This window comes from Sphaerodactylus townsendi, linkage group LG10 (assembly GCF_021028975.2).
Source record: "Sphaerodactylus townsendi isolate TG3544 linkage group LG10, MPM_Stown_v2.3, whole genome shotgun sequence".
In the NCBI taxonomy this organism is placed as follows: domain Eukaryota; kingdom Metazoa; phylum Chordata; class Lepidosauria; order Squamata; family Sphaerodactylidae; genus Sphaerodactylus; species Sphaerodactylus townsendi.
Window position 1 is genome coordinate 40517743 of NC_059434.1, and position 144179 is coordinate 40661921.

The window sequence follows — 144179 nt, forward strand, 5'->3', positions numbered from 1 at the left end:
CAAATCTATATATATAAAAAGCTAACCATTCGTTTGTTGGTCTTGCCCTAATGCCGAAATGGCTGGATGGATCGCCCCCAACAGGACGTCCCTCCCTGTTGCGGGCAGGTAATCGTACCTTCAAATTGCCAAAAGTCCATACCTGAGCCAGGCAAAACATCTTTTTCCTGGCGCACCAGGCCATGAAGCTGGCTCTGTTTAACTGTCACCCTTAGAATGTTCGTGCAGCCTGTCTGTGGCCTGAGGCCTTGGTATGCCCTTAGAATGTTTGCAGAGATGGCCAGAGATGAGCAGTGAAAACAGTTAATAGGTAATACTGTTAGGTAATACGAGTGGAAGTGAAACACCAAACACTTTGCCGTGTAAGACGTCAGGTGGGGTTCCCCCTACTACACACACATGCAAGGTAACTTTCACTCTCTGTGCCTCACCCAATACTACCACACAACACACATACTCTCCATACTTACATCCACTTCATCCCTCACACACCTCTACTCTGCCCTCCTTCACATCCAACCACCACTTACACCACTTCCTCCACCCATATTTTGCCCACAGCTCTGTTTTACTAAAAAGCAAGCTGGAGTTTGCCTTTTTCTTTCTAAGAAAATCCATAGGGAATTGGATCTGGAACCAACACTTACTGGCTCCGCTTCTTTTGCACATGGCCGCTTTAAAACCCCAGAGGGGAGCTGGCCTCGATCTGAGCACCTTCACCACCCCTGCCTCTCCTGCTGCCCTGGAGCCTGGGATAGCTCTCCCACTTGCTCCTCCAAAGATTCTGGCCTTCCCCAAGCCAGGATTGTGCGTATCAACCAGCCTCATGGACAGTGGGATTCGCACTCTGGACAGTTCCGTCGTGGAATGGGAAGGGTTAACTTATACTAAAAAACCAAGCCAGCACCATATAATAATGTAAATTGAAAAGGGAAAGAGGGATTCCATTTGACCACCCCAAAAGAAGAAGAAGAAGAAGAAGAAGAAGAAGAAGAAGAAGAAGAAGAAGAAGAAGAAGAAGAAGAAGAAGAAGAAGAAGAAGAAGAAGAAGAAGCAGTAGTAGTTTGGATTTCTATCCCCCTTTCTCTTCTGTAGGAGACTCAAAGGGGCTTACAATCTCCTTGCCCTTCACCCCTCACAACAAACATCCTGTGAGGTGGGTGGGGCTGAGAGAGTTCCGAAAAGCTGTGACTAGCCCAAGGTCACACAGCTGGTGTGTGTGGGAGTGCACAGGCTAATCTGAATTCCCCAGATAAGCCTCCACAACTCAAGCTGCAGAGCTGGGAATCAAACCCGGTTCCTCCAGATCAGAGTGCACCTGCTCTTAGCCACTATGCCACTGCAGCTCCCAAAAGGCTATGCTGGGGATCATTGGACCTGCATTGACATCTGTGTGGGTTGCGGACTGTGATGAGAAGGACAATTGCCACAGCAACGCATGGCCGGGCCCCGCTAGTAATGAATAAGATCTTCAACCTTGCAAAGGTCGCAGGCCTGGTCAAAGAAGTCCAAAGGGGTTTTATTGAATCTGCCCTGGCAAACAGCTGAAGGCATGGATTGGAAACATGCCTTAATAAAAGCTTTCCTTAAAGAAGGATTGGAATGATCTGATAAATATCTACAGCATGTTTTCTTACGCTTATAGTGAGGGTACCACGTAGAGTTCTTAGAGTTTCGAACTCCTCCAATATCACTAATGCCTGTTTTTCAGTTAGCCACTTACTCTAGTAGGGTCCCAGGCTATAACTAAAAAAGGTAGAGGGTATAACTACAGGATCAGGGAATTAATCTTTGTAGTCTGGTGATGAGCTGTAATTCCAGAAGATCCCCAGGCCCCAACTAGAGGCTGGCATTCCTAAGGTGCATGCTGCTAGTAAGCATTCACAGACAACAAATGTTCCCTGCTCAGAAGAGCAGGGAGATGATGAGATACAGTCATTTGGTAGTGGAAAGGATTCCTGCATCACTCAACCCCTTGTTCTGTGACTCATTGTGGCACATGTCCTGTTGTTCAGCTTATGTTTCTTATTCCTCTTGGCCTCCTTGGGACATAACTCTGAATCCCCTCATCCTGTCATGCTATTCAGATGTCACATGAGTTGTAGCTCTATTTATTTGTTTGTCTATTTAATACATTCTTAATCCTACCTTTCCTCAAAGGGGTTCAAAGAAGTACATCAGTCTCCCTTCCTCCATTTTGCCCTCATAGCAACCCTGTCAGGTACATTAGACTAAGAGTGAGTGATTTCTTCAAAATTACCCAAAGAGCTTCACCTGAATCTGGGTCTCCCAGATCCTACCTAGAACAATATGCTAACCATGCTGGCTCAGTATGTCTCACATTTAGCAGGTTTTGGGTGGGAGAAGCTGTTTTTTTAAGAGAAACTCCCACTTTTGAACCACTTCTAAAGGCTTTAGCTGTTCAGTTAACAGACTAATAAACTCTGTGGAATTGTATCCTACTAAGGTCCCTGCCTCCTCAGATTCCATCCCCAAATCTCCAGAAGTTTCCCAACCTAAATATGGACGCTCTATTCCTCCATCTTCTTCCAGGCCAAAGGTGACCTGGCAACTCTGGTTGAACGGAACCATCGCATCGTATATGCTTCTAGAAATGCACCTCTAGCTTGAAAACAGACAGAAACAATGCGCATTCAGACAGAATAATGCACGTTCAATTCACTTTCACAATTGTTTGAAAGTGGATTTCGCGATTCTGCACAGTAAAATCCAACTTCAAAGTGCATTGAAAGTAGATTGAAAGTGCATTATTCTACATGTGCGGAAGGGACCTCAGTGAAAGAAGAGTGGCTAGACAACATTGTAGCATGAATATAATAGAAAAAGTAGAAGAGCCCAGAAAATGTCACTAGTAACTGTAGAGGGAAAGATGGAAAAGTATGCTTATGTCTTGATCCAAAGCAACTAAACAAATTTGTCAACAAATTATTTCCCCTTGCCAGCAAAGGAAGGGATATTCAGGGAGATGGCTGGAGTGAAGTATTTTTCCCTCACATTCTTCCTCACAGTTTTTGGCAGATACCTGTAGATAAAGAAAGTGCAGAGCTTTGTACATTTAACATTGCATTTTGGAAATATTGCTGTCTCATACTTCCATTTGGATTAAAGTCTGCATGAGAGACCTTTCACGGAACTACACTTTGTCTCCTTAAAACCTTGAGGGCACCAAAGTTTACACTGATATCTTAATCTGGGGACATGCATTTGAAGCACCTAATCAGAGATTTAAGAAAGCATTATAACAAATGGAATTATTACAAGAACCTTCATTATTATGCAAGTATGAGGAAAAGAAGACTTCACACAGCACTTATTACATACTTTCAAATATTATCATATTTTGCTTTGTGGTTTCCTCTCCATTCTCAGGGTTATACAGAACTCAAGATTGTAAAGTAAGTAAAAAATAGAAATCTGATAAGATTTTAAAGTATATAATAATGCTGACACGCATTATGTGCCACCTCCTGGTGGGATAAGGTATTAAAGGCTGGTATTTCTTGAACATTGCTATTACTGTGAAGGCAATGGATGATGCTAAAGCTACAAAAATATGATACTGGCTGTTGAAAGCCTTCAACAATACATTGCAATGAACTAGATAAGGCTGGAAAACTCATCCAAGAAGGATTCTCTCTTGATAGCACTAAAAGAAAATATTCTTTTCTTTCTGGCTTGGAAACAAAAGATACAAATACTTCACAAGCAAGGCACAGATGCAACAAACATCACACAACAACAAAAGCACCACCCAAGGACATAGATAAGGAGGGGTTCTCGGGATCAGACCCCCCCCCCATTGCATGTCCGAAGCTCTGTCCCCCCGTTTGTGGGTTTTTGTATTTTAAGTGTTTTTTCAGTTTTTGGCCTGCAGGGGGCGCAGTTTTTAGGATAGTGGCACCAAAATTTCAGGCTATCGTCAGGTGACACTCCTGATGATACCAGCCAAGTTTGGTGAAGTTTGGTTCAGGGGGTCCAAAGTTATGGGGCCCCAAAAGGGGTGCCCCATCCCCCATTGTTTCCAATGGAAGCTAACAGGAGATGGGGGCTACACCTTTGAGAGTCCATAATTTTGGACCCCCTGAGCCAAACTTCACCAAACCTGGGTGGTATCATAGGAGAGTCTCCCAAAGATACCCTGAAAGTTTGGTGCTGCTAGCTTAACAATTGTACCCCTGACAGCAGGCACCCCCCAAATTTTCCCAGATTCTCTTTTTAAATCCACCCCCTTCAGCATGGATTTAAAGGGAGAATCTGAGGTCTCCAGTTTAAACATTGAAAGTGATATTGTTTCAGGGTGGGGGATAATCCACCCCAAAACAGCATCACTTTCAATATTATCTGGGGACCTCAGATTCTCCCTTTAAGGAGGATTTAAAAGGAGAATCTGGGCTCCCTGATTTAAACACCATTGAAAGTGATGCTGTTTGGGGGTGGATTCCAGCATCACAGCAGTCGCCCATGGGGTGTGTGGGTGTGTGCAAACCTCACATTTTGCACTGAGCTCTATTTTCCTAGCTACCTCTCTGCCTGGAGGGGAGTGAGAAGGGACTGCCGGCTGCCAGCTGGGAGCTGTTATGTACCCCTTCCACCCCACATCTTAAATCACACATCCAAGCCGGGATATTTATCAATACAAGGTATATGTAAGATATATTTTTGAGCAATATTAAGGCTAACAAATATATATGGTGTGGCGGAGGATAAAATGGGCTAACAGCAAGCCTAAGGAATAGCAAACAGTCAGTAGAAAATAAATCTACTCATTTGCTCCTTGATGTCCACACCCTAGCCAGAGCTACAGTCAAAAGAGTTGTAAATATGAACTATCCCTTGAATTGAGATGCTGCACCCTTCCTTCCCTTCAGCTGTTCCTAAAAGCTCCTAAGTGCTCCCATCCCTGATTTAATCTCGCTGCCTCAGCTAAATTACAATAGCCAGAGACTCGCTCTTCCAACCACCTATTCAAGGTGTTGCTAATGTAATCAAGGAAACAATTGGCTACTAACCCCTGGGTTTAGGACAATAGATAGAGAGCTACGACTGCCCCAAATACAAGGGATCTAGGACCAGACTTTTTGCTCTTTGTCCTGTAATCTTTAATGAATACTCTATTACATTTCTACTAAGCAATTCCGCCTCCGAGATTTTAACTTTTGTAGCTAGGTTCCTTATAGAAACTTTTAAATGATTACCTGCAATGGTTCTCATGTATGGGATACTTGTTTGGACAATGTTGGCTGTTATATGGATTCTATGCCTAATAAAGGTTTATATATATATAAATAGAGCTACTGATTAGCTCAGCCCCTGCAAACCAGCACAGCTGTAAGAAATGAAATCTAATGCAAAGGGTCTCTTTTCCTGCCAAACTAGCGATCCACCCTATAAAAGCCTTGCTCACCTTAAGCTCATTGCTCATTTCTAACCTGAACCTCCCTTGGTCAAGTTGGTGTGAGACATGATATCGTCCTTCTCCGGGATCTCTGTGCTGGTATAGAGTCCCTGCCTTCTACTTCATCTGCTGCATTGGAACCATTAGGTAATGTATCACCCTGCTGCCTTCCCAATTCCCACTCTATCATCCCAACCTATTTTCTCACCTTTTTATATCTCTAGGAACTTGTGTGTATGTGCCTCCATATCTTCCTGTATGTGTGTTTGAAACCAAATTTATATAAACATTTTAAACTCAATTTGGACTCCTTGTGTAACTCCACGGAATGCTCCATGCTATATTTCCCCATATACATAGTCTAAAAGATCCCCTCCCAGTCTGCCTCTCACATTGCCAAGTGAGCCATTTCCCCAAAGCATTGCCAAGCCGAGTTATTTTCCCCATCGCCATTTTAAAGATATTTGTGTGCTGTTACACTCTTAGCAACTGGTGGAGATTTCTTAAAAATATGTTCTTCTACTGTGGGGGGAAGCGGGGCGGGCGGGTCACGGGAGTCTGCCATCCCTTGCCTCAGAGAGCTGCTTTTATAAGCACTTAGGCTGGGGGTGGGGCTTGGGGAGGCGTGGCCACCCCCCAGAGGCAGGTGGGGCGTGGCCTCACCCCCAACCCCCCCATAAAAAATCTATGCCTACGTCACTGGCACCACCAATGCAAGATCTCAAATAACCAGTTCTCCCATGTATTCAAAGCAAAACAAATATCCATGTAAACAGTGGTGGGATTCAAATAATGTAACAACCGGTTCCGGTGGTGAGATTCAAATAATTTAACAACTGGTTGTTTACAAGCACCATTTTAACAACTGGTTTTGCCGAAGTGGTGCGAACCTGCTGAATCCCACCACTTCATGTAAATTTTTACTCAAAAGCAAACTTATTATATCTTAACAATGGAGTCTCTCATTCAGAACACTTAACATAGACAACAATAGTTACTAAATTATATTGCATAATTTTAAAGTCCCTTTTTTAAAAAAATGGTTGGCAATAGTGTTTCCATGTTAACTGGAGTAGTTTTATATGACAAAAGAGCAGCCTTGCAGAACATCTTGCTATCAGCTCACCAGCATCCTTGATTTGCCTTAACCTGGCTTCATCTTATATTCAGTCTTCTTAGGCTCAGTTGGGACATTTTGCTCTTTTAAAAGAAATGGGTCAAATTCCAGTTTACATTTAGAACTATAGGTAATATGGTGCCAAGTCTATGTATCTAATAAGAATCTAATTGAGATCAATGTCATGTCAAGTCGATATTTATAGAGCCCGAATTAAACTTTGCTGTTACAAAGAATCTCAATGACTCAGGTGCTTGTTGAACCTCCAGAAAGTGTGTTACTAATGGAACATCTAATATGTGATTTCTGATCCATGATAAGCGCTCCAAAATTTTAACCTTAATGTGCCTTGACATTTTTCCTATGTTTAATAAGTCACATTCACATTTTATCTCATATACAACATTTTTTGAGTTAGAGATGGAAAAATATACAATGCCTTTTTATATGGGTTTTTTGGGGAGAGGGGGACATTCAAAACATTTTATTTCCATAGTACTCTTACAGATAAAACATGAACTACATTTAAAGTTTCCACACACAATTGGCTTTTTGACAATTTTGCTTCTCACATCTAATCTAATAAGGAGATCTCAGATGCTTCAGGTTCTCCTAAACTCTGATCGAGGAACACCTTTTGAATGGGGTCATATGAATGTTGCAACTCAATGGCATGTTCTTCTTGATCTGCGCCAGCAAGCTTCTGACACTCCCAAAGCCCATTATGCAAGTTTCAACAATGATGGTTCTGACAGAGCAGTGAATATGTTCATAAAGTACCTGACAAACAATTCCATACTATTGTTTTTCCTAAGCCAAGACAAAAAAAAATTACCCAACCATACAAAAGGAATGTCTTGTCACAGTGGAGAAGCTGCAAACTTATCTATGAGGGCCCCATTCCATCTACAAGCAGACCATTTCTCTCTGATAGGATTATAAACACTCAAAATAATATCAAATAAATGCTTCTGCATTGCTTTCAGAACCCATTCACCATGGTCCTTGGAAACAAAATGTCTTTGAAGATGCATTATTCCTGAACTCAGGCAAACCTAAGATAGTGTGTTGACCTTTACTTTACATCTGTTTTCCTATCTCATCTTATCTCCTTGGATTCAAGGTTTTAAACAATGCAGCCAAACAAGTTGCAATGTCATAAATAATTCCATTCCATTCTTTATTTGATGCTCATAGACTAACAAGTCATGAGCAAACGGAAAAGGGTACATTTGCAAACAACATAATATCTGAAATTCATATATACAGAATTCAGTTTTACAAAACATACATAAAATGATAAATAAATGGGATTACACAGTAAAAGTTAATTAGATGCCATAGCCAAAAAAAGGTGCAACTGCCAAAGTCACACTTGGATCAGTGTTTGCTAATAACTTAGCTACAAGCTCCTGTTTTACAGAATTGAGGAGTTTAAGGAAGTATAGAAAATATTTTGACAGCACATACATTTGTACATTTTAGATATGAGCCTATTTTGATCTATATTTAGTAGGTGGGAACAGTCACCTGTGTATGCAAAGTGGCCATGGTCTTGGGTGGGGGGGGGATCTAGGGTTGGCAGCTCTGCCTTGGTAAATACCTGGAGATTCAGGGGTGAAACATAAGGAAGGCAGGGTTTGGGGAGGGAACAGAATTCAATGGGCAAAGTCCACCTTCCGAAGCAGCCATTTTCTCCAGGTCTCTGTCATCTGGAGATCAGTTGTAACAACTGGAGGCTTATCATTTTTTGAGTGATAAAAGTTGAATAATTTAGACACACACATAAAAGCTTTAATGAATGTATTTGAAGATAGAAAGACTGGTGTACTGGGAGCCATTAAGGTGTATGTTTATATATTAGACTGACCAGTGAGCACCTACTCCAGTGATGGTGAACCTTTTTGAGACCGAGTGCCCAAACTGCAACCCAAAACCCACTTATTTATAGCAAAGTGCCAACACGGCAATTTAATCTGAATACTGAGGTTTTAGTTTAGGAAAAATGGTTGGCTCCGAAGCATGCGTTACTCAGGAGTAAGCTTGGTGGTAGTTGTTGGCTTTGCTTTGAAGCAACCATGGAACTCTTCAAGCGGGTGAATCACGACCCTAGGAGGGTTTACTCAGAAGCAAGCCCCATTGCCAGCAACCGAGCTTATTCCCAGATAAAGGATCACGCTTTAGTTCTTCACATGAAAATCAGTGGGGTTTAACAGCGCTTAACTGGGTTACCTACACTGCGTCCTCAAAACTAGGTCTTAGGTTTAATGCTAATAATCGAGCCCAGCGGCCCAGGCCAGCCTAGATGCGATTCCCCCCCCCATGACGAACTCTGTTTGCGCGTGCCCACAGAGAGGGCTCTGAGTGCCACCTCTGGCACCCGTGCCATAGGTTCGCCATCACTGACCTACTCCAACCTCATAGCATGGTTGAATCACATTCTGGGGCGGCAGCCACTTATGATAGAATGGCATTTTCTGATGCTGAGAGTAGCTGAATTCTTGATAGCGTGGATACTAGTGAAATTTGCCCAGCTGAGGATAATGTTGATTGGAGCGGAATTAACATTAATAAGAAAAAGAGAATGAGGTTTCCTCTGCATGCACAGATGCTTAAGTACCACATCATTAACAAGAGAATACCACTCGGGTTGAGGATCCAGAAGTGTCCTGCTTTGTTTTCTATGGATGAAAAATTTACTAATAAATGGATATTTATCCTTAATAAGTGCTCCCACAATCTTATGGTCCTTGTAATTGAGAAGTCCATTGAGGAAGTTAGGAAATTGGATTAGAATATTGAGGAGTCTTTGGAAAAGACTAAAAGGGATATACAGCAAACTCACTTTGACAATAAAATGCAAGCAAGCCCTTGAGACTGAAATTAACAATCTAAGTGTTAAGAAGAGGAAATTTAATAGGGATTCCTCATATTATTAGAGGTTATTTTGACAGTTGGCTTTCAAAAACATCTATGAGTTGTTCCAAAAAACAAGTTGGGTGGAGAGATTTGGAGTCAGGCAGTTCCACTGATGTTGACAGTACAGAGTCCTCTTCTATCTCTGTTGGTGAGGATCCACCCAGTAAACCACAACCACAGAAACAATAACCAACAGTTTCCTGAACAGAGCATCAAACAAACACAAGATTTAGTAGTTAATTTGTCATCTAAGATGCTAACTGCCACACAGTTGGAAGTATTAAATTTGGGTATGGGTTTTATCCCAACCCCTAAATAAGACCTTTCAAACACATATTGATTTCTTTAAGCTAGTTGGGAATATCAAATTTAAGAGCTACTTTAAAGGTTCCCATATTGAGATCCACCCCTTTAAACCAAGTTCCAGCTTCACTCCTGGACTTGATATCCCTGCATTAGCCACTTTCTCTAATGTGGTCACTAAAAAAAATAGAGAACTTAGATATACTTCTTTTAGAAATAACTTCTCCAACGAGAAACAGCAAGCACTAAGAGACCTCATGACAGATAAAAGCATTGTCATCAAGCCCACTGATAAAGGGGGAGGGCTTGTTGCGATGGATAGGAATGATTAATGTCTGGAAAATTCAAAGACAATTTTCTAATGACTACTTTTATTACGCAGGGCCCTACTCAACATATTCGGAATATCACCAAAATAGCTGTTAATGAAGGCATCCTTTTGGGGTACTTTGATCAAAAAACAGATAACATTCTCATTAAGAAGAACTTTGATTCCCCCATTCTTTATTCCCTGCTTAAAATTCATAAGGGAGTGAAACCTCCCTCAGGTCATCCCATAGTCTCCAATATGAGGTTCATCTTTGAACCACTTGTCAAATTTGATTTTTTTTCCTGCAACCTTTTTTGAAGCTGATTCCCAGTTATATTCATGACAGCAGTGACTTTATTTGTAAGATATAAGGTAGATCCATTCCTAAGGGTGCATGATTAGCCACCATGGATATCATTGCCCTATACACAAATACCTTAGAAATGTATTGTCGAAGGTTTTCACAGCTGGAATCACTAGGATGTTGTGGGTTTTCCAGATTGTATGGCCGTGTTCCAGAAGTATTTTCTCCTGACGTTTCTTGATGCCAGCCACAGATGCAGGTGAAACATCAGGAGAAAATACTTCTGGAACACGGCCATACAATCTGGAAAACCCACAACATCCGATGCTAGATATGACTTGTTCCCACCCACACATTTCATTTTGGACCTGCTAGATGTGATTTTAAAACATAGTGGATTGACTCTATAAAGGAAGCCATGACCACAAGACTCCAGCAAGGCTGTTAATGATAGGATGTTTTGGAGGGCATTGATTCATAGGGTCTCCATGAGTTGAAAGTGACTTGATGGCACATAACACACACACAAAAATAATACAGTATAAAGGGAAACAGTCTGAAAGCCAATATGGTTTAATTTGTTCCACAGCAAACAGGAGCAAAAATGAGATCAACTCTGTATTATTTTGCAAACCATAAATGTAAAATATACCCACTATTCAGTAGTTTACAAATTGTTATGATATGCAAGCACACTGACAGAATAGATTCTGTAAAATAAAATAAAACAACTCTTTCCAAACAGGAAAAAAGGTGCTTTTTCAAATCTAAAACAATTTAATAACTCTAGACCGTACAAGGTTTAGAATTAAGAACTATTAAAATGTGCAAATTGTTTGTCAAAAAGCTGTGGGAGTATATTTGCTCCCACGAAAGTCCTCCTTAACATTGTACGGTTTAGAAAACTGGTAAAATCACAATTTTCATGGCTGCACTTTACAAGTTCTGCAAAATTTAATATTTGTACCCCAGAGGTGTGTAATAGTTCAGTCCAAAGGTAAAGATACATTTTTTATTTTTTTTTATTCAAAAGGAATGTATTCCCATTAGGATGTTACAGCAGTTAAGTTTTTTCTTCTACATGACAAAGGGCCAGCACACTTGCTCTTGGGCTTCCGTTAAATCAGATTTTGCTCTAGTATTGCAGCATGTGTTGTACTTTCCAGTTTTAATTAAAAGTTTAGAAGGCAGCCATTTGTGTTTGTTGAATACCCATTCTCCTTCGCAGGAGTACAATTTACTTGGTCTTCTTTTCCATCACTTGCTTCTGTTTGTTCACTTTTTCCACGTAAGATTGGAACTGAGAGTCTGTACCAAAGATTTTATCCCACCATGTGAAGGTTGAAGAATAGTTGCCAACAAAGTTCATGTGATGGAAGTCATGAAAGCGAGCCCCGCCGTAGAAAGGCAACAAGTGCAAAGGATTCAGAGGCATATCATAGCCGCTATTTTAAAAAAAGAGTGAGAGGCATTTCACAACAGTGATACAGAAGCATTTTCCACATTTCCTTTACTCTGAAACAGGGCTACTTGTTTAATCATTCATTTATTTTTCTAACTATAATTTAAAAACTTTTAAAAATCAGTGCCTATTCTACTGGACCACAAACTTCTGAAGTGACAGAAGCACAAATGAAACACTTCAGGAAATAAATTGGAGAGTATATATCTACTTGTGCCTGGAATACATTGCATGAGAGACTACCATGCACAGTCAGGCCACAGAAAGAGCTCTATGAATTACAGAAAGGGCTCTGTGAATAGGAGGCAGATATGACAGATGTTTGAATAAAAACTGCCCAAGGAGAATACACAGTAATTACATTAAGGCACAACCTTGTCAGCGTTGACCACCTTTAGGTCCCATTATTATTACAATTCCATACATGTTCAAAATACAGAGAAACATTGTGCAGTATCATGGAACAGTTCTTTATGCAGAAAATCAACTGGCCCATTTGTCCAATCAATGACAAAATGTTGGATTAAACCCAACCAACTTTTTCATTAAGAAAATGGAAAAACGGGATCCTCTTCCATGTAGGACGGGGGAACTGAGCAAGAGTGAGTGAAAAAGCTGACTGCATCCAACTCATTTTGCAAACTTGTTGTCAGGGAAACGCAGACGAGCTCATTTGAAGCAATACATTCATATAAATGCAGAAGCAAGTGCCTCTAATACAGATACAACATGCTTCCAGGTAATTACACATAGCATCCCAGAGTTAAATTCACACTATTAGAATAAGGACATTCATTTTTTAATTGTTTTAAACCCTATTGAGACATTAGTTGCTCTGAGTCTGAACACATGGAGTCAGTACTAAAACAATGTTAAGAATATTTACCTGTGGACGTCAATGGTCTCCAGCAAGCGACAAATTACCCATGCCCACAAAAGAATCAGGTGATTACAGAAGAGTGCTATTCCAATAAAAAATCCAGCCCCAAGTATAAGTGTTTCCAGAGGATGAGCATACTCTGCTTGCATCCCAAACGGAGCCTAAGGAGAAAAAGAACACTTTTAAGAAAAAGTGTGTTATCCTACTTCCTAAACAACATTTGAACAATGTTAAGCTTGCATGCACACAAGCAGATACACATGAGCAGGTCCTGTACAAGAATCCCGCCCCCCCCCCCCCCCAGGTCCTGCACTCAACTGTATATACAAAAATGGCAGAGATATAAATAGAATCCAAAGTCTAAGCAATTTTCCCTCATTTCAAAAACTGCCAGATGGTAAAGGCATCTGCAGTCCTTCAAGTGTGTATCTGTTATAATGTCCCTTAAGTACATTGCAATTTAAGACTTAGAAGGACAGTTAAAACCCCCATCAAAACAAACCAACTTTAAACATTCAGCTGTCCGTTGGTAGGACAAGACTCACAGGTAGGTCAAACTCCAAGCTGAGAACTGCAGCAATGGCAGAACCATTTGCTTTAATTTTGTGTCAGATGTATTTATTGTTTAACACCAGGATCGGAGAAAATGATTCAGCTCTAAGTCAAAGATGTGGCTTAAATTTGGATGAAATTCAATCTGACACCATATCTCAATGCAGGTTGTCCAGCGATCACACCATAAATCAAGCAGCTCCCCATTTGATAGACCTTTGCCTATCAGCAAATAGGGTAATTTTAAATGGTCTTCCTCCCTTTGATTACCCTGGAAAGTTCACGTTTAGATCTGCACGTGGGGTGAGTGTGATTGATTATGTAATAATATCGCCTGAACTAACAAACCACATTGATCACTTTGCAATTATGGCTCGAACGGAAAGTGAGCACTCTCCCCTTCTTCTTAGACTAATAAACAAATCCCTTCAAAGCAAATCAGCTCAGGAAGAAGGGTCTTCCTGTCATGTCCGGCTTCGCTGGACGCAAGAAACTGAACTAAACGTCGCTCATTCTATTTCTGATGATCGGATGGCTAACTTTCTTCAACAGTTAACTGCTGCAAGGACAGCAGAGGAGGTTTGTCAAATCTATAATGAACTGGTTTCCTATCTAACCATTCAGGGTTCCAGTAATCAATCACATCATAAATTTTCACATTCAGTGAATCCCTCCACCTGGTTTGATGGAGAATGTATGAGCAGCAAGTCCCAACTCCGGAAGTTATTTCATCATTGTGAACTTAGAGGAAAAGTGTCGCTATCAAAAGAGTACCTCGCAGCTAGAAAGTCCTATCATGATCTTTTAAAGACCAAAAAGAAATTACATCTTACAAAGATTTGGAACAATCTCCATCAAGCCTTTAACTCCAGAGACAGCAAAAGCTTTTGGCGCATAATTAATTCAAGTGCCGGCGAGCCCTATACAGCCATCAGTTCTCAGATTTCAGTGGAAGCATGGAGGACACATTTTACAGCCATTTTCTGCAATCCAGAACTTTTGGATACTCCATGTGCAACTGGAGCAGCAAAGCATTTACCTGAATGGCCTCCTGTCAGCTGTTGACGAGGTGATCACCCTTATATCTGACCTAAAACAAGGGAAAGCGCCAGGCCCTGATGGCCTGCCACCTGAACTCTTTAGAAGATTCCCGGAGTTCTGGGCCCCTATTTTGGCTACCCTGTTTACCAAAATTAACAACAGTGGCTGTATCCCTAAGCACTGGACTGAAGCTATCATTGTACCTCTACATAAAAAAGGCAATCCATCAAATCCATCTAACTATCACCCCATAAGCTTGCTTTCAGTGGCTAGTAAGCTTTACGCAAGGTACCTTATGATACGTCTCACTGCCTGGTCCTCTTCAGTGCTAGGCCCGGAACAGATAGGATATGCCACAGGTAAATCCACCCTTGACCATTGTCTGGTTTTAAACCATTTGGCGGAGAAATATTGCCACCCCAAGGGTGGGAAACTCCTTGCGGCTTTCCTAGATTTGAAATGCGCATTCGACTCTATCCCCAGGAATCAGCTGTGGGAAAAATTGACTGTGTTGGGAATAGACCAGAGATTACTGTTTCTTATTCGCCAGTTGTATTCCTCAACTACCTGTCAAGTTAGATTTGTGATGCGATGCGGGCCGCCTAACTTCACCTATAGTTTCTAACAAGGGAGTCAAGCAGGGTTGTATTCTTGCTCCTCTCCTGTTCAATCTTTATTTAAACGACCTTGCTCCTCATTTATCTCAGACTGAAAGTCACGCACCCATTTTGGGACAAAGACCCACATGTGCACTTCTCTATGCAGACGACACTGTGTTACTGTCTCGGTCCAAGGTGGGCCTGCAAAGACTACTTCAAGCCTTTGCGACGTACTGCACAAACAGTGCCCTGTCGATTAATTATAACAAATCCAAAGTGCTGAGTTTTTTTGAATTCGAAAAGATCAGCACGTGGAAAATAAACGGTACATTGATTGAACAGGTCCATTCATACAGATATTTAGGAATCACCTTCCATCATTCCTTAACCTGGACCTCTCATATCCACCAGACTCTCAATACAAGTAAAATCAAAGTGTTGGCAATATCCAGATTTTTTCACACCAGAGGCGGTCAATTTTTTCCTGCCGCAATGGAAGTTTTTCAGTTAAAACTACTGCCACAATTACTTTACGGAGCTCCAATCTGGGGGGGAGCAAAAACCACTGATAAATTAGAGAGTGTTCAATCTTTGTTTCTTCGTCGTTTATTGGGTCTTCCAAACTCAGTCACGTATCAAGTTCTTTGTTTAGAAACCGGAGCCAAGACAATTTTTTCCCGGGTTTGGCTCTCTTTGTTTAAATACTGGCTTCGCCTTCATTATAGAGCCCTCCCGGGCAGTCTCACATATTTTCTGTTAAGCGACCACTTCCACTCCACCTGGCACACCAAAATTATCAAGCAAATAAACAACATAGGTGTATCTTTTGACCAACTCCTACTGATGGACGAAAGACAGGCTTTCTGAGTTTTGAAACAACGTACTCTTGACATTGAAGGGCAGCTTCTCACAGCTGGAGCCTGCAGAACTTGTTCTCCCACATTTTATGGCATTTCACCACCATTGCCGGGTTTTATGGCTAAATATATGAGTAATTTAATCAATCCACATCTCCGCAGATATTTTATGCTTGCTCGGCTAAATGTGTTACCGACTGCCCAAACAAGAGGCAGATATCATGGCATCCCACAGGAGAACAGGACTTGTTCCTGTGCAGCGGGCCTACCCGAAACAACTGAACACGTGCTCCTTCATTGCAAAGATTTGGCAGTCTATCGGTTGCTTTTTCTCGAGGCCATCTTGAAGAAATTTTCAGTGAGATCAGACAAGGAAATAGTTTCACACCTGCTTAGTGACCATCATCCCCACACTACTGAATCAGTTGCCAGGTTTTTTAACAAAGGCACTTGGATCAAGAGTGAAACCTTTGTGTAAATTTTAGTCAATTGGTTTTAACATAATCTGTATTTTACCACTCTTTATATGCCATTAAAGGTTTTGTATTTGTATTTGTTTGTATTTGTTGTTTTAGGAAGTCTGATGAGGAGAAAACAACCAAATGCATCCGCTATGTTATAAAGAGCAGTGTAGAAGAGAGGTTCTCTCACACTTGTTCAGGAAGCTGCAGTTATCAAAAAATCTCTTCAATACAACTACTGAAGTTACCAGAGTCCTGTCCTCCCTTTCCTTTGGATAATCTATATACTAAAGCTAAGAACACACACAGAAACAAATATGGATTACAGCATAAATAAATAAATGGCCTTATTGCAGTTTACCCAAGTATAAAAACACTGCTTTGGTATCTGGCTAACAATAAAAAAAGAAAGCACACTGTGTTAATACATAGGACACGACACAAAATGTGAACTGCCTTCACATTGGTGCCATCTGTGAAGGCAGAATGCTTAGACGGCAGATATAGAATAAGAGTCTGTGGCCAGTGGCTCAATTAAAACCAACTAAGTGAACAACAAAAACGAAAGGGGCAAATTGCACTCTAGAATTAGGAAAAGGACTAAAACTAAAACTATCACAATGACTTTACCTATGTGAGGATGGGCCAAAGGCCTAAAAATTGTACTTGATATCAAGAAATATGGGGTTTGTAAGAACCAGAGATTTGTAAAATCAAAATGGGGTTTCTCTGTATAGAGACCAGCATGTCAGCAGTTACGCACTGATCATACAGGTTAAGGAAAGATAAAATCTTATCACTAAGGACTAAGATGTGCCAGAAGACATATTCAAGACCTGTTTGGCAACCTGGCTAGATAGGACAGCTATGTGGAACTTAACAAACATAGCCACAAAGAGATCAAAGGTTGGAATAGAGAAAAGGAGTTTGATCAGAAAGTTGAAAATGATTTTTCTATATCTTAATGAGGAATGAACAGTGAAATGATAATGAGAGATTTATATTTACTTGTATTTTAATATAATTCTATTATATTAGAATCAAATGATGTATGTGTTAAAAATTAGTTTCATCTTTTAAAATGCAAAGAGAAGTTTTATGATTCAAACCCACCCTGGGAAACTGGTTATCTGATTGAAAACCAGAAAAGACAAAATTCAGTTTATGGTCCTTTTTGCATATGGCAAGGAGACAGAGAAAAATTCCAGCTTTTGAGTAAGGAAACAGACATGAGGAGAGGACATGCAGCTTCAATGTGACACCTAGGATACAGGCAGATTATCCAATCAGATTTTAAGGTTCATGCTTATAGCATTTGTACGGAGTAAGATTATGTATGTGGGTGCGGTTGTGAACTATGACGTATGTACTCTTTGTATCTATAAAGACTAAGGTCTTTTGTATGGGGAGTGTGCCTCTCCCTTGGGAGGGGTCACCTTCTGTTCAGATACCTATTCTGTACAGTAGAACTTATATTTTTGCTTCTGAGGTCTGATTTTGGGGGTTTCTTTCCTAAGCTATCTTTTCTCACCACAGCTGCTCAGGGACCAGAGGCGGTCTCTGGCCTGACGCCTAAATGTACAAAACAACTGAATTTACAATTATAGGCTGCCCACCTACAAAAATATATTGTGCAACCTGAAAAGTTGCATAAAGGAGTAGCCAAAATTTTCTGGAATCAGCACTTTTCTGTGTTTTCTTGCAACAAATTCACTTCCATTTCCATTTTTTAAAAAATCCATTAAAATATAATAAATTTTCTATAAAGAAGTTTGTCAAATGTTTTTGAACCTTTAGGACTATAGAATTGGCAGTGAGATCCATTGTTTCAGGAAAGCAGGCTTTTAACAGATATAAAATATAACAGGATTTCTGGGCTTTGGGAGCATGGCAGCAATTACCATTGGTGTATTCTATCATTCAGGGAGTAGTCCTGAGATATTGAAGAATTTTTATTTATGAAGCCATTCAGCCCTGGCTAAGTTGCATTCCCAGTAATATCAAGGCCAAGGAACCACAATGCTATAATACTCAATGGAAATATCTGGATATGTATACTGGTCCTTTTTCTGCTTGTCCAGAAGTATTAATTACAGCTATCCTATATATTCATGCACCCACAACACTGTTACACTAACTTATGCAAGCATGAAAAGTTAAGGTTATACATACCACAAATTCATGATGTACTTTGTGGATGTACTTGTATACCCTCTTGTGATGCAGAAGTCTATGCAGGAAATAATGCCAGGTGTCCTCAATCACAGCACACCCATAACATTGGGCAAGTATCACAAACCTATGAAAAAGGGAAAATATTTTTTAAAGGTAAGATTCAACAGGACAGGATATTCCATTCCCCACTGTTTCTCCTGTACCTCTGCTCCTAGACAATAAAATATATGTCACTGAGTATTTGCAAGAGAATGAACATGAGGAATCAGCAAGAAGTAGAAACTTCCCATTATCTCTGTTTTAAAAACTAGCTAGACAAGGGGTGAGAAACCAAAATTAACATGAAATAGATTTTTTATAGTTGGAGCTGACCTGTCTCAACAGCCTCCTAAGACCAATCTGGGTATAGGAAATTAGCAATATTTCATCTGCATAGAGCAAGACTTTCCCACCTATTATGATTGGAAAGAAATGAGGACCCAACAAAATTCTACTGTATCATTTATGTATAGATGAAAAGGTACCAGGGTCAAAATGCAGCGTTGACAAACCCCTTCTATGGTTTTTACTGAGCCAGACAACTGGCCAGAGAGCTAGTCTGATCCTCTACTCCCGTGGTGGCGAACCTTTGGCACTCCAATTGGTCATGCTGGCAGGGGCTGATGGGAAGTGTAGTCCATAACATCTGGAGTGCCAAAGGTTCGCCACCACTGCTCTACTCTATATGTCTCAGATAAAGATGTTAGTACAGTCAGCTGAGGCGCAGCAGTCAAGAAAATTGTATGTTTTCACACTAGAATATAGTCCTGAACGAATATGAGAATTGTCATTCATTTTCACGCACTGCTTTTGTCAAAACCATTATTTTGTGCACTATTGAACGTGGTACTTTGATACAAGAGCATTTACACTGAACAACTATCATCAAACTTTCTCATGGATGGAGGGAGGAGGGCAAGGTAGTTCCTAGGATCCTGGCAGAGCACATTCTACAACTAAGATCTGGTATGTTGAGTTCTGTGGCAGAGAAATATACAATCTACTAACATCCTCTGAAGATGCCAGCCACAGATGTCAGGAGAGAATGCTGCTAGAACATGGCCATACAGCCCGGAAACCATACAGCACCCCAATCTACTAACATCTTTTTGTGAAACAGAGTATAACAGCTTATGACCTATATTCATAGATATCTTGAGATGGAATCAAATGGGCTTTGGGATTGGTAAATGCCATGTATAATTGCTCAGATGACTCATTAGGATATCAATAATAATAATAACAACATGTTGCAGCAGAAGGGAATGATTCAAGATGGAATATTCCTACCTACATCTAATTTGATCTGGTGATAACAAGTTATCTTCTATTACCCATATCTCCAGCTTCAATAGGACATGTCTTGAATAAAGCTTACATCCAGCAGACTTCACAGTCTATAGTTAGTTGGCTATCTATAGGAGTGAACAGGGTGTTTAAAACAATGCCCACAAGTTCTGGAAATCTTCAAATAAATCATAGGGAATAAAATTTTCATCAGGGACTTTATTATCCCTCATTATAAAAATTAGGAATTTTGTTTCACTGATAAATACAATGGGCCACTCAGGTGAGTAAATTGAGATCATCACAAGACACCTAACCAGGTCCAGATGGTCTCCCTATAAAATTTTATAAAAAATTCGCAGATATACTGTCGCCCCAATTAAGGATAGTAATGAATAATATTCTAAAAGAGGGATCCCTTCCGGAATCTTGGGAACAAACCTATATCTCCCTTATACCAAAAGAAAAATTAGATTGTTTACACCCCAAAGATTATAGACCTATTTCTTTGCTTAACAACGATTATAAATTATTTACATCTATACTAGCTGAAAGATTTCAAAAAGTCATGAATGAATATATAAACAAAGACCAAGTAGGGTTTTTGAAAGGGAGACAAGGATACTACAACATAAGAACAGTACTTAATGTTATTGAGCTGGCAGAAAAAAGAATAAAAGATCCATTAGCGATAGTATTCTTAGACGCCGAGAAGGCTTTCGACAAAATTGGATGGGACTTTATTAAATCCGTAACAAATAAAATGAAGGTTGGAGATCTGTTTCACAAAGCGATATCAAGTATATATAATCGACAGTTTGCAAAACTTCAAATTAATGGTAATTTATCGGACAGTTTCACCATCCAAAAAGGCACAAGACAGGGCTGTCCTCTGTCCCCTCTACTGTTCAATGCGGTATTAGAAATATTATTAAACAAAATAAGAGAAAACCAAAATTTAAAAGGAATAAAAATTAAAAAAGAACAGATAAAACTTAAAGCGTTTGCAGATGACGTAGTTTTTGTTTTACATAGATACCCCCCAGGAAAAATTAAATACACTACAACATTTAATACAAGAGTATGGGGAAAAGGCAGGATTCATTCTTAACAAAAGAGAAAAAACAAAAATGTTTCTATACCCATTTAAATAAAAAAGAATCAAGGAGAGGAAAAATTAATAAATGAGACAGGAATAGACCAAACCTCGAAGATAAAATATCTTGGAATTTTTTCTTGAAAAAAGAAATAATAATTTATTCAGAAACAACTATGAGAAATTGTGAGAAGGAACTAAAAAAAGATCTGACTAAATGGGAAAATTTAAAAATATCTCCTTTTCTAGGTGAATGAATAGCCCCTTATAAAAGATGATGATACTACTTAAAGTTGATGTATTTTATTTAGAAATATCCCAATCATCACATCTTCTAAAAATATTTATGTGAATGGAGGAAAATTTTAGCAAGAAATTTATGTGGAACAACAAAAAAGACCAAGAATCAGAATATACCTCATTAAATAGATACCAAGAGAGAGGCCGGTTGGTCAAGTACCTGACCTCAAACTATATCAATGACTCTAATGCCTTGATTTGGATTGAGACTGGATCATGTTAACAAACAAACAAATTTTACAGCTTGAAGGAAGTTTGACAATTGCTGGGGCTGGCATGAATATCTCTGGCCTATATAAAAAAAAAAATCAATGGTAAATTTTAAAAGATCATGCCATAAGAAGACCCCTATTAATAATTTGGGAGAGAAATATAAGGTGAACCTCTATAGTAAATTACCAGTATGGGTCTCGAGAGATTGGAAGCCCTCCCAAGACAGACAATGCTGCCTAATGCAAAATGATGTGTAGCCAATATACAAAAGAATTTAATAAGATGGGGAAAATGACAAACCAATTTTTTTTGAAAAACAGGGATGATATTCAAATAGGAACAGATAACTGTCACTGGTTTACATATGCACAACTTAGAGAGGTCTTCTTGAAAGTGCGTGCATAATACAAGGGAGTTAGAAGCACTTAACTATAATAAATAAATTGGATGTGATCCTATGGGAATCAGAAACTAAATTGGTAAGTAAAATATATAAATTTCTCTTGGAAACAGATCTGGAACACAAGAGACTATAAAGGAAGTGATGATTAAGTGGGCCCAGGATATAGGCAAAAGCTTAATGTATGTACAAAAAAGTGGGAAAGATACATGGAAGAATCATAGCAGATATACCCAAAGTATGGATTTAAAAGAAAATTTCAACAAAAGTATTCCATAGGTGGTATATTACACCCCTCAAACTATCAAAATTGACACAAGACAAAAATCCCCCCTATTGCTGGAAGTGTAATAACAAGATAGGCACATACTTCCACCAATGGTGGAGTTATTAAAAGTAAAGAAGAGTTTTTTTGGAAAAAAAAAAATTCACAAGAAGGTCCAAGAAGATTCTGGGCCAATAAAAAATTTCAAATGCTACCTGAAAGGAGGATTACTTGCTGCAGGGGATTTTCCAAGAGACAATGGGAAGATAAATAACATCAATTTGTTCTATAATACTTGTCAACAGTAGCAAAGAATCCAAGTGGCAAAAACTTGGAAAAATAGGAAATCACCCAGTTGCAATGCATGGTTTTAAAGCTGTAATAGAAATCATGAATACTGACAAACTCTCTGTTAGCCTCAAAGATCTACCGTAACTAATTTTCATAAAACATGGAAACCTTCACTTGTTCCAGTTTTTTTGAAAAAAAAAGATAGATTAACAAAAAACATATAAAATATAAAATTATATTAGATATGTAAAAAAGGTGTTTTTGGTTATGCTCTTCTATCTTATTCTTTTTTTTTCCCTTTGTTTTAAGCAAATTAGAACTTTGAATGGAAATAACTTCATTCAATCTGAAGGACAAGTCATCAGATGTCTTCCTATGTGTTTTCTCTTTTTTAATATAAATGTTTATAGGTAAATAAGTTTTGTTTTTAGATAGTATAACAACAGAAGCACTGATTTGTAAAATGCTTTAAAAATGTATTCTAGTTTATTATTGTTAGAGAGAATAGTCCTATGAAACTGTGGAACTGTTCTCTCTTTTGTTCGCTTTTCTGGACTCTCGGTGGATACAGAAGAAGTTCCTACTTTTTAATTATGTTATATTATGCACGATTGTGCAAAGGTCTTGTAGATGTATGACGAGATGTAGAACTATGTAACTATACGTTTCTTTGTATAATTTCAAGTTACAATAAAAGTTAAAAAAAAAAACAAGACACCTAACTATTCTGTCCTCATGGGTCTAATCACTAAAAAATTTAGAAAAGTATTCTCCCCATAACTCCTTGAATATATAAGAATTTAACTCATAGTGTATCCTTCCTTCTAAAATTGCAAGTATGTGCCAGAACCTCATTGTCTTTTAGAATTAAAGCCAAGGCAAGCTCTTGCCAAGATTCTCTTATTGAGGTCAAGTTTTTTCCCTCTCTGAGTAGGCATTTAATTACAGAGTTCACAGAAAGATTTAGATCAGCGGTTTGTTTCTTTTTGTTCACATAATCTAATATCATGTCTGCATTGGCTTTTTTGTTCATATTTGAGCATTCTCTATCAAACCCATTGTTCCTAAGTTCCCCTCTTCCATTTGATATTCTACTGCTCTTGATCAGGATAGGTCCCAATGATTCAATTAATTCTCCATAAAATGTCAGGACACTCTCTATATCTTTTGCGACGAGCAATTTTTCCCTGATCTCAAGAGAGGCTCATTGTCCAGCACCTGTTGTAATTCATTCTGAAATATACATGACCATCTGAAACAAATTATTAGCTGTAATTTCAATATGAGGTATTGCTGTCCTACCATCCCACAGTTTCAGGTACAGAAATGCAAAATTTAAGTGGTTGATGGTTGCTTTCTGGAAGCCACCTACTTCAAAATGTGATATATTATTATAAAGAAATAGTGATACTAGCATATAGTCGATCATATTTGCACCCTTATGATTATAGTCAGTTAATTCCCCATGTCAATTACCCTCCAAGTTGCCATTTACTATTACAAAGCCAAACTTGTTGATTAATTGGCTGAAAATTATCCCAAGTTTGTTAACCAAGGGTTCTTTTTTATTCTTCCTGCCATTATAAAGATCATCATAGGTATTTACCCTCACCTTAAAGTTACCTTTCTCAATGTGAGCATTAAAGTCACCTAACAACACTGGCGTTCCTGCCTAGGGACATGGGGTACCCCTTGTCCCCGGGCGCATCAATTGAGGTCACGTGGGGTGCGCCAAAACATCCTCCTACAGAGCGAGGGATTGAGCAAGCCCTAGAAAGCAGGCACTGAAGCAGCCGACTGCTCCCAGTGCCTGTTGTAGCCCCGCCCACTCTGTACGGTGGCCTGGAGTGTCCAGGGGGCAGGGGAGAAGTCCCACTGGGCTCCAAGGAGGAGCAGGAGCTGGGCTGAAGCTCCGCCTCCCCTCCCTCTAACCCAGCATGCCTTATTCGCCTTAAATTAAGTGTGGCATTACTCAGAAGCCTTCTCCCCACTCCTGGGCAGTCTAGGAAGCCAGCAGGCACAGGAAAAAAGGCAAGCTGAGCCAGGGAGCCCAGAAGCAGCAGCAGGAACTGAAGATGATGCTGACGTTTGTTTTGAGTAAACCTTCAGATGGGGGGGTGACTTGAGAGAGAGATTTACATGCTTAAAAGTTAATTCCCCTTGCACTGGCTTCTGGAGCTGTTTTCTCAGGCTAGCAGCCTACCTCACAGGAGTTGGTGTGAGGACACAATTAGGAAGGAAAGTGGTGGGGAGGGAGCCATGTATGTTTTGCTGGGGGTGAGGAGGTGATTTGTGAGAGATGATGCTGATGTTTGCTTGGTAAACCTTGGGGGTGACTTGTGAGAGATTTACATGCTTAAAAGTTAATTCCCACTTGCACTGGCTTGGAGCTCTTTCTGAGGCTAACAACCTACCTCATAGGGTTGGTGTGAGGACACAATTAGGAAAGAGAGTTGGTGGGGAGAAAGCCATGTATGTTTTGCTGGTGGTGGGAGGTGTTTTGTGAGCTGGTGCAAAAAATCATTGTTTGGTCGTTGTGGGGGAGGGTGGTCGTCCATACATGGGGTGGGGGTGGGGGGACACCAAACTCAGATTTTGTCCCCGGGCTCCAGTTTGCCTAGATTCGCCCCTGCCTAACAATATTATTTGTGGCTTGGGATATTTAATTTCAAATTCATATATGCAATTTGCCAAGTTAAGGCAACAGCTCTCATAACAAAAAGATGTCGAATGAGGAGGAATATATGCATTCATGATCAAAATAATCTGATCTTTAAAAATTAAAAGATAAGCCATTGTTAAAGATGTTAATGGGTGAGCGGAGAGAGCAATGGTATACAACATTTCACTAGCACGGAAATCAGACATGCCAGGCCCGCACTACGGATTCTTTAGTAGTTTGGGTGGGGGCATTGAGTGTGTAAGTGAGAAATCCATTGAATGTCAATTTTGATGTTAACCAAGTCACTTCAGATAAAAATTATGATGTCTAATAACCTGAAAGAAGGTAGGGTAATTTACAATTAGAGATTGTTACAGAACTGTAGAAGAAGAATTTGGATTTATATCTCTAAGGAAACTCAAGGTGGCTTACAAGCTCCTTTCCCTTCATCTCCCTACAACAGACACCTTGTGAGGTCGGTGGGGCTGAGAGTTCTGAAGAATTGTAACTAACCCAAGGTCAACCAGAAGGAATGCAGGAGTGTGGAAACATATCTGGTTCACCAGATAAGCCTCTGCCAGGTGGAGTGGGGAATCAAACTCGGTTCTCCAGATTAGAATCCACCTGCTCTTAACCACTACACCACACTGGCTCTCTGTGCCTTTGTAATAATGTGTAACACCTTGGCTTTCTTTTCTTTTTTTATAGAGTCTATCCTTTCTGTGGTAGAGATACAAGGGAAAGGTGTTGAAATTTACTGAGAGTGGAACAGAACCTGTTACACATATGGTTATAATAGTTTTTTGATGTAGTAATTTGAGTATTTTTTAAAAACCGAAAAAGCCCCAGTGACCTGAGGGGAGAGAGTGGCCGCTGCAGGCTAGCTCGGACAAAGAAACTTGCCATTTGGAAGCCCCATTGCCACTGCGCTGTATTGGCAGACACATCAACAATAGGGAAACTGCACAAGCCTGTCCTTCTGTGAAAATCTCCTTCAAACATAATAAAAATAATAAATTTAGAGGGGAAAAACACTTGCACATTCTTTCTGTGAGCGCTGCAAGATCACACTACTACTTCCTATGACACTCCCATAACCTAGACAAGGCTGTAATTCATAATGAGAAGAATGATTTAATGCTACAAGGAAAATTCTGCTTGAAACTACCATTTCTGAAGTCCTTGAGCAGTCTGCCCTCTCCGACTGCATAGGCTGCTAATGTAACAGCTTTCCCACTTCCTTACCATCTTGGCATGTGTTCCCAGTCATAAGGAATGTTGAAATATTCTGTGAAATAGTAAGTACCACATATCAAAGGCAGCTGAATGCAGAAGTGATTGAACATAAGTTTTCTGAAACACTTCCATTGCATTTCCCATGTTTCTGGTCTATCCTGTAATTAAAAAAAAAAGTATTTAAATATTGCTGATTTCATACATAGAAACAAAATAGCATATTAAAACACCAGCATTTTAAATGTAACTCAAAACTAAATGTAAACAACCCATTCTTTTTTTATGAATCTGTTCCAGCGGAACCCCCCCACCCCCCCCCCAAAAAAAATGCAGATCAGCTTCAGGGAATGAGAGAAACCAAATGAAAGTTAACAGAGAAAGATGAGCCCTCTGCTTCTGGGCTTATTGGTGGTCTTCTCAATTTCAGATCTGCATCTTAGCCTGTTACCATCCAATCACTCCTGGAAGAGTAGAGTAAGGCAAATGGGCTTCTTGGCACACGAAGAGTTTATTCTTGCCTGAATCCTTCTCCAAACAGCCAAGTCTTCTGACTCAGCTGTACAAACCCTTGGTAGGTGCTGCCAACACCTACTAATTATGCCGCTCAGGACACTTAATAATTCTCTTTACAAACAGTCAAACAACCCAAACTCCCCTAACTTAGTGAATAAAAACATAAAGGATATTAAAATTGCCCTGTGACACCTGGAGGACAGCTTCATGGTCTTAAATTGATGAGATGCTCAACCTGGAAAGGGCTCTAAGACCGAAAGTGTTGCCCGAATTTACTGAGCTGGATCCAGAAGACCACCACAGGAGCGATGGTAAAATAGCAGGATGTGCCCTGCCATCCCCACTCCCCTAGAATACTACATTTGGGGTCTCAAGAGACTTTCAACAGCATCGAAAAGGCAAAGCAGGAGTCTGTACTGGAAAGATGAGAAGCAGCAGGAACTCCTCTCTCTCCTTCACAATGCAAGCATCATTCCTATGGCCCCATAGCTCATTTAGATCCAACCCAAAGTGATGATCCAAGGCAGTGTTTACAACAAGAACAGAAACGGCTTCACAGTTTACAGCAAGAACCCTGTTGCCAATGGGCGTATTTGAAATTTGCAGATCATTAAATGGTGATACATATGTCAATCTCACCGGGAAATAAGTTACTATATTTCATATCTACAACACTCAAATAACCTTTAATGCATTTAGCATCTGACTGTCTTTTTTTGTCTATGACCTGGGTAAGTAGATATCGAATATTAATATTCTATTGAATTTGACTTCCACATTACAATATTTTAACAATAGTCAAGTTATATATTAATCCATACGTACAAGTATCATGCTGGATCCAGGAGCCTTTGGACACAAGAATTCCCCTCTCTCCTCCCCCCAGCAAACATTTCTGACCTGCACAAACTAATAGCTAAGGGCAGACAAAAGACAATTTCATTTCCTTCCTTATCCCCACTTCCGCCTTCCAACCCACAAAGCTATTAGTCCAAAGAAGTCCCAACGATCCCAAGAATAAACTTTCCCAGGGTTAAAATGGGCAGCTGGGAGGAGATGAATATGGGGGAAATCTGCAGTTGTCCGCTAATGAACTGCTCAATCCAATCCAATAAGTGGACAAGCTTGAGTGTGCTTCAAAGGTATATTATTAAAGACTAGACCCTTGGGCGCTGAAGCTATTAATAGGAAATAAGTTTTAGTTCTATTATACTAGCTGCTGTGAACTAGTGACACGTTAGGAGACTTCAGTGATGATCAAATAGTATCCTTTTAGTAACAGCATTGGTTCTGTTGGGACCCAGAACCGATTAATATAATAGATATTATATTGCTATATTATACCTGGGAACCGTTCAGGCCCACAACAATTTTTTTGTCTCCACAACACCAAAAGCCATCAAGTGCAGAGAAAAGAGGTGGAGGTGCAGTGTCCCCTGGCCATACAGGGCCTCACATGCTCTGGCTCCACCCTCAGTCCACCTTGTCAACCCAAGCAAGCTGGTCTTATCCAGTTTTGCTCTCTAGGCACCATCAGGCTGGTGTAGATGGTGGCCCTTGGCCTCCCTACTTTCAGGGCAGCAATGGCGGCATGGTGCTTTATCCCTCATGTCCCAACTGAACAAAATTATTCAATGTGTACTTCCGCAGCAGTAGAACATTTGAAAATTAGTTTTCCTATTTTTCTTAAGACATTTAAGAGTAGGGAGACACATTGACTGGAAAATGCCACATGAAATCAGATCTCAAATTTCTCAGATAAAAAATGAAATCACCTTACCTTTTGTATTTTATATTTTTGCATGTAAGGTATAAACTGAAATACAAATCCAGGCAAGCATATTAAGAAATATGCTAGTTCATGCACGAGAAGTGACCCCCAGGTTGCAATCTGGAACTTAGTGTAGTTATTCAGCATAGAGATCCAAGCATTTTTAAATGGCTGCTGCAGCGGATTCTGGGGCAAGAAAGAGTCCACATATTCTACAGCCAGGTAAGCAGAAGTCAGTATGCCAGTACTATTATTAGTAGCCATCATTCAGCTCTGGAACATTCCAGTGGTCACTTCTCTGCAACACTTATGAATCTGAAAAATATTCAGACAACAAGGTTGATTACTCTCAATAGCAGTATAACCAAAGAGACACCTTAACAAGTAAGCCAGTCTGAGAGGTAACAAGATTCATACCAGTCATCAAAACCCAGGCTGATTTGGGATGTCTGAATTTAACCTGAGCTTTAAAAGGCCAGTTTGGTACTGTTGCTTCTCTTCCACACAAACTTTACACTCTTGAATGCAGAATGATAACAAGCCACATTGGAAGAAAGGCAGTGCATACGCCAGAAAATAAGACCAATCTCCCAGTTGGATCCTTGAACTGTTATCAGTTTCATAAAGTTGCTAAAACTGGCATATGAAAAAAGCAACTCATCATTCCTCCTGAGTCTAACAGAACTCTTGTTTTGAAAAGGATAAGATTCATTATGCAGATTTTAGGACCAGCCCAGCTGAAAAGCAGCATATATGCAGAAATCAACATCCCTCCTGGGGACATCTTTTATTTACCTAACCATTTTATAAACTACATTTTTGTTCTCTAACGGCAAAAGCAATTAACCATCCAAATTATTACAAATACACCATGCACTAGCTTATAAGAAGCCAGTCATCAAAGCAGAGAAATCAGAACAATAAGATCAGTGACAAATCAATTAAAAACCAAGCAATCACAAAACATTTTTAAATATTCTACATAGTATTTAAGTTAAGTCTTTAACAACGGTGTCACCTCCTGAGGAACAACAGCCAGCATGGTATGGTGGTTAAGAGCTGGTGGATTCTAATCTGGAGAACCAGGTTTGATTCCCTACTCCTCCACCTGAGTGGCAGAGGCTTATCTGGTGAATCAGATGTGTTTCTGCACTTCTACATTTCTGCTGGGTGACATTGGGCTAGTCACAGTTCTTTGGAACCCTCTCAGCCCCACCTAACTCACAAGGTGTCTGTTGTGGGGAGAGGAAATGAAAGGAGCTTGTAAGCCATCCTGAGTCTTACTAAAGGAGAGAAAGCGGGGAGTATAAATCCTAACTCTAATTTCTCTTGAGGGGAATAACAGTGTACTTAATAAGTCATAAATAATACATGGTGGGAAGGAATATGGGATTTCAAGTATTCTTTCCTCTCTCTGTATTGTGAATTCAGTAGTACTTTAAAACGACAAAAAGGAACAATGTATTCACGGAAATAAGTTCTGAGGAACTGCAGAGGGCCACGATCAGGCGATAGGAAGCTGCAGGAATATACCTCTTTAGTGCAACATTTACGCAGACCCTGGCAAACACCTCCGGATCCATGAAGTTTAATCCAAAGAGGCCACTGCACTGCTGCAGAACCTGCCCCGTTCGATTCCACTGGGCAACCACTCCTCTCTCTGGGCCGGATTCAAGCCATAAACAGAGGGGTACATCACTACCCAATGGGTAGTGACTCGCAACTAAAGTTAAAGCACAAGTCCTGGCCGTCCCGTTCTGCGTTGCATGCAGAGAGACAAGCGGAATGCAGAAAAGACTCGCTCCCAAATAAACACGGGGTTGGAAGAAGCGGAGAAAAGGGCACAACACGCCTTATGCAACCTACTCCCTGCCTGGGATCGGGCCAGTCTGTGGGAGAGCATGGCCCGATCCCAGGCAGGGAAAGCACAACACGCCTTATGCAACCTACTCCCTGCCTGGGATCGGGCCATGCTCTCCCAGTCTGTGGGAGAGCATGGCCCGATCCCAGGCAGGGAAAGCCACCGAAGCCTCCACTGCACGACCACACCACCACCCGCCCCACCCACCCCGATGCTCACCTGCGGGATCTAGGGCTCTTCGTTTCATCTACAAGCATCCGCGGCTCTCCAGCACCTCTTCTTGCAATACATTTTTTCTCATTGGCGGGAACAGAAAACCCTCCGCTCTGCGATTGGCTACTGCGCGATATTTCGTCCTAGTCAGGTATGTGTCGAGAGAGCGCGGGGGAGGTATTGCGCGCTCTTATTGGCTGCAGGGATGGAGTGAGAATAGTGAGATTGCGGGAGAGAGCCAATCGTCTGGAGCGGGGCCCCTGTGACGAAAGCTTGGAGGGTAGGAAGATCACAGAGACGAAAGGTTGTCATAGAAATGAGGAACCTTCTTTAGTCTCCCGGGTCTCTTTCTGTTGTGCGTACATTTGTTTGGGATTGAGTAGAATGGAATTTGGCTGATTGCAGGCAGACAAAATAAATCCTGCCTTATTTAATTGAACTCAACAGGATTTTTGTACAAATATGCGTAGGATTGGCCCGCTGTAGAATTCAACAGGACTTTTAAGCAACTCTGCAGAGGGTGGAAAATGTAGAGTTGCCAACAGTGTAATTACTACTGTGGAGATGGATCAGAATGTGTATAAATTTATGTATTTAATCAAGGAGGATTAATTCAAATGAAACAAGGATTTAAGAATCAAAATGGAGTGTCTCTGTATAGTGACCAACTGAAGCCTGCATGTTTGCAAAGGTCAAAAGCCATGTTACCTATGCAGGCAGACTAAGATAACATCTTTGGGATCTTGTCTGCGTGACAGCAGAAATGTGCATTTTATGACATTGTGCTAGAACTAGCTAAATCAATGTGATTAGTTTAAAATAGGAATAAGAGTTTTTCTATATAGTTAAATGAACATAGAAATAATGAGAATGATTCATATTCACATGTATTTGTATTTCACTATAATTCTATTGTTGTTAGAATCATTGTATTAGAATTGTGTTTTAACATTTCAAACTGTTGGGAGAGAAGGAACTTTTATGATCCAAAGGAATCCAGCCTAGCTGCATAGCCTAGCTGCATGGCCTGAGGACATTGGCTTTCTCTGAGAGCCAACCAAGAATAACGGGTTTTTCTTGGAGGAGCAAGCTAGTTTATGGTAGCCCTTTGCAAGGATGGCCAAGAGCTCACAGCGTGCAGTTTGAATTACAGAAAGCGTGTGACGTACAATAAGGGGTTTGTCTTCATGTAGACCAGAAGACAGATCTGACCAATGAGATTCTTAAGGGGTATGGATCATAATACGTAGAGTAAGGGGATGGACTGTGTGACGTCTTTGCAGCTACAAAAACTCAGGTTTTCCTATACGGGGGTGTGCCTCTCACTTGAGAGCACCAAGGCCCCTCCTTCGGGAGAGGTCATCTCCTGTAACATTCTAAACATTGGATTGGGGTGTGCCTCCTTAGGGAGAGGTCACCTTTTGTAACTTATCTGTATTCTGTAACGTTCTGAATTCAGTGTCTATCACTCGAGGGCACTGGGGAGTGTTCACATTCTGTAACTTGCTATATTCTGCTAAGTAAACTGTCTGTTTGTTTTTCTAAATTTCAGATGCCTTTTGCTTTTATTTCTAACTTAGTTTTTCTTAAAACTAACCCAGCTGTGTAGGACCAGAGAGGCGGCTCTGGCCCCACACTACATTACATCACAAGTTAATAGTCAATCTTGCTGCCACAATTTTATTCTTCCACCCACAACAGCTCTGACAGGTGGATTGGTCTGTTATACCACATTCCTACCCCTGGCCGTGGTGATCCCCTCAAGCAAACCATTCCCTATCTGAAGCAGATTCCTTGGATACCTTGTATTCAGCATTTTCTTGCACATCTCCAAAGGTATAAGAACATACAGCAAAGCCAAGCAGCTTCTTCTAGAACTGAACTGTGTATGTTTTGCTTGGTGACTGCAGGGCACTGGACCAGGGTGCACTGGACTGAACTGAACTGAGATTTGTTAGAAGTTCCTATTGTTTAAGGCAAATTTATTTCTATGTAGTGCAACATTTACACAAAAATCCTTCTCTGTAAGGAGCCAGCATGGTGTAGTGGTTAAGAGCAGGTAGATTCTAATATGGAGAACAGGGTTTGATTCCCCACTCCTCCCCCTGAGTGGAGGAGGCTTATCTGGTGAAGTATTTTCTCTTAATAAAAGGTAAAATGAACTGTTCTCTACTCTGTACACCTGCCAGATATTTGCAAACTAGCAGTACCAAGTACCCTGGTCCAGTGCCCTGCAGTCACCAAGCAAAACATACACAGTTCCTTCCATCAGTCTTCCCAGAAATGGTTATACACTTAAGAAAACGCCAAAAAAGGGGGAAAGAACCCAACCAGCCTCAACAGCTAAGGCAAAAATTATAACATCCACAACAAAAATATATTTATTATATAGCATACACAAAAAAGTTTGTTAAAAATACAAGACCTGGAACACAGGCTATATATTAACAAAACCAATATGAAATGTTATATAAATTATGTTATTGATACCAGTATAAGACCATATGTGTTTCTGCCTCTGTGGCCTTCTTCAGTGGTCATATATACAAAACAAGATTATTAATGAAAACATATCAGGAAATACATCTTATATTTTTATCTGAAAATGAAATGTTAGTATAAGTGGAAATTTTTAAACATATATAAGATCCTATATATTTATATATCACTAAGTCTAATGTTGCCTATTATGACAAACCATGGGTCTTTCACAATTGAAATGGGCTCACATGGAAATCTAAATAATATACTCCCATTAGCTATAATTTAAATTTATGATGCCTAGGAGCCTCTCCAGAGTTAAAAGGAGCAGCAGCGGAGTAGGAGGTTAAGAGCTCGTGTATCTAATCTGGAGGAACTGGGTTTGATTCTCCGCTCTGCCGCCTGAGCTGTGGAGGCTTATCTGGATAATTCAGATTAGCCTGTACACTCCCACACACGCCAGCTGGGTGACCTTGGGCTAGTCACAGCTTCTTGGAGCTCTCTCAGCCCCACCTACCTCACAGGGTGTTTGTTGTGAGGGGGGAAGGGCAAGGAGATTGTAAGCCCCTTTGAGTCTCCTACAGGAGAGAAAGGGGGGGATATAAATCCAAACTCTTCTAAAAAAAATTAGATAACAAATTACAACATACCTGATATATACCGTGTTTCCCCAAAAATAAGACAGGGTCTTACATTAATTTTTGTACCAAAAGACGCATTAGGGCTTATTTTCAGGGTAGGGCTTATATTCGAGGAAATACGGTACCTTCACAATTCACATTGCTTCCCCCTTCATGTGTAACACAAGCTGCATCCGCATTGGCAGGGAGCACAGGGCATTGTCCACGATTGTGATCAGTAACTACCAGTAGGGCTTATTTTTGGAGGGTTTATATTTTAAGCAGCCTCCAAAAATCATGAAAAATCATGATAGGGCTTATTTTCAGGGAAACACGGTAATTACCAATGTTTTCAAACGTGTAATATCAACCAGTTGTAAAACATTGGCACTAACATCGAGGTTATGTAATACAAAAGGAGAATATAATATCTTCCATGGAGATGTTTTCATTTATAATTTTTTAACATTTAATTTTTTTAAAAAATTTAAAATTTATAAACATCTTCCTTCTTACAAGGAAAGGGTGAGGTAGAGAGAGAGAAAAAGGAAATGGACTTTTTTTTTACTGCTATTCAAAAAGCCACAAGACCAATCATATACCACACATCCAATCTGCTGATTCATTCAGACCTTGCTGTGCCAAAGTTTGTAGAGGGTCAATAAATCCAAAACACTTTTTTGTAAATGTTCTCAACATCAGACCACACAAGATATAAGGTATACAGGAATTTATATTTAATGATTTGTTGTAAAATTTCCAGTTATAGTAACAATATTGGTTATATTAATTGAATTCTTTTGTTCTTTCTCTCTTCTTGGGGTTTTCCTTCTGAAAAATACTTTTAAGGTATATTTCTTGATAAGTTTTCTTTAATAATTGTGTTTTGTATATATGACCACTAAGGAAGGGCACATGATAGAAACATATATGGTCCTGTATTGATCATTTATAATTACTGTATTATCAACATCATTTGAGATCTTTAGAACAGTTCATATTGATTTTTTAAAATGTGTAGCCTGCATTTCAGGCCCCATGTTTTTAACAAACTTTTTCGTGTTCACTATATAGTAAATATAATTATTTTGGCCCAGATTTTATAGTTTTAGTTCAACCTTTGAGGGTCACCATACTCTTAAGACCCTAATAGTACCAGAGAAGGGCAAAGAAGAACTGGTGTCTTCTCTGCTTCCCATGTCAGGTGCCTTGATTACAGACTAGTCCCAAACAAACTTTATGTAAAAAACAAATATGCCAAGTTTTATTAAAGAAAATAGGTCAAAATGACAACAATTTTGGTCCTATTTAAAGCATCCAGGAATCAAAATGCCATTGTTTTACAAATATGTTCACATACAGCTTGTAGTTCTCAATAGCAGCTAGAATTACACTGAACATTTTAAATGTCATGCAAGTAAAACAGAGCTCCTTACATTTGTTACAAACCTGTAATTATGGTCATGCTGAATATTAAACTTAATACATCAAAATCATAACAAATAAGAATTTTAGTAAACAAAGGGAATTGGTGAACATTTTGGCATTACACTTGGTTTAGGAGCACTGTTATCTTTTCTGTAAGTGGCATTATTGTTAAAGCGTTGTTTAATATCAAAATATATATTTCTGTTTTACAACATAGTACTGGCATACTTCAAAGTACTGTCCCAATTATAAATGGAAACATTATGTTTCAAACAGGTACAAAGGAAAGCTACTTGCACACTTAATATGCATACAATAGTTATATAACCAAAGTGGATTTACAAAAAAAACAAAAAACCCAAAGCAATCAAGTTCTCATGCCAGCATGTAGTATTCAATACTACTTCTGAAAACCTGTAGTTCATGGACATTTCTCTTTTTCTTTGGAAAAAAAGACACAGGACAAACCACTTTATTTTTCCACTTTAAAAAAATCCAGATCCAATTTAAAATCCAGATTCAACCATGACAGACATGATCGGTCCTTAAGAAAGGAATTTTGCCCAGAGATCCAACAAAATAAGAACTGTGGTTCATATATCTTTCCTACATCTCAATCAGATGTGGCTTAATGTCAAATAAAGCATTATTGCACATTGCTTCAACCTAGAATAATCTTCATTTTTATCCTTAATGGTAGGCGATCACAGCTTCCAACATGGTCAATGTGCAGCTATACCTTGAGAAGTGCTTTGATGCTATTCACTTCAATAGCTTTTGCTGAAGTTTGCTTATAGTGCATAATCAAGGTAAAATCCTTCTCCAACTCACAATGGTTTGTCAATAACAGTTACACCTAGAAAGAGCATTGAAAGGCGAATGAACAGTTAACTGAGTTACTGCTTTTATTCAATAGCAATACAACGTTACCTAAGTATCTCTAAACGGTTAGTCTACTAAAGAATGTGAAAAGGTGAAAAAGTCTGTGCAAGGACAGCAATTTGAAAGAGTGAGCAGAAGTGCCATGTTTGGCCCCCCCCCCCCCCCCCCCATAAGATACCTTTTCTTCCTTCTTCGTAAATTCCCAGGATCCTAAACTGTCCTGCCCCTTTTGGGCAGCCAGAAAAGAACGTTTTGTTTCTTTACTTGGCCTCCTGCCTTATATAAACCATGCCTTTTCCTTGTAGTGTGGCCATCGGGTGTGGGGCTGTTTCAATGTTTTTTGCTGCTTCTCTTCTTAAAATGACATATTAACATAAATATTGCTGTCTGGACAACAGTCATCTAATCTACTGATGAAAAGATTCCATAGAAAATAAAATCAAAGAATCCAGAGGGAAAAAACATCAACGATTCCAGGGAAAATAAAAATCAAAGTGCAATCAAAGGTTGTGTCCTTATGGAACTTCCTACCATAAATTCTCTTTCTAGCCCATCCATTCCCTGAGGGCTTTTGGGTAAAAAGTTGCATGTTATGCTCCTATTGAAGGGGAACAAGCTCTCCATCACCTGCAGACACTTTCAGCATTTATTAACTATTACCTGCATAGCTCCTTCCTGTACTCATACAGGATGATACAACAGTCCACTTATCTGTGGTTGGATTATAATATTCCACTGTTGCCAAGTTACAGGAACCATCATCTCCTCCAACTACATATAAGAGCCCATTCACAGCACAAACTCCTAAGGCAAAACAGAAAGATAAAACTTGTCAACTTGTTTTCTTATAATCTGACACTCTAACCACTATCTCTTTTGGCTACTAATTTTTTTCCTGGCACTCAGTACAATAAAATCTTGTTACTGAAAATGTTCATGGCTTCCCACCTATTGCTGTCATTTCATTAATGTCAGTGAACATACTGAACAGTGTGAGTGATGTACAATATAATTACCCTCCTTTCTTTACCAGCCTTCTTCTATGAAATTTAACTTTGACCTTCTTCTTGTGACTCTGTTACCACAGCACTGAAGCATTCACCTACTTGCTAATTTAAAACGTTTGATTAGCAAGCCTCCTGTACCCTTCCATTTCAGCACAAGAATCTTTGACTGAACAGGCATTTTTCAGATTGGAGAGGTCTGCTGGAAGGTTAATCTGCTCGATAATTTCAGTTACACAAGTATGTTTAAATCATGCCACATTCAAACCCATGATGAACTATACTCAATATACAGCACTATTTTCAAATCTTTACTTTTTGTATTGTACATTGGAGGCAGAACTCCAATGTACAAAAATAGTTACTGTTTCTTTGAGTATTAAGAAAATGTCATCGCTGTATAAACAAGGATGCAAATCTATATGTATACCAATTAGGCAAAGAATGCTAAGACTCCTCCCCAAATGAAAGAAGATAGTCTTTTATTACAGTTATTCAAGGCAGTGGTGGCTTCTATCTAAAATCTTACTGTAATGGACAGGAGCCTATCCTGCCCCTGAGGGAAAATCAGTCACTCAGATATACTCAGATCAAAGTGCTGCTCCAACAATCAATCACCTTCAAGAAGAGGTATGAGAAGTTGAAGAGAATGAAAGGCCCTTTCCGCACCGCAATGGTGCGGGGGTGCGTCGACATAAACAATGTCGACGCACCCCCCCCCCCCGGATCGTTCGCATGGACGGTCCCAGGAGGGCGGCAGGCAGCGGTGCAGCCTTTGCACAGGCTGCGCCGTCACCGAATGCCTACCTTGTCTCCTGGCTTCCAGCTCATTGCAGAAGCCAGGGGACATGCCCCCGCAGCCTGGAGCGACGGCTCTGGAGTTGCAGGCCAGGGGGGCGTGTCCCCTGGCCTCTGCGACAAGCTGGAAGCCAGGAGACAAGGTAGGCGTTTGGAAAAAGGGGGGGGGGATGGCACCTTCCAGCCGCTGCCATTCGCATGGCAGCGGTTGGAAGCTGCTGTTTCCGAAATACCTCACTCAGGGAGCGAGGTTCGGAAACAGCGGCTTCGCACCACTCGGGGGTTGCGAGACCGCCGCTGCTGCCCGTGTGAACCCCTCCCCAGGGACGCTGTTTTTAGCGTCCCTGGGACGCTGTATTCTGCCCGTGCGGAAACAGCCATGGAGAGGAAGAGTTCAGTTCTGCCTCAGGGAGAGAGCAGTGACAGCAGAGACCAGTGACAGCTCAGGCCTGGCTCAGGAAATAAAGCAGACAGGGAAGCGTAGCTCTGCCTGATAGTGTGGTGGAGTAGTTTAGCTGTATCTCTGAGAGAGAAGAGAAAGCTTGACTGTTAGGCCCGTCTCTGGTGATGAGCAGACCTTGTACAATTTAATCAGGGGAAAAGGCAGGCTGGTATGGGTGGAATCCTGTGTGCGAATAATCAGTAAAAATATGTTTGTGCTTTAGTGCATTGTAGAAAAGTCTAACTACTCTCTGAAGTCATAACCAGTTTAAATTGTTGTGCCTCAGCCAGGTTTCTACTTTGTCTTTCTGCAGACCTGTGCTGCTGGTTTGTTCCTTTAAAATCAACCTGTAAATACATAAATTTTCTTAGAGGTTTATATATTACTCCAGCCTTGGTGATCTCAATAATCTCTTTGTGCACCACAAAACTTACCTCACAGTAGCGAACCCAAAGACTATACACTTGCTACCTGAGAACACCCGGAAATTGAGGGGAAGGTTAGATCTCCAAACTTTTAGGAGTCCCCGCAGTAGGAAAAAAAGGCTTGCCACATGCACATATTGCAAATCTTATGAAACATACTTGGGAAGGACAAAAAGATAATGTTGAGGAGCACAATGAAGCTGAACTGGTAAAGATGCAAGCTGAGGAACCATGAATGTTAACTTCTGTAAATATGAGCATTTTACCCTTGCCAGCCTTTTCAAATACATCTCTAATCATCACACTTTCAACCTCTCTGTAACGATGAGGAATAGAAACTCACTCAACATAAAGAAAGCTGTGTTCTCACTATTCAAAATGAAGTCCCATTTGCTACACAAATATGCCTTTGAATCTGAGTAAGAACTAGTGATGTCCATAAAACTGGACAAAGCACATAAGGTTGGTACAGAAGAGGTGATCAAGCTTCCATTATGTCTTTGACTTGAGCACTTCTAATAAAAATTCAGCGGTTTTTCCAGTTATCCTGCTGTTGCTATTATTCAGCAGGTAACTAGTCATTCCAGTCCCAGAGCACTGATACCAATCCCAGAGATAATACTTTTGTTCAGGAGGCCATAATTCCTGTCCCAGATCAGTTTAAATGGTCCCATGATACATCATTTCACTATGGGGCTGTCATTCTAGTCTCCAGAATAGTATTCTCAAAATGTTTGTTTGCAACTTTTGTGTGCTATTTCAATTGAGCCAATTGGCACTCCTGGATCCAATTATATCCAATGAGACTTCTGGCATCTCCCATTGTTCTCAAAGAGTTGTCATTTGTTTTAATCCATAGTGAGCATAGCTCACCCACCATAGAAGCAATGTTTTATTTACACTTTCTAACTCCAGCTGCTTTTGATCTGTAATATTTACCTGCATTTCTCCTGCACATATTCATATCTGCAACCTGTTTCCATGAACTGATGGTGGGATCATATACTTCCACACTTTTTCTAACCAGAGGGCCATCATGACCCCCTACTGCATACAAACAGTTGTTTAAGACACCAACACCTGCAAAAGGAAAATGCAAAACTAGTCAATGTTAACTTGAAGTGTTCTCAACATCCACTTCTTAAGTGCTGTCAAGTTTAACAATCTCTGCAGATACGAAACATCACATCAAAAAGTGTATTAATATGTAACAAATCATGCACAGAGATCCATTTCATACCAACAAACAGCAGTTCATATTTAGTATTTCCACATGCTTTGCTGAAGTACTGTCAAAGTATAATCCTCCTTACAACAACCCTGAAAGGTAAGCCATTAATAACTGCATATTGTATAATTGGTGATGACCAAAGAACATGGCTTGCCAAGGTCTATGTGGCAAGTCAGTGGCAATGATGCGGCTGGCCTCCACGTGGCCAGGGCCTTTACGGCTCTGGCCCCAGCCTGGTGGAACACTCTCCCTCCAGCTGTCCGGGCCTTGCGGGATCTTGGGGAATTCCACAGGGCCTGTAAGACTGAGCTGTTCCACCGGGCCTTTGGAGTGACCAGCTGCTGAGTGAGGTGCCCCCTCTTGTTCTTGTTCTTGCTCCTTTATATTAGGATCCCTTTATATTAAGGGGATCCACAATTTCCCCCTCTTGGGGAGGGCTTTAAATATGGGTCTCGTTGGACGCCTTTTAATTGTATTAACCGCTGTTTTTAAAGGGATTTAGTTATATTTTAAAACTGATGGAGCCTGTGCAAATTGTAGTTTACTTTATGTAGTTAATTTTGCTCCCTTTGTTTGGTTTTATTGTGGTAGATTCTATGATGTACACCACCCAGAGCCCCTCGGGGATAGGGTGGTATAGAAAACTAAACAATCAATCAATAAACAAACAAACAAAACAAACAAGCAAACAAACTCAAAACCAGTAACAATTCATTAACAAAGAATGGGCTGGATTCTAAGGAAGAGTACATAAAAAGAGCCCATTAAGACAGATCTTTGCTAGCAGCTCCCTGCATGCCCCCCAAAACAGGATGAGTTTGGATTTATACCCCACTTTTCTCTCTAATGTAGAGAGTTGGGTTTGTGAGAGGCGTGATGACTGCATGGTGACTTGCCTGCCTGGTGCGAAGGTTGCGGATGTCACGCTTCGTCTAGATAGGCTTTTAGACAGTGCTGGGGTGGAGTCAGCAGTTGTGGTCCACATTGGCACCAACGACATTGCGAAATGTAGCCGGGAGGTTCTGGAAGCTAAATTTAGGCTGCTAGGAAACAGGTTGAAGTCCAGGACCTCCAAGGTGGCATTCTCAGAAATGCTACCCATTCCACTGCATGCAGGGCTTAGCTAGGGCAAGCCGGAGATACAGGGTCTCAATGGGGGGGATGAGAAGGTGGTGTAAGGCAGAGGGTTTCAGATTTGTCAGGAACTGGGGAACCTTTTGGGACAAGGCAGGCCTGTACAAACGGGACGGGCTTCATCTTAACCAAAGAGGAACCAGGCTGCTGGCGCTTCAACATTAAAAAAGGTGGCAGAACAGCTTTTAAACTGATCACTGGGGAAAGCCTACACAGAGCTTCGCAGGTGACTTCGGTTCTGAATTACAGTATCTATGGGGATGCAGACAGAGAGGGAGGCTTTTCTAAATCAACCACATGACATGCTTGGTGAACATAGCAATGTGCATGATGACAAGTGGATAGTGTCTACAAAAGCACTTGAGGGTAAGCTAAGCACAGAAATCCCAGGTTAAGGACAGAGACAGGGTATAACAGGTGTCTCTATGCTAATAGTAGTAGGAAGCATCTCGACCTAAAAATGGGGAGAGCTAGGAGTACAGAGTCTTTGAAGGAGGACTTTGATATAGTGGGCATTACAGAGACATGGCGGTGGAATCGAGGAGAACCAGTGGGATGCTGTCTCACCACAGGCTACAGGCTATATAGGAAGCTGATAGGACAGGGCGCATTGGGGGTGGAGCTGTCCTTTACATCAAAGAGAGCATAGCATCACATAAAATAGACAATGCAAGTGGGGAGCTGGTCTCCCCTACAGAATCACTGTGGATACTGGTCAATACCAGGTGAAGGACAGTTTAGAATATTAGGAATATATTATCGTCCCCCTGACCAAAGCGCACAAGTAGTGATCTCTTGGAGGATGTATGGCAAAAAGAAATTCAGCTCTTCTTCCAGATATATTTGAGTTATTATCTTTGGAGAACCTAGGAAGTGAGGAAGAACCAGGGAAGGGTATCAAGTCTTCAAGCCATCCATGGTGTGTAATCAGGGCAGTCTCAAGCTACCTCCACCGAAAGCATATATTAAGGTCACCTCGCTACCACTCATTTCAGTCATAGGATATATAGTTGTTTCCAGGTACTATCAAGGTAGTCTGTGATACATCCAATGTGAATGGATCGGCTCTCATCCTATCCGCCGTAGGGGGAAGGTAGATGTTAACCACTAGGGAGGGGAGAGGATCAAGCCCCTCACTATAGAATAGCCTGAGCTAAATGATGATGCATACTGGTAACTCTGTGATCCGGAGGTTCAATTCCTTTGTGCTACCAAGATTGCCAGACCCGCCTGGTGCCTTCCCATCTGTCCATTAGACTTATGAGCATGGAAGACAGTAGGCCTTGATAATCCTTTGGGCTGCATGGGCTAGGGAGAGGGGTCCAAGTTTCTTGGAACAGGAAGTATGTTAAAATCTTTAAGAAATGTTAAAAAATCGGGATTGATTGGCCTTATTTTTTTCCAACCTGCTATATTCCAAGATAGGAGGCTGAGAGATGTATTGGGGTCATTGACATGTTTGCAATATCAGTCAATCCTCACTTCATTTAGGCTAATGGTCCAACACCCCATTACTACATCGTGGAAATACACACCCATTAAGCGAGAATCCATCCCTCAATAGGGTTGTTCGTTCGCTACCGCCTGAGGGCGAAGCCATTGGGAACCAGGATCAAGATCTGGTTCTAATAAACAGTCTTCCAGTGCTGCATACTCCATAAGTTCTTGTGCCCAAGATATGCCTTCCGAAGATTTAACCGTTGCTTGGCCCACTACCCTTGTGGGAATATCTGTCAATCTCTATAATCTTCTGTTTGAATGGTTGTACCTTGGACGCTGCTAGAATTGGAAGCTGTATAATTATTGATGCATGTTTTTTCCAGGGACCGTTTACAACTTTGCGTCTTGCTTTGAATCTCCTCAAGGTCTAGGTCAATTAAGTTACATGGTTCCAACTGGCTAAGGGTTTGTTGATTCTGAGATGGAAAAAGAAATTAGAGAGGCCAACAAAAACAAAAATGTAGTGGTAATGGGTGATTTTAACTATCCCCATATAAACTGGAAAAATGCATGTTCAGGTCATAGTAAGGAGAGAGCATTCCTGGATATGCTAAATGACTGTGGCTTAGAGCAGATGGTTGTGGAACCAACCAGGGAGTAGGTGATCCTCTAGATCTAATTCTATGTGGGACCCAGGGACCTGGTGCAGGGAAGTCAGTGTTGTTGAGGCTGATAGGGAACAAGAGACCACAATGCTGTCAGATTCAATATCTCAGCATGCGAACAAGTGGCAACTACTAATCTAGTTAAGCATTCGGGCCTTCAGAAAGGGAAATTTCTCCAAAGATGAGGGGGATAGTGCGCAGAGAAGCTGAAAGGGGAAAAATCAAAGAGAGTCAAAACTGTCCAGGATGCTTGGAGGTTATTTAAAAACACAGTAATAAAAGCTCATTAGCTGGAATGTGTTCCACAGGTTAGGAAAAAAAAGGCAGCACCCAGTCCAAAAAGAAAGCCACCATGGTTAACAAGAGAGGTTGAGGAAATTATCAGAAAAAAGAAAATGTCTTTTAGAAAATGGAAGTCCAGTTTGGCTGATGAAGAATATGAGAGGGAACACAAATGGTGGCAAAAGAGAAGCAAGTTAGCTGTAAAGTGGAGGCAAAAAAGGATTATGAGGAGAACTTGTATGGCTGCGAACATCAAGACCAGCAACAAACAGTTCTTCAAAATACATCAAAAAAGTAGCTAGGGAAGCCAGCAAAGGCCGAAGCTGTAGGTCCCAAGTTAGATGACAAAGGAACAAAGAGGGTGTGCTAAAAGATGGCAGGGAGATTGCAGAGAAGCTGAATGAATTCTTTTGCATCTGTCTTCACCCAAGAGGAGGTGAGGAACATTCCTGCCTCCTGAACCGCTTCTTTAGGAGGCTTAATCCAAGGAACTAGCAAAGATAGTGGTAGACAAGAAGGAAGAAGTTCTGGCAGCCATTGATAAACTAAATGTTACCAAATCCCCTGGCCCAGAGGATTGCATTCACCCAAGCCTGCTCTTAAAGAGCTCTCCAAGCATGAGAATTGCTGATCTTCTCAACTTTAATAGTACAACTTTATCCCTGAAATCAGGCTCCATCCCTGAAGACTGGAAGATGGCCAATGTCACACACCAATCTTTAAGAAAGGATCTAGGGGACCCAGGAAATTACAGGCCAGTCAGTTTGACATCTGTTCCTGTAGTAAATTAGTAGAATCTATCATTAAAGATAAAGCAAAATTATAAAACATGTAGAAAAGCAAGACCTGGGCTGAGAAAGAGTCAGCTTATGGCTTTTGCAGAGGCAAATCCTGTCTTACAAACTTACTTCTAGAGTTCTTTGAAGGGTGTAAACAAGGCATGTGGACAGGGGTGAACCGTGGACATTGTCTACTTGGATTTCCAAAAGTTGCTTTTGACAAAGTTCCTCACCAAGAGACTGTTGGAGAGAGAAACTCCAGCCAGCATGAAGGAGGGAAGAAGAGGGAGAAGTCCTCCTATGGATTGGGCAAACTGGTTGAGAAACAGGGAAAACAAAGAGTGGGTGTAAATGGGAAGTTCTCACAATGGAGAGATGTTGGGAGTAAAACTCCCCAAGAGGATCTGTTTTGGGGACCAGTGCTCTTTAACCTATTCATAAAATGACCTGGGAGAGTAGGGGTGGGTGAAGCGTGGTATTAAGCTTGCAAGATGATAATTAAATTATGTAGGGTGGTGAGAACCACACGAAAGGATTGCTAAGAGCTCCAAGCCGACCTTGATAAATTCAGGGTGAGTGGGCTCCAGAAAGTTGGCAAATGCACAGTTCAATGCTAGCAAAATGTAAAGTGATGTGCAATATAGGGGCAAAAATCCAAACTTCACATACACGCCACAGGGTCAAAAGCTATCAGTCACAGACCAGGGAAAGGGATTTAGCGCTTTAGCTGATAGTTCCATGGGAATGTCAACTCAATGCATGGCAGCTGTGAAAAAGGCAAACTCTATGCTGGGGATCATTAGAAAAGGAATTGATAATAAAACTGCAAAGATTGTCATGCCCTTATATAAAGCAGTGGTGCGACCGCACTTGGAGTACTGTGTCCAGTTCTGGTCACGCCGTGATCTCAAAAAAGGATATTGAGGAGATAGAAAGTGCAGAGAAGGGCAACAAGGATGATTGAGGGACTGGAGCACCTTCCCTATGAGGAGAGGCTGCAGCGTTTGGAACTCTTTAGTTTGGAGAGGAGGCGGCTGAGGGGATATGATTGAAGTCTACAAAATTATGCATGGGGTAGAAAATGTTGACAGAGAGAAATTTTTCTTTCTCACAATACTAGAACCAGGGACATTCATTGAAAATGCTGGGGGGGAAGAATTAGACTAATAAAAGGAAACACTTCTTCAATTAACGCAGATTGGTGTTTGGAATATGCTGCCACAGGAGGTGGTGATGGCCACTAACCTGGATAGCTTTAAAAGGGGCTTGGACAGATTTATGGAGGAGAAGTCGATTTATGGCTACCAATCTTGATCCTCTTTGATCTGAGATTGCAAATGCCTTAACAGACCAGGTGATCGGGAGCAACAGCCGCAGAAGGCCATTGCGTTCACATCCTACATGTGAGCTCCCAAAGGCACCTGGTGGGCCATTGCAAGTAGCAGAGAGCTGGACTAGATGGACTTTGGTCTGATCCAGCTGGCTTGTTCTTATGTTCTTAACCATAAGGAATCTTAAAGGGGCTTACTGTCCTTCACCTACTCATATTCTGGGATTGATAGGTGCAACTCTTATTTGCATGCAGTAATCAGGATGAAAGCTGGTATTTAAGAATTCCATACAAATAACCAAGAGTCGTGTGACACCTTATAGACAAATAGGTTTATCATGCTATAAGCAGTCAAGAGTTAAATAATTTTTTCAGAGGTATAATAAAATGAGTTCTAGCTCACAAAAGTCTTTGGCACAATAAATTTGTTCAACTTTACAGTGTCATAAGACTCTGGCTCAGTTCAAACATCATGTAAAGCAGCGATGGTTTAATTTAAGTAGTTAATGTAAATGGCCATTTCACCAGCTATGGTTAGGTTGGTGTTCATTCTAGGATCTGAAGTTAATCTTAACTGTGGTTTCACATGATGCCTGAATTCCAACATCCTTGCTTAACTCTGGTTTGTTTAGGTCACTCACCTGCTCCACTGCGCCTAGTGCCCATTTCTGCAACGTAGGTCCATTCATTTGTACTACAGTTATAGCACTCCACTGTACTAAGGCACTGACGTGATGCACCATCATAGCCACCAACTGCATACAACATACCTGAAAATAAGATTCACAAATTCAGTACACTGGCATACATACAGAGAAAATAGACTATCTTGAAGCTGTAAACCACTTTACATCTGTTGACATCAAGGAGGATTAAAAGTCAGCCTGTAAATTATCACAATTTAACTAGCACATTTCAATTAGGGCCTGTCAAGAGATTATTACCTTCGTATCAATCAACCTGACAATTTAAACACCAGAATTTGGTCATGTCACAGTTACAGCAACAGCCTGCTTCCTAATGTGTCATCCAAGTGTTGTGAAAAGTAAGGGGGGAGAGGTTTCATTTTAAACGCTTGGAACATTTTCGCTGTTTCAGAGCCAAGATTAAAAGCTTGCTATCACCCCCCTTACATTTAAAAGTGGTCTGACTTAACTGCTCTCAGCAATGGGAGGAGGGAGTGTGGCTGCTCTTCAAGAATCATCCTTTGGATCATGTTCTCGATTGGCTTATACTGGTCATGGGGTCAGTGATCCAGTTTCCTGTAAAGTTAGTCTACAATTGTGGTGCCGATGTGTGTGTGGGGCTCCACATTATAAATCTGTACCGGGCCCCAAAAAATAATGCTTTGGCCCTGTATGTAACTGCAAGCTGCAATTTGCTGAAAAAAACAGAAACAAATGATTTGCCTGCCATGGGGAGGCCAACGCAAGGGTGCCCGAGCCACTATCAATGATTTTAGCATTCAATCACAATTTGGCAGTATACCTGAAACGCCACATATCTGCATGCAGCGTGTGGCGTTTATCACCTTCTTTATGCCATATGAACACTTGCTATTAATTTCGACATTCTCAAAATCTAAAGAACGTCCAGCTAAATCAAGGCAGCTTCAATGAGGCTACCCAATTTAAATAATAGAGTCACCTGTAATATTGTCACATCCCATACTGAAAAGTAACATATAAAAGATTTATACACATATTAAATTTCCTATTTATTGAAATCAGTTTTTTTGAAATGCAAGTAGCTATATAGCAAAAAAAAAATTACTTGATTTATCATCTGAAGCTACTATAGTAGTTGGCTTCCATCACAAGAAGTACCGGTCTACGTTTTCCAATCACAAGGAAAATACTTCACTTAGTTATAATATACCATCAACATCAGGCAGCCATAAAATGGCTAAGATAGAAAATAAACAGAAAACACCAGAAGGCGCTCTTGCCGCTAACAAGCACAAAATGATATACTATGGAAGAAATTGTTAATCTCTTTGCAAAGAGCACTCCCTATGGATCACATGGTACAGTTAGAATTTGAATTTCCTCAAAGTTCTAGCTCAGATGCAAAGGGAACTTAGATTACAGGAGGAAGAGATCTTACCTCCAACTACACCTACACCAACGCTACTTCTTCGCGAATTCATTGGAGCCACATGAAACCATTCATTAGTCTTCGTATTATAGGCTTCTACTGAGGATAAACCTGTCATAAAACAATACAGAAAGCTAGCTGATATAAAGTAATTTTATTGTTGAAGGCTTTCACGGCCGGAATCACTTGGGTGCTGTGTGGTTTCCGGGCTGTATGGCCGTGTTAAGAATATAAGAACATAAGAACAAGCCAGCTGGATCAGACCAAAGTCCACCTAGTCCAGCTCTCTGCTACTCGCAGTGGCCCACCAGGTGCCTTTGGGAGCTCACATGTAGGATGTGAACGCAATGGCCTTCTGCGGCTGTTGCTCCCGATCACCTGGTCTGTTAAGGCATTTGCAATCTCAGATCAAAGAGGACTCAAGATTGGTAGCCATAAATCGACATTCTCCTCCATAAAATCTGTCCAAGCCCCTTTTAAAGCTATCCAGGTTAGTGGCCATCACCACCTCCTGTGGCAGCATATTCCAAACACCAATCACACGTTGCGTGAAGAAGTGTTTCCTTTTATTAGTCCTAATTCTTCCCCCCAGCATTTTCAATGAATGCCCCCTGGTTCTAGTATTATGAGAAAGAGAGAAAAATTTCTCTCTGTCAACATTTTCTACCCCATGCATAATTTTGTAGACTTCAATCATATCCCCCCCTCAGCCGCCTCCTCTCCAAATCTAAAGGAGTCCCAAAAGCTGCAGCCTCTCCTCATAGGGAAGGTGCTCCAGTCCCCTTCAATCATCCTTTGTTGCCCTTCTCTGCACTTTTTTTCTAATCTCCTCAATATCCTTTTTTTGAGATGCGGCGACTCAGAATCTGGACACAGTACCTCCAAGTGCGTGTCGCGACCACTCGTTGCTTTATATAAGGGCATGACAATCTTTGCAGTTTTATTATCAATTCCTTTTCTAATGATCCCCAGCATAGAGTTTGCCTTTTTCACAGCTGCCATGCATTGAGTTGACATTCCCATGGAACTATCAACTAAGACGCCCAGATCCCTTTCCTGGTCTGTGACTGATAGCACTGACCCCTGTAGCGTGTATGTGAAGTTTGGATTTTTTGCCCCTATGTGCATCACTTTACATTTTGCTACATTGAACTGCATTTGCCATTTCTGAGCCCACTCACCTAATTTATCAAGGTCCGCTTGGAGCTCTTCGCAATCCTTTGTGGTTCTCACCACCCTACATAATTTGGTATCATCTGCAAACTTGGCCACCACGCTACCCACCCCTACTTCCAGGTCATTTATGATGACCTGTGGCTGGCATCTGAGATCCTCTGAAGATGCCAGCCACAGATACAGGCGAAACGTCAGGAGAGAATGCTGCTAGAACACAGCCATACAGCCCGGAAACCACACAGCACCCAAATATAAAGTAATTGCTTACAGGAATTGTGCACAATTGCCTCCCTATCTGATGAAGGGACTTTTGACTTGAAAGCTTATATCCACAAAATCTTGTTGGTTCTAAGGAGCTGCTGGACTGGAATCTAGCTGTTCTACTGCAGACCAACATGCCTACCCTCCCGAAGCAGCCTGCAGTTAAGATAAATTAACTGTGGAAACTGTGAACTATACCCATGAGTTCTTCCCATTCATGAAATATGGAGTACAATTAGTTAACAGTGATAAACGTAACATTAGATTACTGCTCTTACTAGGGTGAAATATTGCTTGTGTACATGTATAGGAAAACCCACTTAGAATATTTCTACATGCAGTTGTAAAGTACTATTTTTGTTTTGTTGAAAATTGGGAGAGAAAAAAAGAGAACAGAACAAGAAACATCCAGAGTAATTCAAATGTTTGTAGTCTGAATTTAAAAGAGAATAAATGCCCGTATATCACCCCCCAAAAAAACCTTTCTGAAAAATGAGAAGAACTCCTCAATGGTTTTTGATCATAAGCTTCTCAAAAGACTAATAGAAATTATTACTACACCTGTTATAACAAAGACCCCCCACAAAAGGCCCGCACTGCATTACTGAAAGATGGCACACCTGTACTCCCATCAAAACCTCCCACAGCATACAGAAGCCCATTTAATACAGCAGCTCCCAAAGTGCTTCTTCTGTCCTGCATATTAGCCACACTTGTCCACTGGTCCTTCACGGGATCATATGAATCCACTGTGCGAACTCTCAGGGAGCCGTTGAAACCACCAACAGCAAAGACCAGACCGCCCATACAGACCACTCCTGAAAGTGAAGAACATTGCATTTCACCTAATAGATTCCATATCTGCAAATCACCCATGAAAAGCCTAATAGTAAATACACTTTCATTCACACACTACGAATTTCCAGCTGCCCTTTATGGGAAGCTGTCAGTATGAATTAAGCTAGCAAAGTATCAAAATAATCAAGTAATCATTATCAGGGTAGATGTAAGTACCTGCTCTGCACCTTCTTGAAGGTAGCTCAGCAATTTGGTGCCAGCGTTCTTCTTTAAAGTCATAACACTCCACACTGCGGATGGCCTTTGGCGCCTGTCCTCCAACCACCATCATCAGCTTCCAAGGAGCCAAAACCCAATAAGCAATCTCATTATTATTCACATGAATGAAAGCAACTAGAGAGTTATTTGCCTTTACATGAATAGTGAACTCACAAATCAACATACTGGAAAGGTCACTCGCAAAGTATCCACCATTTCCCATCCTGTAGCAACATCACCCCTAAAAGAACACTGGCGAGTGGCACAGAATGGCCAGCTCCAATGCTGTAACCATAGCAGAGCAAAGGTTCCCCAAGATCATCCTTCTTAACTGCCTGCAATCCTCTCTCCCTCCCACAAATTTTAAAGGCGCACTGTTTTTGCTGTGAAATGGGTTCCAAAAACAGAGCTCACAGTAACTGATAAAGAATCAAGAAAAGATTACTCCCTTTTATGTATGTTACCACACATGATAGGGAGAAGACACTCCAAACACTGTGTACATTATGTGCCTATTTACTGAAAAGGAAGACTACTATATTTTTGCAGTTGTGTGCTACTGTTATGATGATCCCTCTTTGCTATAGCATACCCGGGGAGAAAACTAATCTTGCATTTGAGTAAATACTGTATGTAACGTGCATGGCATTACCAATCACTCGTACCCTGGGTCAAACTAAAAAAAACCTTCAACAGTTTTCCTAGGCCACAGGTATAAGTTAAAAATAGTTATCACAAGCAGTCTAATCTCTGTTATAGGTCTTGATTCATTTAAACATGCTATGATGGAACAGACTGGTTTGTGATAGGATAGTAAGGCAATCTATCCATTCAGAATAGTTTGATGGCATCATTTTAAATTATTGTAACGCAATGCTCTGGCAAAATATTTTATTTAAAAGGCTGTGAGAGCCAATTCATCCATTACATCTTTATTTCCCCACAGAATGCAACACATAAGGGCAATACATACTAACAGGAGCCTTACTTTTGGGAGAATGGCAGGTGTTCTCAGCCTGGTCCGTGTACTCTTCATCAAAGCTCTTTGCTCAAGTGGCAACAAATGGTACTTCATTGCTTCGATAAGATAATCCTTACATGCACTGCTGTTTTTAACTAGCGCCTCCTCTTCTACTCTCTGTGCATTAAACACATTGATATAGTTTTAGCACATTTTATAACAACAAATATGCATTGACTAAACTAAGCCATTTGTGACTTCAGCACCATTAGTTTTATATCAGCTCTATCATAAAATAGACCTTTTGGATTTGCTCAGCATAAAAAAAACCCTTTAGATTTGCTCAGCAAGAATAGTGAAGTATTGGGTTGTGTTCTACCACTTTTCCACTGATGGAAGACAACAATTTTACACAATTCCCTATCTCATTGTACCTGTTCTCACTGCAACTATTTATCTATGAGTATTCTTCTTTCCTGAACAAAGACTTATGTTATCCAGACAATTAGAACCAAATTAAGACAAGCCAGTGCTAAAAGACAGAAACTGGTTTGCTGGAAAACTGATACACAGAGGTGGCACTAAAGTCATATGCTGACAACATGAAGAGACTGATTTAACCTATTTGCTTCTCTACCATTAAGCATGGTATGATTTTTTAAAAAATACAGGCATTTTTCAGAACATTTTCAGAAGACATCACAGTAACTTATAAAAATAGTCAATTAAATAAACTTAAGGGGATGAACAAGAGAATAACACCCAATCCAGATTGGGCAGGGGGAGACAGTGCCAGTCTGGTGAGAATCCCCCATAGGGGATCATGGAGATACAAAAAAATGTGGCATATCTCCAAGGCCAGCTCTACTGGCATATGGAGGCTGTCTGAGCAGTGGAAGCTGACTAAGGTAGGCCTTACCTTCTGGCCTGTCATTGGAATACCCCAAACAATACTGTTGCTGCGCCGGTGGACCTAGGCATGGATGACGGCTTTCAGGTTGGGAGCTGTGAACTCATGCAGTGCCTGCCCAGATAAGTCACCCCTCCCACACCAACGCACTTGCCTGTTGTGCTGGCAGGATGGGCACCGACGCCAGCAAAGGCTGCACTGGCTCCAAAGGTAGTCCACCTCCCCCCACCCCAGACTGGGCTGCCCACTATTACATAGCTGATATTAAGATGCTGTTCTAAAATGTACTTGAAGTATAAAGACACTAAAAGAATTCTGTACGTATTAAAAGGAAAAAAAGAACACCACTAGTTTAACTCTCTGGATACCTGCTTCTAGTATGGTTGTAGATAGAGATACTTTTTATCAAAAGTTGATAGAGCTAAGCCAGCTCTGATTATGGTAATTTTTGGGCTAGTTAGATTGATGAATTTACTACTCCAAGCCAATAAAGCCTTCTCATTTCCGCTATTAAATATTTTGAAAATTTTCAAGGTCATCAAAAGAAGAGAAAGAACAAAAATTAGATTATAATAAATATTACCAAATTACAGAACTTTACAAGAAAGGGAAAGAACACTGCTACTTTTATTCCAGTAGCTAAGTCCTCACCTACAATGCAGTTTTACCTTATAGAATCGTAGTCCTCGAAATGCTTACTTTTTACTTACCTGAACCAAATACTCTCGGGAGAGCAAGGGCAGACGAACATGTTCCATGAGGCGGGCCATAAGCTCTTGTCTCACATCTTTGTCATGGTTAACCCAAACTATCACTGCTTCAAATACCTTCCGAAACAGAAAGTACACCGTGAGTTTTGAACACTGACAGTCCAAGCTAATGTACGCATTACACATTTGTTAAATGCTATTAATGAAGTTTTACTTTGCCATTGCTGAAAACTAGAAAGTAGAGAGATATACTTCCTACACAAGCCAGTGTAACAGCAGAACCTTAAAGCCTGGTCAAATTGTGCTAACCCTCTAGCTTTGCTGTGAAGGAGAGAAAGGAGTCACTGCAGCTGCCACAGATTAAACCATCCTCAGGAGCAGCATTTACAGCCCAATCCTGTTTGGGGGGTTTAGGTGAGAGGTGGCAGGGCACAGCCATCTCCAAAAAGGGTTTGCAGCACGGCACTCAGCAAGAAACCAGTGAACATCCTAAGAGGGCAGCAAAAAGCACCTGAAGACCCTATGCAGCAAAAGGGGGCATTCCTAGGCTGAAAGGGCTTAGAAACCCAAGTAAAGCTCCGACCATGGGAATATCCTAATTGGCTCCAGCACAGACTACTGCATTGGCACATGGGGCCAGCAAAAGTGTCCTAGTGCCAGAGTACATGCCACTTATACCACACTGAGTGACATTTATGTTGGTGCTAGGGTCACATTACATCCGGAGCCCACGTGTTCCCCATCCCCATGTAGGGCTGCACTATTGGATTTAGAGGGAATAAAATGTATAAGTTGCTTTCATCATGCATGCTGTCAATGGCTGCTGTTTCTACTACTGCTAGCTTCTCATAAGCCATCAGGAGTGAACAATAGGCCTGTTACAGGGTTTTATGGCAGTAGATTTTGCAAGTTATTTTGCATGTTAAAAACTTTTTTTGTCTGTCCTGAATTTACTATTGACACACTTCACTGGGTAACTGCAAGTGTCACTGTTATGACAGAGTACGAAAAAAGGGCCTTCTTTACAGTAGGCATAAGAGGTGCCCTGCTAGAACATATCAACGGTCCATCAGGCCCAGGATTCTGTTTCACACAGTAGCCAGATAGTTGCCCTTGAAGGCCAGCAAAAACGGCACAGAGGGCAGAGCCTTCCCCAGCATTGGCTCCTAGTCAGCATGGTGTAGTGGTTAAGAGCAAGTGGACTCTAATCAGGAGAACCGGGTTTGATTCCCTGCTCCTCCACCTGAGTGGCAGACTCTTATCTGGTGAATCAAATTTGTTTCCTACATTCCTGTTGGGTGACCTTGAGCTAGTCACAATTCTTCGAAACTCTCTCAGTCCCACTTACCTCACAAGATGTCCATTGTTGGGAGAGGAAGGGAAAAGAGTCTGTAAGCCCCTTTGAGTCTCCTTATAGGAGAGAAAGGCAGAATATAGATCCAAACTATTCTTCTTATTTTAGCACTACTATTCAGAAATGTACTGCTTCAGGATGCAGAAGTTCCTTTCAGTTACCTTGGATCTTTTAAATCCAACTATACTATTGATCACATCTATTGCTGTGAATAATACTGTGAATTCCATGGTTTTATGTATCTGTTTACTTTTCTTTTTTCTAAACAAGCAGTCCTAAATGCTCCGTGGCGAGCAGCCACCACCAGCCTATGTGAAAACCATACTGAGGAGAAAACTTGGAGGAAAGTCAAACAATAGTATCTTAAAAGCTCTTCTGTATGGTACTGTGCAAAAAAAAAAAAGCATTCAAAGCACCATCTAGTTTTCTGTGCTACCTGTAGAAATTGTTGGGTCAAGGAAGTCTGGATCCATTTTCTGCAAACTGATCAGTGCACTCCACAATTAGGAAGGTAGAATGTCAAGTGGCCTATACTCTCAATATAAGCAGAAATGTAAGTAAATCATTCCACCTTCATAACGTACAAAAAGTTCAGTATTTAGGTGGAGACTAAATAAGATATTACTGAAAAAAACTAGAGACTATTAAAAAGGGAAAGCAGAATCTATAGGAATTTTTTGAACTAAATTTGAATAAAGGAACAGACTTAATTGTAATGTAGGATGCCAGTAAAGTATTTATGAGGGGATTTTTAATACAACAAAATGCACTAAATAAAAAAACCTGGCACAACAGAAAATACAAAATGCATTGGACTGGATAATGAAAAAAGAACAGGAATTTAAAAATATCAGAAGAAATTGTGCACAGTATCAAGTGCACAAATTGTGCACACTATCAATGCTAGCATTAAAAGAAATGGAATACAACTTGAATTTTGTGAAACAAAAAACTTTTGAATGGGCCAACAAATCAGAGAAAATGTTAGCAGCAAAATTAAGAAAGTCAAAAGAAAGCAGATTTATTACAAAAATACAATGGAAAGGTAATATTGTGTCAGATGAGAAGACTATTAGGAATGCATTTTTTAAATATTACTTGAAATTGTTTGAAAGCAGTATGTCAGGGGAGAACAACATTGAAGGGTATCTAAACAAAATTTGCTGCAACTGTCTCAAGTGCAAAAGGATATAACAAATAGCTGAATTTCAACAATGGAACTAGTAGAAGCTATAAAGCAAGTAAAGTTGAACGAAACTCTGGGACAGGATGGATTACTAGCATCTCATTATAAAGTGTTTGCAGATATATTAATGTAACTACTCCTGGCAATGAGAAATGGGATTTTCCAAAAGAAAAGTTACACACATGTGGAGAGAGACTAATATAATGTTGATTCTAAAAGAAGAACAAGACTTAACAGAAGTTAAAAACTATAGACCAATTTCACTTCTGAATACTGACCACAAGTTGTTTGCAGCAGTTTTGGCAAAAAGATTAAAAGGTGTCTTAAGAACTGTTATACATGAGGAACAGAGTGGTTTCTTACCAAAAAGGCAACTGAGAGACAATGTCAGAACAATTTTAGATGTGGTGGAGTATTATGAGAAACACAGTGACAAATAAGCAGCCTTGATCTTTTTGGATGTGGAGAAGGCATTTGATAACATCTCTCGGCCATTTATGTTTAGTCCAGTAGAAAAAATAGGCACTGGAAACAACATTTTGCAAGGTATAGAGGCAATTTATACTAAGTAGTACACTAAAATAATTGTAAATGATGATTTGTTTGAAAAAAAACCTGAGGTACAAAATGGACCCAGACATGGATGCCCTTTCTCACTACTGCCTTTCATACTGATTTTAGATAAACTCAATAAAAATATAAGAAGTGATGACCAAATAAGGAGGAAAACTGGCAAACCGTCATACAACTTGAAGGCTTTTAAGGATGATGTAGTGATTATATTGGACGAGCCAATTCAAAATGTGGAAAGACTGTTAAATAAAATAAAAGAGTTTGGAAATCTGACGAGCTTTAAACTGAACAAAATGAAAACCAAAATATTAGCTAGAAATATGGATCAAAAATCACAAATAATATCCGAGAAGCCACCATCCTGCTTGTCTTAGCTGTTTTAGCCATGGTTTATACTGTACCTGTGCTTTTATAATGTTTTAAGGTTCTTATTGTTATTTTAATTGTGTTTTCTTGTTGTATAGCCGCCCTGAACCTTTCGGGGGGGGGGGGTGTAAAAAAAAACACCAATCTACAAATAAACTTAGATATCTGAATTTTTGGTGGTAAATTTTTTGGGGGGAGTATGGCTGCCCAACAAGAATGGTATGTTATACCAAAAAACTATGTTAAAGTGTGGAATGTTTTGAAGAAGGATTTGTTGAGATGGAACAGAATGAATTTATCTTTTCTAGTGAAAATATTGGTGATAAAAATGAATGTATTACCAAGAATGCTATTTTTGTTTCAAGCCATACCAATAATCAACTCTACACCATGTTTTAAACAATGGCAAAAATATATAAGTAATTTTATTTGGCAAAGTAAGGAACCAAGAATTAAATATAAAAATATTCAGGATGCAAAGGAAAGAACGAGTTTCTTGTTGCCAAATTTACAATTGTATTTTGGAGCTGCCACATTGGTATGGATAAGGGAATGAGTGATGTTGAACAATTGTAGGATTTTGGACCTAGAAGGTTTTTACAGGAGATTTGGATGACATGGATATTTGTGGTATGATACGGGGGAAATGCATAAAGATTTTTCTCATCACTGTGTTAGAAGTCTTCTTTGGATATGGTCAAAATATAAAAGTTTATAGCAAATGTAACCCCTTTATGGTTGTCTCGAATTGAAGTTTTTACTAGAAAAGAAGTAAATATGCAAGAAAAAATGGCATACTTACACAGAATTACTGAATTTCCAAGATGACAAATGTGAACTTAAACCTATAAATGACTTAAAAGATACAGTTAAAAACTGGTTCCATTATTAACAACTTCTAGAAACGTTTAAAGCTGTTTACAAAAATACAGGTTTTACCACACAAATGCCAGATTGTGAGAGTAACTTAAGCACAAATGATGATAAACTGATTATTAAAATGTATAGATGTTACTGAAATGGGATACAGAAGATGATTTGGTTAAGTCTGCAATGATTAAATGGGATAGAAATGTTGGTAGAAACATACAGATCGAACAGTGGGAGAAACTGTGCAAGAAAGATTTAAAGTTCACAGCACATTATAACTTGAAGGAAATTATTATAAAATAATGTATAAATGGTATGTGACACTAAAACAATTGGCAAATGTATGTCTAACAGGTGCTGGAAATGCCAATAACAGGAGGGGTCTTTCTTTTATATGTGGAGGTGAAAAAAGGTAAATTCTTTTGGGACATGATATTAAAAGAAATACAAAAGATTCTGAAGACAACTGTGAAAAAACCTAATTCATGGGAGATGATATTCAAACTGTTCTTTATGTATATGACTAGTGCAGCAAGGACTCCAAATGCATAAAAATGGAGAGACAATAACATGCCAACAAAGCAGGGCCTGATTTTGAAAGTCACAGAATATTCAGAAATGGCAAAGCTAACATCTCTATTAAGGGATAATAATATGGACAACTTTTCAGAAAACCAGAAACCTTTTACAGAATACCTTTTGAAAATCTATTCCAACAGGGAAACAATATCAGGATTTGAAATCTAAAAGAAAACAGCAATATGTACTAGAACATTAATTTAAAAAAACTGGACTAATTTTTTAAAAAATTATATGTATGAATCTACAGTTAATTTTTAATCAAAGATGAGCAGGCTGGAAGTCATTGTAGGGTGTGTAATGAGTTGTATTTTGTTATGTTTTAACTGTTGTTGCTGGCGTCCATTTTTGTGTTTGCTTTTTCATGTGAGAAAAATTAAGCCACTTTTCAAAGAGTATTGTAATGTAAAATCTGGTTGACCTTATCAACTCAATCAAAGGGTTTGTTGGGTAAAAAATAGCACTGCAATTTATGAAATGCAAGAGAAAAGTATCACCTCAGTGTATCTACTCTTCAGAAAACTAATGAATATGCTAAGATTATTTGCCCCAAAGCTTTTATTATGTGCATGTACGGTAAGAAGCACTGATAATTTGATTAAAAGTAGAGCATGGAGTCATGAAACTCCAAAAGTAGGTTGAGCTGTGGGCTGACAACAGTAAATGCAGCCAAGACTTCCAAAAGTTGGACTGCAGTGCAGCACTTTGTTAAAAACAAAACCCCCCAAAAGCTGCCCCACACAGTAATTGGACATGTGGCTAAAACAAAACAAATTACAGTTTCCCCATATGCCCAAACCCAGAACATATTTTTTAAACCTACACTGAAGCCCACATTCAGTGTCATATGATCTTGCTTTAAGGAAGCCTAAAAGTTTGTATAATTATCTGCACAATCACTGAACAAAACATATGTTGCTTATAACAGGTGTAGCCTTCATATAGAAGATTATACACATTTATAAAAATTGTTTAATTGGATACCTGAATTTAGAACTGAATAGATTTAAGTGTTAAGGAATCCCTACCATGGCTTCCAATTGGGGGGGGGGGGGGAAGCTGGTGGTGGTGTTAGATTACCTTTTCTTCTGATGCAATTGTGAGTTTGTCACTTGATATTAAGCTGCACACTTGTTCTACGCCGAGATTCAGAAATTCCTCACTGAGTACCACCTCAGTGAAGTGCTGTTCTGTTTGGAGGGGGGAAAAAAACTGTCTTAACATTTACCACGACAACACAACCAGCAGCAATATAAGCAGGAGCAATATTAACCTCTTGTCTCATTCATTTAATTCATTTTTTCTCCCAGTGTGCACAGCTATTTGCTAAAACAAAAATTCATGTACATGAAGCACTTCCTATGTGACCTGCATACCACTTTGTCTTGAAGAATGCCACCTTTTCCAATTTTTGTCTCAGTAGTTTGCTTTGGTGCAGCAGTATTGCCTGCCCATCTCAAGATCAATTGCTGCTTTAGAGATTTTTTGCAATTGTTGAAACAAGCTTTTTGAAAACTGGGTGCCAAACCGTTTCACAAAGAAAAAGGTATGGTAGTATGTCCTTTTTATTATTTATGAATAAGAATTAATAAAACAGAAAAGAAAATGGAATCTCATAATTACAGTCAATTCTACTTATTATGAGCCTCACCCAAGAGGGGGGAATCCACCTGTGGAAGCAGCATGCGACTGCATCAGCAAATTTGCCCTCCCTGGGGCCCTGCCCCTGGTGTGAATCTGCTGGCATGCAGCCATCATGGCCCTTCCAGGCGACTAGATGAGGCACCAGATGTGGTGCCAGTGTCCGGGTGCCCCACTGCCAGCAAAGCGGACCAGGGAGGGAGCTGACATTAATCAACTTGCTCGTGGTCATTACTCATGTTACACCAGCTGCCAGACCTTGGACTTTATTCAGCCCAATAGGGGCTTCTCAGTGGTGGGGAGGCTTTTCACTTTTCAAACCTCCCAACACCACTAGGAAGTTTCCATGGGAGAGGCCTCTTGGATGGGGCTGAGAGGCAAGAAAAGTAAACATAATTATCTGTCTGGCTGTAAATACATCATTATTGATGTAAATTCTAATAATTCAAAACAGTTAAAAAAACCCAACTGATTAGTTACTTTTATAAATTTCTAGAATTTATCTCTCAAAATAAAAGTTATATTGGCATACTATTATCATCTTTCATAGTGCAATCAATCATTAAGAACATAAGAACTAGCCTGCTGGATCAGACCAGAGTCCATCTAGTCCAGCACTCTGCTACTCGCAGTGGCCCACCAGGTGCATTAAACTATTTCTACTTAATTTCCTTTTCAATCGAATAAATAGTATATCATGACGATTACTGATAATTTATATACATCATTTTAACGATATTTGCATTTCACCATTGTTCTTTTTTGTGAAATAATATAAATGATATGCTTCCCATTTATCTTGAAACTGACTGATCGCTTTTCACAGTTAGTTAATTTTGCCATTGCTGCATATTCCACTATTTTATTTTTCAGTTATCTTCACTTAGACATTCTCCTCTTTCCATTTTGTTGTGAGCATAATTCTAGCAGCTGTTATATGTAAAAACAGTTTTTTCTAGGATTTTTGGCATTTTGGGGTAAAATGCCTAATAACATACTCATGGTGATCATAGCAAATTTGACTTTCAAAATTTCCTGAATTTCTGCAAGTATTTATTTCCAAAATTTTATAACGTTTCTATACATCTACCACATATGGTAAAATGAATCATCCACTTCTTTATAGTTCCTAAATTTCACTGTATAATCCTTACACATCTTCTCACTATCCTCTGGAGAAACATACCACTGATAAAACATCCTGTACCAGTTTTCTCTTAATGTCTGTCTGGCTGTAAATTTTATATCTTGGGCAGTGCAATCTAGGGGAGGGCGGGGAGAGGCAATTTTACAGTGGCTGGGGACAGTGTAGCTGTGTTACCTCCAACAGTGATGTAGGTATAGATTTTTTATGGGGTGGATTCGGTGACTGAGAGCTTTCCGGCTGTTCTATTCCATGCATTATTTCAAGCAAGCCAGATACATAATGGGAGGGGTTTGAACCCGAGAACCCCCCCCCCTTACCTACATCCCTACCTCCAAAATGGAATAGGGAGATGCAGAGAAGATGAGAAAAACCAGAAAAAAACGTAAAACTTGCTGTTGTTTTCCAAATGGGCTATGCATGGTCTTTCAGTGGTGTAAGTTGCCAGAAGCTCAAGGGGATGTTCCCAGGTTGAAAGCCCTCAGGAAGCTAGTTAAAGTTGGCTCTGCTCCTGGAAACACCCCGGAACACCTCCATCAGTGCCAACATAGACTCCTGCAGCAGAGGAAAACGGCGTAATGGCAGTTTCTGCATTCAGGCCTTACGGAGGCATGCGGTGCTCCGCCGTCAGTGTCAATGCCTGACTTGACAAGGGTAGGTACCCCTCATGTCGTGTGGGCTGTCATACAAATGATGCTGGTGGCAGAGTCACACTGCTGCCCAGCAGTTACTAGGCACAATTTAAGGTTCTAGTTATCCCATGCAAAGCTCTTCATGGCCTCGGACCCTCATATCTGTGAGACTGCCCCTCCTGCTAGGCTCTACCACAACAGTATTACTCATCAGAGACTTCTACAGGTGCCAGCCTGAAAATGGGCAAAACCAATAACTGCCCATATAAATGCCGTCTCTATTGTGGCATGCACCTTGTGGAATGGACTGCCTGAGGAGGTCAGGGATGCACCCACAGAATTGTTCTTTTCTGTTCAGACAATAGACTTGCACTGGACTAAATGATTCACAAAGTTATTTAGATTAGGGACTGTGGTCTATACTATTGTGTACAACTTGTTGAAACCAGGATCCTACTATGGAGTTTTGCATCATTTCACGTGTCATATCAATGCTTATGCTTTGTTTCAGTTATGTTTTTAGACTTCTGGTTGGTTTTACGACCCTCATCTTGTTGCATTGTTTATTGAATATATCTGTTGACTGTATTGACGCTCTCTACATAATCTGCCTTGAGTCCAAGTAAGATCAGCATACGGTTGATAAAATAAGGGTCACTTAAGGTAACATAATAATGTATCCATAATGTATTTCCACTGACCTCTATGATACTAGTACAAATGATACTTAGCAAATCCAGGCACTCAGCAAATCCCCCTTTTTTCCATACCTCATCCAACACTTCCCCTTAGTCCATGTACCCAGGGTTGATGACAGCATACTGCAAAGTGAGGCAGATGCCAAGACCCAAGGCCTCTGGTGGAGCCAACTGCACTGCCCTCTACACCTGGCTGAACATGCTGTCAGAATCACTAGAAGAATGGTGTGCAGGCAGTGGTATTGTTCTGGTGGGTTTTCTGGGCTGCGAGGCTGTGGTCTGGTGGATCTTGTTCCTAATGTTTCGCCTGCATCTGTGGCTGGCATCTTCAGTGGTGTGTAACAGACTTCCCTCTGTGATACACTTCTGAAGATGCCAGCCACAGATGCAGGCGAAACGTTAGGAATAAGATCCACCAGACCACGGTCACACAGCCCAGAAAACCCACCAGAACCAGCTTTGTTTCAGTTATGTTTTTAGACTTCTGGTTGGTTTTACGACCCTCATCTTGTTGCATTGTTGAGTTTTATGACCCTTTGTTGGTTTTACGACCCTCATCTTGTTGAGCAACTGGAGGATGTATGCATGCATGGCTGGTGGGGAAAGGGCATGTGGGCAGAGTCTGAGGCACTTTCTGCCCCAAAGCAGTTAGCCCTGCATCTACCCTCACATACTGCTAGTATATTCTTTCAAGCCCCCAAAAATTATTATTCAGAAAAAATAAGGCTTCTATTGTGATCACTTGCTTCTTTAGCATTTAAGCTGGTTGCCTAGGAGATCCTTTCAACCATTTAACGCATCCTCTTTTGTCAGTAAAGAGATAGAACCAAATTTATTATTCTGAGTAATGTACCTGAGTGATCATCCAGGGCCCAAACTCAGTGGCTCACAGGCCCTTGCTGAGGAGAGGTTGCGTCCTCAAATAAAGGGGTTGTGTGCCAGGGGAAAAGTTGGTGATAGAGAGAAAGCCCTCACACTAAGCCTAGAGCCAGAAAATGCCATTGTGTTACTGATGAGGACGAAGGACATGGACAGCATTTCATATGATGATCTTCAGATCAATCTTGAGCTGCCTTGTCTTGGTTAAGGAGTCTAATATGTTAGTAGTATTCTGTGTGCCAAGATACCAAGTAAAGGAAAGCTCTCATCGCCTTTAAACAAGCTTTGCTGAAGTTTTAGGCACTGACAACATTTCTAAAGAATACTACCAGTATTCCTGACAAAAAAAAACTTTGAAATAAATATAATTACAGCTAGGAAAATCTCTGGCAATTTGGGGGGGGGGGTACTGATTTGGGAGGATTTGGAAGTAAATACCCATGTGGCTAATCTGACAAAGGCCTGTTAACCATCCCTTTTAGTTCACAGGTTAATTCATACTCTGCTCAGAGGTTGATCCTTTGCAATAGAATAGCCTTACTCATGTCAGGAAGGTGCCAAATTGTTACAGTCTGGGAAACTAAGGATGAACTTTAAGAGGACTTTTTACAGTTTTATAGACTTCTGCAAGATACATCAGCATTGACAAAATATGTGATTTTCTTTAAAACTGATGTGTATTTACTATGTTATTTTCAGATTGGAAGCCAATCTAAGTCGGTTACAAAAGAGAATCACGTTAAAAATTACTCAAATAAAATTATTACTTTTTTAAAAAAATTATTGTATAGAGTATTTATATAACAGTTACATACAATATATTTAATCAAACTATACATTTTCCCTTTTTTCCTCCCTCCTTCCCCCTTCTTTCTCAGTTATTCAAGCAAGCAGCAGGAAGTTCATTCTCCGTATTCTTTTCTCCCAAATGTCTTCATTAAATCCGGTTTCTCTCCTCCAGTTCTCAAACAGTGTCCATATCTTCATAGCATATTTTTGACATCATCTCAAAAATTTCTAACTGTATTTGTTCCCATACATATTCCAACCTGTGGCGAAATGGGCTTGCCTATGGTTTGCAGGCCCTATTTCGCTCTCAGCCCTCTCCCAGAGTTATCACCTTTTCCCTGGAGAGGGCTTCTCATTCCCAGGGTACGCTGCCACCACCTGGCCAGTTTTAGGACTGCCTGCTGGGAAGGGCCAGGACCTCCCAGTTTCCTCTTCCACTAGTGTGTCTGAACTGGGGGGGGGTGGGGAGCATACGCAGTACAGAGAATGGTACACTACCGGTAAAGATTAAGCGAAATTAGGTTTTAATAACAGTAGAAGATTTAAGAGAACTTTTCTGGCACGGCACCCAAATACAGCAAGGAACACAAATAAAAGAAAGGCAAACTGCAAGCCCTCTGGCCCTGTCACTATCACATACCCTGCCTACTAGTCGTTGCACAGCAGGGTAGGTCCTCGGCTTAAGCAGGTATTGTCTAGGAGGAGGCACACGGCTTGCAGGGAAAAGGCCGCTGCCTTCTCTCCCAGGCAGAGCCTCCCTCTTCCCAGAGCCCAGCAAGACAAAAAGAACCCAATCACACGGTTCAGTGAGAGGGTGCGAGAGTGGCAGCGTCGGGCCGGCTGCGTTGTCGCCGCCCCTGTAGTGGGGAATGCCGTGGGACCCCGTCCTACTTGGCGAGAGTAGCGCGCAGCAGATGGTAAGTGGGGAAACGACCAAAGTCATTATCTGCTCAGACTGACAATAACTCATCAGGGGTTCAGTTCTTTCACATCCCCTGAGCCTTTTAACTGGAGATTGAATCTGGAACTTTCTGCATGTAAAGAAAACCTGTACCCGACACAGCTGGTGAAAACTGGCGGTGACAAGATACAGGTCCCCTGGTGGAATTTTTCATTCAATCCCTGAGCTGAAAGAGGCAGGAGTAAAGCTGTTCTTAAAGATAGCCATCTTTGGATCCTAGTAATCCACCCACCTACCGTCCAGTGTGAGGTCTTCCATACCTGGGAAAGGTAGTTGATAGAGCAGCAGTGGAACAGCTACCAGGTTTCCTGGAGGAAACATCAGCAACTGACACAGTTCATCAAGAACTATTGGCCCACTGCCTTGACAACTTGAGTATACGTGGGACAGCCTTGCAGTGGCTAGTCTTGTTTCTCCAAGATTGGGGACAGAGAGTAGCTCAAGGGGAGAGGATGTTGTCCTTGCGCCCATTAGTGTGCAGAGTCCTTCAAAGGGCTATTTTCTTTTCAACACTGTTTAATATCTACATCTGTACCCTCTCGCTCAGCTGGTCTGGAGCTTCAGTTTGGGTTGTCACCTTCCCACCCCAGATCTTACAAATACAGAATCAATACAGTTTTATCCCGCTGCTATTAGCATACTTCCATAATTGCAAGTTCCATAAGGTCATAAGGTCAAATAGACAATGTCAGGAATAACTCATCTGCTCTACTTGCTATTTAAATTACACTTTCACAAACAAAAAACCCCCATAGTAACAAGGATAACTGCATAGCAACAGAAGCGATATCTCAAAAGCAGAATTAGTACTTGAGTTGTTGAAGTGCTTCATATTTAAAAGACTTCTTCAAGGAATTAGGAATTTTTATATGGACATGAAGCTGTTTTTATTATAATGCAAGAAGCATTTTTAGATTATTGTAACCTGCCCTGCAATGTATTTGAAGGGCAGGATAGAAATCAACTAAATGAATAAATAAATAATATTAAAGCAAGAAAGATGTTACATTTACAGATTAGCTATTGTCGATCTAAGGTGTCAAACTGCAGCCGGAGTTGTTTTACACATCAATCACAATACCAAAGCAAGTGTACAAACACTATAATTTCCACAGCTAGGCTAAAATACCCTGCTTACACACATGGGTCACATTTGTTCCAAGGGTACTGAAGAAGATCCTACAAACTCGAAGGCCTGTTCTCACAGCTGCTCTCTGCAACCCTCTACCCCCCCCCCCCCATGAACAAAATCCTGTGGAATCCTGATGAACAAAAAGCAATGAATTGTCGAAGGCTTTCACGGCCGGATTCAACTGTTTGTGGTGGGTTTTCTGAGCTGTGTGGCTGTGGTCTGGTAGATCTTGTTCCTAATGTTTCACCTTCATCTGTGGCTGGCATCTTCAGAAGTGTATCACAGAGAGAAGTCTGTTACACCGTGTCACAGTGTGTAACAGAATTCACAGTGCGTAACAGACTTTTCTCTGTGATACGCCTCTGAAGATGCCAGCCACAGATGCAGGCAAAACGTTAGGAAACGTTAGGAACAAGACCTACTACACCACGGCCATGCAGCCCAGAACCCACCACAACCAAAAAGAAAAGGGCTTGGGAAGCTGCAAATGAGAGGGGAAACTGGGAGAAACTGCACACACATCCTAACTCAGCTCAAGAGACATGTTCTGGAGTTCCATCCTTCACAGGGGAGTTTGAGCTTGATTTGGATTGGGACCATCAGCAGAAGTAGCTTAAGACCCTTCCCCAGAACTGATTTCCTGACTGCCAAGAGTTGTGGAGAGCTTCTATTTTTTTATCCTCAGAAAGACCAACGTAAGGAGGAAGAGTTTCCTTATTTACTAAGCAAGAGTGGCAAGACAACACTGTTCTAGGCATATTTATTTCTTACACGGAATTATGCTATGAGGTGCGGAGCATCACCAACATCCCTCTGCATCATACAACACCTAGGGTTCAGTCAAATTCTGCCAGCATTAAGAGAGTACCTTCTCCATGTCATCCTGACCATATAGCCAATAAACAACTGGCTTAAGTGAACTTCCTTCATCAACAGGAGGTACTCATTAAGGTACCCACTAAGGTAAAATCTTATTTATTTTTAATGTAATCATAGACAAGGATTTTTTTTAAAAAAATTAAATAAACAACCATAATTCCAGTGTGAGCTGATGCCAGAAAGTGGTTTACCAAACTCTGGATTAAGTCTACCCTGACCAGTACTCCAGCCAGCTTTCAATATAAGTCCTCTCAGTTGGGGTCTTATCAGTCTATTCTAACCAGTTTAAACTCTTGGATATAGTGTGAAGCAGGCAATTATAGTCAATTAGAGAAAGTTCCCTAAAAATCCTCTTCGGTACTAAAGTCACTAGCAAATTCTATACTATAGACAACCTAATATACACACATCAATATCCAAATAAATTCTCAAATTCAGACCAAATGTTGTAATGTTTCACATTTGTTTCTTATCTATTAAGGACAACTCTTTCTTTGACTGTAAGCAATTCTTTAGTGTGGGGCATAGCAACTGAAGAATTAGTCATTTAGCTATGCAAAAAGGCCCATAAGATCCAGAGCCTTTGTCATCTCAAGAGGTTTCAGGAACCACCTTGATACAGTGGATTAACATCCAGTACACATTAGAGTGTAAAATGAACTTGTCTAGGCCATTTTGAACCAAAATACCATTTTGGTTAGCAATTAATCAGACATACCAATTAACATAGTTATTAAGTTTGTTCTTGGCTGCTTACATCTCAAATTCTTATCCAAGTCTGATAACCCCAATTTAAAGAATCTACCAGATGTCCCATAATTAGAGAATATTTTTTGCATTTGCTGAAGAATCTAAAATATCCAGATTTAGCCCCAAAGACTGAAAAACTGCAGCTCCTCACACTATTGCTCCTGCAATGACCTGGGACAGTTTGAGCATGCACACAGACTTGATCCTCATAAGCATTTGGCTTTTCCATTGAAGCAGACTACTGGAGTTGTATTATGGGAATGGATCAACACATGTACAGATTATGGTATAAATTCAAGAGTGGAGATGTTTCCCAAAGTAGGAAGCCAAACACATAACAAAGCCTACAAAATTACATGAGAAACCTAACATGTTAACTGAAACAGAAGGATTGCATTAAGCCTTCCTTAAACTATACTGTCAAAGGTTTTCATGGCCAGAACGAACTGGTAATTGTGGTTTTCTATACCAGACCATGGCCAGACAATTCAGAAAACCCACAACAGCCACTTTGCTAAACTCTTTCCAACTATATCCAACACATCAACAAAATACAAATTCAAAAATAAAATTGTTGAAAGTTCTTGCTATATTTGGGAGGTAAGTAAATCACCAATAGCGTTTTTAAAATTACCATTTTGTACCATGTATACCCAAACTGCTCAGGCGCTACAACCTTGGCTCTAAAATGCCTGCAAGAAGGGGCAGACAAAATGGCTCTGGAAAAAGCCCTCACCCCTTCACATGATGGAGGGTCAGGGCTGGTCGTTCAAGGCTACTTTACTCCATTAGGCAAGGACAAGCCAATAGAAGCAGGCCTGGGAAGAGAGTAATGACGGCAGGCACCACACCACCTACACCTGACTGGTGATGGTGTCCTCAGCAGCTTGCTCGCCTCTTGCCCAGCCCAGAAGCCATGAGGCCAGGCAGGAGCAGACTAGGTCAGGCACCGTACTACTTGCTGTGGCCCAATACTGTCCTCTTTAGCCTGCTCCCAGCACAGGTAGAGTCTCAGAGAGGCAAATTCTGCCAAATCTTCCTGATGGCCTAAATGGCCAATCTGTTATAAGCCAACTCCAGCAAATGAATAAATGCTACTTCTTTGTTCTCTCTTGCTCCTTAATGTATCTTGTGAATGCTTGCAACAAAGGACAACTGCAAAACCAAAAGAATAAGCTAGGCTCTTCTACATCTCATATCCTTCATTTCCATCCTCTAAACCTAAAGGTTTGCTCGTCATTTCACCTCAGGAATATGCTGCAAGGTACTCCTCCCTCCCCAACACAAAAGGCAGTTATGGTTACACCAAACCCTATTTGAAGAGGATTTCTGGCTTGAAGGCAAACTAAATGGATAGAAGTAACCTTAGTTAGCCAGGGCTGAATATCCTAAATCAGGAAGTAGAGGAGGAAACCAGCTCACATGATGGAAGAAAGGAACATGGGAGCCTGCATAATGCTCTTCCCAGCCAAACCACAGGCTCCTTATGATACAACATGTCATTCATTCTTACTGAAAGGTTACTTCATGTCCTATTGCACAACTCAGCAATGTGAAATCTTTTTTAAAAAGTAAACGGTAAAACAAATGCTGTTTATTTAATCCAGTGACTCAAAAGTGAAAAAGTTGAAATAACTACATTATGCATTCTCCAAGAAAGGAAGTGACTTATGTTCAAAGTGCCACTTTTTAATCCTTTTTTTAAATGAACATTTTATCCATTTAACAGCAAAACTTCCAGAATGCATTTATGCATTTAACAAAGTAACTTTCAAAATGGGTTCAATATGGGTCAGAGCATTTAAGTACGACTTTCTTTCATTAGACATTAGAACTTTGGTCACATAAGGAAATGAAGTATACAAACAAAAACCACTACTTTTAAAACCTTGTATTGTCGAAGGCTTTCACGGCTGGATTCAACTGGTTCTGGTAGGTTTTCCGGGCTGTGTGTCCATGGTCTGGTGGATCTTGTTCCTAATATTTCGCTTCCATTTGTGGCTGGCATCTTCTGAGGTACGCCTCTGTGATATGCCTCTGAAGATGCCAGCCACAGATGCGAAACGTTAGGAACAAGATCCACCAGACCACAGCCACACAGCCTGGAAAACCCACCAGAACCATTTTAAAACCTTGTTCAGGTTTTAAAAGGTTAGGCACAATGAACATTTACAGTAAATAGATGTATGTTCTACCAGACACAGATGCGACTAGAGAACGTTAGAGTCATTCTTGCCTTTTCATAGATATTCTAGTACCGTAATAATGGCACATTTTGTCTGTAATTACTGCATTAACTTGCAGTAGTGCTCAATGTTTTAGATAGGACTAGAAAATCTTAGGCACCTAGTAGTAAGGACTCTTTATACAATGTTGCTGTCTAAAAATTTAATGTTTTTCAGTTATGGATTTGAAATATTTTAAGTTCTCCAGCTGTTTCATGAATTGCTTTTGTATTGGCATTATAACAGATGGGCAGTTTTCACTGGAACGTACAGATTTCCTACCCTCCTTGCTCCAGAACACTTCTCTGCCAGAAAACGTTACACAGCTGCTACCTTGGACAGTGTTAAAAGTGATACCCAAAATTTGATCAAGTTAACTTTTAGAATGGTGTTGCACTTGCCTGAATATATGTTGGCCTTGTTCAGTAGGTCTGTGCATGCATGCATATCAGCAAAAGCACGAATGCCTAGACAGTTGACAGGATGAAGCTGGGTTTCCAGAAAATCACAGCAACTCTTCTTTACATCCTGCAACTGCAACAAACTAGCTGCCGGGAGAAGTACCTACAATAACCAAAACTAGATGAGTACATGCAGTCAGTCAATTACCATTAATGCTATTGTGGATGAAAGAAAACATAGCACAAACACATTAGAAGTATTAGAAATCAAGGGAAAATATGACCAGTGGAGCTGTGCATTATGAAGTTGATGCCTTACGTTTATACCGTGTTGAGAAGCTTACAATTAGTCCAAGAGACAGAGCTTATAATGAACTTTCTGCCAAAGTTACAAAATAATCAATACTTCCGTTCATCTTGCATTTCCTTACTTCTCTTGCTCATTACCTGATTATACATTGCTCATTCTCTTGCTCATTACCTCATTACACATTGTTAGATAAATGGATAATCTGTTAGGAAATTCAAATCCACACTATGTCTAGTCTAGGTCTGTAATTCATTCTTCCTCATCAAGGGGATCTCTAGGTCATTTTGATCTGGAAAAACATATTAAGCATCTTGAATCAGGATGAAAGGAACATATGGGCAAGCTATGTATTAGCTGATTTTTCTATAGCATACATGCAACAGCAAAAACATACGCCAGGAAACAAAACAGATTGTTCATTGGAAATCTTTCCTTCTTCTCTTCCTTCACATTTTGTTTACCTTCACATTACATCCACTTAGTGCTACTTATGAAGGTGCATTAAAAGGCTTCAGAAATGAGTAGCCACCAGACCCCATATTCTTTTCAAAATCTGACTGCAATACATGTGTCACAGATGATCAGAACAGCTACTGCAATCTTTTCCTGATCAGACTGTACTGTATTTTGCCAAGACATTCACCAACAGGGTGACAGAGCCCCCCCCCCCAAATTAACATGGATGAGCTTCACATACAACATTTTTTCATAATTTGGGGTGCTTCTACATGAATCTACGATGTCTAAAATGTTCCACATAGAAAGATACACACCAGTATTTTCTGGAACCAGCTCAAGGTCAGAAATTTTCTAGGCTGAGCAAGAACAGTGAATCTAAGAGTCATCTTAATACACCAATCTTTTACACAGCACTGGTTCTCTCTCACAGTCACCCCACTTTTATGAATTGTAGCAGATATTTTGATACAACTAAGGCTCGCCATTTTCCATGTATATTTCAAAATGGGGGGAAAGGTTGAAGATTTTAAGAGAAATACATTGGGGTGGGGGAATAAGTCATTCGGTACTAGAATTCACTTTTCCTTACATTATTGAATTATAGAAGCTGCTTTCAAGTTCTCATGAGTTCAGAATACCAAACAGTGAACTGTAGCAATGCCTCAAGCTGAAACACATGCTGCTTGTCGTTCAAGAAAGCATGAGTCACGATAAACATCTGTAGTGGTGGGTGGGTGGCATTTGAGAAGACTAAAAATACATTTTGACATCTGTAACACAAAGCTAAAAGCTAACACTTTACATTTCACCTAGGAAAATTATCAGCACTCATTTATTTCAGAGGTACCAAATTGTCCCTAAAATCATTTACAAGGATCATGTGTAAATGTATCCTACAAATAAAGTCTTTTAGTGATGGGCTTATAGCCCTGCTTGAAGTCCAGGCATTGTTTATCCATCCAGAAACTGACCTGGCATACAACGTTCAAGCTTGTCTAACAATCCCTCCTCCCAATCTATTGTCCATAGGGGGCTGTTCCAGGTTACACTGTGTACTCAAGTCAATCTCCATGAACAAAATAAGCATGCAAGTTGGTATTTATAGATGTGTTTACCTTCTGAAGTCTGCCTAAAAAATATAAAATGAGCATTAATCCAAAAAAGATGCAATTCAATTTGTGTACATTTTTTTCTGGCAGGAATCACATGTTTAACACATGGGAGCTCTTAATAAATGCTAAGAAGTCATACAGGATGTTATACAAGAAGTCAGTTTCCCAGGTGCGTGTGTGTCTCCTTCCCACTTCTAGCTTCATACTGCAACCCTTCAGGGTCAAAAGCTATTTGGTTTGTACTTCTCGACTGCCTCAGACTTAAAAAAAATAACCTGGAAACAAGGGGGAGGCACAAGCTTAGCTAGAAGATCTTACAGCAGCTGACAGGCATCAGAAACTCCTGCCTCTTCTGTGAACGGTTATCTACAATATATTTCCCCCCTTTTAAAAAAGTACTCTGACATTCTTGCGAGCTACAAATCAGTAAGAGATTGGAGTAACTCAAAGCAGCCAATGACTGAACTAAATCAGAAGAAACGCTAGCAAAGCAGCAGAAAGGTCTGTGAAAGGTCAGTTCCAGGAAGGATAAACGAACTAGCTTTACTTTAAAAGATGAAATAGCCTGATTTTCATTTTCAGTTGCTTAATCCATATGGCAAGGGGTCAGCCCAGCCCAAGCATTAAAGCTTTTTGAAAAAAAAATCCTATCCAACACAATATTAGGCATTAGAAATCCTTATTGATGTAGATAAGAGTCACTGTGTAACAGCTTGAGACATTCTGCAGCATTTGTGAACATTTGGCCAAACAGTTTGTTAGAAATGCTACATGCTGTACCAGATAATGAGCTAAAAGATATTGCCAAGTCAAACCTAATGACAGGAAGCAGCAGGACTCAGTCTGCAGTGCAAGAGATCATCAGATCACTGGTATTACACACACAATTTATATATCTCAGTAAAGAAGCTATTTTTAGGGAACTGTATATAACAAAGCTGCTCAGGCACAAGGGGGTCCTAGCAATATGATAAAAAGTTTGGCCTGGCAAATGGGAAAGCGTGCCCTATGGCTTGCAAACCAGAGCAAGATCCAGAGATTTCTTTTTGAAAACAAGCATTTTCACTGCGTCAGTTGAAATGTTCTGATTTCCCTACCTGGAGCCAAATCTACCACTACCATCAAAATCCAGCCTAATACCCATTCTAATAGATGGCCCTAGTTCTTGCCATCTAATGCGTACTTCCTACTATTAAATTATCTCTTAACTTCCATGATAACACACACTAACAACTGCCTGCAGGACTTCATGCCAGGCTTGGTTGTCCAGCACAGAAATCACCATTTTTCAAGGTTTTCACAAGACAACAGTAGCCCCAGCAGCAAGGGCACAGCCAGCTTCTAATGAGAACAAAGCTCTTAAAAAGTACTTCACATCTGATGAATCTCAGTAATTTGTTACCAGGTTCTGTCCAAGTACCAGAAGTGGGACTTGTCACTGACTTACCTGGCATTGAAGCAAACCAATTGAATATTACACCATATAACATCAACTAGGAAACATGTTTTTCTGTTGCACAACCCATCAATGGACTATAGTCAAAATACGATGCAATTACTCTTACTTTCATAGGCCCTTTTCAGACATCAGTCTGGAGTTCGTTTGTGATGGGCGTGAACCTGTTTTGCTATTGCACCTGTACGCTTCCTTCCTTCCTCCCTTGGGCAGGCTCTCAGGACTGAAGATTTCTTTTATCTACCTTTAAAGGGTCATAACATTGTGATACTGGGACCATAATTTGAGTTTATTTCCTTCCCAGTAACAGGGATTCTCAGTCATGCTCCATCTTCAATTTCAGAACAGCCCACGATGGGAAAGGAGTGAACCCACCAATAAAAGGTAGGATTGAGACCATTCTGAACCAGCTGTTTGTACTATCTAAACTCAGCATCAAAAAAGGACACATTGGAACAGAGCAAAGAAGATTTTCAGTGTTATGTATTATCTCACTTCCATTACAACTAGATTGCTAGGGCAAGTACCAATGAATGTCATGTAATGACATTTAACACTTCAGCTGGTGGAATACTACTGGTGCTCAGCAGTTACACAGAAAGGTTAGCTAGGTGAGAAAACAGCACTTATACTGAAACCCAAGTCACCCAGATTCCTGAAGAGACTGGAATCCAGTTACCTTTCTGATTAGGAACAAGGAAATGTAACAGGAGCAACAGTTTGAATCCATTCTCAGCTAGTAGATTAATTAGATAAATCTAGTCACATTGCAACTACATTCCATAATCAGTTATGGCTACACAACTGTCATTAAAATGTGTTACTACTGCAGATTTTCAGCCACTGGCTGAAGACTGCAGTTACCAGAACTAGTTACTGAACTAGCAGTGTGGGTGGAGTGACAGGGATCAAAAATGGACATACAAAGGCATTTAACCTTATTCTTAGACAAGACCACCCTGCCTCTCCCTGCCCAATATTTTTTTTCACCTTCACAGATTTCAAGCTGCATTGCTGCCTGGCAGATTTGCCTAGGGACTACTCAGCCAAAAATCCCCTCATCACATCCTGAACATTAAACTCTTGTTTGCCTTGCGGCTTAAAGGCTCCAGTGAAATGGGGAAGTTGAATTGAGAAGACCAAGCGCCTTTATGATCATTTCCCTTTGCAAGCAAGCAACAGGCTATTTAATTTCCTTAAGCCTGAATTCCAGACCCACCCTCTAATCATCCAATATCTATGTTGTCCTCTTTGTTCTGATCTAACCCAAATTTGGATTGATATAATCTGTTGGAAAAAGATGACAGTCAAAGTGTGCTTGCATATTGTGTGGGCAGAAAAGTGCATGTTATGGCAAGTCCCACCCGAATTGGCAACATTTTTACATGGCCCCTACAGCAATCATTCCCAAACGCACACACAAGGCATCTGATATTGCAATCCCAAGTTACATCTATCTCAAAAAAAAATTATAATAGCCATGGTACCACAGATTTTTTTCCCAAAAAGACCAAGAAACTCTCTGGGGTTACATGGTCCACAAGGGGATGACAAGCAAAGTGCAGGGGAAATGACTCTTTGGATGTTGCATGACTGCTTCAAATGAGTTACACAGACAATAACTACCATGTAAAAGCAGCCTGAGATTACCTTCTCCACTTTTCTCCATTTGAAACTGTATTGGTGAGTTCAAGTAATTTTGGAACTTGAGCCAAAACAAACAAAACCCTGTCACACCAGACACTAAGCAGACATCAGCCATTTGCTCCTTCTACAAAACATGGCAGAGCAGCCCACATGAGCTTGTTTCTTGTGGTTACCGTTTGGACACGAACCTTCCCAGATGTGGCACATGAACAAATATTAATATCCAATTTATCCTGGCTACACCATGTTTCCATGACCCTTTCAAACAGTTGCATTTGATGCAAAAATTCTGCAAACTACAAAACAGAAGGAAATCTTGAGCTGTGAGCATCAATCATTATGAACTAGTCAAAGAAGTGCTAGATCACATGAATTCTATTAAAGTGCACATATCTCTCTTATGACTAATATACTAAAAATAAGTTTCATTACCCTCACGGAAAAAAAACAAAGATTGTTTTTTGTGTCATTATGCATACCATTACAAGATGAGCTGACAATCCTCCCACTCACCTGCACATTTTCTTCTGTAACCTGAATTTCAGCAGTGTAAACATATTCAATGAGCATCTTCAGGGTCCAGCCATCCACTTCTTTTATTCGAACTCTCTTTGCTTGACTTTCACTCATTTCACCTACGATATACATGGTTGTATAGTTCTGTTAATTTAGAGAGACATTGACATCAACTTATTTAATACACACAGGGGGCTTTATTGGATTCCAATGAAACTTAAGTTGCCTGTTTCCTCCCAGAGAAGAGAGAATACTCTACAGCACAATGCTATCTGGATTAGGATGCCACTCCTAAGAACACAGGTAGGCCCAATAAGAAGCAAGCAGAACTGGAAAGATGCTATGAATGCAAAAAGCACGCATCAAAATCCTGTACTATCCTGCTTTGGACTGCCTAAACCTTTTTGAAAAACATAGGTGCCAATATCAAACTCCTACACAGCCAGGATTTTTTTAGATCTAGAATTCTTAGCAATTATAGAACTCAACCTGTAACATCTATAAACAGCAAAAATAAGAAACAAACCAACATATCCTTAAGAATATAAGTACAACCATTACATGGCTCAAGGAAGTTTAATGCATTTTTATGCTGTGCCAGCTGAAACTGTCCTAGAAAATTCCACCAGCACATGAGGATTAATATTAGCAGCATTTTGACTCATCATCCCTCAAAACAACTTCACCTCTCTCCAGAAGAGACAGGAAACATGGCATGAGCTTGTGGAGGCTGGAACACTGATCATGAAGACCATCTGTAGCGCCAGCACAAATGTTTACTGAAAAGGATTCAGAACAGTTCCCAGCAGCAAAAAAGGTCAGAACCTTTCATAATACAGAAAGTTGTCTGATGTGTAGGACTTTGTTTAGGCCAGTGCAGAGAAGCCCACACCTAATCTTTCAAATACATTGCAAGACAGAGCCAGTTGCTTCCTATTTTATCCTTACAATGAAGTACCAGCAAGATGCTGGGATTATTTCAGCAACAGAAAGGCAGATAATCCACTCCAACAGTTCTCAGACATCTCTTTCTGAGCTGGCACCTAATTCCCCACACTCCATTTCTACCCGAGAACCCCCGTCACCTCAAGTTGTGACACTTCTGTCTGCCAAACCAACTGAGCACTGCCTCACAGCACACCACAGGCAGAGCAGAAAAGTGACAACAAGTTGAGGGGACACCAGAGTCATTAGGAAAATAATCTGCTATGCTCTCAGCCAGTCGCAGCAATCACAGCTTTGCCAATATTGACTATACTGGACGCTAAGAAAATAAGTCATATGACATATTTCCTCAAAAAATCACACAGCTGGCATGGTGCAGTGGTTAGAGTGTCAGGGTAGGATCTGAAAGACCAGGTGTGAATCTCTAATCTTCCTGGGTGTCCTTGGGCCACTCACTTTGCCTACCTACTGCACATAATAGTTCTTTCAAGGATAGAGTCAGGGTGGGGGACTAGGTTGTAAGCCATTTTGGCCTTCACCGGGGAGAAAAGCAGAGTATAAAAATCTCAAAACATACATACTGAAAACTCAAGCAGCACAGAAAGGTAAAGAGATGGGAGAGACTTTAAAAGTCAATAGTTTCCTAAGGAGAAGCTGTTCAGCATTTGTACGCTAAACACTGATGTCCACAAAAAGGAACTTGACCTAGAAGACAACTGGCCTTAAAAACTTGCAGAGCAAGTAGAGGCCAGTTGACATGAGAAACTTATGGTAAGACACATGGTCCAGTTGCCATATGAAGATATGCAAAGGTCAGTAAAAGGTGTATTCCAGCAATATGCCAAACACATCAAGCCCTTCATGACTATTAGAAGCATATCACTGTCAGCCTATAACTGTGGTTAACAGTGTCTCAATACTTCTTCCCTACTTTTTTATCACCCCGCTACAGTATTTTGACCTTCTCCACCTCAGTAATTCCCGGGAGGCATAGAACACCAACCAAACAATTTCGGTTCATAGCTTGAATGCACCAGAATGACCCCATCCACAGATAGAAATAGTTCACTTTATCGGTTTGTTCCGAGCTCTCCCGTTCGAGCGTATCCCACAACCATTTGTATTTCCTTTAATGTTATGTTTTGACCAAAACCTGGGGAATAGCTTGTCTCTTTCAAACCAGGGTATTTGTTTCAGTTTGCAACAAACTATTTTAAAAAGGCGTACCTGTAAACATGGCGTGGAAGTATGGACTGCAAGCCGCTAGCACAACTCTATGAGCTGCAATTTCCATATCTTCAGCTACTATTGTCACATCACACAGCAAGTTTTGACTGAGCCAGGAAAGAGCAGAAAAACAGAAGTTGCAAAAGAGTCAAAACACTCCACAAGATGGCAAACAGTAATTGTTCTTCTCAAGTCTTCTGGTTTGGGATGCTCCATTTATATTTCAGAAAGCACAACCATTACCCAGTTTGGTACAGGCTGGTGTCTGGGGACAAAGTGATTTTGCTAAAGCTCATTAACAAAGAATTCCCCTTACTTTGAGCCTTGTTAAAATAAGCAGAAGACAGCCAAAGCATTTACGCAGATCAACAAGGCATCTGACAATGCAATTCTATGTTACATTTATCTAAGTCTGTTGAAGATTGCATCATAAGATGTCTACTGTTCCCATTATCCCTTAGTACAGTGACATTACCGAGTCTGTACTTAATCCTAGCTTTATTTATTCCCTAAGAACCTGAGCTCCTCTTGATAATTCTTTATTGGAAAGCTCATGTAAAGTGTATTCTTTTAAGAAACCTCCCCCCCCCCCCGCTATAATTTTTAGGAAAATTTAAATATGTGCAATATTTTTTTCTATCAAACCTAAACTTATTTTACAGAGTTAACAAACAATACTTCATTTATAACCTGGCTTACAAAATTGGACTATTTAATATAACAACATCAAAATAATTATTTTTGTGCCTCTCCCCCCTCCCCTACAACTCCACTTTACATCTCTAGTTCAGTGTAATTTTTCTGGTCTTAAACTCACAAATGATACTCGCCTGCCTCACCTCTGAAGGTAAGGGTACAGGAAGCAGGACCCATAAGAAAGATTGTAACTGGCAGACTGTACTACATGGAAGGAGGCAGTCTTTTAAATACATTGGCCCCAAGCTGTTTAGGGCCTTACTGGTAAGAACCAGCACTTTGAGTTGTTCCCTAGAACCAGCACAGATTTTTTTGGAGAAGGATGAAACAATTCCCGAATCCTGAAAGCAGCTTGGCTTCTACATTTTGGTCCAACTGACGTTTCCAGATACTTCTCAAAGTCACATAGAACACATTACAGCAATCTGACTTGTATGTGATTAGTATCTGTATTACTATGATACAGCAGCTTTTGATGAAAAGCACTATGTGCTATAGAAATGTCAACTGACGGCCAGAATGCAGTGGCACTCCCAAGCTACAACCTTGCCACTTGCGGGAGATGTGTAATCCTCTCCAAGACAGGCTGACTCCTTAAAAACACTGAATTTTGAAACTCCAAAAATTCTATTGTAGAATTTAAAAAAGATACTCAAAATCTTCCCTAATTTAAAGATAATGCATAGAAAGTTATTGCTATCCAAGAGGCATCTGTACTATCTTGGCAAACAGGAATTAAACCAATTTACTGTTAAAGATGCACAGCCAAAATCTCACTGGGTAGAACCCCACAAATCTGGACAGCCTTTTGCTAGAAGTTAGAAAACAAACCCATGGGATCCAACCCACTGTATTTTTTGTGGATCTTTTCCATAAAATGAATGGTTTACATATACAGAAGCACACAGCACTTCTATTCTGGAGAAACAAACCCACAGCAAGCAAGATAATTCAATGCATCCTGATCAATGCATCCTGATCAAAGCTACTTGTCTATTCAATTCAATAGATTTAGAATGGTATAACTGCTTAATATGGCACAGCTAAGACACCATGAGAGATACTAAAGAAAACACCTTGCTCCCTTGGCTTTGGAAGCATGTATGTTGTGTCAAATTGGCTTACACAACTGCAAAATGGATATATGGGCTCCATGATCAGTAACTGTTATATCTAATTTACTGGAGAACTGAAGCAGACAGACACAATGAATTAAAGGAAGAAGTGACTTTTGAACTTGGATCTCCCAGATACAGCTTCAATGTACTGGACACTGAAACAGGACCATATACACTCGCACTGTATCAGCGCTTTATTTCCATAAATTACATAGCGCTAACTTGCTTGAAGTCACTTGAAGTAAAAGAAATTGGTTCTCCAAGTATGTTCAAAGCTGAAATATTACAGAGGAAATAATAAGACAAACAGCATAATCACACACAACATAGATGCGTATCAAAGAATCAAAACAGCCACTCTATTTAAACAAAGATAAGCCTCCAAGATTCAATTATTTATGCCTAAAAATGGAAGTAGTAAACATTCAGTTTAGCACAATGCATTTAAAGAGGCTACTTCTTAACCATAAGAAATAGCTAGATGGATAAAGTTTAATAATGCAGAACTTTGACTCTTAATTTTACTGAGAGAAGGCCTAGAAGGCTACATGCTGTAAACATTCTGTGTACCAAATGACCAGTGTTGCTTAATTAGTGGCTTCCATCAGAATTAAGCCCTTACGTACAATACACCCCACCTTATAAGAAACTCAAAGTAAGGCAGCATATCCAAGCAACAGAAGAGAATGTCCAAATTCTTGCCTGTTAATTCCAATGGAATTTCGTTTCAAGGACTATAGCCTAGATTTTATAGAATGTAGATTCTGCCTATTGCACAAGCTTTTCAAAAGCCAGTAGCCACACAACCTGCATAGGAAGGGAGTAAGTATTACCTTCTTAATTCATTCATAACTTTGAAAGCTTTCTTCATATGCCAGGGGTTCACTGTAACAGGACAGTGCTTTTCAGTACTATCATCTTTCAGATCCAGAGGCTTCTGATGGCACAGCTTGGTACATCTGCAAATAACAAAGTCTCATTCAGTAATTGCGAGATCTTATCACCACCAAAGAAAGGCCTACAGAGCAATCTGTTTAATTCTATGACTTGGACTCCTGTAATAGAGTAAGCTAAGCAAATGGTACTTTCAGAACTTTACTAAGATTATCCCAACAGCTGAAACAATACAAAAGACACAAAAGTAATTACTGATTTACCCATTCAGGTCCTAAAGATTTTAAGTCTGGTCAAAGTACTTGTAGAAGATCAAAACACAGGACAAATTAGAGGAGGCCACACTGGAGGATATCCTCTCAAGACACAGCATGGAAACATTTAACTTAAGATGCAGTTTTTAAGACAGAAGTGCAACCTAGACCCACTTGCATCTGCACATGATCTGTTATAGCTTAAACATGCCCGTTACTAGACCTTTTCAGTTGTTACAGTCAATCATGCATAAGGGAATATCATGTACAGTATGATCCTCCTGCTAACATGGAGTTGCCATAATGTGTGAAAATGGCAACATGTGAATTTTCCTTCTTTGGTATGTACAACTGGAAAACTCAGATTTGTGTATTGCAACTGGAATATACATGTGCTTCTTTATTCATGGCAACTATGTGTTGAAAGGACTGTGCTACATACAATCTCCCATTACATGTGGTTGATCATAAATGAAAGAGGATACCATGTCGGTGTACAATTTCATGGCCACTTCATTGCATTCTCTTTTCTCATTCAAGATCGGGAATTACAAAGAAGCTCTATTTTCTTAACAAGATTGCTTTTCATATAAGAACATTTGGGGGAGGTGAGCGCAGGAACTAGCCACAAATTTAACCCAGTCAATTGGATCTAGCCAGCTTTTTCTGGTGGTAAGAAAGAATAGAGAGGTTCTCTTTATTGATCTAAAAAAAGTTATGTTAGGGAATATGGGACCTGAATGAACAAAAGTGATGCGAGATAGAGGCTGCAGTCAAAGGAGAACTGGGCAAGAATGAATGGAAAATGAGGTTGCATTCAACCCACCAGTCACTGTGGAATGTGTCAGTATCAACAGTACGGCTCACTGCAAAATTAGTTGAAAGCATCTTTCATAAAATGAATATAGAGAAACAGAAGAAGCAAAGTATAAGACAAATGGATAAAGGAAAGGAAATACCAGCCAGTTTTATTAGGTATTGTTTCCTACCCATCACAAAACTCCAGGTCACACTCATCATTCATACTGGCTCTTTCCTAGGAAACAGACTCTATACATGAACACACTTTTACTGTGTTCTTCCACTTGCTTGAAATCTTGCTTCTTTCACCCTTCTTAAGCTGTTTAAGTTTGCCCTTATACTGCCCATTTACTACTGAATGACTTTCCTAAGCAAATGGCATTACAACAGTCAGATGTAGATGACTGACCCAACAGCATTTCATTTACCTAAACCTAAATGTGGCAAGGATGATTTGAAAGAGCATACTAAGGACATGCAGGCGGTACATTAGCCAAATACCAAAGAATGGCAGCTGTTGGACAGCTGCCATCTTCAATTTCATACCTTTCATAGCTCATGATAGGGATTGCCAGATAACACAATCTCTCAGTCTATAACGCACGCCAGCTTCCACCACCACTTCATTGCTGAGATCATTAATGTTCCTGTTGTGTTGGCTATTCCAGGAATGGAAACTGACAAACTTGTTTGGCAGTGTTTCTGAAAACTGATGGTTATTAAGGCAATCACCAGCACTATCCCATCTCCCTCCCCACCATGATATTCGAGTCTGAGGAAGGGCAGTGGAAGATGGCTGCTGCCATTTTTAAAATCATTAGTACAGGCAACCACAAGGCCTGCAAAGTTCAGAAGCACATATATATCCAGTGACATGTATACTTCTCTGTTCTGCCTTTGAGTTTGGTAATCATTTTAGAGGCATCAATTCATGGGACACAGGAACATACAAACTTTAGCGCTGCCCATCAATTATCAATTCCTACTATAAAGCTGTCCTTCATAAATGATTCTGCTCAACAAGCAAAGGGAGCAGTTTTCCTCTGGTTATTTCACTCAATTCTCAAACATGTTCCAACACAGCACATCTTCCTACCAACTACAGGCAGTACTTTTAAGAACTTTTAAGAAGCCCCAGGGTGGAGTTCTATTATCACCTGCCTCTTCTTTCCACCCAGTAGGATCATTAGTTGAAGCTACCGTTATTCATTACTCAGAAAAGCCAATCTTAACAATTTAACTTAGCTGCTTACTTGTTGTTCTCCAGCTGTCTTCACCCCACTCTGAAATAATGAGGCTTCATGAAACACATTAAAAGAAAATATTAATTTCCCTGCCATTTCATTACACATTAAGCAAAGTTAGGCCAGGGATCATAGCTGTACAATAATAAAAACTGATAATATGTAAAATTAGGCTGTAATCTTAACATTATGCAGCACTTAGCACACTTGACAGTATAAGATGACTATTGTTATTAGCTATTCAAGCCATGCCCAGGAGATAATCAACAGCATACAATAAAAAAGTATGAAGCAACAATAACCCTCCACTCTTTGAGCTCACTCGTGACCAACCTGCCCCATGGGTGACCTCACAACTGACAAACCCTGTTCAAGAACACACATGGATTGTGACCAAGAGAGGAAAAAACATACCAAGAAGAAGATGCTTAACTGTAGAACATATTAACTTAACTGTAGAACTGTAAACTACACATAGGCAATGCAGAAGCTGTCTCGACAAACTAGAACCCTGCCCTAGTACATCACTACCTCTGACTACATACAGTCTGCACTACTACCTTCAGTGAATATCTACAGATCTTAGGAGCAGCCCTTCCAGGCCAAAGAGGACAGCTTCTAAGCAACACTTCCCAGCACCTTTGAGGTTCACCAGATCTTCTATCATTTCACACAGTATTTGTAGGTTTGCAGCGATAAAAAGCCATGGACTTTAATCTAGAGAACCAGCCTGATCACTCTCCCACATGAGCAGCACACTCTAATCCAGTGAATCAGGTTTGCGTTCCCGTTCCTACACCTGAAGCATATCAGGTGACCTTGAGCTAGTCACAGTTCTCTCAGAATTCTCTCAGCCTCACCTCCCTCACATGGTGCCTATTGTGGGAAGAGGAAGGGAAAGGAGTTTGTAAGCCGCTCTGAAACTTCTTGCGATTGGGAAAAGCGGCGTATAAATCCAACCTCTCCCTCTGCTCAAGACCACAGGCGCCGGATCCACTGCTGCAATACTGAACCTTCCGCAGGTAGATTGTGGCCTTGAGGCCTGGGGACCAGCAGATGCCACCGACACTGCCCAGTGCCTTGACGTGGAGCCGAGCAGCCCGCTCCCCGCCCGCACCGCCGGGAGACACTCACCCCAACGGCTGCAGCAGCAGCATCTCCATCGCGGCTCCCGCGCTCGGGCTGCTCCCTCCGTAGAACGCAGGCACCGAACGCCGGCGCCAGCACCATTCCAGCCGCGAACGCTGCGACCCCGCCGGCAGAACGCCCCGAGAGGCACGGCTCGCCCGGCTACCCTCGCCCGGCCTCTCCCCTCCAGCCGGCGACCGAGTGCGAGCGCGCGCCACTCCCGGACGCCTCCTCCCCGCCCAGGCGGAGACCGGCTGCTGCTGCTGCTGTTCTCCACGCGCTCCCTCCAGGCTCAGCCCGGCCGCCACTTCCGGGGTCCAGGCAGCCCGAAGCCGATTATCTTGTGCAGCAGGAGGAAGGCGAGGAGGAGGAGGGTGATGTCAGCACGCAGCTGCGACGGGAGGGGGTGGGAGAAGAAGCACTCCCGCGTGCGCCCCCGCTCCCCTACGTGTCCCACCCAGCATGCGCGGGCGCCGCTCGCAAGCGCAGCAGCTGGTGCTGGGGTGGATCCGGGACAGGAGGCGGGCGAGGGAGGATCTGCCCGCTCGTCTGCAGAATTAGGGGGTGGGACGCAATCCTTTTTCTTTAAATCTTCCCCGCATGTTGCTGTCAGTAGGCGGTCTGTAATATGCGCATCAACTGCCTTGTCACTTTGAGTTAGGTCAGTGGGTCCTGGATTAGGGATGGTTCACGAGGACAGCGTGGTCTTGAAATGGCCGGGGAGGGGCACTGTTCATTAGGAAAACTCAAGTGTACACTGGTGGGTTTCTTCAGTGGCCCGTGGGGAAAGACTGCAGGCCATTCACCAAGCGTGCCACGGGTGTGATCTGAATTGGGCACTGTGCATGTGGGAACTGAGGAGGGCCTGCAACTCGTGTGTGGCTGCTACACAGGATGCAGGCTGTCCCGTAATGTGTAAGGAGAACCATCAACTTAATATATTAGCCCCCATCTGGGGGCCAGATCGAGACAGCAGCTGTGTAGATCCCAAAGTATTATCCAATAAATCATAAAATAACCTATATGATACTTTTTATTAGGGCTGACCAAATGACACAGAACAGTGTGCAAGCTTTTAACTTCACTACAACTGAATTCTTTTAAACAGAAAGGAAAATTCTTCAGGAAATGATGGTGAGGCTGGTCATACTGTTTCAAATAAGGCTGGGGACCGGATCAGAAAAGAGCACAAGATCCTGTAGGGAATCAGAATTTACTTATCATCTGCATTACATTATTCCATCCCTATAATCCCTATAATTCGCTCTCTTGTTTCAGCATCTTTTTCCCCCTAATGTGGTGCATTCTATAACTATAAGATATAGTTAGGCCCCACTCCTATGCTAAAGGAGCTGCTAACTCAGATTCTATTCCTGTTTCAAGGAATACCTCTGTTCTAGGTAGTGACCCTCGCAATGGCCATAAGGGAGTCTATGCTAAAATGGCAAGACATCTCTACAAACTTAGAAGGAATACCCTGAATAAAGTGAAATCAGAAACATAGTACTTGGGCTGCAGTTTTAGTGTTCCAGGACAAAATTATTGGGATGAACTCTGGTTCTTTGCTTAATCAAAACATCTCATTAGTAGAATAACTGTTGTAAGATCCAGGTGTCAGAACTTTTAGGGCATAGAATATGAAGAAGAAAAGGAAGTATTCTTACAGGTGAAACAAACACAGATCACCAATACTTCGTGCATTCTCACACTGTAGTTTATCCAGTTGAGTTCTGAGCAAGTGCTTATATGTTGTAGATCTTGTAGGCAAAAAAGCAACACATGGCCTTGAAACATAAGTGATTTGAAATCCTGCCTAACCTGTGACACTGGCACATAAACAGTCTCAGCAATCCAGTACACTGTGAGAATGTGCCAATGGGAGCTATCTGACCTGCTGCTGTGTTAAATGCCCACACAGGTATAAAAATGACTCATTTTAAAATTGTGAACAAATGATCTAGGCAAGGATATGGAGCATTAGAATAAAGACAAAACAGATTACAAGCAGGGTAAATTCGGTCAGCAGATTTCTTTTTACTATTGCAGTATAGAAGTGTCTATATCTTCCTTAGGCAAAGATGTTGGAAATGCTACTTTATGTACTCTGAAAGCATTCTCCTCCACTGTCAGTTTCCTCAACAACCCATTTCAGCAGCAGTCACTATGTGTGTCACCCCACCTTGACATATTCCTCCTAATTTGATGTACAATGTGTCCTGCTCACTTGCAGCACATTCCTATTCATAATTACTCAGAAATCTCACACTGACTTCAGCAGGACTTGCTACCAAATAGCATTGCATAGCTCTGGTATGTGGGTGTTCCTACTGCAATAAAAACAGAAGTGTTGTTGGTGTTATCACCAACATCAGAGTTTTCACTACACAGGCTGTATATATCATCCAAAATCCCTAAAATAAACTTTATGTTGGAAAAACAAGGAATGTAAGGACACGCATAGCAGCACACAAAAGTAATATTAAATTACAAAGAACAAGTGCTGAAGACTATCCCTACCTCCCAGCTTTCCTATTTGAAATATTGTTCCCTAATAAGCCAATGTGGTGTAGTTGTTAAGAGCAGGTGGGTTCTAATCTGAAGAACCGGGTTTGATTCCCCACTCCTCCACCTGAGTGGCAGAGGCTTATCTGGTAAACCAGATGTGTTTCCGCACTCCTACATGCCTGCTAGGTGACCTTGGACTAGCAGGGGTCTGCAACCTGCAGCTCTCCAGATGTTCATGGACTACAATTCCCATCAGCCCCTGCCACCATGGCCAATTGGGCTAGCCACAGTTCTTTGGAACTCTCTCAGCTCCACCTGCCTCACAAGGAATCTGCTGTGGGGAGAGGAAGGGATAGGAGCTTGTAAGCCACCTTGAGTCTCCTTAAAGGAGAGAAAGGTGGGATACAAATCCAAACTACTCCTCCTCCTCCTCCTTATAGGTTTATCTTTAATCAGTGAGTCTGTGGCTGATTCTGCATTGGCCAAAAACAGCGGTGTGAAAATGTTTATGGGATTTTGGATGTTTATACTGTGAAAACAGTATAAACCCTTTTATACCGTTTTAAACCCTTTTACACCATTTTCACACCGCTGTTTTTGGCCCATGCGGAATCAGCCTGTGACTCTCTGCATAACTAGTAATCTGGCAACACCTTCACCTCTCAAATCTCCAGGAATTTCCCAACTTGAAATTGGAAATGCAATCTATTTTTATCTACCTATCATTATTTAGCCCTTTGTCTTAAGTTTTCAATCACCTCCCCCAACCTTAGAACACTACAATCTTTCTCCACAATAGAGATCAAGCCAATATTCATTAGTTTCCTCTTCTCCATTTTATCTGCACTAAAAGTCTGTGACTAGTCCAAAATTACCAAGTTAGTTTCCACAGCAAGATGGAGATTTGAACTTGGATCTTGCAGATCCTGCTCTGAAACTCTAACTGCTGCACCACACTGGCTTTCATGAAGTGTCTACTGTGGAACAGTAGTAAGCAGTCAGGCCTAGTTGAGTCATGCATGGTATCAAGGCACCAAGAGGGTGCTGCCACGCTTAGGTTTGCCAACCTCCAGGTGGGACTGTGCACTTCTTTTCATCAGAGTCAAATGGAGTGGTGAAGGGGCTGTGTCTCAGCATCAGTTATAATCTGGATGAAAGTTTTAACAGACTGAAGCTCAGTCTATACCAGGAAGAAGTTTCATCGATTGTGTTTGAGGTGGCAGTTCTAGATCAGGATGGTAACTTACAACATGTTCTAACTGGGGCCACACTTTGTAGTGCTTTTAGATCTGGCCTTACCGTTAAAAGCAGAAGTACCTTCCATTGTTTGAATCTCCTTCTACCAGCTTCAGTTGACACAGTAGATGCAGATGCAAAACTTCTTGGAACAGACTAAACCTGCAAGTTATACACGTTCTGGCAACGTCAGTGTTAGATTACTGTACCATGCTTTATGTAGCACTGTCTTCAAAGACTTCTTCGAAACCTCACCTGGTCCAAAGTTCAGTAGTATGGCTGTTAAGAGTAGCCATGATCTATCTTGCTCCATAAACATCCTCTAACAGGTAGTGACAGTCCAGAGTGAGAAGGATCTTACCTAACACCTACATTTTTTAACCTGAGAAAAGGAAGACTGGGATTTTTCTTCTACATGCAGTGTATCCACACAGCCCTTCTTCATACCATTAGCTCATAGAATCATTACCACAAGATGCAGTAGATATTGTAAGTCGCTTTTAAAAAAGGATCAGACATGTTCGTGCGCAATGCAGTGTAGTCATGAGCAACATTTTTAACTTCCTTGACTTCAATGGACTTCTCAGAATGGTTTCACTCTGCTTAGGATGCCAGTCTTAGTGAAGTGGAACCTCCATGTTCTGTAGCACTATATCAGGTGGCTGATGGAGGGAGCTTTTACTCTGGATAGCCTTATTCCCAAAATACCAACACTATCTTTTTGAGGGAAGAAGAATAAAGAATAGTTATCTTTCTCAGGTTTGCCAGCTTGAGAACGTATCAGAGGCTTACGCTGCAGCAATCAATGGGGTTAACTCTGCACAAGACGGCTTCGCAACACAACTTCCATACTGTCAAATGTGCACCTTTTTCTTCGTGCAGTTGACCCTCTTATTCCCGGTTCCCCATTTTCTGTTTCCACTGTTACTGTCCTTAGCCAAAGTTTTGCTGCCAATTAAGTCAGCAGCACCACGCGATGCACATCGAAGCTCCACCCCTTGTCTGTTTTTGATTCCCCGCCCACAATCGAGCAGAAGAAAGGAAGTCGGGCCTCTCGAGGCGGTCCTTAGGGCAAAGTCCTCCAATAGAGACGCAGGTAGGAGGTTTGGGCGGAAGTAGAGCCTGAGGCTGCAGGAGGTGGGGCGTTTGCTATAAACACAGCCTGGGTGGCGACGTGTGGGTCTCGAGACCGGAAGCAAGGGTGTTTGGCGATGGCGGGAGGCTCGGCTGCAGGCGGACGCCAGCAGTTGATGCGGGAGCTGGATAATGTGAGTGTGGGGAACGCTGTAAGGCCTGTTCCTGGCATGTGGTGCCCTTGCATGCAATGGTATGGTTGTGTCCAGTCTCCATGGGAGCAGTTGACTGGGAAAGGGTGTTGGCGGTATTTTTAGAGACATTGTTGGACGACCTGTGCTGGAAACATGGATGCTATTTGCCTTGGAGGTCCCGCTCTGGACCACAGTCGTTCTGATGACTGTGAGAAACCGTGAAACATTCGTAATTATTAGTCAACATTACTTGAAATGCTTTTGCTTTCTCCCTGCCTTTGGAAGTAATAAGTCATGTTGAAGAGGGAGCAAGCTTGTCGAGAGACTAGATAAGGGGTAAAGGATTCCAGGTGCAGGAAAAGAGATCCCACCCACACCTTAGGAACAACTTCCTGACAGTAAGGGCTGTTCGACAGTGGAATACGCTGCCTCGGTGTGGTGGAGTCTCCTTCTTTGGAGGTTTTTAAACAGGCTGGACGGTCATGTATCAAGAGTGCTTTAGATTGTGTATTCTTGCATGGTAGGGGGTTGGGCTGGATGGCCTTGTGGTGTCTCTTCTGAAGTTATGATTCTAAGACCTTTAGGGCTGGCAAAGCATCCTTCTGTTACAGCTCCTGTTGTTGCATGGAACTTGAAAGCTTGCATGCTGTGTTGTGATTCTGGTTAATCCTTTGTGAGGTTTGCCTTGGTTTTTAAAATGTTTTTCAGTGTATCAATACAGCTATCTCTGTTCTTCTTCAGCATACCTGGAAATGCTCCATCACGAACTTATTACACTTTTTTTCAGCTAGGCCACTGTAATGGAGTTGTGGAATCCTTTTGGTTTGCACAGCCTTGTCTGTTTTCTGCTTCAGGTAAAGCCTGGTGGACGTGGCTTCTACTGGCAATGCAAAGGCATGTTTCTTTTGTAGTCTAATCATGTGATGAGGTTCCCATCAGATGTACTGAACTTTTGTTCAAGTATGTTAAAAAAGACTTCTGTGAGGTGTGTGCTGTTCAGTGGTAGAGAATTAGTTGTATATACAGAAGGTTCCAGGCTCAGTCCTTGGTATCTCCAGTTAGAAATCTTAACTAACAGGTTATGTGAAAGACCACAACGTGAGAACCTGGAGAATTGCTGCCAGACAGAGTAAATAATGCTGTCCTAGCTATACCAGTGCTCTGGTTAGGTATAAGGCAGCTTCATGTATGTGGTGAACTGGTTTTTAAATGGAATAAATTGTGAGTCTTCCTCTGTAATGAGAGATGGCTACTGTGTAGGGTATGGGGAGCTTCTGAATGACTGACATTTTGTGGTACCTGTATATACAACAACTGAGTTAACAAGGATTTAGAACTGTCAGAAGAAGAATTTTACAAAACTAAGCTGTAAACTTGACTTTATTGTAAGTTTGAGTTTTGAGGTTATGTGTTTCTGCAGCTTTAGCTTGTCTTTAAGTGTATAGTACTTTGTGAGCAGACTTGTTAGGGAATATTTTCATGTCAAAGCTGAGTATTATTAACTTGTATTTTAAAAAGATATATTGTAGCCTTTATGTGCAGTGCTGAAATAGGTTGCTTTCCCAAGTAAGATAAACAGTATCTGTCTGTTCTGGTGACCCAGAGGTCTAAGTAAATGCCATAAAAGTTTAGACGGTGCCTTCTAGTCTCTGGCTATTCTAGGGCTGGATTAGACAGCATGCCTTTCCAGTTCTTTTCTGCTGCAGTTGAATTAATCAGCGACTGACTCTGATAAGAATTCTATGGAATGATGTGTTTAGATAAGGTAGATGTCTTAAAAATCTATGATGGAGATAAGAGTTCTGGTTTTGTTAAAAGTGGGTTGCTGTTAAAATTTAAATAGAATTATTTGTAACACTTTGCGGGCTTCAAACATTGTCTTGTTTAGTTACACCCAAATTCATTTAAAAAGCAAAGACAGAACTTGCTGAAATGCGCATAGCTAGGCAGATATAGGCATTGCTGGTCCGCCACCACAATCTTCACTATCAGTTAACTCTTTTTTTTCTGTCTAGTCACAGCTAACTTATAGTGACATCATGGAGTTTTCAAGGCAAGAGATGTTATTTCCTGCCTCTGCACAGCTATCCTGGACTTCCTTGGTGGTCTCCTATCCAAATACTTTCCACAGCTGACACTTCTTAGCTTCTGACATCCAGTAAGATTAGACTATCTTGGCCCACTTGGGTCAGGGCCCAGGTAACGCTGCCATGGCCTTACTTACTTTGCTTACTGTCAACTCCCAGTGCATTCAGTTCACATGACTTTTAGTACAGTGCTGTGCAATGTTAAGCCACTTCAAGCCATGAGTAATTCTGTACAGGATGATAATGTAAATCTTTAAAATTGGCTTGTTAATTTTATTTTTGCAAAGCAGTAACACATAAGTAAACTGTAGTCAGTTCAGAGATTTCATTTTTCCTTCCTAAAGTGAAGATTCTTTGTTAACTGCATGAAATAATATGTTGCTAAATTTATTTCAGGGGTCTCTGGAGATAACACAGAGCATGGAGGATGACCCCCTACTTGAAGTCCCACTTCCACCTCATGCATTGCATTCTTGGCTGCGTCCGAAGTTCTATGCTATACCTACAGTTTGCTTTGCCAATGTTTTGTTGCTGGTACATGTAAGTTGTTACAATATTATTGGATAGGTGTGACTTGGTGTTTTGTCAATCCCTTGGATAATTTGTCTTGAGTATGCTTGTCTCAAGTGACCTTTGACCATCAAATCTTCTCTCTGTGTAACAATACTACATATTAGTAAAACACCTAAACACTAGCCATGCCTTCACCCTTGGGATGGATCCATCCAGCTTTTCCTATGTTATAAAAAGGCAGACTACTCAAGAAGTCTGAGCCAGGGATCATGGAACTTGCATGGATTGGGGTAACTATATGGAATGAAATTGGGCGAAAAAATTGTTCTGTTCTTTGGCACAATGAATTGGAACAATATTCGAGTAGAATTGGTTTATTTGCAGGCGTATGACTGCATAGGTGTACCTCATGTTTACTTCTAATGGATTTAAGACTACCTGTTTAAACTGTAGCAGTGGAGGACCTAACACTTAAGAGCAGTGCAACTGAAATGAATTGATAAAGATGGATCATGGTTTCGTAAGACTACTTGAATAAAACTGGATTTAATTTGGAAGGGTATTGGGTGAACTAAAGTGTTTAGGCCAGGCATTAAAATCCTGATGCTTTGGGTTTTTCTTTCCTAGGTTGCCTTTGTTATTCTGGCTTTTTTAGCAGGTATGTTTTGTTCTTATCCTGATGCAAGTGCAGATATGTGTCCTAAACGCTACACAAATCCTCTTAAGGTGCAAACTGCTATAATAATTGCCAAGGTAATTCTCTGGCTTCTACATGTGATCCTTGAATTATATGTCCACTACCATCACAGTAAGGCCAGGGGCAGAGGCTATCTCTTAATCTACCGGATGACAAGGCATCTGAAGAGGCTTCCCCTGCTAATTCAGTCTGCAGGTGAGCCTGAATTTATCACCCCTTTTCATGTGCTGGCTGTTAAAATATGACTTGACTGACATATGCAGTGTAAGATGTTAAGCTAGAGTTATGCTGTGGTGTTTTAGTATGACTTCTTCTAGGCCAGTGGTGGCGAACCTATGGCACGGGTGCCAGAGGTGGCACTCAGAGCCCTCTCTGCGGGCACGCACAGACAGAGTTCGTCATGTGAAGGGGAAATTGCCCCCCCCCATCTAGACTGCCCTTGATGTTTGTGCTCCTCAGCGAGCAGGGAGGACTCAGCTGGCAGGCCTGGTGTCTGTGCTCCAGGTGGCTGCTACCCGGGGGGGGGGGTGTGTGCAGAGGCAGTAGAGATGCTAGAGAGGCTCAAAGCGGTGCATGTGGGACTTGCTGGAGGCTACAGCAGGCTGGCCCCTGCTCGAGGGGGTTATTCAGGTTAAATTGCCGCATTGGCACTTTGCGATAAATAAGTGGGTTTTGGGTTGCAATTTGGGCACTCGGTCTCAAAAAGGTTTGCCGTCACTGTTCTAGGCTGTCTCCTTTTTCTTAGACCTCTCTGGCTTGTCCTGATTTCTAAAGTTGTACAGTGGAACCTCTGTAATCGCCGCCTTCGGTTTATGCCGGTTTCGGAGTTTGTTGGTTGCTCCTGGCCATTTTTCTTCCTTGGCTGTTGCTGGGCACTTTGGTGTTCGCCTACGCTGTTTGCACAAATTTGCTGTGCCGTTTACGTAGCGCATGCGCAAATGGCGTAGACTTGGTTTATGCTGGTTTCGGAGTTCGCCGAGCACTGCGACGGATTACCGGCAATTACCGAGGTTCCACTGTACTAGTCATGCATGGAATACCCTCTGTTTCCATCATAAACTGTAACTAATTAACAATCAAACTTTGACAATCAAAACATTCACTGCAAAAAATATTTACATCTAAAAATCTTTGAAGTATTACAAAACTGATAAAACTGATCCGGGGGAGGGCGGTTTATAAATATAATTAATAATAATAATAATCAGATGATCATCCTTTCATTGATCTGAATGACAAAGTACTTAAGAATTAACTATCAGTTTAATTTGGACCAGTGGTAATATGGAAGAAGCCACATTCTGTAATCTCCTTACTGTCTGCAAACAAAAGTTTATTTTTGCAGGCTAATTCTACATAGGTTATAAATCACTATTAAGAAGTAGCCACTAGGTAGAGCTCTGGAGATGAGGAAAGATGTTGGTTTCAAAGTAGGGCTCATAGCTAGATACTCTTGATTATCTGAAGTTGCAAGAAAAGCCTTCTCTAAAGTAATTCTTAATTATTCAGATGTGTGAAGCAGTTGACAAACTTTCAGACACTATTGCAAAGTAGATATGTATTGGGCTTTTAAATAATGTTTGAGCTCTTGATAGGACAAGATCAGATTTGCGTAGAATTTAGGAAAGAACATGAAACAATATTGCTTAAGCTGTGTACTAGCATCTTATTCTGGTCATTCATTCCTTTCCAGAGCAGTGAAATACAGATTAAAGCTTTGCAATTTAACATTCCTAGTTACTGATCTTTGTAATTCCAAGTATAAGCTAAGGAAAAGTTGGGGAAAATTGAGATCTAATGGGGAAATTCAGAGTATCACAAACTAGTGTGTAGATCTGTACATTTAGGTAATCACTCAACAAAGTATGCTGATTGTTTGTACAAACAAATACACAGTTGCTCATGATGCAGTTATAAGTTGCTTTTAAATTTAACATATAATGTCAGATTTCCAGAAAAAAATACAGAGGCCATGCCAATTAGTAGGATCCATTACTACATTCATGACTGTTAAAAATTGCAGTCTAATAGCTTCTCAGACTATTTGCAATGGTAGCAGTTATGTGTTCAGAGAAGGTGTAGAATCCCACTTTTTCCATCTGTCCTGCAAAGACTGTGATATCTCTACCCAAATTAATAGGCTGCACATGCAGTGTTTTAGTTAATGGGAACATGTGCAGCTTGTACACCAGTTTATTCCGCAACTAGATGTGACACAATTCAAAGTCACTGCTTTTCTATGTGTAAATATGTGAATACATAATACATTTAGCCAAATGGTTTGTTTGTAATACATCTTGTCCCTTTCCTCCTGTAGGTAATGGTGCTTTACTTCTGATACTGTCTGTGCAACATTCTTTTCCTGATCACAATAAATTATACCTTTGCTTCATCTTGGCCATCTTGAGTGTGGAGCTGATTTGTTCATTGATATGCCTGGTTATCTACACAGGTGAGAACTTGGGGCATGGCCTTGCTTTTTAAAATGACATTATTCATTTGCTTTCCAAAGCAAATTACTAAGCTAAGTTTCTTACATTTCTGCAGCTAAGTTTCTTACTTTTCAAATATCCCATCAGTAATTTACTTAGCTGTGCCTTGCACTAATGAAATTTCAATACTATGGAGTAAATTTAAACTTTATTGAAAATCAGTGGACAACTGCTCTGTAGAGAAAGTTATGGGTATGCTATAGCTTGTTATTTTGCAAAATAATTTTGATAGCCCTTTGTAAATACATTTTACACCTGATAGAAAGTAGCTGCCTAACAGTAAGCTGTAAAGTACCCATGCACTGACATGAAAGCTGCTTAGCAGTTTTCCCATTTTCTTTGTATAGATAATTCCTTCAAAGGTTAGGGTCTACACATGAGGGTTCATACTTGATCTGGGCCTGTTTTTGGACATTGCCAGTTTGGAGAGCAAGCCTGGTATAGTGGTTAGAATGTTAGCCTAGAGTATGAGAGAGATTTTGAATCCCTACTCTGCCATGAAAGCTTGCTGAGTGATCTTGGGCCAGTCATACATTTTAAATCATAAAAATTTTCACAGGATTGTTGTGCAGACGGAACAAAACAGTGTAAGCCAGTTTAGGTCCTGATTGTGAACAAGGATGGGATATATATTGAGTAAACAAAATGCTAGGTGAATCAGCAGATGTAAAATCTTTTACACATATTTAAATGAAGGATTATACATCTGGTTTGATACCTGGTAACTGAATCTCGCTTAACTTCTGTTGGTTAGTTTATGAATAGCATATACATATTTTAATCGGTTTTCAAAACAGTTCTTTCCCCGACCACTTTTCCGTTGTCACAAACTTACTAATCTTTAAGATGCTCTGGTCCTAGTCTGGATTTCTCTTAATTTGTTGGTGTATTGCCTAGTCCTTAAACCTGTTGACTGTCTGGTGAAGCACCTTTCTGTAGCATCATGTTAAGTTAAAGACAGATCTTCCAGTACCACCCACCTACCAAACTTCTGTTGAAATTGTCCTTTTGATTCTGTTAAGACACCTGTTTGTCTTCAGTGCCTTTGACTGCATGTACCGAGGTAATCTGATCAGCCTGATAACGGAATCTGAGATGGATGATGACTTCTGTGAGCCATTCTTGTCTGAGTACTTTACTGCTTGCTGACACAACTGCCTCAGCTATTCCTCTGATCAGTCATGCAAACTGCTTGCACGCAGCAGGTGGTCTAGTGAGGCAATTCTAGAAGGGATTGGAAGAAACCTATTCACAAGGAGATCCTGACTGAGTAAATGAGAATGAAGCATTGTGTTGAATAGCACAACTTCTTAACATGAACCTGGACTCAGATCTGTACTGCTGTCTAAGTTTTGTGAAACCACATTAGTCTGATGAGCAGCATTACTATTTTAAACAGTCTCAACATGAGTCCTACACGGAGAGATTGTTGAGATCAGAACTGGCCTAAAGGAATAACCAATATTTCTGATCTGTACTGTTTTGGGTTCCTATAGTAACAGTCACTTTTTGCGATGATAATTATGTTGTGCCCTTTTTCTTGCACATTCAAAGGACATTGCTATCAGCCCCAGCTTAAGTGAAAACAGAGTATTATAGCTCCTGAGGTGCATACTCTTCATCTCCATCTCAATGTAACAAACCATTTAATGCTTTGACTTTGGTTGGCCTAGACCAGGGGTCGGGAACCTTTTAGACTCAAAAGAATATTTGAAGACTGCATTTTCGGAAAAGAAATTCATGGAGCCATGGGGAGCTCTGTGGAAGGCGGAGGGAAGCGAGCCGCTTTCTTCTGGAAGCGGTGCAGAGAGCCTGCCGGGCAGGTTTCACTTTCACCTGCCGGACAGCTGTTGCGGCTGCTGCTTCTGCTCCCCCTCCTTCTCCTTGCTCCTTCCCTCCCTTCGCCAGCCTTGGCCGGTGTTTCGACTTCTGATAGCGAAACCCATCAAAATCCCTCGTTGCCAACTCCAGGGCTACAGGCAGGATTCTGAACTGTGTCGATTTTTTTGGGTGAGCGGCTGGCGGGTGCTGGCTTTTTTCTCTTCCGGCCCCTGGAAAAAAATATCTTCATCCATCTGAGCAATCGAATCCCAATAAGTGCTGCGAGGATTTCCTATCAGCGGTGGAAAGAAGGCGGCGGTGGCGGAGCCGCTTTTCTCTTCCACCGACGGTGGCGTGAGCCTTTCTTCTCTCTGAAGGCGGCAGCGGGCAGCTTTTTTTTCTCTTGAAGTGGAGCCGCTTTCTTCTCTCTGGGGGGGGGGGTGGTGGTGGTGGCGGCCTTTCTTCTCTGGGGGGGGGGGGTGGCGGAAGCGGAGCCGCTTTCTTCTCTGGGGGGGGCAGCGGTGGCACGGATGCCGCTTTCTTCTGGAAGCGGCCGTGAGCAGCTTTCTTCTCTCGGTCGGGGCGGCAGCGGCAGTCTCTGCCAGCGGGGAAGAGTGAAATCCCACGCTGCCCAGGAAGGGGCGTGGAGCCGCACCACAGGCTCTAAAGAGCCGTTTGCGGCTCGCGAGCCGCAGGTTCCCGACCCCTGGCCTAGACTGTGTTGACTGAAGGTATGTGCCACCAGAGCATTTTGTGCTAGTTCTACTTAAAATGTCAAGTGAATCCCAAAAAAACGTTCATCCATTTGACTGGGATAAATTCAATTTAAGGAGCACAGTACTGGCATTCCTTCCCCCTGCCCCAATGCTTCATGCTTCAACTTTGATCAGCTACACCTGGCTCATAAAAGGTTATCTGTAGAATAGAACTGAAATCATTTGTTCAAAGTTTTAATGTGTGTGCTGATATCAGACTATTCCTAAATAGTTTTTTTCTTTTTTGAATTACAGTAAAAGTGAGCAACTTTAACCGGGCAAAACCCAGACCTGACATCATAGAAGAAGAAAGGATGTATGCATATTCTAATCGTATTACCTCAGAAGTTGGATTCAGGTAACATCTACTATTCATGCTTCAGTCATACCTCATGTGTGGGGATCTAGGATCACTGGATGTAAACTATGGTTCTACAGTTATTAATGAATAGCAGTATATTTCAGTGGTTCTTCATTGTTTAAGCATTGTCAAAGTTAATGATTTATTAGGCATATTTGAGCTACAGTTGATATCTTCTATGGCTTGACTGTATAAACTTCATGGGTTCAGCTGTGGCTTCTGAATTTGAACTACTTATGTCAGGGATGTCAAACATGTGGCCCAGGGACTAGATATGGTCTCTTCAAAGGACTTAATAAACTCGCAATCCAGCTGGGGCTCTTCTTTCTAATCTGGCCTGGTGAAGGCTCATCAGTTGAGGTAGGTCCCCACCCCCCCGTGCTGATCTGTGTTGGTGAGCCTGCTGGGGGCTTGCCAATCCCACCGGCCTGGCCTAACCAAGTCAAATTTATATTTTATCCATCCCGTGTAACAAATGAATTCAACACCACTGGTTTATGTAATGCTGTATTGTCATTTTAACCACTGTCTCAAGTGAGCTAGGCTTCTGTCCTGTCCTTTACATCTGGAAAACTGTTTATGCCATATTGGTATGGAACACAGATCTTGCAGTGTCACAACAGTCTTTGATCAAATGCTGAAGAACATTCACATCTGGAAGAATGCTTAATCCTTTACTGATTGGCAACCCTTGAGCGGATACTGTTTCCTACTTTATCTTTAAACACAAAAGGTACCTTTCTGGGAGCTGGTGATGAGCTTTTCTTAATCAGCCATCTATTATACAATGCTTACATCACAGACTGAAGCATAAAGTGTTTGCTTCTTTTATTGGTGCTTTCCCATTTTGGAATTTAGCTGTACCATACTGTAGGACTGCTACCTATGTAGGATGGAAATAACTGAGGTTGAAAAGCCATGCTTACATCCCATGACTTCATGGATGTGCTCACTGAGAGAGGATGATCAGTAAATACCTCTTACCTAGAGCTCTACATGTACCAGTTTAATAGATCTTGGAGTGTCCTTTTAACATTTTGGCACAATATCAACTTCTGAAGTACACATTGATAGGATTGAATCTGGGTTCAGCTCTTTGGAAAATCAACTTGCTAGGTCCTGTCATATGGAAATAATCTGAGATGACTGTTCAGGGGCACAAGGACCCATACTCTGCAGAGTTGTGCATATGAACTTGTATCTATGCAGTTATCCAAGGCAGGCTTTTTGATGATGTGAAAATCCCCACTTATGTATTGTGCACCAAGACGAACTGTCTAAAATTTACCATAATCTACCTTCATACCCATGTTTGTTGAAAGATAGAACTCATGAAGATACAGGAGTAGATGCAAAAGAAAAAGTGCTAGAATATAGGTAAAAGAGTTAGAAGACACACAGTGACTAACTCCCTCTAACTTGGTTTGGTAAAAGAAGCCTCTAACTTGGTTTGAATTTTCTACCATCCAGGGAAACATCAGTGTTGGAAGAAATAGTTGAAAAACAAGGAGACGTGATTGAATATCTTCAGAGGCACAATGCCCTTCTCAGCAAGAGACTGCTGGCATTAACATCCCAACAGGCCAGAAGTTAGTGGTGTCCAGAAACCATTTGAGAATATCATGAGAATTGCAGGACCAACAGACACTGGAAGAGAAGAGAAAATGCTTTGTATGCAAGCTGATCAGTAGCATTCCAGGTTCTTCATACCAGCTGGAGATATTCTGGCTTGGTGCTAAAACTTCTAGGTGCTGACATGTATTTTGAAAATTTTCTTCAAATTCCTGCAGTACATAAAACTATTATTATCTGGTGGGAAGCAATTCTAATTCAAACTGCCAAAGATCTTCATGGGGGTTTGGGATTCAGTGTTTTATTAAATAAATTTGTCAAACCTCTTCACTTCTATAGTGTAAATACAGTGCTCAGTTTTTGTGCATTTGTATAGTAATCAGTAGGTCATCGTGTAAATGTTTTGAAAGGGAATAAGGATGATAAAAGTGTCTCTGCTGAAACTGGTGCATCTGAAGACACACAGTGACTAACTCCCTTAGGAGACCCTGCTGGGAAGTGACCCAATACTCTTGTGGCAGTGTTGCCATTGAAACTGTGCTGACCTGGTGAAATTCTATTAGTATGTGTATTGGTTTACAGGCAGGTGATCCAAAAGAGAAGAGTCTACACACAAGTGAGATGGAGCAGAGGAAGTAAAGTTTGTGTCCAGTCCAAAATGTGCTGTGTAAGTAAGACATCAGTTAAGGGTAGCATGTATCACAGGCTACACAGAAACGGTATTGATAATTTGAAAAGTTATTTATTATTCCTTTGTTCGTATGATGTGCTGAGTAACTGCATCTCAATGAGGAAATAGTGGCATTTGGAATATTTGAACATTTGACACATCCAGCTGATTATCTCAACTGCCTCGTTATCCTTCTGTGTGTCTGCTAAGCAGGGGATAACTAAGCATAATTAATAGAAGGTATCAATGCATATTTAACCTGCATACCAACCAGTATACAAATGCTTGTACCTTCTGTTGGTGACTTAGTATGGAAATTCCAAGAGATATTTCATATTATGTAGACGGTGGTTTAAATAGCTTTAAATGCTAAAACAAAGCCATGAGATATATCCTGTACTTAAGATACACATACATGCCTTTCAGTTTACTGCATATTTGATTTGTACAGAACTTTGGAGATCAAGCAATTTAAGTGCTTCAGTTCTGGTACAATTAAATTTCACTACATGCAGTGTGATACCCTGCAATTGTTGCTGCTACTGTTTTTAATTTATGATGATACCCATTGATTGTCAGTTCTTAAGATGTCTTAAGATTTTTATCCCAAAGCCAAGTGGTTCATAATCAAGGAATGTACAGCTGTTTATTAGCCTTGAATGTCTAATCTCTGGATCTATGAACTCAGCAGAAGTTGCTCTGGGACATGTCCTGCTCTTTAGTTTGCCATCAAGTTATTAGTTGTCAGTCTGTGCTGTATCTTTGGCTGCCAAGACTTGTCTGTAAACCCTATGCAGTATTTCTGTAGGAAGATTAAGATGGTTTTCCGATTAATATGAACTGTGGTGATCTTTAAGAAGAACAAAGGCATGCTACCCTGTTACACTTGATCTGTACTGACTATTAATGTACTGTTTCTCATTGAGCAATGTGTTTTGCTTTGTTCAAAGGAAGAACAAGCAAATTGGAACTGACTGCTTCTAACATGCCTGTTACTTTTTAGCATTGTGTTGAACACAGCCAGGATTTTATAGGGAAGATGAACCAATGTGGATAACTTTATTTTTAAAGCTCAGGTTTTGATGTGATTTGTGTGAAACTTGTTCTTTACATTTTGTAATAAAAGCAGAGAAATAATAAATTCAGTAATATGATACCCTGCTCAGTTGTACTTATTGTTTGAGGCATTGCTTCTGAAGCACAGAAGTTTTTAAACTGTTGTAATTCTGAGCATTGATATTACGGTTCAACAGAATAACTTTCTTCTAAATTAGCAGCATTGTTAGAAAGCGAGCATCCACTTGAAAACTTTTTCCATGTGGTACTCAGTATCTCCATAGCTGTAGACAGATTTAACATGACCAAGTTATCTGTGTACACACCTAGGGAAAATGAGGTAGCTGCTATGTTAATTATCTGAGTTATTATCCAATTAAGTATTAAATGGAACTCTGGTAATCAATGCAATAATTGCTAGCATTACACAAATCATCTATCTAGATTTTTAGTATATAGCCACACTTTACTTTCTGACACGTCCAATTATGATGAACCCAACTGCTTTTAGAAATCAGACTTTGAAACTTGGTTTTGGTTTTAGAAATGTCATATCATCATCTTCCCAAAAGCAGAACCCTTATTTCTGAATTACTTGTGTAGTTGCTTGAAAATGTGAGATTCCTTTAGCAGAATGTTGCTGTCTTACCCTCAATTGTGTGATGCCTTATTAGAATCAGCATTGGCAAACTTACAGGTTTGTACACAAGGAATCAAAATTTCTCTCCTGGAGAACCTCTGGATGTCTTTCTCCAGGCTGAACACTCTTGAAAAAAAGGAGCACGGACCTGAACCAGAGTCTTTCCAGTCTGGGCTAAACAGGGGAATTGGATCTGTGACAATCCTTTGCAAGTTGCTATTTTGTTGGCCTGTTGGGAAGATCTGTCTCTGGAACTTTGTGTATCCCCTGCCCTGCTGCTGCCAACGTGCCACAACTGAAAGTGCATTATGCCTAAAATAGGGAGGATAACCCCAAATGTCAGTGATTTTTACTACTACTTTTCCACAACAGCAGTTGCCTATAGAATGAGAAGGTTGGGTAGTTCCCCCTCATTTTTGTTCCTTAACATTCAAAAAACCACTCCTGTTTAAAACAATGATGAGTAGGCCACAAAAATGCATTTATTGCATGCACTACATTTTAACTTACATTTTTCATATGACCCTATAGGTGAGGGATCCAAAACAACTTACACTATTGTTCTCTGATTTATTTTCACAACAATGTTCCGAGGTAAGACAGTGACTGGCTCAAGCTTCCCTTGTAAGGTTCCATGGAAGGGTTTGGCTTTGAACATGGGTACTGACTTCTGAGCGTCTGCAAGGCTCAGCATAACATAAATGACTTGTCTAGTGGAAAGCTGAGGAGGAGGATGTGGGCTTCCCCCCCCCCCCCTGTTGTCTTGACCGTCCTTGTAATGCCCTCAGAGGAAATATCACAAGCAAGTGGACACTCTATCACTCAGAAAAAGGAGGTTTGCAGAAAAGCTGAATGAATTCTTTGCATCTGTCTTCACCCAAGAGGAGGTGAGGAAAATTCCTGCACCTGAACCAAGCTTCTTAGGAGGCGAATCCGAGGAACTAACGAAGATAGTGGTAGACAAGGAAGAAGTTCTGGCAGCCATTGATAAACTAAATGCTACCAAATCCCCTGGCCCAGGTTGCATTCACCCAAGCGTTCTTAAAGAGCTCAAGCATGAAATTGCTGATGTTCTCACTTAAATATGCAACTTATCCTTGAAATCAGGCTCCATCCCTGAAGACTGGAAGATGGCCAATGTCACACCAATCTTTAAGAAAGGATCTAGGGGGGACCCGGGAAATTACAGGCCAGTCAGTTTGACATCTGTTCCTGGTAAATTAGTAGAATCTGTCATTAAAGATAAAATTATAAAACATGTACAAAAGCAAAACCTGCTGAGAAAGAGTCAGCATGGCTTTTGCAGAGGCAAATCCTGTCTTACAAACTTACTAGAGTTCTTTGAGGATGTAAATAGGCATGTGGATAAGGGGGAACCAGTGGACATTGTCTACTTGGATTTCCAAAAGGCTTTTGACAAAGTTCCTCACCAGAGACTATTGAGAAAACTCAACAATGAAGGAATAAGAGGGGAAGTCCTCCTATGGATTAAAAACTGGTTGAGAAACAGGAAGCAAAGAGTGGGTGTAAATGGGAAATTCTCACAATGGAGATGTAGGGAGTGGGGTCCCCCAAGGATCCGTATTGGGACCAGTGCTCTTTAACCTATTCATAAATGACCTGGAAGTAGGGGTGGGTAGCGTGGTGGCCAAGTTTGCAGATGATACCAAATTATGTAGGGTGGTGAGAACCACAAAGGATTGCGAGGAGCTCCAAGCGGACCTTGATAAATTAGGTGAGTGGGCTAAAGAAATGGCAAATGCCACAGTTCAATGTAGCAAAATGCAAGAGTGGTGAGAGAAGTGCACATAGGGGGCAAAAAATCCAAACTTCACATACCTACAGCTACAGGGGGTCAGGTGCTTGCTATCAGTCACAGACCAGGAAGAGGGATTTAAGTCTTAATGGTGATAGTTCCATGGGAGATGTCAACTCAATGTATAGCAGCTGTGAAAAAGGCAAGAACTCTCTATGCTGGGGATAAATCAGGAAAGGAATTGATAATAAAAGAACTGCACCAAGATTGCTCACATTGCCCTTATATAAATGTCGTTGTCCACACCGCTTGGAATAGCCCTTCGGAGATCGGGCAGATTATATATAATTAAGAGAATAAATAAATAAATAAATAAAATAAAATAAATAAAGGCTGTAGATGCAGACCACACTTGGAAGTACTGTGTTCAGTTCTGAGGTCACCCACATCTCAAAAAGAAGGATATTGAAGAGATTAGAAGAAGAAAGAGATGCAAGAGAAGGGAACTAACTGTGAGGGATGATTGAGGGACTGGAGCACCTTCCTTATGAGGAGAAAGGAGCTGCAGCGTTTGGGATCTCTTTAGTTTGGAGAGGAGGCGTCTGAGGGGGGGGATATGATTTAGAAGTCCTGTAAAATTATGCATGGGGTAGAAAATGTTGACAGAGAAGAAATTTTTCTCTCTTTCTCACAATACTAGAACCAGGGGGCATTCATTTAGAAAATGCTGGGGGAAGAATTTAGAACCTAATAGAAAGGAAACACTTCTTCCATGCAACGTGTGATTGGTGTTTGGAATATGCTGCACCACAGGAGGAGGTGGTGATGGCCACCTAACCTGGACTTCAGCTTTAAAAGAGGGCTTGGACAGGATTTATGGAGGAGAAGTCAGATTTATGGCTACCAATCTTGATCCTCTTTGATCTGGGATTGCAAGTATAGCCTTGGCACAGTCCAAAAGGGTGCTTTCCGGGAGCAACAGCCGCAGAAGGCCATTGCTTTCACATCCTACATGTGAACTCCCAAAGGCACCTGGTGGGCCACTGCGAGTAGCAGAGAGCTGGACTAGATGGACTCTGGTCTGATCCAGCTGGCTTGTTCTTATGTTCTTCTTATGTTCTTATGAGGTTACCAAATTTTTCTGGCCTCCCACAGCCAACAAGAAAGTTTGACTCTGCTTGAACATTTGAGCAAGTAATAGTGTGCAGGACTACTGCAGTTGAAAACATTTAAACTTGCATTTTTAAAGCATTAGAGATGCATTATAGAAGAGGCAAAGGGGGAGTCTTCAGAGCTACTGGCCCCAGATGTTCATGAACCTACAGTTCCCATCCAAGCCTGCCACTTGCCCATGCCTGGCCGGGGGGGCTGATAGGAATTATGAGTCCATGAACATCTGGGAGAACCATATGGATTACCTGAACCTAATAAAGAAACTGAAAGATACCAAAGTGTCTCTGTTCAGTCTCTGCTTTGGTAGTTTGTGAACTTTGGCACTTAATACTTGATGGCTGATAAGCTAAGAATCAATACTCATATATAAGCAAAAGGGATTTGAACCATGATGAATAGCATTTTGCCCAGATGATTATTTCTATTTCTAATGCACATGCAGAGACATTTGTAGTGGAATTTTGATTGGGGATGTTTAGTTAGGCTTATGGTGCGAGGAAGGGGAGGCACACCAATGAGGCCATGAAGCATCACTCTCATGTTTGGAATATGAAAATGAAGTTCTGCAGCTGGTCTTTCCTGGTATTTGTAATTAAGCAGACAGCAGTGCTTTGACTGTCCTGTATAGTTGTTCCAGTTTAACAGTTGAAATCAGTGGCCTGAAATTAAAGAAATTGCATAGAATTTATTTGTAAATGTGTTGGAGGCAGCCTTCAAGACTGCCATAAAACCAATAGTTAGTGAAATGAAATCATATTGTGATTTGAAAGACAGTTGGTATGAGACTACCCTTATTTCCTAGAATATGGCTTATCAGTCTGCTCATGCAAAAATCTCATGCAAAGATCTAAGGGTCATTAATGAGGTGAGTTTTAGCATGGGTTTTTCCGGGCTGTGTGGCCGTGGTCTGGTAGATCTACCAGACCATGGCCACACAGCCTGGAAAACACAACAACCAGTTGTATACGACCGTGAAAGCCTTCGACAATACATTGTCATTGATGTGGTTCGCAAATATAGCCAAAAACTGATGGTTCAGTCAGGGGTCTTTTCAGTGGCTCTCAAGCCTTTAGAGCAGGGGTAGGGAACCTGTGGCTCGAGAGCCGCATGCGGCTCTTCTGCCCTTGCACTGCGGCTCCACGAGCCGAGCCGCTGGCTTCATCCTTGCCCGCCCTGCATCAATTGCTGTAGCCAGCTGGGCCACGCCGCGGGCTTCCCCTCTCGCCCGCCCTGTTGGAGCGGGGTGCGTGGCTTTCCCGAGAGCAAGCCCGGCTGAGGAATCAGAGGCAGCTGGCTTCATCGCTTGCCTGCCCTGCAGGAGGCCAAGCAGGCCAGGAGTGCACCAGTTGCCCCATGACGGCCCGGCTGGAGCAGCGGCCACCTGGGTTTCCACCTCCTACGCAGCCGCCTTGTTGGCGAGGGAGGCGGGGCAGCACTCCCTGATGGCCGGCAAGGCCGAGACGCTGGCCCCATCCTTGCCCGCCCTACAGGCAGCACTTCTCAGAATGAGTGGAGTAAAAGGTTAAAAAAAACCCCAATATATACAGTGTTCTCTTTATTTTAAATGTCAAAAATTATTTGCGCCTCCAAGTGTTTTCTTTTCCCGTGGAAAACGGGTCCAAATGGCTCTTTGAGTGTTAAAGGTTCCCTACCCCTGCTTTAGAGTCAAGGCAAACTGTAGAAGTGAAAGGAATTTTCCCATTCTGCCATTAATTTGCTGCATAGTTTTCTGAATGTCTGAATATTAAAATGTATGCTGGTACCTGTGAAAGGTTAATTTGAAGGTGCAGTTCTGACAGTAAAAAGAATGCAAAGAGTTAACCCTGAGCTCCACCTGGCTGGCTGGCTATGCTGCAGCTACCTATAAGGGCCAGAGGATGTGTGCTGGGGAGTCAGTCAGAGCCAGATTGAGAAAGGCAGAGTGCCAGAGAGATCTAAGGGTCTAAGAATATTATTTCAACAGGGGCTAGTTAGCCAAGTGTTGGTGAAGGACTGCAGAAGACCAGGATGTGAATGATACCCGAGTTTTAAGTCCAGAGGAAAACCTAATCACAGGGACATTACTAAAACCACATGAAGGGCTTGGTTATGGACTCTGCAGAGACAGCATCTAGATAGGAGACCAGAGAGTCTCTGAGGGTGTGTGTTGTATAATTGGCAGAATCGAGAGAGGATTTAGAGTCTGTGCCCAGTGTGATACTCTTTAGTGGAAAGGGTGGATGGTTTAAGTATTTGTTTGGGATCTATGTAGGAAGGTGTACTCCGAAGAAAGTAACTGAGCAAAAGAAGATTTATTTGAACAAAGTGAACATTCTATCTGTAACATCAAAAGTGAATAACCAAGAACTGTCTGTAACTACCAAGTTGTCCTGCCTAAGAAAAAGTAAATCTTAATAATCTCTGTGACATCTAATCTAGAAATCCTGTAAATAAACATTCCAGATTTTTTACTGTTAAAAAGCCTCACAAAGTCTCTTAGAGCACCTAAACCAGCCTGAAAGGTGAAGACAGATTTGGAGGGGAAAGTGAGATCTCACAGTGACAAATTTCCCTCAGAGGTAGCAGCGAGTGATAGCCTGACAGGATCAGTCTGAAGAACTTCTGTGTGTGTGTGTGAGAGAGTGGGGTGTGCCTGTGCCCTGCTGCTGAGCTTTGCTCTGAGCTACTGTCTCTCCCTCAGCAGCATATTAGGGTAAGGATCCTTAAAGTACCTTCATGTAAAATAGTATAAAAATGTAGAGTTCCACATAACCCATAGATAATGGGAAGATCATGCAACATGTTTATATTCAAGATAAGATGCGACTGGCCTATACAAAACTACCATTATTTTGCTTAGAGAATGGTGAACAATTTGTTAGTTGTGTTATGAGCTGGAAGGGTTCCCGTTCTGGTATATCTTTGTATGATCTTGTCTTGGTATGATCATGAACACAGTCTCAAGTGAGTCAGCAAGCCTAATGACGGTAGGGGTGCGTACCACTTTTTCTGGTATTTTTCAGATTTCAGATTGAATCTGAAAAATTCTGGAAAGGTCCAGTACACATACTGCTAAATTAAGGGGGTTTTTTTCCAGGCCATCCAATTTTTAAAAAAACTCCATTTTAAGGATATCTGGAGGGGCGGGTGCTGTTTTTCAACAGCAAAAGATTTGCAGCATAGATGGTGGTGACCCTCCTTAGAAGAGCCCCCAAGTTTGGGTCAGGAGGTACAATTTTATGGGCTTGCAAAGGGATTGTCCCCATCTATCCAATGGAGTTCTCAGTTGCTCCAATGGAAGATGGGGGTGCCTCCTTTGGGAGCACATAAAATTAGACCTGATCCTGGAAATGTGACACCCAAATCAGTTCTGAAAGGTAGAGAGATAAAGGCATTCTGTGAGGTAGAAAACAGAACTAAGGTTTAACTTTCTTATTTTTGTCCTTACTCTTACTGTAGGGTCAACTAGGCCTAGTTAAAACTGCAATGGATCTTGGAGAAGGAAACATGTTGCTAGAACTTACCTGGTAAGGTTGTCAATGATGAGGTACAAGCCATTTCTTGTATTTATCACTCCTGGGCTTAAGCAGTTAAGTAGTTTCTTTTGGTGTCTCAAAACAGTGTCTTGATCATATGTGAAAAGAGAATTTAACTAAAAAGTTTGTGGGGAAGAGCTTGTATGATTAAATGGTTTGATTTAGCAAAACAAATATGTAGATAGAACGTACTCAGGACTAATACACAGAGCCATAGTTCAAACTGGGGAGGAGTGACCCAAAGCAGGGTAATTAAAGACAAAAGCAATCAGGTAGGAGACAGGTATCACTAACCTAATCCCAAAATAATCCACCAAGCATAAAAGCATCATCACTGTGGGAACTGGTCAAGTGCTTCAGATGCATTTACAAAATGTATTCATAGGTTGCAAGAAGCATTGTTACCCCAGAAGACAGGCCACTCTCCCCTTTGTGTGGCCATGAAATATTAAACCCAACAGGGGAGCATTTTGAGTCCCAGTATGCAAATGGAAAACTTGCTTACTGGGCAAAACATTGACATTTTCCTTCCTAAGCCTAATATTTATTTTGGGCTGCACCTTGATGGAGATTGTCCCTTTGACCCCAGTTCTTCAAATACCTATAGATCTGTCCCATTCAAATAGGTCACTAGGTTACACAGTGAATAGTAGAGGAAACACATATAAAGCAGCAGAAACTAACCCTTTGCATAAAGAGTCTTTACTTTTAAAAACTGGGGGCTGAAGACAGTAGGTATGGTCTGCTGAAGATACTTTCCCACCTTTTAGAAGAGTGATGGGTGGGAAAAATGATCCTAAATCCAAAGGTATGTATGTCTGCAAAAGCATGAGTATTGCCACAAACTTTAGTTCAGGGTGAACCCTTGCAAGCACTCGTGAACCCTGCGGTTTCATTTTTTTCCTCCCTCTTGAATCCAACCCAAAGCATCCTTTAGATTTTGTCCCCAAAATCCAAGAAGCCATTCAGCACAGACAATATACTGGGGATCACTGATCTAGGCCTTTTTACATACTCAAATCACTGAAATAGACTGTGAACTGAATTATCTTCTACACGTTCCCTTCTAGTTCTGTGTGAACTGAGTATGTCATGTGAATTAATTTATTATTTAAAGCAAGCTCCTTTGTCCTATTTGAAACTCCTTTCTAAAGTTAATCTCACACAATCTGCTTGGCACAGCCTGCAGAGAAAAAAATCCTCTGCATGCTGCCTGCAAACACATGCCATTTTACAATAATAGTGTGTTCAAGATATTAAAAATAGCACCAAAATATAACGGAGTCCTTTGCCTCTGTTTTTAAAGAACTGAATTAAATGAACAGGGGGAAAATATTCCAAAATAACATGCATGAAAAAGTGCCTGATGGCAAAAATCCATTTAAACTTTTAAATCCAATATAATGTTGACAATGGTGCACTTCCAAAAAGAGAACACATTAAAAGGTAAAAATAGCCCCCTGTGCAAGTATTGGATTATTACTGGCCCATGGGATGATGTCATATCATATCAAATTAAGGTGGAATTATTTAACTTTAATCCAACAACTGTATTTCCTTAAAGTGGAAGTAGCCTTTAAGATTTATCTAGCCTTCCCTGAATTGAAAAAAAAAGGGGGGGAAGCATGATTGAAATGGTATTTTATTTAACTCCACAATAAATTGAATACAAATTCCTTATGAAATTTACAAACAAATTAGCCAAATGCTTCACTTGTCTTTGAATGTACATAGTATCCATGAACAGAATACAAGTTTTTTAAAAAAAATCATACAAAGATTATTTAAAATGACAATGCTATTTGATGTATAATTTTTACAGCATACAGTTACAAACATGCCATAAAGAAATAATTGACTCTCAGAATACAGTTGTAAACATATTAAGTTTAGCACAAACACACCCAGGATTACTTCTGAAGAAGACAAAGGTGAACTTTTTGCTAACATCAAAGCCTTTATCAGCATGGCTTTACTTGGGACATCAGTATAAACAGAATTCCAAAGTAAGGTTCCAACATTAAGATGTTACATTGGAAGTTAATCAGTATTTAAGAACTTTCTGCTGGAAACAAGCAGGTACCCAGCCAAGCCAATAGATATTATTCTGGTCTTATGATAATGGCAAAGTTATTTGAATAATGAAAGCTTAAAACATCACTATACATTCTAAACATGAAGCAATACCTGCATTATTTATTGAACAATTCCTTCATATTTTACTGTGCTAGACTGTGAAGTTGGTGTTAGTCTTAACTGAGTGAAAGATATATATATATACACACACACATGAATACAACACTATTAGTATACCAATAGTTCTTTAAATTATCCTATATTTGTTCAAAATTTGCTTTTTATCGCCTAGAATGCTGTACTGATGTGTAGAGAATGGTATCGTATTGCACTGACGATTTTCCAGACCTTCCAGACAAGATCACTTAATTCTTCATTGTTTTCTCTGTGCTTAGAGAAACCCAAAACTCCTGTGAAGCTCTTCCAAAGCCTTCTTGATAAGGCTTTTTTAATGCTTCCTGATGATGGCTTATAGGACACCTGCATAGATTACAACTGCTAAGCTATCAAATTCTGTCATTTGGTCTCTTCCACTTGGCTCCTCCTCTTCCCAGCAGTGGACAGAAACTGTTGTGGGGGAGGGGAATGACAAATAAAGCAATTATTTATTGTCAATATTCTGTAAATGTGCATACACAGCTCTGTTTTGATAAAGTTGGAAAAAAGTGTGGAAACTAGGAGAATTTAACTTTACGCAATTTCTTTATTATCTGCGGATTACTTTTTGAACCATCAGACCATTGGTTCATCCATCTCATTGCCTATTTTGACTGGTAGTGACTCTCAGAGAAACACCATTTCTAACACCTTCTACCCAAGACTAAGGTAACCAGATTGTCACCTTTAAAAACCGGGACGGGGGTGGGTGCGCGCGCACGCACGGCCGCAGGAGCACACTGCCTTTTGGGGCGCTCCCTGGATTCCCGCCCTGTGACAGGGCGGAAAATGGGAGCGCCCCAGAAGGCAGGACGGCAGGGCGGGAAACCTGGGAGCACCCCAAAAAGCATTATCCCTGCTGTCACATGCGCAGGAGGCTGCCCGCGACTGCAACTGCTTGGGCGCTACCTGTCTAGAGGCGTGGAACCGGGAGCTTCTCCCCAGAAGGCAAAATCGGGACAGGTACAAAACCCCACGGGACAGATTGGTGTAAGGCGGGACTGTCCTGCCAAAAGCGGGACGTCTGGTCACCTTACCCAAGACCCTTTAACTGAATGTGGAAGGAACTGAGCCTGGGAACATAAGCATATGCCACTGCCCCCCCCCCTTCATTCTCAGGATAATCACATTTATTGTGTGATCATAAGAAACTATAAGGTGGGAAAATTCAAACACGTTAATCAGAAAGTAAATGTAGCTATCCCTCTTTACTACGGCCCTGTGTTGTGCAAGGTATATCAATCTGAAGAGCAAAATTTCACTACCAAAACTGTTGTTAGCTTAAACCCCCATCTGGCAGGCTGTTTGCTAAGGAAATCTAGAGGTTTTACAAGTAATAGTAACAAACTCGCTTGTACCAATTGATTTGGATCAGGTAAACAGGATACATTCGCCCAGTAACTCTGACTTTATTTAGAATCTGTTAAATAAGGACACTATTCAAATAGCAATTTGCTGCTTGTAGGTGCTTAGTATAGTCTGTAAGTCTGTCTAGACCCAACTGACTCATTGAGAAGGATAATACTTGCGCAAACTTGAAAGCTGCTGGATGTCAAAGAACTTTTACCATGTAGGCAAGTGGGATCTTGCGTTGGATGTAAGACTGGGATGTGTTTAAAGTCCTCTATCAAGCTCTGTTGGAACTAAAGTTTCACCCAATTCACTCATGCCTCCATTTCATCTTATATACTTAAGGACGTTATCACTTTACAAAGTATATACTGTTTTCTTGAATGCTGAGCAGCTACTTACTGTATTACAAATAACATTAAAAGGTAAATAAATCTTTGTGATTTCATTTGGTCTGGAAATAGGGTATAGGGATGAATGTGCATTGTTACTGTATTTCTTAGCCTATCCCCTTGTCCATCTGCCTGTTTTTTAACTCCCCACGTAATGGTTTGGATCCAACCTGCTTTTTTGCTAGTGAAAAAGAAAAGACCATCTAAAAGGGCAATGCTGGGGATCAAGGGACCTGCATGTAAAAATAAGATAAAAATAAAAAACCACCAGGTGGGAGGGGGGGTGAAAGGAGGATAATGACCCATCTCACCAAATGATGGAAATAAGAGTGAATAGTCCCTGCTAAAGGCAGTGGGGCCTTCTTGCAAGTCAGTGCCTTGGTGTGCCCCTGCCCTTTTTATACCTCTCAGTTTATCTGTAGGCAAATTTGTCCTTATGCTCCAAGAATACAACTCAAAACACTTTATGAATCTGCTGATGCAGTAAAAAACCTAGCAGGAAAAACATTTGTTCTTTTTGTAAATTAATCTCAAAATTAGGCCAATGCAATGAATACACTAGAGAGCTTAGCTGTTTTTTAAAATCATTATTAAAGTGTAAATATTTCTGCTCCAAAGTAGATGTCTGCATTTTAATTAATGGGTCCACAGGTCTTATTATGTTAGCTTAAAAATTATTCAGAATTACTATAAAACACTCATTGTAAACCCTTTGTTAAAAAGTTCACAACGATGTGAATTTTTATATAACTCTTATTTTCAACCAATTAGCCAAAATATGACAGTCCTAAATAGTCATACTTTTCCAAGTGTATTGACTAATGTATTTAGCAGAATGTAACTCTGGCCCCTTCTGCACATGCAGAATAATGCACTTTCAGGGCACTTTGAAGCTGGATTTTACTGTGCAGAATTACAAAATCCACTTGCAAACAGTTGTGAAAATGAATTGAAAGTGCATTATTCTGCATGTGTGGAAGGGATCTTTGTTTAGGACTGAACATGAAGCTTCTAAAAGGTCATGTGGTAATGGCTACTGGATTGCTAGAATAACAAGTAATGGGTTTAAACAGTGGATTAAGTTCAACCAGCTTTTGCGTTGATGGGAAAGGAATCACTTCAGACCATCAAAAAAGCTATACCGGGGATCATGGGCCCTACGTGGACAAAATCCCCACCAACATGAAGACCTGCAATAAGGCGTAGAATTGGCTGAGACTGAGCAAAAGAGCTAGCTAGATCCAACCCAACAGTCCTTAGCCCAGCTTCTCCTGGAACTACAAGAGAAATACTCTATTAGTAGGGATAGCGACTATGGACTAAAATACACATTATGGCACCAAGCTGGCCAGCGTCTAAGGGATAGCAACAGGACCTTGTTGGGCCAATAGGATACCTCCTGGCTTAGTAAATTATGCACAAGCCAGGCTGCAATTTGACGCCAATCCCTTAACTTGATTGATGTGTAAAAGAACACACACACACACCCCTCACAGCTATGCTCAAACTAATAACTGTTATGGTTATGGTTATGGTTAAGAGCATAAATGTTTCCTCTCACTGTATTTTGTTATGGTTTCTTGTTACAAAGACTGCCCTAATGGCACTAGCTACAAAATAGCTTTTAGTCTTGCAAATGGATATTCTGTAAGTGGAAAAGACAACCCGCCTTAAGTGCATAGTGATCACTGGGTCTCTGCAATATTAACTTAAATGCATTGTATTTGAAGACACATTAGCAAGATAGATTAGTTGCATAATAATGAAACATGAATTGGGGGCAGGGTGTGTGTGTGTGTGTGTGTGTGTGTGTGTGACTGAATCCACTTTTTGCAGAAAAAGGTTCAACTGGTTTTCCTCCCAAATTGCTACATGCTGAGTGAGCTGATGGGATTGCCTTTAACTACTGAGCTGTCCTTGAAATCTGCCACCTGCTGAAGTCAACGCACAAGTGTGTACACTGACATGAAAAACTTGTTTGATCATCAGCCCTTAAAAAGACACCCAATGCATTTCTTTAAAAACTTAACAGCATTGTAACTTGTTGGGAATCTGAAAAATTTAGGGGTGGGGGAAGAATACATTTATCAGGTTGTATATGAAGAAAGACTGAAGTTACAAGAAAAAAATCTTAATTTTTGTAAATGTAAAATATTTTCTGGAATTACTCTTTTGGACATAATGAATGCCCTTACAATCTGAACCATAAGAAACAGCTTGGTTTTATAATGTGTTTCCTTCTGAATTGTAGTGCTGAGTCCCAAAAGTTCTATATTATACCTCCCTGCTGTTTCCATATCTGCTTCCCCTTTACCCTCTCAATTTAAAAACTGGTTGAGGTGCCACTGGATGTACTGTATAGGCAACTGTGTTGATGTTATTGTTGATATTGTTGTAAGCTGCCCTAGGCTTATCAGGGGAAGGAAGGCCTATAAATCAAATGATCAATAAAATAAATAAAAATAAATAAGAGGGCTGGTTGGTATTTGGTGTCAAAAGTATTTGAAGGGGGCCTAGAGAAAGAATACTTGCTTCAAGATGCCGTGTTTTTCTAGTTTCTACATTTTCACACAGTATTTTTATTTTACTCTTGTACTTAAGAGAAAAAAGCGAACTTTCTCTGAAGAACAGTTGTTCTCACTTAAGACATTCGCATTCCTGAGCAGTCTTATCAGTTTGATAGGAGTCTCCTTTTAAGAGAATAATTTGGGATTCTAGCCTCTGTCATTTTTTATTTATTACAATAAACTGCCTATGGGTATGCTATTATCCCAATATAGATCCAGAGTTGCAGAGCTATTAAGAGCATGTTTTATTCATCAGCAGAATGGTGTGCTTCCCTGAAAGGGAGCTTTGCCATCCTTTTGATCCTGGGTATATTTACATGTTCTATCTGCATGCCTCTGGAGTGGAGAAGTATTTGCATATACATACAAGAACTGTTCCATGCAGTTTAAGGCCTCCCATGAATAAAGCCACAAGACCCCTAATTTGATTAAAAGAATTACTTCTGTTTGAAACTGTGGAATGCCGTGTAAAGTCAAAGAGGTTCACCTTTCACACTGTAACAGTTTGCTGCAGGCCCATTTTGAACAGTTTGGTGTCTGAGCTCAAGCCACAGTAAACCAGAATCTCAATATGACTACCACACTTTCTCCCTTCCTCCTGCTGCTGCTATAGACCTAGGGTTGGATCCAGCTGACCCTTCTGTTGATAACAAAGGAAGGAAGGATCCTCTTTGCAAAAAGAGTAGCTGTGTTAATCTGTCACAGCAAAATAAAAGTCCAGTAATACCTGTGCCCAGGACTTCTGCTTTATTTCAGGATACTCTGACCACCCCAAAAAGACTATGCTAAGGGTCATGGGACTCGCATGCACAAGGCTACATGGGATGGGGTTGTAGTAAGGAGAACTGGGCAAGATTGTGTGAAAAAGCTGCCTTGATGCAACCCACAGCTGCTCTCTGAGAATTTGTAGAAAAGGAAGTTTGATTTCTTTTACCTATTGCCAAAAATCAGATTATAAAACTTTTTTGGGGTAAAATATGGACCCACTGTGGTGGTGGCGTAGGAGGTTAAGAGCTCATGTATCTAATCTGGAGGAACCGGGTTTGATTCCCAGATCTGCCGCCTGAGCTGTGGAGGCTTATCTGGGGAATTCAGATTAGCCTGTACACTCCCACACACGCCAGCTGGGTGACCTTGGGCTAGTCACAGCTTCTCAGAGCTCTCTCAGCCCCACCTACCTCACAGGGTGTTTGTTGTGAGGGGGGAAGGGCAAGGAGATTATAAGCCCCTTTGAGTCTCCTGCAGGAGAGAAAGGGGGGATATAAATCCAAAAAAACTCTTCTTCTTTTTAAAAATCTAAAATCCTAAGCAGACTACCACACTGACTGTAGCTGAGGAGTTCCATGCGGAATTAAAACTTCAAAGGGAATTGAATGGAATCTGGGGTGTCAAAGAATAATTGATCCTGTCCCTCCGTCTGGAACTATAGCACCTGCATAAAGCCACAGAAGCTTTGTCTTATTTCTGTGCGAAAGGAAGCTCTATAGTGGGCAACGCTGTTGGTGTATCTGATTGTTGATAAAGACAAAGAAGTAGATCAGTCCAAGTCAGTGGCAGCCTTCCTAAACCACAACCCAAGCATGATTTTCCTGGACCTGGTACAAACTCAGAACATGCCCCCCTCACTCCAATCCATCTCCTATATAGCATGTCATATTGGGCTGCCAGCTCTAGGTTGAAAAATACTTGAAGATTTTGGGGGGTGGAGCCTGAGGAAGATAAGATTTGGGGAGAAGAGGGACTTCAGTGGGAGTATGATGCCATACAGTCCACCTTCCAAAGTGGTCATTTTCTTTGGTTGAACTGATCTCTACCACGGGGAAATCAATAGTAATTCCAGGAGATCTGCAGCTACCACCTGGAGGTTGACAACTCTACATGAAACACAAGTTTCTCTTCTTGAAATGTCACCAATCATATCACATAATGGATCTGTATTCTGGCTCAGGCTCCTCTTCACCCCATTTTCTTATTCCAAAAAGAGCATGGGCCCTTTCCAAATATCTGGGAAAAAATGACCTCAGAGTGGCATAGAAGACTGCTGGATTTCAACAGAAGGGAACAGTTGTTGGGGAGCAGCCCAAACAGCCCATTATAGCTTACTATATTCCTCCCCCCCAAAAAATATTGTTCTTGGGTCAGAGGTCATTGGTTTCTTGGAAACAGCATGGGGCGCCTAGAGGGGACAGTTCAGCATGCAGAAAGGTGATGTCAGCAGAAAGTTATCACAAGCAGAAGCTAGCCTGTGGTTCAAAGCACAGTATCATAGTCTTTATCCTTCTTGACCTGTGGGTGTTATTCTACCTGAGAGACTTGCATTTAAAATTGTTTTAAACATGTACAAGGCAGAAGAAAACATTTCTTTGCAGTTTGACTGTATTTCACTAACTAAGAGTGTCAAATGGGTCCCACTCCGTGAAATAATCAACAGAGAAGCCCAGAGCTACTCACTCACTTGGAACAGTGCCCTGGAGTTCACATAAAACAAGTACTTTTATTGTGCCGCTTCCCCCTTTAGTTCTCTCCCCCCCCCCTCTATTTCCAGACCAAATAAAATCACAAAGAAAAGGCACCCAAAGGAAATTGCCTGTGGCTTGTGGTTGGTAAAATGCCCCCCCCCCCCAGCTTGTTTAAAAATGAAAGTATAATTTGCAATTGTGTATATTTTGGAGAACCTACTCAATCGGCCACACACTGTTCCTAAATTATCTGAGAGGGGGAGCCTCTTACAATCGCATCCTTCTGGCGCCTGATTTTATTACTCCACACTTATGAATGACCCTTGCCTAAATTTAGCTTAAGCTCTATAGAATTTTGGATACCTCACGGAAAGGGCACTCTGGAATGCAGGGGCATGCATCTCCTGTGGGAACAGTTATGTCGGTGGAGTTTTCTTCTGAAGGACAGGTTAGCTGGAAGGCAAGACAGAAAACAGGGAATAAGAAACACATCAACATTGATACACCTCATTTTCACACTGTGATGTCCAAAACTGTTACAGTTGCAGTGGGTTCCCTCAAAAGCAATCTTTGCTTGTGATTGGCTGGATCAATTATCCTTTCTATTTTTTAGTGCAAGAAAAGCGCCCAACTCCTTTCAGGAGTATAATGTTTGATGCCTGTTGATAGTTCTGTCTTACATTGTGTAAGCTGCCAAAGTGATTCCATAGGGAACTGGCGCTGAAACACAGAATAAATGAATGTGCCACAGCAGAGCCTGAAAACAAGATGGAATTATTTTGCATCATCTGAAGAGCTCACTGCCACCAGGGTTAAAGTTGGCTGAGAAAATTGAGAGTTCTCTAAATTAATGGACAGAACAGTAGTAATACAATATTTATCTACAATACTCAAATAAGCACATTTTCTGAGGAACAGGTGTCACATAGCGGTTTAGCTCTTGAAATTAACTAGACGACTCTAATCCTAATTTCAACTTGGAATCACGGGACGGAGATAAAGCTTGACAGCATCATCACTCTCTCATACTGGCCAACCTTACAGGGTTGTTATTTTAAAGAGCAAACAGCTAGTCATGCACATCTGTTAGAAAAACAATCAAAATTAACATTAATGGGAACCCTTCTATTAAGAAGGAATTTTTAAAAGCCCCCTCAAAGCACTAATTATAACATTATGTTTTAATTAGTCCCAATATCTAGCTGCATCCCTTGGGATGTTGTCAGATAGTAAATGCAGGGGCAGAGGGAGGAGGAACTGTGCCCAGGGCATGTGTGCGCCCCACACCCCTGCCCACCCCACCCCGGAACCCCCTGCCACGCCCCTGCACAGGTGCACGCCCAGGGCATTGCGGTTGACGCTATGCCACTGAGTGAATGCAAAGCATTTTGGGCACAAGGAAAAGTTCTAAGCATTGCTGATACAGCCTTTAGTGCTAGGAAGATGGAAAGCAGAAAGTTCTCCAGCCAGTTTGAATGTGGGAAGCCTTGGTTCAAATTTCCTTTCAGCTAGGATGCTCAATGTGTGGCCTTGGTAAGCCTCTGTCCTTTAGTCAACCAACACCACAAGGCAGTCATGAAAATACTTTATGTTCCTAGAGAAAGGCCAGGATACAAATACAGTAGTGAAAGTATAGCAAGCTACCCAGCTTCCCAACTTTCTGAATCCAGTCAGGTGAATGAACACTTTATCTGATCTGGAATGGGTACAATAGAGTCTTAGCTATGTAAGCAACCTTGGTATGTGCCAAGGTAGACTGAGCTGTATTTTATCATGGTCCTTGTAGTGGTCAGTGCTTCAGAATGGACCCTAGGAAAGCATTAGAAGCACATCCTGTTCTCCGCATTACACAGCTGAAGTCCAGTGTTGCAAAGCAGTTCTCTTAGGGCAATTTTGCAAATAGTAGGATATTTTCTTAAGGATAATTCAGGAATTCCCCCTCCCTCTGTCCCTTCATTGCTTTAACGAAGCCAAAGAGGTCAGAAAACACAGTGCCAGCACCTGATGCTTGGGCTTAAGGCTGCAAGTTATTTGCTCTGAGGTTGTATCACTAACATTAATGATACTGCTGCAGAATAAGTGTTCTGGAGGCCACTTAGCAGTCTACTGAGGGGATCGATGCAAATATCTCACTCTTGCACAGCTGGCTTCACCTTTTCCTCCTCTTTCAGATCGCAAGAGTGATTTTTAAAAATCAACATGAATCTGGGGAGCGCAATTCTGAAGCAGCAGAAGGGAATGAAGCCACAAAATATTCTCTCTCATCACAGAATTGCTGAAAACAATCACACAAAAGCAATAAAGCACCAGTGTAAGCAGATGTTACACATGGGTTGCAGGTCCTTTCCGGTGAAAAAACAGTGACTTAACTGCATTACACGGGTGTAAAATGGTTGTTTTTAAAATATTTGTATGTGCACAACACAAGCGTTGTTGCCTTTAGATTTTCTCATGTGTCTACTCTACAGCACTTAGAGGTGACTGACCAGGTGTAAATGTACAGTGTTACTTCCAATGGCACTTTATTTGCTAGTAAAACTCAGTAAAGACCAGCTTAATCAAGAGTGGTATTTCAAGAAAAGATTTTACTCGGCACACCAATCTAGGACTGATGCCCCCGCCGTGGCCATTCATTCTGACTTTGCTGCTCGCGATCAGAAAAAGCCCTGGATTGGCACTGCATTTTCAGCGGCACGCAGCTGTAGGCGTCTATTAACGAATCACCCTATAAAGAGGGAGGGCTTTAAAATAACACAAAAGTCTTAACAGTTGCAAAAAAAAAAAATGACAGGTGCCACCTAAAACCCATCCACCACCGCCCTCCTTCACGCTCTGGGGGAAAGTCAAAACAGAGCCGGGCGACCCATTCCAAGGCAGAATCCTACCTGGCCTCTGTCCGTTGACAAGGAGCACTCCAGTCATGATCCAAAAGCAGGTCCAAATGAGCCACTGGATCCTCATGTTGCAGGGGCGCACAGCCGAGTGGATCCACTCTTTCTCCTCGCCGCAGATGAGAGATCCCTGTCCTGGAAGGCGCCTGGCGTTTCTCTCCTGCCGGGTCTCTGCTCACAGGCGAATTGCAAGCGGGAGAAAAGAGCTGCCCGTTCCCAGCAAGGTTAATGATCGCAAGAGGCAAGGTTTCTGCCTCTGCGCTGTGGTCAGTGCCTCCCTCTCTGCTTTCCCTTCTTCTGTCACTCCCCCTTATTTTCCATAAGCAAACAACAGGAAGAAAAAAAAGGCCCATGTAAACAGCCCCTTCTGTCAATGCCTGTAAAGAGAGGAGCCGGCAGGAACAATAGTCCAACTTCCCTTTCGATTCATTCCAGGCAAGGCTTAATATGCAAAGCGAGCCAGACCCTTCCTCCTGCCATTTGCAACTGTTTATGCCTTGCTGCATTTTTTGCAGGGCCGGATTGGTCTCACATGCGAAGAGCCAGGGAAGAAGGGGCAGGAAGTGTCCCCTTTGTCCCGCTCTGAAAGGGCCCGCTTAAAAGCATTGTAGGCGCTTCTCCCTGGTGTCCCCCAAACCTTTGTCCCTTGTCAAATAGCTGCAAAGTGGCATCTATTCAAAGTGAAACTATCAGCTGTTAAACAAAACGGGCATCTTTGTAGCTTCAAGGAAGGGACCAAACTATCTGGATTTCTGTAACTTTTGTTTAACTTTTAACTAGCTTTTGAGACTGATAAAATAGGTATTGGCCTGTGGGGCTGTACGCATGTTGTCCCCAGGTGAAATGCACTCTTGGTCCTGCTGGAGACTGAGAAGATGTGTACCAACCTAGCCAACAGGTATAGATTTATTACTGATGGAATAAAACCCCCTCCCCTACCATTCATGCAGCTTCCACTTTGCTTCCCTGTCCGAAAACAGTTCTAGTTTTGGTTTCCCTCTGGTCCCTTCCACACATGCAGTATAATGCACATTCAATCCACTTTCACAGTTTGAAAATGAATTTTGCTACTCTGCACAGTAAAATCCAGCTTCAAAGTGCATTGAAAGTGGATTGAAAGTGCATTATTCTGCATGTGCGGACGGGGCCCTGTTTCCCCTGTTCTTCTGGCAAGCTGCCCGCTTGAAAAAGAACTTCAAAAACTGATTGGGCATTAACGCAGCAAAAGCTCATAAAGCAACGTTATTTCAAATTGTCTAATTGTTTAAGTTGTGAAACTGCTCTGAAGAAAGGTAGAATTGTGATGTCAAAATGACTGGCGAATCCATTGCTTGCCCCAATCTCCCCCCACCAAACTTGGCTCTAGAAAATAATAGGAAAATCCGACAATAGTGAGCCTTGTGTATTCAAGCAATTGTTGTAATACCATTTTTTTAAAAGCCTTTTACCCTATCTGCCCCCTTTCACAACTTTTCTACGTCCCCTTTGGTAGAAATATCAGTCCCTGTGCTGCAAATATTTGCCAAATGTCAATAATTTTGAGTGACTTTATTTCAGCTAGTGAGGGAAACAAATAATATGCCCCTATAAAGTAACCAGAATTGTGTTTTTGTGACACAGAGGCCATCTAGCATCCATGAGGAAAACTGATGTCATTTATCAATAATTTTAAAATTAGAAGTTAAGCAGGCAAAAGCTTCACATCTGGGGGTGTTTTGTAGATTGGTCTGTCTTTTTTGCCTCATCTAAAACGTATACCATTTGTGTCTGGAATGAGGAGAAAGAGGCCTGTTTTAGTCATTTAAATGGGGTTCTGTACCCATAGTCTTGCTGAGTTATTGTATAAGCCATAAAGAACCACACCCGCAGTCCTGTTGGACTGCAGACCATCAGACCATCCATCTATATTCGTCCTGATTGCGATCAATACCAGCTGTTTATAGAAGCTTTTTTGGGTAATTGTTCTTGACAAAGCCCAAGCTGTACTATGTTAGTACTTCTAATATAAATATGAGCAATTAGCCAAATTGAAACGGGTACAGCATTGTGCAGTATATTTGCAGAAAGCAAAGGACATTGTCCTATATCACCAGTCCAGATTATTAGCTACACTTGATGTAGAGTCAGATTACCTTTCAAGCAGAGAAGAGACAGGCACTACAAAGTGACTGTATAGATCTAAGCCAATGATTGCTCTTGGGAAACAAATTGCTGTCCTGGGTGTTTATGTTACATTCAATACCCATGTTAGCTAAATTCTTAATACATTTTTTGCAATGTTAGACCCTAGAAAAATCTATCAGAATCATCATTCTGTTTCCAACATAGGTTGTTTTGATGTCTCTGGAATAATGCAAAGATAATTACCCTCCTCTGTTGTTTGTCTCCAGTATTAGGTAATCAGAGGTATTCTGCATCTGAACATGGATGTGCTATTTACAGCCTTGGTTAAAGGCTACTGTAAGGTCTGGCCTCTATGAAGTTGTATAAAAAACCATTGAAGCCAGTGGCCACCCCCCACCTCCCCAGTGTGTACTAGAAACTTCTGCAAGTTAATTCCACAGTTTTGAATCTGTACAATCTTGAATGCTTTATAAGAGAATGGGGAGGTTACACTAAAAAATAGCAATGTCCTAAAGTTGTAGTGAGCCTTCATTTTATGTGTGAAATACTTTACGTGCTAAAATAGCTGCCTATGAGGTTGAAAGTTTTGTAAAAATTAATCCTTATAGATGGCATTTCTGATCTAAGAAAGTTAAAACATTTTCATTTATCATCATGTAGCATTTTATAGACTTTTCCAGATAAGTTTTTAGTGAGATTTCCCCCCTTGCTGTTTTACCCAATGTTATACCTTTTCTTGGAAACATGTTTTGCTGAAATCAGTGGGGCTTATAGGCAGGTGTGCATAGGGACTGAAACTAAGTGAGCTTGAGAGCCCCATCCAGTGTGTGGTGGGGGGAAGGGCTGAATTTACCTGTGGGAGTGGCTCACGGCCCCTCCAGTGGATTTGCCTTCCCTAAGGCACTTACCCTGGCAGAGGGGCAATTCCTCTGGTGACAGGTATGTGGCTGTCACTGCCCCCCAGCACTGGAACATGGCATTGAATGACATGCCAGCCTCTCAGTGCCCTCATAGTGGAGACAGACTATGGGAAGAGGTGACATTAGTGTGCTCTCTCCCAAATTTTCCTGACATTATACCAGTGGGTTGCAGCTAGCTAGGACTTATGCCAGCCTTTGGCTGCTATAAATATTTTGCAGCCCATAGAGGTTTCTCAGCAGTGGGGAGAGTGTTTGATTTTTCCAGCATCCCTGCACCGTTGGGAAACCTCTTTGGGGGCAATGGCTAGGTGCCTGGCTCATGAATGGGGCTGCCTGCCTTTGATCAAGCACATGCGCACACACCCGGCATTCCGAAAGGGACATTTTAATTTTTTTCTAATCTACTGATAAAGAACTGAAGCTAAACATGATTGCTACAATACATCACAGTGGAAAGCATCTTCTTATTATTGATTTTTATGTTGGATTGTGGACAATAATTAGAAGGTTCTAAGCAGCCACCAGGAATGAGGTCAGAAGAGAAGGACTTGTGAGGGGCTATTTAACCTCCTTGTTGATTTTTTTTCAGCCCCCAAGCTACTGTGGTAAAAATGTCTGTGTTTTCTGCACAGTAGTAGACAGGCCTGTGTAATTTTCCTGTTGCTTGTGTGGCTATTAATACATAGCCATGGCAGTAGGGCTTCTACATGGTAATTTTCACCATATTTTCCCAGTCCTGGAAAATTTTAAACTACCTCCTGTTCCCTACACTATCAGAGCCTTTTAAGTTTTGTTTTTAAAATGGCAAATGGCTTATCAATATAATATTATCACAATGTATGTGAAAATTTCCCAACTTTTTTTTTAAAAAAAGAGGTGTTTAGCACTTTAAATTGTGGAAATATGCCTTTCCCCTTATATCTCTACAATGAAAGATGTTAGAGACTTCCTAAACATCAAAGCTGGAAGCCTGTCATACACATTGTTATAATATTACAATAGTATAATAATATTCACTTGCTGTTTTAAACAAAATAATCACCCCCGAAGGCAAGGGGGAGGAAATGGCTGCTGTGAGGAAAAGAGTTGCCATGTGGGCAGAACTGGGAAATAGGTTTGCTGTGTGAAGAAAAAAACAAATGCTGACTTTTAATAAAGGCTTAATTGGATGCTATTTACCTCCACCCGATGAGAAACTGTAGCTGCCCATTTTCCCACATTATCCTTCCATTAAAGCAATAAGACATTTTTCTCCAGGGCTGTTGGCAATCCTGCTAGGAAAATCTGAACTCCCACTCAAATGGCCATCATACAGACTTTGCTGCAATCTGCCCCAACATTTCATAGCAAAGCAGGTTTGAGGAAGACAGAGAGGGAAAGCATGGACATTTCAGGACATGAACAAATGCATCACAATGCTGTAGTGTAGCAGGGGCTGGGGGGAACCCTATGCTTTTCAACAGTAGCAGACTGTAGGCAAGTAAGTAGAATTCCCTCTTCTGGTTTGGGAAATATCTAAAGATTTGGGGGCTGGAGCCTGGGGAGGGACATCAGCAGGGAACAATTCCACAAGCTGTGCCCTTCAAAACAGCCATTTTCTCCAGTGGAACTGATTTTGGTCACCTGGAGATAGCTTGTAATACTAGGAGATCTATCGGCATCACCTGGAGGTTGACAACTTTATAAATAACCTGTGTGGAAATGACATTTCATTCACAACAGCTATAATATTGTCGACAGGTGGGTATCCAATTGATATTTAAACATTCATGCCATGTATTTAAACAAATTGATATTTAACATTCATGCCATGCTGAATCATCATTGATATTTAAAAACTTCCAACAATGAAGAATCCACCACCTCACAAGGGAGACTGGGGAATCAAACTCTTTTCTCCATATTATAGTCTGTTGCACTCAGCCACTACACCATACTGGCTGTTTGTTCATTATAGTATAAAATAATTAACTACAAAGTTGTTGTTGTTGTTGGTCTTGTGTATATATTAAATAAGAACATTGACACACTGTATCCTCACCACCTCTATCCCTGCACTACTTATACAGCTTCTTTTTCTTAGGGCCCCTTCCACACACGCAGAATAATGCATTTTCAAACCACTTTCACAATTGTTTGCAAGTGGATTTTGCTATTCCGCACAGCTTCAAAGAGCACTGAAAGCAGTTTGAAACTTCATTATTCTGCATGTGGGGAATGAGCCTAACAGCTGACAAAGAAGAAGAAAAATTGTAGACTTGAGGACTGTTAACTTTGGTAGAGTACAGGTCAGGACCTTTACTTACAAATAGGTTCACATGATGGGCATGTTGCCTTGCTTTGGTGTCGTTGAAAAAAAAAGTAAAGACATATTCTGATAAACAACTAGGTGACTGAGTGAAACAAAGCAGATATATATGTGATAATGTCAGTCTGCTGTCTAAAGCTGGGAATAAACAAATGAGACTTGCAAATGATACTGAAACATATGTATTGCTGCAAATTATTAAAAAGTAACTGTGGCCAAATAAAAATGTGTATGCTTAGTTAGATATAATTGGCCAAAATATCTGCATTAGTAAAAGTCTCCTTTTAATTTTAAACATCAACTTTCCCTCCAAATTCTATGAAAAACTTCCATCCAGTCTCAAGGTGTCAAATTTGCTTTACATATGAATCTTCTCTTTGGGTTTTATTGGAAGTACTCTGACAGCTTCCTTTATTGAGCTTTGCCTTCTGTGAAAGGTGAAAAACCATTCCAATAGATCTCTGGTTGTTGCCTTCTCAGACCTACCACTGAGCCCCTCTTCCTCATTTGTTTCTTTATCTCCTCTGAGTAAATCAGACCTTTGAAGACCTCTGCAACAGGTGGAATAAACAAAGGCAGCGGACAGTTCTGCAATCCTTCGGTCTGCATTTCTGAAGGGTAGTGTTACTGTAAATCACTCATTTGTTTATTTTATATTTTTTTCTCCCCAAAATGGCTTACAACATGAATATCTCCTTGTCCATTTTTGCTCACAGCAATCCTCAAAAGTTAAGTTTGTGTGACTGGTTCAAGAATACCAGCAAACTTCCGTGGTAGTCGTAGCTCAAACCTGGGTCCCTCAAGACCTTAGTTGATTCTCTAACATTCATGCCATGCTGAATCATCATATTGCAGATGACAGGTTGAGGATTAGACAATGTGGCTACACTAAAATACAAAAACTCCACTTTAAATTAAAAAATCCCCATCCTTTTAATTTTTATAAAATCTGGATGGGAATTCCAATAGCTAATGGAAGGAACTCAGTTGAATACAAACTGTTTTGAGCTCCAGTCATGGGGGAAATTGGTTGATTTATGTATTAGATTTCTATGCTGCCTTAGAGTGTTATTTGAGATGGCCTTTTCTTAAGACATTAACAATATAAAACAAGCCACTGAAACAAGCTCAGGGACATAAATGACAACACTATCCCCCCCCCCCCCCAATGAACTTCAGGTCAAAAGCAGACCATTTAAAACTTGAACAGATGTAAAATGTGCTTTTCCTGCTCTCTAGTTTCATGACAAGTTTCCCTATGCTTAGATTGATATACTTTGTATGTTGAGAGATATGAGTGGCATTATGTTAACTGGTACAAAGGTGTTTGTTTCTTTATACCTACCTTTCTCTCGAATAGACATCCAAAACAGCTTACCTCAATCTCCTCTTCTACATTTTATCTTCACTACAACACTGTGAAGTAGGTTAGTGTGTGATTGTGTGAGCAGCTGGCAAGTTTCCATGATAGTGGGGATCTCCCAAATCCTAGCCTGGTACTCTAATCACTACTAACGAGTATATGAGGAGCCTCGTATCAGATGGTAATGGAAGTGTTGTACTTTAATGTATTTTATATGTATTCTTTCTCCATTGAAAATAGGTATTGAGGTGCAGTTGCAATGTATACCTGCAAGGTATAATAATGATTTAAAGATGCTGACCGTTTTTCAGTCTAGTTCATCAACCATCTTTTTTTCTGTCCCCATGTCAACAATGAATATGAAATGGAATTCATTCTTGAATTACAAGATACACACCACATGACATTCTGATGATTCATCATCCCTGTGCAGATGGACCTATGAAGCTGCTTTATATTGAGTCAGACTATTGTTCTCTTAAAGTCAGTATTTTCTGACAGGCAGTGGTTCTCCACAGTTTCAGGTTAGAGGTCTTTCACATCACCTGCTATCTGTCCTTTCAACTGGAGATGCTGAAGACTGGACCTGGGATCTTCTGCATTCAAAGCAATGCCAAGCCACCAACCCATGGCCCCTCCTGATATATTTGGCTATCCCAGACACGCATGGGAAAAAGGAGAGTTGTAGCAGCAGGCCTCAAACTTATATGTGTTCAGCATGTCTGCACAGAGCTTGCTTTCATACAAGTTGTATGTGTCTGTCTATGTGGACATTATGCTAAACATTTGTAAGTGCTGGGACCAATGGCCATGATTCCTCACCCCCATACTAAAACAAAATGTCACATCTGTATATAGGTCTAAAGTTTAGGGAGACCATAGCATTAAATTTTCCTGAATTTGGAAATACCTGGAGATTTTGGAGATGGAGTCTGGGGAGAGGAGGGGCTTCGGTGTGGTATAGTGCTATAGAGTCCACCTTCCAAAGTGGCCACTTCCTCTGGGTGATCTGATCTCTGTGGCTTGGAGCTTGGTTATAATCAGAGGTGGGATCCAACCAGTTCTCACCACTTCTCTAGAAGTGGTTACTAATTTTTTCTGAGTGCCGAGAAGGGGTTACTAAAGCAACCTCCCTGCCCAATAGGGACTGGAGGTGCGTTTGTGCGGCGGCGCCACTGTTTGAATCCCACCACCATCGGAACCTGTTATTAAAATTTTTGGATCCCACCACTGGTTATAATCACAGGATGATCTCCATCGACCACCTGGATGTTGGCAACTTTAATTCAAACTGCAAATGAAAAATTGTGTCCTGAACATGTGTACCAAATGCTATTTCTTTCTCAATATTCAATGCCGTTATCAAATTACAGACAAATAATTTCACAAGCCTCAAATTCTGAGTTAAAAGGTCACACTTTTCTGGGCCAACAATATGTATAGCCCCTGTATTTAAGACTGTCTCTGTGCAATTGCTTTTGCTGCTTCCTTTCACCATTTGTCAACCCAATTTACCACTAACTCTGCACAGATTTCCACACTCTAATGTTTTCATAGAAAAAAGACATGCTTCATGGAAAACATTTTCCAGAATGCCAAATTATGGTTGAAAATGTGATAAGTTGATGTATCATTATGAAGACAGAAAAGACTCAATGTGGTCTGTTTTGCAATTCATCCTAGAAGGGTTTGTAAGATTGGCCCAGACTGCCAATGTAGATGCAATTCACAATTAAAACCACATTGGGATAGAGGTGAAGGGAGAATGAAGTGGAAGCAACAAGAGGTTTTCTGGAATAAAAAATCCATTGCAAAGAGATCTTTGTGTAATGGTCTGTGTTGAAAATACATATATATTTTGGCACTGTGTCTTTGCTAAAGCAGCTCTGATGTCCACAAGGCTTTCCAGCTGGCACATTTGCCTGGTACAACTGAAGACAATTATCGTGATGAAACCTGAGCTGAGGAAATGTTGTAAATGCGTATGTCCTGCTTCCAAATCTCACTGAGCCAGAGTATTTTTTTAATGTTCTTTCCCCACAACCACAAGTAAGGATAGGAATTTTGTGGTTTTCAGGTAGGAGGCTAGCAGGTGATAGTTAAGGAAGACACAGCTGCTTCCTTGACTTCTGCTGTTATTGTCCAATTTATACGTCTACTTGGAAACTCAACCACATGGAAGTCGTTTTTTTCCCACGAACAGAAATTTATTTAAGTAGTTCCCACACAATTTCACAAAGGAACTAAATTTTTGCTACACATTCGTATGCAGAAAAGACGAAACACTCTGAAGTCATGTGAAGTGTCTCTTCACGTATTAATGTACTAATGTATTTGTTTACTTATTTACTTATTTGATTTATACCCTACCTTTCTCCCCAGTGGAGAGCCAAAGCACCTTCCATTATTTTTGATTCCTTCATTTTATCCTCACACTCACAGTAACCCTGTGAGGTAGTCTAGGTTAGGAGTGCGTTACTAACCCAAGGTTGCCCAAGCAAGCTTCCATGACAAAGTGGGGATTTAAACCTGGGTCTCCCAGATCCTAGTTTGACACTCAAACAACTACACCACCCTGGCAACTTGACATATTTCTGAATGCATTTCAAGTAACCATTCACAACAGTGCAGCATGTCAGTGAAGGGAGATAAAACATGTTTTGTGCTGGCCCTTAGATCTGTAAGCTTGGTTTCTTCCAACATTTCAGAACTTTCAGCAATGTTTAAAGTTCTGGGGAAGGAGGAGGGGCATGGATAGTAATACCTGCAATAATAATACTGTTACAAGGAAGTTGTTATTTCTGTCTATAAAATGTGGGGAGGCAGGCACCCATTTCCCCTTTCCTTTCATTGTGGTGACTGATAGGGACAGAAGTGACTGATGGGGTCAGAAGTAGTGTCCAAAAAATTGTTATTTTTCAAATTTGGTATATTGCATCCCCCCCCCCCATTGGCATTTCCAATATTTTTGAATTCCAGTACTGATATGTTATTAAGATTCAACATTTGTTTTGTTTTGTTTTGTTGCAGGGGAGGAGGGGTGTGTGATTTTTTCTGGTTCATTATTTCCTATTCAGTAACTTTACAGGTGGATGGGAGTTATTTTTAAAGGTACTGACACCAAAATTGCAGTAGAGCTACTGATGCCTGACTAAACCCTCAAATTTCAAGTAGACTGAACCAAGGGGTCCAATTCAGTGGGCCCCTGAACAAGATGCCCTCAGCCATTTTCCATTATTTCCTATTGGCGAGTGGAGAAAAGAAAACAAAAACCTCCAAGATGCTTCCAGGCAAAACCTATGCCTGCAAGCAGTATTCACTGGTCAAATCATGTCTTTCATGCAACAAGCCCAATGCAACAAGCCCAACAGAATCATTACAGAATCTAGTAGGGGTGTGCACTAGACCCAGAAATGTTTGGAAAAGCTGAAAAAGCTGAATCCTCATACTGATGTGGTTTATTAAACCCACACTCACCTCTGAACTCCACATGGGTCTTGGAGGTGGCGAGCACCATAGAGCTGAATGCACTATTCATGAGCTGCTGTTTGGCTCCTTTACATTGCTGCTGTTTTAGAGGGATTAACCTCTCCCAAATGCAAATAAGTTTTTTGGGGAGGGTTCGGTTTGCCTTTGCTGAATGCGTACCCCTAGAACCTAGTAATCTCAGTAGAGCCACAAGCCAATGTGGCAAGCCAAACAGAACCACAGAATCCTCCAGTGAAAAATCCAGGTGGGGATTGTACTTTTGTACACCCAACAAAACCAATGACAACGTACAGAAGTCCTACAGAATCCAGAGCCACTGTGGCACTGTGAGTCCAACAGAACACATGGCTCTGGAAATGGCCCCAGCAGGAGGAGGAGGTAATAATTCTGGGTCCCCATCCTGAGGTTTTGTTATAAACCAAAGAATCTCTAAGATTACCCCTAGTCAATGCGATGAGAAGGGTGTAACTCTGTTTAGAATTGCCTTCTTCATCTACCCATGACACATTTTATTTATAAGCCGAAAAACAACTAAAGGACATAACGTTTTCCAAGCCACCCACAAAGGCCTGTCCTCTGAGATCAAAGTGGGTACATATTCTTAGGAAAAGACAGAGGGAAGGGTTATAAAAACACTGACATTGCTCTAGTTATTCATGAAGAAATGTGTCATAGTGCAGGGAAGTAGTGCCACTTTGCAAAAAATTGTGGCATAAGCTTTTCAGCTCAAGACTGGCTTTGTGATTACCAAGAGGGCAGCCTTTTTCCTTTTTAAACTAATCATGTTTTGTTATGGTGCATTACATACAGCTTTTGCTACTTGCATAATAAACTAAAGCTCCTTTAAGGGCTTCCTTGGATAGTGGTCAATGTTAAAATATAATGCAAGGTGAAGACAGCAGTCTCTTCAGCAAGTGGTAACACATTGTGGTAGAAATGCAAGGGGTGCTGTCTGTCTTTAACACCCACCCATTAAGAGAGGAGAGCTTTGCTATACTTGCCACACTGATGGCAGTGGCAGAGTGGTGAAAATCTCCTCGCTGTGGTATTGACTCTGGAGGGCAACTTGCTCCTATGCAATGGTCTATCCACCATTATAAGTTAATGCTGAGTAAAACAGACTTCCATTGGGTCTTTACTTCTAAAAAGAGCCAGTGTGGTATAGTGGTTATGAGCAGGCGGACTCTAATCCGAAGAACTGGGTTTGATTCCTCACTCCTACACATGAAGCCTGCTGAGTAACCCTGGACCAGTCACAGTTCTCTCAGAACTCCCTAAGCCTACCTCACAAGGTGTCTGTTGTGGGGAGAGGAAGGGAAGGAATTTTTAAGCTGCTTTAAGAATCCTTACAGTAGAAAAGAGTAGAATATTAATCCAAACTCCTTTTCTTCTTATACAGAACTAGCGGGCCCAGCCACGCATTGCTGTGGCAATTGTCCTTCTCATCACAGTCCGCAACCCACACAGATGTCCATGTAGGTCCAATGATCCCCAGCATAGCCTTTAGGGGTGGTCAAATGGAATCCCTCTTTCCCTTTTCAATGCACATTGTTATATGGTGCTGTCTTTTTTTTTAGTATAAGGTAACCCTTTCCATTCCACAGCGGAACTGTTCAGAGTGCAAATCCCGTTGTCTATGAGGCTGGTTACCATGCACAGTCCTGGCTTGGGTAAGGCAGAACTGGGGCAAGCAGGCTATCCCAGTTAGGCAGCAGAGGCAGGGTGGTGAGGTGCTCAGATTGAGGCTAGCTCTCTAGGTTCTTAAAGGGCCACGTGCAAAAGAACGGAGCCGGAAGTGTTGGTTCGCCGCCATCTCGCTGATTTTCTTAGAAGAAAAAGGCAAACTCCAGCTTGCTTTTAGTAAAAAATAACTGTGGTTAATATGGGTGAGGAAGTGGGTAAGTGGTGGTTGGATGTGAGGGAGGGTAGAGTGAGGTATGTGAGGATGAGCTGGATGTGTATTGTGTGGTAGCAGTGGGTGAGGCACAGAGAGTGAAAGTTACCTGCATGTGTGTGTGTGTGTGGGGGGGGAAACCCCACCTGGTATCTCACATGGCAAAGTGTGTATGTGTTTCACTTCCACTCGTATTACCTATTTACTGTTTTCACTGGTCATCTCTGCCCATCTGCACGAACATCCTAAGCCAGGGGTAGGGAACCTGCGGCTCTCCAGATGTTCAGGAACTACAATTCCCATCAGCCCCTACCAGCATGGCCAATTGGCCATGCTGACAGCGGCTGATGGGAATTGTAGTTCCTGAACATCTGGAGAGCCGCAGGTTCCCTACCCCTGTCCTAAGCCCTCATACCAAGCCCTCAGGCCACAGACAGACAGGCTGCACGAACATTCTAAGGGTGACAGTTGAACACAAACAGCTTCATGGCCTGGTGTGCCAGGAAAAAGATGTTTTACCTGGCTCAGGTATGGATATTTGGCGATTTGAAGGTCCGAGTACCTGCCCGCAACAGGGAGGAACGTTCTGTGAAAATTTGGGGGCGATCCATCCAGCAGCTTCTGAGGGAGACCATCAGAGACAAACACACTGTTAGATTTTTATATATATAGATTGTGCTTCATGACTGTTGGCAAATGTTTTCACCACCAAAGTTCTGAACCTATATGCTCCTTCCTGATCAATAACTTTTCTCTTCTGAATAGGGCCCTATTGGCTGTTCACCCACTGTCTTGATTGTACTTTATAACTGTCAGGCTTTTCCTGAAATGACAGTGGGATGAAATGGAAAGAGGGAGAAACGGGGGATCATTGTGCTGGTACACTGACATCATGTCCAGTAAAACCCAGAAGTGATGTCACTGGATGGCCCAGGATTTTCAAAGATTCTATGATTGGAGTGATTGGGTTGGGCCAGTGTTGTATGGTATGTCATCAATCTATATAGTGACCATAAGCAGCACAGTAGTTAATAACCAGCCAGCCAAAGTAGGAGCATTTTATTCTAATAGAAATCAGCTGGGAGTGACAGCGTGACCTCCACAGTGACTTAGCTTTATAGCTAAACAGCAGCATATCATTATGCTAATGTCTGAAAATATATGCAGCATTTTTTTTCTCCCAGTGCTTTTAAAGGAACATCTGGACAAGCAATTCCAAATCTTTTTGACCATGGTGGACCACTGTTGTAAAATGATCATGAAATATTTCCAAATTATTATTGTTACAGATGAGCGATCTCATGATTTGCACTCTCATTTGGCAGTCTGACAGTGGCCACATGACATGATACTCATTAACATTGTGTTTTGAAATAGTGTCTTTTGGCAGCCAAAAGACTAGCAGATTTAATGTTAATGCAAAGTTTCATAGAGCCTGCTTGTTTCTGACAGAGTAGGTACTAGTGCACCGAGTTTGTATCTCAATAAATCTGTTAGTCTTTTAAGTCCCACAAGACTCCTTTTTGTATTTACTGTATTAGATTAACATGGTTGCATTGCTGGAATCTGTCTTTTTACACCACAATTCAGATGGCAGGGGAGGGGATATGCAGAGGCAGCGGTGCCACACCATCTCCATGGGAGCTTCAATAGCATGGAAAGGAGGAAAGTTTAAAACCCTCCAGCCCCTGAATCGCCCCATAGCACAAGCAGGCTTATGCCACACTTTTGTTTGGTGAAGTCTGCAGGGCTGGCGGCTGGCATTCCTGGGCTGGAACGCCAGTGAAAGCTGACTAAAGTCAGCTTTGCCCACAGGAATACCGCATCCCTGGGACTGGATTTGGCATAGACCTCCGCTGGTTCCCCAACACAGTCGCAACCCCCCCCCCCCATCTGGATTGGGTTGCCTGAGTTTAAAATCCTCCTTAAAGGCTTAATAGAAATTATTTTTCAGGTGTTGTGAACTCAAAACATGGTGCAGTTATTCAAGCTACTGTTAATAAAAAAACCCAATGTGGTGTAGTGAGTAAGAGTGGCAGACTGTAATCTGGTGAACCAGGTTTGTTTCCCCACTCCTCCAGATGAAGCCTGCTGGATGACCTCGAGCTAGTACAGCTCATTCAGAACTCTCTCAGTCCCACCTACCTCACAAGGTGTCTCTGAGGGGAAGGCAAGCAAACCACTTCAACATTCCTCAGGGTTGAGAAAAGTGGGGTATAAATCCAAACTCCTCTTCTGATACATTAACTAATTTTCTGATATGAGCTATGTAAGCTTTCAATAACTGAAATGAATTACCTGAGACCATAATTTAGAGTCCTCATACATTTACCATTCCGTCTTAGAATCAATAAGATAACCAAAGCTCTTGTCAAAAGATAACTTGTCAAAAGAAGATATGCCTCTGCTCCACTGAAAATACTGAAAGTACTTAAGAGATTGAAGTCTATAAGGGCAATATCAGCACCAAACCAGCCAAGAGACTGACAGTGCTGTGATCAAAGTTTCCAATTTCCCATTTTGGCCTTCAGATAGGTCAGTGGTCCATACAAGTAGCAACTTATTATCATACGTGTAGGTAACCATTTAATATTTCTGTGTCTTGTTTGGACTTCAGAAAAGCAGCGGGACACTTAAGATTCTCCTTCTCACCTGGCAGTAGAGATTACCAAATGGTTACATGCACACTGCAGTACACTACTATTTTGTACATGATCATATACATTTACCTATTAATTTGAATGGAAGAATGTGCCTTTTTTCTTTCTGCATCTTCATTTCCAGATCTCCATTTTGTCTAGAACAGAACTTCTGCATTTCTCCTGTTTGGGAGATGTGCATGCACCTTCAGGATCTGTTTTCTGTGCATCAGTCATTCCTGAAACAGTTTCACATTTCTTGTAAAAAGATAGATTCCAGCAATGCAACCATGTGAAAGCTAAGCAACAGAGAGCCCTGGATAGTATTTGGATGGGAGACCACTAAGGAATATCCAGGTTGTTAAACAGAGGAAGGCAACAGCAAACTACCTCTGTTAGTCTCTTGCCTTGAAAACCCTACTGGGTTGTCTTGTTGGCTGCAGCTTGATAGCACTTTTCACACACAAACAGCAGAGAAGGCTAAAGACTGTTAGGGTCATACTAGAACTTGAATATCCAAGTTCAAGGCATGTACCTTGCAGACTACTTTTCAGAATTCTGCAAGATCTTTGTCAGGTGATTGAGATAATTTTAAGACTTGCTTCTTAAATCATTTTAATCTCATAAAAGCTGCACTGTAACCTTAAGTGTACTGCCTTTCTGTATGTACTCTGCAAAAAATGGGGATTTTTCATTCTGTCTCCCTCTGAGACTTATCAGGTGTTATCCTCTCATGCTGCAAAGATATCTAGAAGTTTGCTTAAAACACAAAACAAAATCCTCTGATGACCTCATCAATGACTCCTGCATTTAATGCTGCACTCTAGGCATATGCATGGCAATCACGGAACATGGATCACTCTCTCCACAGCTGTGAGGTTTAGAACTTGTCATTACCTGAATGTGATAGTTCATTCAGGGCAGTTCTGATGAGTTTAAATACATTTAGATGCTATTTTGCCCTTACTAATGTTAATTATAATGGTTCTGTTTATCATTCACCAATTTCATCTCTTTCCCCCTGCCCTCCCATTGGGTCCCGTGGATCTGTTTCTCTAGCAATGATACCTTCACGCAGAGTAAAGTGCTTCTCCCTGATGCTAGAGGCCCCTCAAGAAAAGGGTGACCACAGCACAAAGAATCTATGGGATTTAACTATATGCATCAACAAACTATATTCATTTACTGATATCCTTGATGTACCCTTGCATAAATTGTTGTTGATCTGGTGTGATACATGATGATGGTAATAAAACTTGAAATGTAACCCTCAGAAATGCACAGAATCTTGATCTTGCCAGTTGCATGGTAAAAAGGCCTTGGTTCTTTCATTCATGATAAATGCATGGTTTTTACATTCCCATCATAGTTTCTCTGGTTTTCTCATACAATTTAGATTGGCAGATGCTACTGTTTTGCAATACCTTCTATGAAGAGTCTCTATGTTAAGTATAAAGAAGGACAGTAATAATAATGTGGTGTGACAATTTCTTCTGGGAATGGGTTTCTGGCAGGGTCTAATTTTGTGGGCTGGGAAAGCTGTCTTCAGTTTATTCCACAGGAATGTTTTCAGAGGACAATTGAGTTACTGAAAATAGGAGGTGTCAAAACTTGACACTCATGCTTGGAATCTGGCCATCCAGGTTCTATGCAAGTTTAATTTTAAAAAAAATTCTACGACAGTGGAAGATTGCAGAACAGTATTCAGAGCTCATTCATGACTGCCAGAATAGTGGATTAGCAAAACTGTAAATACACCAACATATCTAATCTCAGCATCTTCATAGGAACTTTGTTGTGATTTCCAAAACAAATTACATGTATTTCTATTGTAGAATGAATATAATTTCTTTTATGAAGCCCTGTACTTGCCGGACTTTAAAGAAAACTGAATAACTGTTGAGTGCTACACAGACTAAGAACTGTCACTATGATTGTGTCTTTCTGATATGACATTCTTGTATCTTACTTTATACTTTGTTAAAGTTAAACATCTACAGTATTAATGAAAACTTTACAAAGAGTAAGGATGTTGTATAGCAGTCAAAGTCTGATTATAACTTGGGAGACCTGGGTTCAAGCCCCAACTCTGAGTGTCCTTTGACCAGTAATCTCTCTAGACCTAATTTGTCTCACAAGTTATTTGTGAGGAGAAAATAAGTGTGAGATTACTTATGTTCACCACATTGAACTCCAAGGATGGAGGGTGGAATAAATAATGGCACTAGAATCAACTAGGCTGTAATTGCGACAGGGGGCAGGGCACATGGTGAGCTCCGGAGCAGTAAGCATGCTTGCCCTGAGCTGGCTGGGTGGCCGAGCCACACCCGGCCTGATAGTGTGATGCGCACGAGTTCAAGGAGTGGAGCACGCTTCCTATATATTAGGCAGCATGCAGTTGCTCCAGCCTTCTTCGACACCTGGAGCAAACTGATCCACCTATTTTAAAGGGAAGGGTTTGCTGCTCTATTTGTCTCAGCCTTGGTGGTTTGGGCAGAGGAGCGCATCCATATGGGGAGGCTCAGCTTGCGCACCAGACTTCCCCACGCCAGGTCTCCATAAGAGGCTTGGGGTGGGGCAGGCTCATGGTGCAGACCTCTGCAATTCGAGCCAGACACCTCAGCAGTTAGGGGGCCACAAAGGGCGGGCACCCCAGTGGCCAAGTACCTCTCTGTCCTCCCCAATAAGGATTGGGGTTGTTGCTGGGGTCAGCCAGGGGTCCTGACCAGCTGCTAAATGGATGTGCTCTTCTTGCTTGCCCAGCTTCTGCCTTAATAATAAAAAGGGCTGCGGCCCATTTTAATTCCAAGACGTGTCCTGTGGTTATTCAGCAGATGAAACCTATGCACATCTGGGTGCAAATATAAATATAAACTACTTAAGTAAAAACACAAATGTTCTGTGATGGAGGTAAGTGGAAGAAGAAAGGGATTCCCCTTGAAACATTTGAAAACCACAGGTGCCTGTTCAAGGGAATGCTGCCAGCTTGGTCAACCTTTGATCAAACTTATCTTTCTTTTGGCTGTTGCTCCAACCATTAGTTTATATATAGAATCTGGTTATGCTGACTACTACTGCAAAGAGGTATCTTTAGTTCATTCCTGCTACTCTGTAGGAGAATTCTAGGCCACAGACAACCCACGTGCCCCAAGGAGGTAGGTAGGAGGCAGTGACTCAAATGAGAATGGGGTTGCCAGGTCCTTCCTAGCCACCAGTGGGGAATGGGGGGCAGGCTTGCCAGATCCAGGTTGGGACACTCCTGGAAATTTGGGGATGGAGCTTGGAGAGGACAAGGATCTTAGTGGGGCACAAAGCCATGTAGTCCTCCCTCAAAAGCATCCATTTTCTCCAGAAGAACTCATCTCTGTAGTCTGGAGATAAGGGTATAATTCCAAGGGATTCCCTAGTAAAAGTGCATATGCTCATTAAGCAGAAGGCATCAGGCATCTTTCATTGGGAGGATTTCAAACGGGTAGCAGGTGTTGAGAGAAACTCTTCTCTGCCTGGCACCCTAGAAAGCTGCTGCCTGTTAGAAAAGATGGTATGAAGCAGAAGGGCCAGTAAGCTAAAGTACATCCCTGTCTTGCTATTTACACCCCTCTTCACTTTAGTCCCCAAATACATCCACCAGAAGCATAAGCCTTTCAATCAAAATGTACTTTCAACCAGAGTACTGAGATCCAATTTTAAAAGCAGAGTGTGTCCAAAGTATGGGAGGCGGGAGGCGGGGGGGGGGGGGGCTTTGCATGGATCCTGCTCCTAAAGCATGTCTGCCCCATTGTTATTTACCCCATACCAGGTTTTTTGAGAATCACACTATTGGCGAATCTTTTGAAAAACCCCGGGCTGTAGTCGCTTGTGAGCGAACAGCCGGGCAGGAGGCGCTTTATTAAGCTGCACTTTCCTTTTAAAAAAATTCCTGGCTTTCATCTGCGTAGCTATGCAGGTGCAAATGGTTGTATTGTGGTATTGTGAGATGTCAGCGTGGCTGGGGAGGTTCATTTGTGCATGCCTGTATAGCTACGCATTGGTGGGAGGTAAATAAAAAAAATAGATGCGTCTCCATGCGAAGGTGCGACATCAACCCGCATTGTTTCTGTGGGCTCCGATTGCTGCCTGCACTGATGCATGCGAATGTAAAAACAGGAAAGTAGGTTACTTTATCCCAAATGCAACCTGCTATACATTTCCTGTGCAGAAAGGGCCAATCTGTTTCTGAGGCTCTTAGGAGTAGGGATGGGGAGAATGGCATTCATATGTTTGCTGTATTTTCATTGACATTTATGTTTATGTTCCTCCATATGTGTGTGTGTGTGTGTGTGTGTGTGTGTGTGTGTGAGAGAGAGAGAGAGAGAGAGAGAGAGAGAGTTCCTCCAGTAACCTCATGGTAGAGCAACATAGTGTTATCTGATGGTATTCTTTCAACAGCCCTGTCGGATTGATTTGGCTGAGAAACAATGACTTGACCCACTGCATGTCTGAATAAGGAGTTGAGCCCATGTCTTCTTATTCAAAGTTCAAAACTCCATCACTAGCCCTGTGTTTTTTAATTGATTTCTTTCCCACACTTGCTCAATAAGGTCAGACTCAGGATGCCCAACAACAACAACAACAACAACAACAACAACAACAACAACAACAACAACAACAACAACAACAACAACAACAACAACAACAACAACAACAACAACAACAACAACAACAACAACAACAACAACACATTCATAGACATTTCCTTAAATAGACATGATAATAAAAATCTACATATATCAATGTTAATGGTTAAAACCTACTTTCCCTAAAAACTACCTAAATGATGGTACCTTAACACCAGAGGCCCTTATATCAGATTTCACTGAGGGCATATCTTCAACCCTTTATTCAGAATAATAAGGGCTATAAACCTTTTTTTTTTATGGACCTTTAAGCTCTCAGATGTTCATTACAAAAACCAGAATTTGTATAGAATTGTAGAATACATACATTAGGGGTTGTGTAACTGCAGCAATTGAAAAGGGCGTAGTAAAGATATGAATGAGTTTTTCACACCTTTTGGCAATTATAGAGGAGACTGATTATTCATTTGAGCATCTCATTGTGTGAGCTTCTGTTTCATTGATCTGTGGTTGTTTATATGATCTTTCATGCTTTGACATGTAAAGTGAAGATTCTGAAGTCGCAATGGCTGAATTTACAAGCTACTGGCGTTGTAGTGGAGCCTATTTCTACTGTCAGGAAGGAAATATAAGTGTCGCTAAGGTGGTTTCTGCCTGCTATCTTGTTCTCCAAATGAGAATATACTATCTTCCTGGGTATTATATGGTTAGAAATAAATTGGATTCTAACATATGTGTCTGAGCTTATTGTTTATTAGTTATTCAGTCTACATCTTTTGGCAGTTTGTAAAATGCTGAAGATAAAATGTTAATGATCATGGAGACCAGTAATCAGTGCACACATATTTGGAAATGTGTCAAGTTTTAAATAGTGGTCTGAGAGGTAGCAATAAATGTGAATTCTGAATTTACTACGAAAGCTTGTACCTCTATACAGGAGAAACTATTCAGAGTGTAAATCATTTGAAGTATTAATTTGTTACCATTAGCTGAATGTTTCTCTCTTTTGGATGATTTTTTGTCAATTCTGAAATACAGCAGTTAAGTAAAAAGTCATCTAGAGGCACTTGCCAGCATACACAGTCACAAAGACAAACATGCTCAAAAGCAACACTGAATCCATGTCTGACAATGTGCCAATTTTATCTAGGGCATTGTGGGGGCACCTTATAAAATTGTGGAAAGTTGTTCCTTAAAGAGGTGGCAAATACTGCTTCTTTCTATATTATTTCTCTTTTTTGATTCATTACTTTTGGGGAAGACAGTTCCTGTCAACAATTGTCCCCACAGAATTTGCTTTGCAAAAGGAAAACAGTTTTTAAAAATAACATGTGTAAAAAAGAGCTGGAAGGCAGCTGAAGGGCCTGAGGTTGTTTATATGTTTTACGATAACAAAGATACCTATAAAAGATTAATCCTTAAAGAGAAAGGTGTACTTTCATCTTAGCATCACTTTCATCTTTTAAGCTGCCCTTTCCACCAGCAGGTAGATACTGATCTTAACCCTATTTCTAGTGAAGAATGACGTTTATCATTTGTCCTTCAAATCTTGACAGCCCCTGATGTGTTGGATTTCAGGAAGAGGGAATTAATAAAAAAAGCCAGCTTTCCCTCTGAGGTCATGCCAATAAACACCAATTTTTAATGGAGTAGCTCCCACTGAATTTCTTGATATCTGGAGCATCTAAGTAACCCAATATTTACTTGAGACATGAGATTTGCTATTTGTAAAGCCAGGTAAAAACTTAGCCAAAATTCCCTAAGGAATTTTCAAGTCTATATTTTTGAGGGTGGCATAATATATATTCAAGTCTATATTTTTGAGGGTGGCATAATGTAACATTCAAAAATTGAAGGCTTTGTTGTACAACAATTGCTCTTGATATATAGGGAATGTACAACCACTGTCTGTTCAAAGAGCTAAAAACTCAAGATGAGGGAAGGAACAGATATTTCACAGCAATATCCTGATGACCATCCATATGGTCATATGGATGCAGAACAATTGTACTTTTGGGAGGATGCATCAGTTTTGGACCCCTTCCAGTCCGGCTGCCAGCCTGGCCATGAGACAGGTATCATGCTGGTCACCATCGCAGATGAGCTCCAGATGCAGCTAGGCTGAGGCAGGTCAGCACTGCTGGTGGTGTTAGACCTCACTGCAGCATTTAACATGGCTAATTAGGATCTTTTGGCCCACTGCCTTGCTAGTGCTCAGATTTGGGGCACAGCTTTGAAATGATTGACTTCGTTTCCCCAGGACTATGGACAGCAGGTGAGACATAGGGGGGAGACATCCCAGAGGCATCCACTTGTTTGTGGTGTGTTGCAAGGGGCTATCCCTTCCCCGTTTGTTGAATATCCACATGTGCCCCCTAGCGCAGCTTGTTCAAAGATTTGGGCTGAGTTGTCACCAATTTGCTGATGACACTCAGCTTGTTCTGTTGATGGATAGCCAGCTGCTTGCCACCCCAGATGTTTTGGAACAGTGCCTCGGGGCCACGGCTGGTTGGTTGGAAAAGAGCAGGTTGTGGTTAAGCAGTTCTGCAGGGCCTGCAAGATGGAGATATTTCACCAGGCCTTTGGTTGAGGTAACCTGTGCATCCCAATGCCATCTGCCAGCCTTCCTATAACAAATAAATGCTTGAATATTCTACGTTGTCTCTTTTCTTACTTGCCCCATGCTTAGACTGTGTTATGAGGATTCATGCTAAGTTGGGCTGGATAGGCTGACATGGGCTAATTTTCCGTCATCTTGATTTTAGTGGTTTAGTGTGCATAGGTTATTAATTTTATAAATTGCATCCATTACTACAGAAGTGGATGTAAAATATTATGTAGCTTTATTTTTTTTTTAAATAACACAAAAGTGATGCAAGGTCTTTCAAAGCTCTTTTTATTAATACTAGGAAAAGTTGAAGGCAACAGGAAAAGAGGAAGCCCCAACATGAGATGGATTGACTGAGTAAAGGAAGCCGCAACCCTTAGTTTGCAAGACCTGAGCAAGGCTGTCAATGATAGGGCATAGGTCAAAAGCAACTTACAGCACTTAACACCATACAACACACACACACACACACACACACACACACACACACACACACACACACACACACACACACAAATTCAGGCTAGAAAAACAAAAATACAAAGAACATTAATAAGAGGTTGTAATATTGCACAGGAAACACTTTCCCCATTTCCTTTTGGAAAAGTTGCCTTTCAGTGTTCTGAAAAACCAAGTAATTTGGAGGGGAAGTTAAGGCAGAAAATGCAAGAAATAGAATCTCTTCCAGCTGCCAGGAGACACAAGAGAGCAAGTTTGCACTCTATTATTTATTAACCCTGCAAAGCATTTTGCAATACAGTAGACAGACTGTATGGGCAACTAATTAAGAGAAAAAGCAGAAAGCAATGAAAGTGTGTGCAGATGCTATAGAAAAGTCAATCCTAACATAATTTGAATCATCCCACCCCCCACTAATTTGAAAGCCAGCTAAGCAAAACTTGAGCTGAAGGGTCATCTCACTTTGCAAACATAAAACGGAAAACACGATCTGCCTTGTCCTCACTGTTTGCCTCTCCAGCACTAGATTTTGAGTACATGTGACTTGCAGGATACGCATTGTAACTTATAATTGTCTAGCATCTTCTGAACTATCCCGTAATGGAAATCATTGTCAATGTTCAGACATGAAACTTAAATTGACCAAAGGCAGGCAAAATTTTGTAGAGCTACTCACCTTCTGATATGTTCCTATATGGCACACCTGCAATTCAAAGTATAAGATTCATCATCTATTTAGATGTGAACATAAGAAGAGCCCTGCTGGACAGACCAGTGGTCCATGTAGTCTAGCATCCTGCCTCACACGGGGGCCATCCAGTTCCTCTGGAGGGTTAACAACAGGGCATAGAGGCCAAGGCCTTCTTCTGATGTTGCCTCCTCGCACCAGGATTCAGAGGTTCTGAATGAGACCGTTCCCATTAGTCACCATGACTTGTAGCCACTGATAGACCCACCCTTTATAAAACTATTGAATCCCCTTTTAAAAATGTCTATTCCTGTGGACATCACTACATTCTCTGACAGTGATTTTCACATTTTAATCACTCTGCATCAAAGCATCAAATCTTCTGAGAATTTTTTTAAAATGGAAAAAACACAAAATGGCAGCCAGGAATCATTTTGAGGGGGTGAGTGTGTTTGTGTGAAAATGTTTTGCAAGCATTTACAAAGCCTCATGACACATACATCATTCACTCAAAGCTTCAAAGATGTAACCCACAATGGAAAAAAAAAACAGATGAAAATAAACCGGCAAGATGATGGAGCAAGTTCAGAAAATGGCACGGAGGAAAAAGTCCAGGGACTGCAGAGAAGTGTGGGAAATGTCTTAAAGAGATTGCTCAGCAAATCAAAACATTTTGAAAAATTTTTCAGCAAAATAATCGCTAAAGAGGATGCATTTGGCTCATTCCGCACATGCAGAATAATGCACTTTCAAACTGTTTTCAGTGCTCTTTGAAGCTGTGCGGAATAGCAAAATCCACTTGTAAACAGTTGTGAAAGTGGTTTGAAAACGCATTATTTTGTGTGTGCGGAAGGAGCCTTTAAAATGTTTTCAAACTGGAAATAAATGTTTTGGGGTAAAAACATTGTGAAACTCCTCACAGGAAATGTTTTATTTCCTGCTTGAAAATATTTTTAAGTGTCTGTGCAAAAAAGGGCTTGTATGTTTCCCTTAGCAGTGCCAGTAGAAGTCCTAGGGGCTGTTTGAAGTCTGATACGTAGAACAGATGGTTTATGGGAATAAAGAAGAAGAAATGCTCATCCTGCATCACTCCCTTGATTTGAACTGGAAGGCTTCATTGTTGCTATTTTCCAAAGAAAATCATGTTGGACTCATGTTGGACATCCATTAACAGATTAAAAATGCAATCCCAAACATGGTTACCCCTAATTTTCATTGACTTACAAGCATGTAACTCTGTTTAGAATTGCTCTGTTAGCATCACATCTAATTAAGCTCCTTAAAAACTGTATTCATTGTTTTTCTGAATGGATTCCAGATGAAGTTGCTTAGGTCTACTGAAGTGATGCAGATATAGGAAAAACTCCAAAATCTTGTTACAAGCACAGATTCAGCAGCCACTGGAAAGCTCTTGGAAACTGAAATGATGTAAGAGATCCTCTGGCTGCAAAAGATGACCATGGCCCCTTCCGCACGGGCCATAAACGGCGCCCTGGGGATGGCAGAAACGCCGTCCCCAGGGAGCCGTTCGCACAGGTGGCA

The 144179-nt window shown here is 41.0% G+C and overlaps 4 protein-coding genes and 1 long non-coding RNA gene across 8 annotated transcripts; 1 reads left to right on the top strand and 4 right to left on the bottom strand.

The window, feature by feature from the left end:
* Nucleotides 1-7681: 7681 nt before the first annotated feature.
* Nucleotides 7682-10597, bottom strand: LOC125440124. The gene is made up of 2 exons (XR_007245638.1): nucleotides 8941-10597; nucleotides 7682-8413 (listed from the first exon to the last, which is right to left on the bottom strand). It is a non-coding gene; the product is annotated as an uncharacterized LOC125440124 (long non-coding RNA).
* Nucleotides 10598-10919: 322 nt separating this feature from the next.
* MSMO1 (methylsterol monooxygenase 1) lies at nucleotides 10920-30700 on the bottom strand. Of its 2 annotated transcripts, none has more exons than XM_048509702.1 (6): nucleotides 30550-30700; nucleotides 28479-28784; nucleotides 26195-26343; nucleotides 18394-18520; nucleotides 12718-12872; nucleotides 10920-11814 (listed from the first exon to the last, which is right to left on the bottom strand). In XM_048509702.1, exons 2-6 carry the CDS (start codon nucleotides 28734-28736, stop codon nucleotides 11607-11609), a joined length of 897 nt encoding a protein of 298 aa, XP_048365659.1. In that variant the 5' UTR covers nucleotides 28737-28784; nucleotides 30550-30700; the 3' UTR covers nucleotides 10920-11606. The 2 variants fall into 2 exon arrangements, with proteins under 2 accessions (XP_048365659.1, XP_048365660.1); XM_048509703.1 differs by lacking the exon at nucleotides 30550-30700 and adding an exon at nucleotides 30003-30223.
* A 4184-nt stretch (nucleotides 30701-34884) lies between these two features.
* KLHL2 (kelch like family member 2) lies at nucleotides 34885-83973 on the bottom strand. 3 transcript variants are annotated; one of them, XM_048509399.1, is made up of 15 exons: nucleotides 83528-83973; nucleotides 80034-80159; nucleotides 77387-77493; nucleotides 75212-75333; nucleotides 69715-69877; nucleotides 58664-58773; nucleotides 52656-52772; nucleotides 51063-51212; nucleotides 50033-50162; nucleotides 49639-49836; nucleotides 47591-47692; nucleotides 46126-46254; nucleotides 39563-39703; nucleotides 36615-36758; nucleotides 34885-35928 (listed from the first exon to the last, which is right to left on the bottom strand). In XM_048509399.1, the coding sequence occupies exons 1-15, from the start codon at nucleotides 83554-83556 to the stop codon at nucleotides 35900-35902; spliced, it is 1797 nt and encodes a 598-aa protein (XP_048365356.1). In that variant the 5' UTR covers nucleotides 83557-83973; the 3' UTR covers nucleotides 34885-35899. The 3 variants fall into 3 exon arrangements, with proteins under 3 accessions (XP_048365356.1, XP_048365357.1, XP_048365358.1); XM_048509400.1 differs by having other exon boundaries at nucleotides 50033-50150; nucleotides 83528-83962; XM_048509401.1 differs by lacking the exons at nucleotides 80034-80159; nucleotides 83528-83973 and having other exon boundaries at nucleotides 75212-75358.
* Nucleotides 83974-88407: 4434 nt separating this feature from the next.
* Nucleotides 88408-100652, top strand: TMEM192 (transmembrane protein 192). The gene is made up of 6 exons (XM_048509963.1): nucleotides 88408-88530; nucleotides 91014-91157; nucleotides 91758-92022; nucleotides 94145-94279; nucleotides 97151-97253; nucleotides 98727-100652. Exons 1-6 carry the CDS (start codon nucleotides 88474-88476, stop codon nucleotides 98848-98850), a joined length of 828 nt encoding a protein of 275 aa, XP_048365920.1. The 5' UTR covers nucleotides 88408-88473; the 3' UTR covers nucleotides 98851-100652.
* Nucleotides 100653-109262: 8610 nt separating this feature from the next.
* On the bottom strand, nucleotides 109263-119961 carry APELA (apelin receptor early endogenous ligand). Its single transcript, XM_048508683.1, has 3 exons — nucleotides 119524-119961; nucleotides 117002-117091; nucleotides 109263-110281 (listed from the first exon to the last, which is right to left on the bottom strand). The coding sequence occupies exons 1-2, from the start codon at nucleotides 119597-119599 to the stop codon at nucleotides 117003-117005; spliced, it is 165 nt and encodes a 54-aa protein (XP_048364640.1). The 5' UTR covers nucleotides 119600-119961; the 3' UTR covers nucleotides 109263-110281; nucleotide 117002.
* Nucleotides 119962-144179: the final 24218 nt, after the last annotated feature.

Coding starts and splice junctions, on each gene's coding strand:
- KLHL2 (XM_048509399.1), bottom strand. CDS start 83,556: ATGGAGATGCTGCTGCTGCAGCCGTTGGG. Junction 49,837..50,032: donor TTCAAGAAGGTGCAGAGCAG/GTACTTACATCT, acceptor CTTCACTTTCAG/GAGTGGTCTGTATGGGCGGT. Junction 36,759..39,562: donor TATGTGCAGGAGAAATGCAG/GTAAATATTACA, acceptor GTTTTGCCTTAG/GAGTTTGTGCTGTGAATGGG.
- APELA (XM_048508683.1), bottom strand. CDS start 119,599: ATGAGGATCCAGTGGCTCATTTGGACCTGCTTTTGGATCATGACTGGA. Junction 117,092..119,523: donor TGTCAACGGACAGAGGCCAG/GTAGGATTCTGC, acceptor CTTGCCTTCCAG/CTAACCTGTCCTTCAGAAGA.
- TMEM192 (XM_048509963.1), top strand. CDS start 88,474: ATGGCGGGAGGCTCGGCTGCAGGCGGACGCCAGCAGTTGATGCGGGAG. Junction 91,158..91,757: donor ATGTTTTGTTGCTGGTACAT/GTAAGTTGTTAC, acceptor TTTCTTTCCTAG/GTTGCCTTTGTTATTCTGGC. Junction 92,023..94,144: donor CCTGCTAATTCAGTCTGCAG/GTGAGCCTGAAT, acceptor TTCCTCCTGTAG/GTAATGGTGCTTTACTTCTG.
- MSMO1 (XM_048509702.1), bottom strand. CDS start 28,736: ATGATGGCTACTAATAATAGTACTGGCATACTGACTTCTGCTTACCTG. Junction 12,873..18,393: donor AAGTACATCATGAATTTGTG/GTATGTATAACC, acceptor TTTTCTCCTTAG/GCTCCGTTTGGGATGCAAGC. Junction 11,815..12,717: donor GAGACCATTGACGTCCACAG/GTAAATATTCTT, acceptor TTTTTAAAATAG/CGGCTATGATATGCCTCTGA.